General features: G+C 40.2%; 4 protein-coding genes and 1 pseudogene across 6 annotated transcripts; 2 read left to right on the top strand and 3 right to left on the bottom strand.

Moving 5' to 3' along the window:
* Nucleotides 1-40,981: 40,981 nt before the first annotated feature.
* On the bottom strand, nt 40,982-46,540 carry LOC127644115 (ubiquitin carboxyl-terminal hydrolase isozyme L1-like). The gene is made up of 9 exons (XM_052127137.1): nt 46,320-46,540; nt 46,199-46,210; nt 45,830-45,958; nt 45,138-45,273; nt 44,739-44,824; nt 42,250-42,297; nt 42,084-42,153; nt 41,578-41,636; nt 40,982-41,411 (listed from the first exon to the last, which is right to left on the bottom strand). The coding sequence occupies exons 1-9, from the start codon at nt 46,350-46,352 to the stop codon at nt 41,328-41,330; spliced, it is 657 nt and encodes a 218-aa protein (XP_051983097.1). The 5' UTR covers nt 46,353-46,540; the 3' UTR covers nt 40,982-41,327.
* Nucleotides 46,541-49,706: 3,166 nt separating this feature from the next.
* LOC127644278 (annexin A5-like) lies at nt 49,707-68,796 on the top strand. Its single transcript, XM_052127392.1, has 13 exons — nt 49,707-49,821; nt 50,080-50,127; nt 53,689-53,773; nt 56,479-56,573; nt 56,716-56,829; nt 57,048-57,138; nt 57,357-57,436; nt 59,748-59,798; nt 59,997-60,090; nt 61,466-61,561; nt 63,806-63,864; nt 67,486-67,608; nt 67,731-68,796. The coding sequence occupies exons 2-13, from the start codon at nt 50,125-50,127 to the stop codon at nt 67,791-67,793; spliced, it is 954 nt and encodes a 317-aa protein (XP_051983352.1). The 5' UTR covers nt 49,707-49,821; nt 50,080-50,124; the 3' UTR covers nt 67,794-68,796.
* Nucleotides 68,797-77,692: 8,896 nt separating this feature from the next.
* Nucleotides 77,693-143,313, top strand: zmynd10 (zinc finger, MYND-type containing 10). 3 transcript variants are annotated; one of them, XM_052127548.1, is made up of 12 exons: nt 115,155-115,300; nt 115,407-115,515; nt 128,820-128,936; nt 129,054-129,107; nt 129,267-129,419; nt 129,582-129,670; nt 129,827-129,918; nt 130,016-130,188; nt 141,784-141,909; nt 142,103-142,224; nt 142,332-142,457; nt 142,831-143,313. In XM_052127548.1, the coding sequence occupies exons 1-12, from the start codon at nt 115,215-115,217 to the stop codon at nt 142,928-142,930; spliced, it is 1,347 nt and encodes a 448-aa protein (XP_051983508.1). In that variant the 5' UTR covers nt 115,155-115,214; the 3' UTR covers nt 142,931-143,313. The 3 variants fall into 3 exon arrangements, with proteins under 3 accessions (XP_051983509.1, XP_051983508.1, XP_051983510.1); XM_052127549.1 differs by lacking the exons at nt 115,155-115,300; nt 115,407-115,515 and adding an exon at nt 77,693-77,933; XM_052127550.1 differs by lacking the exon at nt 115,407-115,515 and having other exon boundaries at nt 115,271-115,300.
* fgfbp1b (fibroblast growth factor binding protein 1b) lies at nt 85,389-86,617 on the bottom strand. Its single transcript, XM_052127559.1, has 2 exons — nt 86,458-86,617; nt 85,389-86,270 (listed from the first exon to the last, which is right to left on the bottom strand). Exon 2 carries the CDS (start codon nt 86,253-86,255, stop codon nt 85,629-85,631), a length of 627 nt encoding a protein of 208 aa, XP_051983519.1. The 5' UTR covers nt 86,256-86,270; nt 86,458-86,617; the 3' UTR covers nt 85,389-85,628.
* LOC127644403 (fibroblast growth factor-binding protein 2-like) lies at nt 103,095-104,161 on the bottom strand (annotated as a pseudogene).
* Nucleotides 143,314-144,179: the final 866 nt, after the last annotated feature.

Below are 144,179 nucleotides of genomic sequence, written 5' to 3'. Positions count from 1 at the left end.
AGCTCCAGTAGGTGCTCCTGAGGGGGGAGGTAATATCAGGATTTCTGGAATTTCTCTTGCTCTCTGGGTCCTCCTTGACTGGTCCTGACAAACAACTTTAAGTAAGCCATTCATAGATTCATTTTCTTGAAAACTGTAAACACTTGGTCGTTGTGGCACTATAAAAATTACTGTTTTCAGCAACCCATTTAGATGTGTTTTTTCGATCAGCAGACAATGAGCGTATTCAGATAGCTGTTTTGAAATGTTTTGGTTTTTTTTGCAATTCCATTTGGGGTTGCTAATGTCACAGAAATAACATACTTCAGCTTTAATTTCAGGTAGAATTAGAGACTATTTAGCAGAGATTGGCCATTTCTATTGAAATGAATGGGAGAAATTGAAATGCCCAACAGTCAATGTATGTAGAAAGGACGTTCCGCCTTACAGGTAAAAGAGTCAATCACTTTTTAGATAAATACATGGCCTGTCAGTCAACTCAAGAATGTGCATGTGCATTAACTATACAAACCAGGTAAAAAAAAAATTGTTTGGTTTTGTTTTTTGCATAACCTGAGGTAAAGAAGCACAATTTATAATACCAGTGTTGTCAGATTTCACTGCTGATTTGAAATATGTACTTTGATCTTATTCTTGAGCAACTATTTTAGGGATTTTGTTCTTTCCACATTCAAGTAGACAGGAACATCACTTTCCCAAAAGGATATAGCTTCTCGGAAGCATTCCATAGATGGCTGCCACTGGACTGGCTTGCTAGAAAGACATGCATGGCTGGCATTTCAAAACACTCTTCCATCTTATTAAAGTTAATGAAAGGAATGTGCATGAATATGACATAAAAAACACACATTCATAAACAAATTCTTTCCAAATGTACTGGATCCAGGTGACATAAGCATATAACCAGCCACGGCCCATGCATTTTAATCCAGGCCTTCAGTGTAATTCATGCCATTAAGAAAACACAGTTTCACAATGAATAAGACACACATCATACATTACGTGGCAGTCAACTAATAATACCAACTGACATTTTAAAAACACGTCCATGCATGAAAGCCAGAACCAAGGAGGTCAAATACCAAAAAATCTCTCTAATATAATATTTGTAATTTACATTTTTTCAGGGTACAAAGTTACTTTATAAAACTTGCTCCTGCACCGAATGCTCAAGCAGCCTAATTTACACTTATAAACTCCTGATATGGCTATAACAATACAAAATGCACTTACCAATTTGCTTGAAGCATAATCATGATGGCGCCACAGATGGCTGCCTCGGTGTGGAGCTCTCCAATTCTTTTGTTGTTTTTGTTTGTATGTCCTGTGTTTAGCAATCTTTTACCAGTCAGTTTTACCATGGACGAACTGCTGAACATTCGGCAGCACATACCAGATAATCTTTTCCCGGTTTTTGAATATTCGGACGTTTTGCTGGACATGTTAGTTGGAGGCGCTGCTGTGTTGTTTAGACGCGCTACGAGACGCAGGTGAGGGAGACGAGCTGGCGCGCTGGTTAAACTCCGTCAGCGCGGCGTTCGAACAGCACTGCCGAGCATTCATCTCGCGAATCTCCGCTCTCTTCCCAACAAAACTGACGAACTACATCTCCTCACACATAATAATAAGGACTTTTCAAACTCTGCTGCACTGTGTTTCACTGAAACCTGGCTGAGTGAAGCCATTTCGGACAGCGCATTACATCTGCCGGGCTTCCAGCTGTTCAGAGCGGATCGCATCGCAGAGTTAACGGGGAAAACGAGAGGCGGTGGAACATGCTTTTACATCAACGAAAGTTGGTGTACAGATGTAACAACATTAAAGAGGATGTGCTGCCCTAATCTGGAAGCGCTCTTTATTAACTGTAAGCCGTTCTACTCACCGCGGGAGTTTTCTTCGTTTATTCTGGTCAGTGTTTACATTCCTCCAAACGCGTCTGGGAACTTAGCGCTGCAACAGCTGGCTGATCAAATCACAGACACAGAACAACAATACCCGGACTCAGTTATTATTATTCTTGGGGACTTTAATAAAACAAATCTCACACGCGAACTGCCCAAATGCAGACAGCACATTACATGCCCCACCAGAGACAGGAATATATTGGATCACTGCTATACAACATTAAAGGATGCATATCGCTCTGTCCCACGTGCAGCTTTGGGACTCTCTGATCACTGTCTGGTTCATCTTCTCCCGTCCTACAGGCAGAAATTAAAATCAACAAAGCCAGTTGTAAGGACTGTAAGGAGATGGACTAATGAAGCAGAGCTGGAACTACAAGCCTGCTTTGACTGCACTGATTGGAGTGTTTTTGAAGCTGCAGCTACAGACCTGGACGAGCTCACAGATACTGTTACATCATACACCATTTTCTGTGAGGATATGTGCATCCCTACTAGGACATTTTTATCATTCAACAATGATAAACCATGGTTCACAGGAAAGCTCAGACAGCTTCGTCATGCCAAAGAGGAGGCTTACAGGGATGGGGATAGAGTCTTGTATAATCAGGCCAGGAACACACTGAATAGGGAAATCAGAGTGGCTAAAGGAAGCTACTCTGAGAAGCTGAAAAACACGTTTTCAGCTAACGACCCTGCATCAGTGTGGAGTGGCCTGAAACAACTTACTAATTACAGGAATCCTACCCCCAACCCTGTGGCGGACCAACGACTGGCTGACGACCTGAATGTGTTTTATTGCAGATTTGAAAGGCCCAATTTCACACCCCACATGCACTCGGACCTTCATTTCACACAACCATTAACACCTCCTGCAACCCCCCTCCTACCCCCTCCTGCTACACTACCTGCACTCAAGATCTGTGAGGACGATGTGTGCCGTGTCTTTCGGAAGCAAAGGTCAAGGAAGGCTCCAGGTCCAGATGGCGTCTCACCAGCGTGCCTTCGTTCCTGTGCTAACCAACTGGCCCCCATCTTCACTCAGATCTTCAATAGATCACTGGAGCAGTGTGAAGTCCCATGCTGTTTCAAACGCTCTGTTATTATCCCCATCCCTAAGAAACCTAAAATCACAGGACTTAATGACTACAGACCTGTCGCCCTGACATCTGTGGTCATGAAGTCATTGAGAGACTGGTGTTGGCCCACCTGAAGGACATCACTGGACCCTTTCTGGACCCCCTTCAATTTGCTTATTGAGCAAACAGGCCTGTGGATGATGCAGTCAACATGGGTTTGCATCACGTCCTGCAACATCTGGACAGACCGGGGACATACGTAAGGATCCTTTTTGTGGACTTCAGCTCGGCTTTCAACACAATCATACCAGATATACTCCGGACTAAGTTAAACCAACTCCCTGTTCCCACCTCTACCTGTCAGTGGATTACCAGCTTTCTGACAGACAGGCAGCAGCTTGTGAGGCAGGGAAAATTAACTTCCACCACCTGTACCATCAGCACTGGTGCCCCCCAGGGATGTGTACTCTCCCCACTACTCTTCTCCCTGTACACCAATGACTGCACCACCAAGGACCCCTCTGTCAAGCTCCTGAAGTTTGCAGACGACACCACTGTCATAGGCCTTATCCGAGATGATGATGAGTCTGCATATAGAAAGGAGGTTGAACGGCTGGCTTTCTGGTGCAGTCAAAACAACCTGGAGCTGAACACGCTCAAAACAGTGGAGATGATTGTGGACTTTAGGAGGAACACCCCATCATTGTCCCACCTCACCATTCTAAACAGCACTGTGGCAGCAGTGGAGTCATTCAGGTTCCTGGGCACTACCATCTCACAGGACCTGAAGTGGGAGATACACATCGACTCCATTGTGAAAAAGGCCCAGCAGAGGTTGTACTTCCTTCGCCGAGGAAGTTCAACCTGCCACCAGTGCTGCTGAAACAGTTCTACTCAGCAGTCATTGAGTCTGTCCTCTGCAATTCACTAACTGTCTGGTTTGGTGCAGCTACGAAATCAGACATCAGAAGACTACAAAGGACAGTTCGGTCTGCTGAGAGGATTATTGGTTGCCCCCTGCCCCCCCCCCCTTCAAGAACTATACACTTCCAGAGTGAGGAAAAAGGCTGGTAAAATCACTCTGGACACCACTCACCCTGCCCACTACCTTTTTGAACTGTTGCCTTCTGGCCGGTGCTTCAGAGCTCTAAACACCAGAACCGTCAGACACAGGAACAGTTTTTTGCCTCAGGCCATCCATCTAATGAACAATTAAACTGCCCATTGAGCAATAATGATGTGCAGTACACAGTTTAATTTTAATTTATATTATCCAACATATCCACGTCTGCCATTACTTACATTGCTCTGTACATGTTTTTTGTTCTTTATATACAGATTGTATTAGATTTGCACTACGTGTGTGTATGTGGGTATGTATGAAGGTGAGTGTATGTACGTATATGTATAATTATTTATTTTGTGTTCTTTTTTGTTTTTAATTACCTATGTCTTGCTGCTGTTTTTGGTATTGTTTGTGTTGTTGTAGACTGGAAGCTCCTGTGTAGAGTATGAACGGAAAATCATGAACCCATTAATTCTGAATGCAATGCACACATTCTTGCGAAGGGTCCTAAAACCCCCACACACTGTTACTCTCCCCACACCCCTTAGATGAGAAAGGAATGTGAGAGGTTGAAAGACACACACGTTCCTACCATTTAAAACCCAGAAATGGCTTATTTTTAAGGAAATATGTTTTATTCCTGTATGCTTGGGTATTTCTGCTGTTATATCAAACTAGTTAAGATTGTTTAGTTGTGTAGTTAAACTCTGAGGGCTTATATAAAGAGTCTAAGAGTATATATTCACTTTTAAGTGTACCAAATACAAGTTTCTTGGTATCAAATTAAACCTTACGACTCGCCCTAGCTGAATATATATATAAGGTTACATTAAAATGTATTCTGCTATGTTTTACCATCTTTTGAGTGATTCAAACCACATCCGGACCCTGTTGTAAATTAGGCAAATGACGAGCCTTGACAAGACAAAGGGAACCATCTCACGCCAAAACTGAGGAGCCTCATTGGGTCATTCCTCCCAAAGGAGGTGTGACCTCCCTACCTTAAAAGTCAGGATCTGGTGTTGAATCACTCTCTTGTCCTCTTGCTCTCTTGTCTCTTGTCCTCTTGCTCTCTTGTCTCTTGTCCTTACATCTCTCTCTTACACTTCTCTCTTGCTTTCTCTTCTGAACCTCTTCAAGTTTTCTTCAACTTCTCTTCAAACTCTCGTCAGACATGTCTTTTGTTTTATTTGGCGTTTATCTCAGTCTTTTCCTTGTCTTCGGACAAAGCTCAACACTCTACGTTTTTGGAGCAGTCCGATATCCTCTGGGTGAAAGGACTCTCTCTCAGTTTCAACCGTTACTCCTAAGATGCTTTGAACTTCCCGTGAGCGATCCACGCTCGGAAGCACCAACAGAAATCCTCCAGCTCACGGACGCTAACGAGGACATTCACGCACACACGCAGTCTTGTTCAGCGACACAAAGGTCCATTTTGCAAGTATTATTCCATCTAAATTAAAATGCGTTAAAGTGTGTAATTCCCTTGCTGGCTCTTAAGGTTTAACTGTTGTAACAAGTTTGCTATCCCTGTAATCTCTTTATTTTCCTTACTGTTTTACTTTGTTCTATGTTAAATATTTGTTGTTAAATGTGTTCTACATTTGTTAAGTTTGTGATATATCCTAGTTCCTTGTATTAAACCCAATTATACGCTTGATTGTCTGTGTTTGTTGGTCATAAAGCAAAGCCTCTTTAATGTGCGATCTAAAGCTACGAGCTGATATTATCAAAGTAAGTTAACGTGCTTTGATTAAGTAGGCTTATACTAAGAATAAACCTTCTGGAGAATTGATCAAGAGTATCGAGCAAAGTGGTTTGCTGGACGAACTGGTTGGTTGCGGTACGGTTTAATTCCATTAAGGTGTTCTGAAAATTAATACAGCCTGTCTGCATATGATGTATATTCCTAATAAATTATAATTCGTTGTGTTTAATTATCTATATATATCTGAAGCAGACTTTTGGGCTATATAACCCCTGTTTTGGGGCAATTTAGAATGTATTGTTATCTAGTTCAAACCGTATGATTAATCATTGATTACAATCATTAATATTAATTGTACATTCCCCAAACCTGAACCAAGAAACCCTACACCTGTCACCAAGACAAATTCCTTGTATGTGTAAGCATACTTGGCAATAAAGCTGATTCTGATTCTGATTCTGAAGTGAAAATCAGTCCCCCTTTCCTGTTTAATTAATCAATCGCACAATCATGCAGAACATCTCAGGTTCTGAAATCCATAAGGATCTCTTTCTCAACTGCAATAATAGCAGTGACAGCACACTTGTCAGCGTCTCAAACTCTTTGGTTTCGAATTACGTACATAACTTAAAGTGTTTTTGCGTCACTCAAGGCCAGCTAGAAGGCCTGGACTGGGACATATCCTAAAGACCACACCCACCAAGAACAAATAGATCAATCTGATTGTCTGATGAATCTGACAATTTGACTTTAGATGCCTTTTCACTGCAGTATTGAGGGATTCTGCAGAAATTCGAAAGACCTGACGGGTGGAGCTTAGACTCGCGTGCTGCTTCGGCAAGGAGCATGGTTTCGGGCATGCAATTTGTGAAACAGTTGTCACACTTTCCTTGTAAGCAACGAGGAATAAATTCTGATTGGATGAACCTTTTTGTTTTTTGCTATTCGTTTGTAGATGAATTAGGAGTGGAAAAAGATTGAAAATACATAGGCAAAAAGGTCAATGAATGAAAGTGTATTGGCCTTCTTAGAATTCTCTGGCATCTAACTATCCAGTAAGTTCAACAATGACTCAAAAAACCTCGCTGGAGACATCAAGTCATTTCTGAAGTTTATAATTCAACAGTGAAACTGTAAAAATATGTAAAAGAGACAATCACTAAATATGAAATTAGAAAATTATTGATTGACAACAAAATAAGGACAACCAAACTAAGAAAATATACATCATAACATTCTCACATGTATCACACAATAAATTTAACATTGTATACTCACAAACTTTGCGTCTAACAGATGCAAAAAAAGATTTAGGATGAGTCACATACAGAGAGCTACCACATTTTGCGGACTCACTGTAGTACTTTTGAAACTTCCTGTTTCCTGAACTAACAGGTTGTCTGCGACTACTTTTCAAAATTAAAGTCCTCAATAGAGTAGGCATATACGAAAATAATAAATCCTATGAGAAATCAAAATAAATTCAGTCCTGCACAGAAAGGATGAAAAAATATTTATTTATTAGGCATGTTACGCCAGCAGAGAAGGCCTTGCTGGCCCTGAGAAACCCCACTGCATATAACCACAGTGGAGGAACATGTATGTATGAGAACTCATTGAACAGTGACTTTATAACAGTTAATTAGGTCTGCCAATCTAATTGGCTGAACAGTTTTAACAATCCCAAACTGTATCACTCCACTAACCTATTACCAGTAGCAAGGTAACAGCAATGTTCCTTCTAACTTATATATAGTACATTTTCATAAAATGGTAATTTAGATCACACGTGGAAGGAGTATGTGAGTCTCGTTTTGAAAGAACTCGCTGCCGAGGAACCACCTCTCTCGATCCCGGCTTCCGCCTCTGAGCTTTCTACGCCTGCCACGGCCGACGCACTGGAAGTCTCGCCCGTCTCAGAGCCAGCGCATCACGAGCCTCCCAGGGCTCCGCCCCCGAGCCTCCCTAAGCTCTGCCTCTCGAGCCTCCCAGGGCTCCGCCTCCTGAGCCTCCCAGGGCGCCGCCTCCTGAGCCTCCCAGGGCTTCGTCTCTCAAGCCTTCCTTGGCTCTGCCTCCAGAGCCTTCCATGGCTCTGCCTCCAAAGCCTTCCACGGCTCCACCTCCTGAGCCTTCCACGGCTCCATCTCCAGAGCCTTCTACGGTTCCGCCTCCTGAGCCTTCCATGACTCCACCTTCCACGGCTCCGCCTGCCACGGCCCTGTCTCCAGAACCTTCTACAGTTCTGCCCCCTGAGCCTTCCATGGCTCCGCCACCTGAAACTTCCATGGCTCCGCCTACCACGGCCCTCTGAGTTCTCCATTGCCATGGCTGTGGCCCTGTGGCCGACTCCCAGGCCTCCTGAACTTGTCCTGTGGCCGACTGCCAGGCCTCCAGACCCAGACCCTACCCTGTGGCCGGCTCCCAGGCCTCCTGAATCTGTCCTTGCCCTGTGGCCGACACTCAGGCCTCCTGAACATGTCCCTACCCTGTGGCCGGCTCCCAGGCCTCCTGAACATGTCCTTGTCCTGTGGCCACCTCCCAGGCCAACCGCCTGAAGGATCGACATGTTGTATATTCTGAGATGCTATTCTGCTCAGTACAATTGTACAGAGTGGTCATCTGAGTTACTGCAACCTTTCTATCAGCTTGAACCAGTCTGGCCATTCTCCATTGACCTCTCATCAACAAGTGTTTCCGTCTGCAGAGCTGCCACTCATTGGATGTTTTTTGTTTTTGATGTGAACATTAATTTAAGCTCCTGACTATCTGCATGACTTTATGCTTTGCACTACTGCCACATGATTGGCAAATTAGATCATGTAATTAATTATGTGTACATGTGTTCCTAATAAAGTGCTCAGTAAGTGTATATTTTCTAAAACAAAATGAAAATGGCAAGAGAGAAAGAAATTGCAACATGGAAAACACATTGGGATCTGTAAAGCTTTGCAGATTAGCTGCAGTAAAGCAATATGAATGTCAAACTGGCAAATATTTAGATTAGTAAATTGGCCTGAATATGATTTTCAGTTGTATTGCTGTATTCGTTAATGTAAAGGGTGAAGGTCTAGAAATGTAGAATAGAAAAGAAAGATGTCAACTAATGCAATAGACCAGGTATGGTACATTGCAAGTCTTCAGGGGGTTAATCAGCTTGCCACAATGATTCCAATTAAATGTTTAGAGGCAGGACTAACCCAATTATACTCCATAATTGCTTAAAAGCCATAGCAGTTCAACAACTCTCAGAAGCCAGTCTCAAAATTAGATATTTTCTTTTAGTGGACAAATAAATACATAAATATATAATACAAATTAGGCTATTAAAAAACTTAATAAAAGTGTTACTTGTTCAATGTTAAAATATTTTTTCATTTTCCATCTTAATATGCTGAGACAACAAAAAGTAAGGCATTTGTATTTGAATTTTCTCAAAAACTGTAAACTTTGTATTTCTGTGGCCCTATAAAATTAATCTGCTTGTTTTTAGAACCCCGTTCAGCCCAACACATCAACATATTAACATCGACCCAATGTCATGAGTTGGGGGCAGCACTATCTGTTTGTTCAATCAACAGTAGAAAGGGGTGTATTCGGAAAGCTGTTTAAAAACAATGTTTATTTTTTTAATTCCATTCAGTGTGGCATAGACATGTCACACTTTAGGTTTAGAGACACTTTCAAATTTAGCTAAAATAATATATACAAATTATTATAGGAACTCAAAGCAAGTGACAGAAGACATATTTAAATGTAAATTGTTCCATTCGTTTACTTTATTGACATAAATTGGCAATCGGAAATATTATGATGTCATTAATTATCAAGGCTAATTTGTATTTGTTTCCATTTAATTTGAATGCACAATTGTTACTTGTTGGGGAATTATTTTTGGCGGCATGGATTGTATGCTAAAACCCATATTATATTTATTTTTTTGTGGTTTCTTTGAAATATGTTTTTCTTTGCAAAACTGTTCCACAAAAGAAATAGAACTCTTGAGGTTGTGTGTTATCGTAAATACTGTAACATAATTTGCCTTCAGCTCATGCCTTCAAATAAATCACAACCATGATGTTGCTTGTGATAAAAAAAAAACTTTGTGTTCTGTTGCTTAAAAGTAGCACTAAACTCCAACGGGATTTGTTTGGTTTTGGGCCTACTGGTACAGGCGTGTAGTCACAGAGTGAAAACCAGTGCAGCATTATATAATAGAATATGTTGAATCAGCAACCATATCTATCCTTGACTGACACATGAGCCTAGTATAAAACCCTTAGGTGGTGTTAAGTTTAATTAGTGTATTCCTTTGCGCGCTCTCGCTCTCTCTCTCTGAGCACTCATAAACACTCATTCAAAGCCTGCAGACAGACTGTGCACTGACCAGCTCTATCCCATTTTTCTGGCTGTAAACCATCTCAGAGCCAGCCTCTGCCTGAAGAGACTGTCCCATGTTCTTATAATCTGTTCACTCCAGCTCAAACCAGCAATGGCCATCATTGGGACTTGTCAATGCGTGTTCTACGATTAGAAATGGACCAAACTTTGCACTCAAAATGGACTTCCAACAGATCAGCTGTTCTTGTTGAGCTTTATAACAAATACTTTGATATAGGGCATTTAAGCTTAACTGTGCTACATCAGGCAATTGCACTGGATGGTTCTCCAGATGATTTATATTTCAGTCTCATTCCAGTTTAAAGTCATATTCAATTACAAAACATATCTTGTTTATATGAACTATCTTTTCGAATTTCAATTTACGTTAATTCCTGCAGATGCTGTCAGGATGTGATGTCTATTTTCCAAGGTTGCACTAATATCACTTCACACAGTCTGTCCCTGTCTGTTTCATGGCTGATTTTTGGGAAACAGGTTGCATAACTGGTTCAGGCATGATGCACCATCCGGGTTCTCAATTAAACGGTTCAGTTGATTAAACTAAGTCATTCGCTAGCCTCCACACTATTCAAACGGCTCCTACTTTACCCAGTTAACACACACACACACACACACACACACACACACACACACATATGCGCCTCCAGATTTTCCTAACTGCAGTACCCACAGCTGTCCTCTCATAACTTCAACTTTTAGAACAGAGAGGAGAGAAAGATATTGAGAGAGGGGAAAAGTGGCAAAGAGAGAGAGTAGGGGGAGATCTGTTCAATAAAGCAACATTCTCTAGAATCAAATGCACTAGGGGTCATTCTTCATTAAGCCACAGCTGAAACCATAATAATGTGATTAGAACCTACATTAGAAAAGTTCAAGTGGAGCTTAACTGAACTATAGTGAATTTAACACCATAACAATAGTTGGGGAAAAGAGGCAATTTATTCTCATTTCATTATAATATACACTATAAATATAACCAATCTTCTCTCAAGACTCAATAATTTGATGGTAAATATTGACCTGCACTCCAAATCCTTTCAATCCACGCAAAGGCTTTGCCACTTGCACGATAACCTGTTAGGTTACGGATGAATCTATCCATAATTCACGATTCAATGTCGCCCTCTGTTGACCATTGAAAAGTTGCAATCACAATGTCGAAACAGAATGTGTTATGAGTGAATGTCCCATTACATCCATCAACTCTACTGTAGGTCTTTAAGGTTTTTAATTATTATTATTTTTATCCAACTTGTGAATCATTGTGAACTTGTGAATAACTAGGAGATAAATCCATCATGGTAATGTTTAAGACCAAATGGAATCCCTTGGGTGCAGGGTGGGACATATCGCAGTTTGTTAAGTTAGGGCTCAGGGGTTTTCAAACAGGAGTCAGCCCCAGGGGGCTGCAAGGGTGTTCGTAAAAAAAATCAGATTTTTCTATTTTTACATTAACAGAATTTAAGTTTCTTTGTGCTTTCACAACACTGGAATCCTGAGATCAAACAAACCTGTATATAGTTGTATATATGTATATATTTGTGGTAATATATACACTCACCCATCACTTTATTAGGTACACCTACTTACTCATGCGATTATCTAATAAGCCAGTGGTGTGGCAGCAGTGCAATCCATAAAATCACGCAGATACAGGTTAGGACCTTCAGATAATGTTCGCATCAGCCATCAGAATAGGGATAAAATGTGATCTCAGTGATTTATTTTATATTTTTGAAATACATTGCATTTCTGTACAATTGTAGTGAGCAGAACTGCATCTCAGAATTCACAGTATGTCAAACCTAATGAGCTACAACAGCAGAAGACCATGTCACTGTTAGGAATGCAGACAAGGAGTGAGGATCTAGATGTGGGTTCTTTATTATTAATTAGCGTGAACACAAAACATACAGGAATAAATGTAACATCCACGGTGGGAAAACAAAACCAAAACACGAAAAACATAAAAAGAATAAACAGGCTGGGGAAACATCCACGACAGGCAAAGGTAACATAAAAACATCTATATTCATCAAAACATACACCTTCAGTGAAACATACAACAATCGACAAGGAGTGGAGAAACAGCAGGGTTTAAATACACAGGAGACATGATGATAACAAACGACAATCAGGTGAGAACAATGACACAGGGCTGCCAGTGATGAGGGCCGGGAATTGTGGGAAGTGTAGTTTTTTGACAAAGACTAGTGAAACACAGGGCAGACAACAAGGGAATCGTGACAGTCACAGACTCACCAAAACTGGACAATTAAAGACTGGAAAAACATAGCCTGGTCTGATGAATTTAAATTTCTGCTGAGGTACACAGATGGTAGGCCCACTATCACTGGACCAGTTATTTGCTTCAGGCAGCATATTCAAGAAATATCATGCTTTTTTTTCTGCTTCTCTCTTTGAATGGAATCCACATGTGATAAGTAAAAGAAGCTGTTACAACAATTTATTATGTATATGCACATGTTACCCTCTTATTATATTTTATGATGGAATTTGTGAAAAAAGTCCAGCTAGAATTATGAAAAAGTGTACTGTTTATTTATTTATGTATTTATTTATTTATTTTAGGACATTTCATGCTACTGCAAAGATGGGTGTTGGGGGTGAATATGATTGTTGTTACTATGGCAGACAGACTATAGGATTAGTCAATGGGCAGAATACAGACAAGAATAATAATCATAGGCACATCAGTGTGTCACAGTTTGAATAGCTTACAGGCAACCTGATCCATCCAAAAATCATCCAAAAAAAATTCTAGCATTCACCATGATCCTTCTGTGTTGTTCTTGCTCTTCTTCTTTTATGCTTTGTGTTATGTTCGACTTTTTGGTTAAATGCATTTTGTGCGGCACCTTTGTTTTTTTGGAGCATGCGCATTACACCGAGGCCAGTTGTGGTCTGATTAATGTTAATATATGCTGGACGAAACTGAGCTACAATCGCATTGACTAGGTCTGTAAGTAACATTTAGCAAAAAACTTACTGGTCTGATTTAAGTCAGACTAAAGTATTTACATAATATTTTAAAAAGATGAATTATTGCTTTCGTCTGAATAAAATCAAACTTTTACTGTGCATGTAAATGCACTCATTCTACAAGGGAGCTTATAAATGAAAAAAATGTAATATAATTCTTCTTTGTATTCATTTAGTAAAGAGATGTTTAAAATATGCCTTCATTATTCTTAACTATATTTTTAATTCATGGATTAAACATTTGAATCTACTTGACTACAATGGTTCTTTAGTTCAAATGATGGTTCCTCTGAAAACAAAAATAAATCACTTAAGCAAATACATAATTATTGAGATTTATATTGAATATCGTTTATTGGCTAAAAAACACCTAGACATAACCATATTTTGCAGGCCAGCACTGAACTCCAGCCACTTGTTTTGCATCCAACTCCCACGTTCCATTCAGAAGTGATGCCCTACTCCCTTCAAAGAAAATATCCCACTGTAAGAGCTTCTGAGGGCTAAAAGGTGATAAAGGTAATTTGGAATTCACTTTTTAAGTGATCATTATTGGAAATTATGTTTGTAATGACCTTACAGAATGGATTGTTCTCCCTTAAATGTGCTCTGTGAAGGCAATGCCAGATGTAAGGGGAAGATGCATTCTTATTCTAGAAAGCATCTGATTGCACAATTTCAAAGCAATGTAGTGAGATCATGCATTTTTAGCCAAAAAAGAAAGACTGCAAATTTGAATTGCCAATATAAGCTGAAAGAGAATTTTGTCAACATTTTAAAGTACATCATAAAGATGGCCTTAAAGGTAATAGACTTGGGTCTGTAAGCAGTTATGCCATCTAGTGTTTACAGCTTAGCATGCCCAATCAATAAACAAAATCACATGAAGGGGAACTGTTCAGACAACCCTACAAACCAAGATACACTTAACATAAGAACACTCAGTAAGACTGTATCTTCAATTCCTCACTAGCAACAGGTACCATTCTGGTGTAACAGAAGAATAGTAGCCTTTAGGTATCCTTTACAAAAGACTATAAAATGAGACAGTTAACTGTCATACTTATGGCTGGAAGAATTCATAACACTAAGTGAAAATCTGCCCTGCCACTATAAAATGGCAGCTCGTTAAAATGTGCCAGGTGTGAGTGGTGCAGAGACAGTCTAGGAGAAAATTTGCAATTGTGTACTGTAAATAATGGGAACACCATCGGAGGAGAGAGGACAAAACAAAGAAGGGACTGACAATCAGTGTTTCCCACTGCGAAATGTAGCCAGGATTACAGACAGAGGTACTAGACAGACGATTTGAGTTTTTAATGTAGAGGGGTGTGAGTACAGGGCCTGCTGACCTGCTAAAATGCTCTACAACTGAGTTTAAATGGAGCCAAGGATCAATGATCATTAGCTATATGTAACCAGTAGAATTTGGTTCTGCCTCTTAAAGAGCAGCACTCTCTTTTCAGTTTCCTTTTTCATTGATCTCTCTTTCTACGACAGGGGTGTCAAACTAAATTTCAGCTTGGGCCACATCACCGTTATATTTGCCCTCATGTGCCGGTTGAAAATGTGGCACCGGCACCTGATTTGGTAGCACACCCATTCAATTGCCTACAATATAATTCATATTTTGTGCATTGCAATTCACATTTGACAGTAAGTATTGCTTTTGAGCCTGGGATGAAGATGTAAATTATGATATTATTACTTAATATTGGTCAGTGAGTCATTCTGTTCTCCAGCCATCCTACGTTCTGAAATAAACTCGGATTTGGCCTGAGGGTCTTGAGTTTGACATCTGTGTTCTAGAAAACCAACAAATGGAGGAAAACAGTTAAGTCAACTCAGTCATCTATGTGAAACTCATGACAGCTGAAATGAGGACTTTAGTGATGTAAATATTCTGTGTTACACCAAAACCTAATTTCCAGTTGAACATTTCAATGGATACAACAAATAATAAGGCTTTAGTAAATCTTATTGAAATGTGTCCATGAAATGTGTGCTTGTTTAAAAGCGTTTGTTCTAGGCAAATTTTTAATGTGCATTACACAATTAGTATTAGTTCCACAGGTTTCCTGACTGCATTGTTTTCAGAAACATCCCTCATAACTGCTAAAAGTCATATTATATATATATATATATATATATATATATATATATATATATATATCGGTCCTTCTCAAAAAATTAGCATATTGTGATAAAGGTCATTATTTTCCATAACGTAATGATAAAAATTAAACTTTCATATATTTTAGATTCATTGCACACCAACTGAAATATTTCAGGTCTTTTATTGTTTTAATACTGATGATTTTGGCATACAGCTCATGAAAACCCAAAATTCCTATCTCAAAAAATTAGCATATTTCATCCGACCAATAAAAGAAGTGTTTTTAATACCAAAAAAGTCAACCTTCAAATAATTATGTTCAGTTATGCACTCAATACTTGGTCGGGAATCCTTTTGCAGAAATGACTGCTTCAATGCGGCGTGGCATGGAGGCAATCAGCCTGTGGCACTGCTGAGGTGTTATGGAGGCCCAGGATGCTTCGATAGCGGCCTTAAGCTCATCCAGAGTGTTGGGTCTTGCGTCTCTCAACTTTCTCTTCACAATATCCCACAGATTCTCTATGGGGTTCAGGTCAGGAGAGTTGGCAGGCCAATTGAGCACAGTAATACCATGGTCAGTAAACCATTTACCAGTGGTTTTGGCACTGTGAGCAGGAGCCAGGTCGTGCTGAAAAATGAAATCTTCATCTCCATAAAGCTTTTCAGCAGATGGAAACATGAAGTGCTCCAAAATCTCTTGATAGCTAGCTGCATTGACCCTGCCCTTGATAAAACACAGTGGACCAACACCAGCAGCTGACATGGCACCCCAGACCATCACTGACTGTGGGTACTTGACACTGGACTTCAGGCATTTTGGCATTTCCTTCTCCCCAGTCTTCCTCCAGACTCTGGCACCTTGATTTCTGAATGACATGCAAAATTTGCTTTCATCCGAAAAAAGTACTTTGGACCACTGAGCAACAGTCCAGTGCTGCTTCTCTGTAGCCCAGGTCAGGCGCTTCTGCCGCTGTTTCTGGTTCAAAAGTGGCTTGACCTGGGGAATGCAGGGATGTTTCTACTCCAGACTCAGTCCACTGCTTCCGCAGGTCCCCCAAGGTCTGGAATCGGTCCTTCTCCACAATCTTCCTCAGGGTCCGGTCACCTCCTCTCGTTGTGCAGCGTTTTTTGCCACACTTTTTCCTTCCCACAGACTTCCCACTGAGGTGCCTTGATACAGCACTCTGGGAACAGCCTATTTGTTCAGAAATTTCTTTCTGTGTCTTACCCTCTTGCTTGAGGGTGTCAATGATGGCCTTCTGGACAGCAGTCAGGTCGGCAGTCTTACCCATGATTGCGGTTTTGAGTAATGAAACAGGCTGGGAGTTTTTAAAAGCCTCAGGAATCTTTTGCAGGTGTTTAGAGTTAATTAGTTGATTCAGATGATTAGATTAATAGCTCGTTTAGAGACCCTTTTCATGATATGCTAATTTTTTGAGATAGGAATTTTGGGTTTTCATGAGCTGTATGCCAAAATCATCAGTATTAAAACAATAAAAGACCTGAAATATTTCAGTTGGTGTGCAATGAATCTAAAATATATGAAAGTTTAATTTTTATCATTACATTATGGAAAATAATGACCTTTATCACAATATGATAATTTTTTGAGAAGGACCTGTATATCATGACTGTTCTAGACCCAGCTGCTAACAAGGCATCTTCACTTTTGTTCTATGTAGTGAACGCAAGCTATGCACATGCATGTCTGCGGGGCATGTGTTTTTTTCATAGTTATGTTGCTCTTTTAAGTTATTTGGTTTATTCAGAAATGCTGTTGACAGTGGAGTATTTGCCACTATAAATAGATGCGCCACAGGTGCATCGTCTGGTCTTTTGTCTTCAGAACATTGTCTGTGTTGTGCTTCTCAAGCCTGTCAAACTTTTTACTTTCCTCTGATAGATTTGATAGGCAGTGTGCAGAAAAACTTTTTTCTTAATAAATATGAGCAATAAGCAAGGCAAACGGTGTGTGTTTCCGTGTTTGCGCCATATGGCTGAAGTGGAAACACACCAGGTTTGTTTTGTGTGTTTGGGGGAAGACCGTGTTTCTCTTGCGTTGGCGCGGGTGCGAGCATTGCGAGCTGTTTACAGGGAAAATGCTTGGCGCTTGTCTCGCTTACTTCTGAGAGCCAGTGCCCACCCTTCTATCGTGGGGCTCTCGTATGGATCTGGCTGAGGAGTGAGAGACGGGTCCATCCCTATCGCTCGCTCTCTCTCCAGATCCAACCAGTCCTTCTCATGATCTCCAAGCACGCCCCGGAGCCTCTTCAGTTCATGAGGAAATGTTGAATCTCTTGAGTCTGCGGACTTTGAGCTACATACCTCTGAGCGTTTCACACATGATAGTAAAGTGGTGGATCGTGCTCCCCCTCGTAAGGACTGGGGACCTCAGTTGCCTCCAAAGCAAGACCTCAGGACCATTATCTCCAGAAAGAGAAAGTCCTGACGGTCTTGCACCCAGCCTTGTGGGGGTACCCCCCCCCTCTGGACAGGTCGTGTGAAACATTCACTTGCACCTTCCCGATACCCTCACAAAACCTCTCCATTCCCGCCGCCTCTGGTGTTTCGGAAGTTAGCGGTTTCCAGCTAATTGTTGGGTTTTCCGTTGCTTCCTGCCATAGTCCAGGAAACAGAACACTCGAAATTCCCTCAACAGGAAGTGTCAAAATTGATACCCATCTCAGAGAGCCTGGCAGCGTGGAAGTGTTTCTATGTGGGTCCTAAGGAGAGTAGAAAAAGGCTAGAGAATTAAATTAATTCACCGTGAAACAGGAACAATCACATCTACTGTTGAAAGATCTACAAAATGTCTTGGTCAAAGGGGCCATAAAACATGTTCCCCTTCCAAAGAGAGAGTCAGGTTACTACAGCAGATACTTCCTGGTTCCCCAGAAGGATGGGTGAATGTGTCCAATTTTAGACCTTCGAGGCTTGAATTGCTCAGTCAAGGTGCTCAAGTTTAAGATGCTAACCGTCAAGACGGTCGTGTCTCAAATCCAACATACAGTCCTCTGTGATTCCTTTGGGCCTTCTGCACATGAGACTGTTTCAGTTGTGGATCAAAGCCAGGGGAGTTGATCCAAGGGCCAGTCCCCAAGGCAGATAAGGGTTAAGTGCCGCGGGCTACATACCCTCTCTATGTGGTTCAGATCCTGGTTCCTCACCTTGGGTCCCACTCTAGGTGCATCTTGCCGTCACAGATTGTTAACGACAGACGCCTCCCTGTCGTGCTGGGGAGTAGTCTTAAGTGATCATCCAGCTCAAAGGGAATGGGAGGGTCATCAGCTCGATTGGCACATCAGCTGTCTCGAGTTGATGGCTGTATTTCTGGCCCTGAAATACTTCCTCCAGCATTTGAGAGGCTGCCATGTCCTGGTGTGGGTGGACAACACAGCGGCAGTCTGTTACATAAACCATCAAGGAGGTCTACAGTCACGCCAGCTAAACAGACTGGCATGGCAGATTCTCCTTTGGGCCCAGGGCAAGCTCCTGTCAATCAGAGCAGTTTATATCCCTGGATGCCTGAATGTGGGAGCGGATTTACTGTTCAGACAGAAAATACCGACTGGGGAGTGGATACTCCACCCCGAGATAGTGAGACAAATCTGGTTGAGATTTTACAAGGCAGAAGTGGACGTCTTCGCCTCCCAACAGACAGCACTTAAGTCCCCTCTACTTCTCCCTGAGTCTTCAAGCCCCCCTGGGTCTGGACACGATGGCACATACATGGCCCAAAATGCGCCTGTATGCGTTTTCTCCGGTTTCTCTGCTCCCGGGAGTTCTGGCCAGAGTTCGCCATCAAGGGTCTTGCCTCTTACTGATAGCGCCGTGTTGGCCGAACAGGGTATGATTTTTGGAGATAATATCTCTCCTCGACGGCTCGCCTTGGGCGATTCCGGACAGGTGGGACCTTCTGTCTCAGGCGCAGGGGACGATATTTCATTCCCGGACCAAGTTGTGGAACCTTCATGTTTGGCCCCTGAAGTGTACCAACTGAGGGACACTGGGCTTTCACCTGAAGTTATCAAGACCATTCTCAGTGCTTGGGCTCCTTCCACTAGGAAAGTTATGCCAATAAATGGGGTGTCTTTGAAAGGTGTTGCACTGCACATAATGCAGATCCAGTTAACTGCCAGATTGCGTCAGTTGCGCAATGCGACTGAGGCCTCCTGTTAGAACAAGGATCCCTTTATAGGATTTAGCTATAGTCCTTGAGGGTCTAGTTGAAACCCTCTTTGAACCTTTGATAATCTAGAGTCAGCGTTTTACAAGCTTCTGACTCTAAGATGGTTTTCTTATGGTTATTACTTCTTTAAGAATAATTGGGGATTTGCAGGCTCTGTCCGTCTTGCCATCCTGCTTAGACTTTGCCCCAAGAATGGCAAAAGCGATATTGCATCCTCATCCTGACTACCTGCCTAAGGTTCCTTTCTTTCTGACCATATATCCGGTCACTCTTGAGGCCTCCTGTCCTCTGCCGTTTACAATGCCGAATCAGGAGAAATTTCACATACTGTGTCCAGTCCGTGCCCTTCAGACTTATGTCCACCGTACTTGCCCGTGGCGTAAGTCAGGGCAACTATTCGTTTGTCATTGGGGCGATAACAGGGGGGCAGCCACCACCAAACAAACAATGTCACATTGGGTGAGGGATGCTATTGCCCTGGCCTATGAGGCGCATGGTCAATCTTCACCAGTAGGTATCAGGGCTCATTCTACCAGGCGGGTCATTTCCTCTAAAGCTTTGACTGGAGGTGTCCCTCTACAGCATGTTTGTAATGCAGCAGGCTGGTCATCTCCGCATACATTCATAAGATTTTATAGTTTGGATGTTCATGCCACTCCGGGCTCTTACGTCCTTGAGTTAACATCACAAGCTCATGTCTGAGACCTCTCGCGTTCTTGTGAGCACAAACTACACAACCGTAAGGGGTCCAGACATCCGCAGTGCGGCGGCGTGGGTATTCTCGTTCCCAAAGCGCTAAATCAAGCGCAGCATCAAAGTGTAGCTTTTGATAGGGAACGTCTCGGATTACATAACTGTAACCCTTGTTCCCTGAAAAAGCGGAACGAGATTCTGCACTTCATTGCTGCACTGAGGATGCCCCAAGACTGCTCTTCAGACAAAAATATCTGACGATGCACCTGTGGCGCATCTATTTATAGCCCCTGGTACCGGCGCATCCTGATGATGTCACCAGTAGAGGCTATAAATTCCAGTAAATTTCATTGACGTGTTCCACACATATTCACTGTGGTCACTCTTAAAAGACATTCCCAAAACGCTAAATCAAGCGCAGCATCTCGTTCCGCTTTTTCAGGGTACAAGGGTTACAGTTAAGTAACCCGAGACGTTACAAGTGGTGCCTGAACATTTTATATCTGGCCTTGGATCCACGGACATATCTGCATGGATATACAGTGTGTTTGAGGTGGGCGGTGTCTGCAACGTTCTGAGCATCGTGTCTACAATGTACGATGCTTCCCACTGGTGATTTGTATGCTTTTAAGCCTGACTACAAAGCACAAGCGGACATGTTTCAGACACAATCGATACATATGTGTGGAGGAAAGGGCATGGCCAAGCGCCGTGCTGTGGAAAGTGATGTGGGAGAGATGAGTTGGGAATGATTTCCACCCGTGCTTATAACACCTGCCTTGTGTTTTAGTGAGGAGTGATGGGGGCTTTTAAGGATGAGACACAGCGGCAGTGGGAAGAGAGAGCCCAGCTGACAAGCTACGTAAGTGTTGGCCACTGCTTTACCGTTTACAAGAATCCTGAATTAGTTGTGTTTAAAAAAGCTGTACCATTGCACTTCTAAGCAGATGTGTTCTCATGTTGGAATTGCTGTCTCCCAGTACCTAATACCTTGAACCTCAGAATCTTATTACAGTGAGATTCATCCAGACACATGAGAAGATTCATTCAGACACCAGCAATTCATCCAGCCACGTGAGATTAATCCAGACACATGAGAAGATTCATTCGGACACCAGTGATTCATCCAGACAAAGGGTATACTAAACACTTTGGTGCATGGTTCGTTGAGGTAAAGGAAAATGGTCCTGTCTTTGAACTTAAACTTAGTTTCTGGTGATTTTCCTGCTCTTTTGTCAATTTGTCCTTGGGAACTTCATGTATTGATCTAGTGGATCAATCTTGCTTCATCATTTGAATTGTTCAACGCATTTAATTGCCACGGAAGGGCATATTCAACTGATTTGAAAAAAAAAATACTTTTGTAAAAACAAATGCTTGATTTATTGTTGATTTTCAAAGAGTATTCAAATACTTTAATTTATTTTTTAAATGTACTATTACTCTGCATGTGAAAAGATCAGTCATATCATGTCATTTTTGGTCAAAAATGACATCAGATTAAAGATATGATACAAAATATATGTTGTTTCCTGTTCTGTGTGTCAGTTGACAAAGCCAAGTCAAAGAAAAGCAGCAGGTCTGATGGTCCCAATAAAACCATAGAAACCTTGGAAATATACAGGAGTGGATTTTGTGGGCCCTCTGCTTACAACTGAAAACTGTGAACTCACAAATGAAAATTCACATGAACTCTCAAATGAAAACTTACCTGAACATTCACTTGAAATGTGACCTGAAAATACTGATTTTGTTGCAGACTCTGATACCTATGACAATACCTGACACTGACACTCATGAATCAGTCTCCACTGACTCTGTCCAGGGTACTGACCTTTATGCAAGACCAAGACAAGTCCCTCTAATTATTTCTGACTTTACGGTCAATAGGTTGACTAACTCCTACCATATGTAAAAGACTGACTTGAAATGAAGATAAATGACACAGTAATGTTGGTGTTAATAAATGTTTAACAAATGTTCACGAGTTGTTCAATTTGTCAAAAAAGAAAGACAAATTGTATTCCATATTTGCATCACACAGTTATGTGTTTTGCTAAACTATTGTACCGACATGTATGCCTTTCAATATTTGGCAAAATGTATGGTGTGAATCAAACAAGCTTTGAAGGAGCTTGATAGTCCTATATGTATGCTCGTCTAACATCTTCAATCAGATGTAACGCCATGATATGTGACATAAAAACACCAAAGAACATTTATAACATTATTAATTTAGAAAACATTTACAGACAATGCCTTTTTCAAGGATAAATAGTGTGGATGGAGATGGATATCATCTGTTTGCTCTCTCAATTGCGTCACAACAAAATAGCTGAACATCATGTGCTTCACTTAAAGGCATATTACCTCTAGGGGTCACTAAACTGCCAAACATAGGCAGGGAACAACAGGCTTTTAAGTTATTTTGTTCATTCAGTAATGCTGTTGACATAGGCATGTTTGCCATCTCCAATTTCATGTGAGTCTGATGGTGAACTGCAAATAAGTGACACCTGTGGCATGCCAACCACATTGTAAGTCTCTGTCTAACTTTGCTGCAACTAACTGGGCAAGCTATCACCTTTAAAAACCATGTTACATGTGTTTCCACTATCGGACCAAATGAGGGCATGCTAGTGCATGCTAGGGCCAGTTGCATTCCCACTGTCACTTCTGGGGCTTTCTCGGGGCTAATGGCCTTTGGCCACCAATTACCCTTGGGTCAAACAAGGCCAACTGGAAATTGAGGTGGGGTCAGTGTCAAAGGCGGAGATTTGCTGAGTCAGGACAGAGGGTACATTTTTTAAAATTGCAGGCACAGAACAAATCCATTAAGATGCACAATTGACAAAGCGGTGCTCCAAGATAGAACTTTCCATGGTTCGAGATCCTGGATGGTGTGCTAGGACATCATCCCGCTGTTAGTGTTGAGACCACTTGGGACACCATGGCAGTTACAGTCAGTGGGTTGTCAACGTTAACTTATCTTGCTAGATAGCTAATGTTTAAATACAAGATAAACTTGATATTCTAGATAACTGGATAACATAACTTCCCTCTTGCTTGTGACATGTCCTTGATGTGTGACATTGGCACCAAGGCAGTGTAATAAGTGTGCGTTTTAGGGCAACACTGCATTACTATTCGCCCAATGGTGGGAACGCAGATCAATTTTGGTCTCGCGGCTTGAAGTCTAAGCATATTGCCACCGGCTGGCCAGTTGATTGCCCTGGCTCGCAGTGACCCAATTGTGGAAAACCAGCTATTGATCTTCTGACCTGCCCAGATTCCCTCATCTTTAACTCTCCCTCTGTGCTTCTGCAGCTAGTGCCTCACACATCAAGGTACATGTGACATACTCCCGACCCATTATAAACTCGTTTACATTCCCAGGGTGCCTAAACTCTCCTTTAAACCTACACACTGCACACACCCATATCCCATTTATACAACACACACACATACAGTAAAACTATGTGCGTAACGTTTATGTCTGATGTCTGGTGTGGTAATTGTGTTCATTGTGTTTGCTTAATGTTTAATTTGTTTGTTTAATTGTGTTTGAGGACTGTGTGCTAAATTTTCATTTAATTGCTATGAAATAATTATTATTGTTTTTAATAAATGTGTTAATGAGTTTGTCAATTTTGTGGATATTTTCCATCTTAAATAGATCTTTTGTTTGGTTGTAATTCCAAGTACAGTAAAAACTGTTTTATTTTCTCTTTGACTCTTTGACAATTTATTTGAAAGCAAATTTAAGTTGGATGCTGCCACCGTTACAACTAAATATGGCATCTCTTGGAATGGATGTCCCGCATTCAGGGTTGGAGAGTAACGGAATACATGTAACGGGAATACATATTTAAAATACAAAATATAAGTAACTCTATTCCACTACAGTTACAATTTAAATAATTCGTATTTAGAATATAGTTACATTGAAAAAGTATTTTGATTACTGAAGAGATTACTTTGCATTTTATTGTCATTTGTTTCATTTAATATTTAGTCCTTTCAGATGGAAAACATATATACATATAAACGATGCAATACAAAGTGCATTTGAACAGCGGTGAAACACTTTCTAATGATGTGTTACATTCATACGAACAGATAGAGAAGTAAGTTTGGAGCACAAGAAATAGAAATAAACATTGTGTAAATTGTCAGCTTTACATTAAGTTAAAATACTATTTCTAGCTATTTTACATGTACGTTACCAGGCATGATCATATGTTTTTATCAAGACAATTCACGTTGGATCACAATTTCTGTTTGTCTAGTAAGACATATGATATTAGGGCAAAAATCATGTTCTTGATAATAATATTTGTATTGTTTTCCTGTAAAAATATCTAAAACAATCTTTAAATTTGATTTATCTTTTTTTAGAAACAACACTGCATAAGATATTTAGGTTTTTCAGAGAATGTATTTTTAACATGTGTATTTTGTCTTATTTTACTGGCAGAGTTTTTATAGTCTAAACAAGTGAAAAAATCTACCAGTGCTGAAGTAATCCAAAGTATTTAGAATTTGTTACTGACCTTGAGTAATCTAACGAAATACATTACAAATTACATTTACAGCATGTATTCTGAAATCTATAGTGGAATACTTTTCAAAAGTAACCCTCCCAACACTGCCCAGAATACAGTTTAAAGAGCCAATCACCTTATTGATAGAGACATCACTTGTCAGTATTCATCAAGAAGGTGGAAGTACATAGGCTGGACCAACCTGAAAAATGACAAATTTGTAGCATTATTTAAGCTAAAGCAACATTTTATTATAATTTTATATTATTTATTTAACCGATTAATGGTTGATTTTATAGTCGATTTGAAATAAGTTATTTGCTCGTAATCTTTACCAACTGTTCTGTCTTTCCCCCATTCAAGTAGATCAATATATTTGTATCAATAAAAAATAGCTTCCCACAGGCAGTCTGGAGGCATTTCAACTTTGGTTACACTTACAAGGTACTACAGTGACAAATTATTTCACCAAAAGAAACCACTTTACTACACATTCAGCACCAGTAATGGTTTATGCAAATAATATATTTGTATTTATCAAGAAGGTCTATAATACTTGGAGAAAGTTGTCTATTAGCTAGGGTGATTATACATCAGTGGTTTTCAACCAGGGGCCCTCAGTTTGCTAGTCACATGAAGCATTGACTGAACTATGCCACAAACAAAGAGGTTATAGAACACAAAATATGAATAGTTGTTGACTTGTGTTATGGCCTGGTAGACCATGACACAAAAGAAGGCAAAACCAAATAGGGTCAAACAACAATATATTTTATTCAAATCAATATTTATCAACATCTCTGTTATTAATTGATGAATGAGTGTGGAGCTGTGTGCGTGTGTGTGTGTGTGTGTGTGTGTGTGAGAAGTTGAAAAATGTGCATCTAAAAAGAGAGGGGGTGGGGGGGGGGGGGTGGGGGGTAAAAATAGGGCACCTCTTTATATGCTCATACCTATACAGGTGTAGGCAATGAGGCAATTCTATGCCCCTCGTTGATCATCTCCATCAACACTGGTACTGCCACTGCCAGCCTATAGGAGCACAGGGTGTTGTAACACCACCCACCCTCAAAGAGATCAGCTCGAGAGCTCAAACTAAAAAAAAAACTGGTCCAGTCCCATCTTCCTGTAGTTCTTTAATCCCTGGGCCCTAGGGAAAAAGGAATAAAAGGGAGAGAGACAAAACCCAGAGTAAAAATACAATTTCTTGTCAAATCACCTGTCTATTGCTTTAGATAAATTGTCAGCAATAACATTATCAGTACCTCACAGTATATTTTCATATATAAATAGGGCTGCTCGTTGCACAACAGAGTCAGAGTTTTCTATTAAATTCGACCCAAATCATTATCAAAGGACAAAGATTATTTACTCTAGTCATTGCTGGATGATATATTGTGTATACTGAATATATCTTTCATAAAGCCTACACAATATATTTTCATTTACAAGTATGTCTTTTTGTGGTTTCACAGCTTGAATGAAAGACCAATTCAAGGCTACATACAGAGAAATTGCATAATGTCGCCATTTTTAATCATTCAGTTTGCGCAGTTACAACAGTTTCATACACTAACCTGCAAACTCGTCAACATCACTTAGTTCATTCTTGAAGCACAAAGTCAAGTCATTTTTATTTGTATAGCACCTTTCACAACACATCACTTCAAAGCAGCTTTACAAAAATTATGAATTAACAGAAAATGAAAATGTAATATTTATAATTTCTTAGAGTCATCATTGTGTAGTTTGATAAAATGCGATTGTGAATTGTTTAAAAAAAAATAATAATTGGATTTAGAAACCCAGTGAGCAAGCCAAATGCGACTGTGGCAAGGAACACCAAAATAACCTTGGGAGAAACCAGGCTCACTGTGGGGGCCAGTTCCCCTCTGGCTCATGAATATAATGCTAATATTACTTAATTATGTATTGTGCAAGTCATGGTTTAAAATGATTAAACTAAGTGTTAAGGGTCAGTGTTTAAACAAAGATTTTGTAAGAACTGTAAGAATACTGACTAATGTCTTTCAAGTTCATCCTGGATTTACTGCAGAAGTTCACATAGATGCATTGTCATTTGTTAGTTGGCTGATTAAGGCTTTTGTTGGCAATTAATTGATAGTCTATGTATTCCATTATAAGAGTGTAGTCCATCATTAGACCAAGGTGATGCAGGCAGAGATTAGTGAGGTGCATCGCAGTTCAACCGGATGGTAATTTTAGTGAGATCTATTCTATATCCGAGGTTCAGACAATGGCATATGATGTATTTGGGATACATGGGGTCTTATGGTTGGAGTTGGTCCTCTGAAGTCAATCGCAATAATCTGAAGTGATGTTTGGCTAGCACCGGCTGCATTTAGTTGTCATCACCTTAGAGACACGTAGCAGTGGAGTCCATTTGCCGGTTCTGGTGACCCCAGGATAGCAGTCCCGAGGTTGAGACAGGGATAAAAATAGAATAATATTAGCATAGATGCCATTCAATTTATTGCAGATTTATAGATCATGATCACTATTTTTGGTTTCTGGTTTGGGCAGACCTATCTAAAGCTAACTGTGATTTGAAGGATAAATTAGGTGTATGTCTGGCTAAATAGATTAGACTTTAGTCTAGACTTAAACTCAGTGAGTGTGTCTGCATCCCAAACTGTGTAAGGGAGACAATTCCATAGTTTAGGAGCCAAATATGAAAAGGATCTATCTCCTTTTATGAATTTTGATATTCAAGGAACTGTTAACAGGCCAGAATTTTGCAATTGTAATGAACGGGATGGAATGCAGCGTGGTTGAAGGTCACTTAAGTACTGCGGAGCTAGACCATTCAAAACTTTGTACATTAAAACGAAATACCTCTAATTTTGTATTCTTCCACTTGCACACTCCATTTTCTGAGCTACTCTCTTGAGAGCATGAGTGTGATCATTGTACCATGGTATGGTACCATCTCCGCACCAGAGTGATGTGCGGAGATGGGTAGGGTGTCAGATTTTGAAGAAGGGTTATCTAGAAGACTGGGAAATTTGGATTTGTTTATGGGAAAATGGGGCAAATATCTGGTAATAGAGAGGGTTAAGTATTGATTCTGTTTGTATATGTTTTGCTTTTATTTGTTTAATATCTGAATCAATAAAAAAAAAAAATGTTAATCTCAAAAAGACCACCTGGATGTGCCACAGAGCTACGGGCAAAATATTATGTAAATATTATAAATATTATGTAAATATATATATTTTTTTTATGGAGAAGAAAAGGCACAGAACACTAACAGCAGATTGTCTAGATGAAAACTCAAAGAATGCCAAGCATTTTACCATATTAATCTAAGATAGCACTTTAATTTTAAGAAACATGTTAACATTAAAAAAAATAAATAAAAAATAGTCAGGGGCATCCTCAACATTTTTTAAGGTCTGCCATTCATTTCTTCTAATCTTATAAAACTAAATATGACTTTACACTCTCAACTAATAAATAGGTTTTGATGAACTTTACTTTGAATATAAAAATAATGATAATGTTAACATAGGTTATTGTTTAAAAATTATGAAAACTTAGGAAAAACATTAGTTTAGCTGAAGACACATTTTTTACTATATCAACCCACATAAGAAAAGAATGGTCATCTAAGTGTCATTTTACATAAGAATACATTTAATTTTCATTCTGGAAAAATAAAATAAAATGTCTATACCATCTTTTCTCTCTTCTTTCAATTAAGTGAGGGAAAATTGCAACAAGAGCCAGTGCAGGAGACAGATATTTGTATAGATTATCCTTGGTAAACGGAGAACAACCAGATTTGATAATGTTTGGGATTGAGAATGCTGACTCACAGCTGTAGGAGAGAGAGGGATAAGATGAGCCTGTGGGTAAGTAGACCCACCCCGTGTATCTAGGCAACTGTAGATATTTTCTGTCATTGTATGCAGAAAATATCCATCATTTCTATATGTGATGAGAAGAAGCACATGGGAGAAGCAAAAAAATGTGCAGACCAAATAACATGATTTCAGGACTTACTGATTGTTGTGCCAAAGAAAATGTAATCAGGTACAAAGTGACGTATAATGGTGTATATCTTGATTAGCACAATATTAGCCCTGAAGTACTTATCTAGGTGCTTTTTCCAAAATTGTCACTATGGGGTTAAATTAACTGAACAGTCAGGGGAAAGTTAAGCCTCTGGTTTTACTGAAACAAATTAATTTTAATAACTAACCCTCCTGTTTTCTATTTAACTTTTTGCTTATTCTCTTCCCTAGCCAATAGGTAGCAAAATACATGAATAATGCAAATCGCCAAAAGCAAAAAAAGAAGAAAGTGAAAATGGAGCTTGATAGTAAAAAAAGGGACTTGAATAATATGTTTCTTACCCACACTTATGTCGCTTCTAACTATATGGATTTTACAACTGGAGACTTATGAATTACTTTTATGCTGCCTTTATTTGCTTTTGGATCTTCAGTGTTTTAGAACCGATTTACTTGCATTGCATTAGAACTTCTATCACTTGCAACTCAGTTGTTTATGTGCTCACTTTGCTTTGCTCAGAATCAGAAAGGTCATCAGAAATTATTAATAGACATCCAAGGCATTGAAGTTTTCAAATTGTCCATGGTTTTGGTTTTCTAGTATTGAACAATTTGATGGTTCATGTTCATTTAGCTTGAATTGATTTTGTGCATGGTGTCCTTTCTAAACTCCCTTCCTGTGCCATCTTCTGCGATGTAGGCAGTCCTCACACACAATCAATATCATTAAATATTAAATCAATACCCTTACAATCAACATAGTTGAACCTATAGTATATTTTTCAATATTCTAGTATGTTTCTTATATATCAAAATACTTATATGAGTTTCCTGGCCTTTGTGTGACCCAGGAGAGAGCATATGAGGTTACTAAAAGTGTTGATGCTGCAGAGGCCACAAAGAGCACCCAGCTGTAACAAAATAATGAGACTAAGGACCTTGAAGATAGACTAAAGCCAAGTTTCTACCAGTAAAAAGACATCAAAAGGCTCTGTGAGATAATGGTGGCAAATAGTATCCATTGGTTACAAAAATAACAAAGGGGCACAGAAATGAGGTAATGCCAGATAACAAACTGTATAGAAGAGGAGGTTTTGGACTAAGACAGTCAGAACGGACAGCTGGCCGGTCTCATGTTTGTTGGTGTTCAATAAACTACAACTTTGGCATCTGGAACTCAAGACTCTGAGAGTTTTCTTACAACTTAGAGAGATTCATCGTGATATTCCACGACATATCTTTGGCCTCAACTCGTGGGGCTGGCATTGAGGTCAAGGGGGCAAAGGTCGCTGGTGGGACGGCTTGCACGAATCGCACAGAAACACCGGCGCCAGAAACTGAGGTAAGCATCTTTGCTTAAGGTGTTTTTGTGTGATCTGTGGTAGCGAGTCCGGTAAGTGGCTTCCTAAGACTTTTGCCAGTCCGGACATAGAATAATTTGAACTAATTGGCTAAAATAGAGGCGAGTTCCAGATTTCAAAAATAGGGGGTGGGATTGTTTAAAGAGAGTTTAAGAAAGTTTATTTGAAGAAGGTAGAAAAAGCCTGGGGTGAGTCGAGAAGCGACGCGTGAAAATTCCCGGTTAGGTGCATTTATTCAAGGTTTTGCCAGAAGAGTGGCTGAAAATCCTGTACAGGTGAAAATCCTAACACGGGTGGAGAAGTGAAAATTCACGCAAAATTCCTCCAGGTGTTAGATTAAGTTATTTATTGCAGTGTTTGACGGAACCCGGACTGTGCAGAAAACGGGAATTGTTGAACTATGTGTGCATGTTTGAGATAATGAATAATGTGCATGACTAACTATGTTGTTGGTGCATGTGTGCTTTAATTGCGCTGTTCTTGTGTTTATTCAAATGCATGATTGCAATGTTGATGATGTATTGTGTGCAGAGGCAGAATAATACAGAGAATCAGGTGCACTAAGCAGGAAATGCTAAATGAGAGCAAAAGTGGAAATTGAATTGAAACAGTGAATTGAATAAAACAATTGTTGAAAAAGTATAAAGACGTAAAATGGCACCGGCTTCTCTGATAACTCCCTGCCTTTCTCTCAGCTCACTGGTCAGCTGAACGGACAGCTCTGTGAGTGAGGGAAGGGAGATTCAGAAGACAAAAAATAGAATAATTGGGAAAAAGATAAAGAAAAGGCAAAAAGTTTTCCATTACAGTGAACAAGACTAGAGAAAAATGCAGAGACAAGTGAGTTTTGTAAAGTTGGAGATCAATGCAGATCTGAAGAGTGGGAGAGAGAATTGGAAAGAGCGCTGATAGAGTTAAAGGGAAGCGATCATTTTTGGAAAGAATCAGAGTACATAGATTACGCAGGGCAGAAGAGAAAATTAACTGCAAAAAAGAAGGAGTTAATGAGAACCTTAACTGAAGTGGTGAATTTAGGAGAAATAGAACAGGAGTGGCCATGTGTTAACTGGTTGGATGTTGCGGTTAGGAACATAGATCCTAAATTATTTGTGGATCACATAACTACACTCTGTAAAACAGGCCATAGAGATGAGATAGATATATACAGGGGACATTTGAAAGTGTCAGTCAAGGAGGCGAATATTCCTTACTTGAAATCTGAAGTGGCACATTATTGGGAAATGTTGTTTTAAGAGGGCAGACTTGGATAGGGAAACATAGATATGCATGATATAAAGCAGAATGCAAAACTTAAGTGTGTATTGCTAATATAGACATAGATAATGATGCATTACTTATGTGAAAGCAATGTATTGCTCATGTTGAAATAAATATGTAATCAAAAATGAAAGTATAATGCATGATAAAGCAAATAATTAGAAAAATGAATGCATTCGTTTAAACACTTGTGACCATGCTGTATGTATAAGAAATAAGTAATGTATAATCATGTTATCCAGTTTAGACTTTGTACCCAAGATGTATGTATAAGTAGTATGTGAGGTATAACCATGTTTTAAGAAAAGTTTTGTAATTCACAAAATAAGATTATATTAACAAACATAAAGCATGAATAAACAAATAGTTGGTTTTGAGAAGAAATAAAGTGAAACCATATAAGCAATAAAAGAAGGAACATAAGCAAATAATAAAATAAAAGAATAAGAGAAAATATAAGTTAAGAAAATAAAGAGGATAACAAAAAGAGTAAAAAGAAAGAAATAAAAGATAATAAATAAATATAAGGGGAAGAGATAAGAAATAAAAATAAGTATAATAAATATATAAATAAGTATTAGTAGTAATAAATATTTAGTTTATTTAGTTGGATGTTATCCAGAAGTATAGTTGATAAGACTCGGATAAATGAGCACAGTTGTTGATTTTTTCATTCTCTCTCTCTTACAGTACGCTGGAGACTGAGTGCTGGGAAAGAGAGAAGGGAGGGGCTGCTAGAGTGAGAATAGGGAGCTGTAAAGGGAGGGCTGTGAGCATGCACAGAGAAACAGAACAATACTTTTTTTTTTCCTTGTCTCAGTTTTCCTCCTGAAGCAGAAATCATAATGTGGAAATAAGATGTTACTGAATTTGAGAGGAGACTAACTGAGAGGAGAAAAGAAATCGAATTAAAAAGATTAATAATAGAAACACAGGGAATTAGTGATCATTTCTGGAGTTATGAACAAATTAAATACAGTCAAAAATTTTAAGGTGATTTTTAATAGAGAGAGTAAAGGAGAATTAGCACCAATGTAGAAATTGTCTTGAACAGAGACCCAAAATGGATGTGACCTCTGTGGGTGGAAGTACATGAGTTTTAATACAAAAGAAGTAACAGATATAGCAATCAACCACTGTAAATAATGAGTGTTTTTTATGGAAATAAAGGAGAGGGATAAAAAGAGGAGAGCAAAAGGAGGGGCAGAAGTAATAGGTTTGTTTTAGTATAATATTTTTTGAGAGCTCTGTGTTTATAAAGGCCTTGTGTTTGTAAAAAGTGTGAAAGTTTCTGTGTTTGTGAGAGTATCTGTGTTTGAAAGTATGGGAAGTATGACTGAAGTGTGATTGCGTATGGAAGTGTTATATGAGCCCTATAAATATCCATCCAGATAGAGAGGTTGATCCTTTGCTGCATAACTAATGAGGAGTATGTATGAAATATACATAAAAGAAAATCTATTTAGACTATTTTCATCAATATAAGAGGCAGAAGTGATCTGATGATTAAAAACAAAGAGGGCACTTAATAAATATTATGATTGTAGAATGAAAACCAATGATAAAAAATATATGTGTATGTCTGTGTAAGTGTGTGTGTGTGTGTGTGTGTGTGTGTGTGTATAAGGATAAATATAATACAGTATAAACAAATAAATAGCTGTAAAACAAAAATGTGCATGAAATCAAAAAGTTAACTCTTAGCGGACTGGACAATGTTTATTATTGGGCTGTTCTTTTCATGCCATGAATGAAGCCTGATGTAAGATTAACTAAACTGAGAGGGAGCAGCTGTTGAATGGACATGTGTCAGATCATAACTCCTTTTATATCAAAGTGATGAGTAAGAATATTTCGATTATAAAAAAGTGATCACTTTAAAGCGATTGAATTGTATTTGGGAAATCACATTATCTGGACAAACAATAAAGCTTTGAGTCGAGTGTATTGCGTTAAACTAAAGTCAAATAAGTTATTGGATTTTAAACTAAGGTTGTATTTAAGATAAGTGTTGTTATATTCAAGCAAATGGCAAAAGAGGGCCAATGATATGATGATAAAATAAATAATAAGAAAATTATATTTTGTATCTTATTAAGTTAAACCTTAAATGTGAAAACTTCACATTCATGTGTCTGTTTTATGTTCTGTCTGGTCCAGTTTATGAGAGAATACTATTTTAACATTATTAAATTAAACACTAGAAAGTTGTTTTTGATTTTTCTATGATTTAAAAAATGTCTGGAGAACAATTTAAATGTGAGTGCGGCGTTGTCGGTGTAAACTTGATCAACCAACAAAAGATAGGCAGAGATTTTTTATTTTTGTTAGGGACTGTCTGATGAAGGCATTGAGGATGGCTTTGAGGGGAAACAGGCCTCTCTTGATGTCTTCAGACAGACAGAAAGGGGCCCCGACTTTAGAAAAAGATAGAAAGCAGATAGATAGATATTTTGTTTTTATTTTATTTATTTTTTGTTTGGTATACACAGAATAGGTCTTGGTTGATCGTGGATACACTGAGAAGCTGCATTTGAGACTAAAATTAAAGGAACATAAATTTAAGAATGATTTGGATCATTTAAAAATTAGTCTTTGGGGCAGGTGAAGCCCATGGAGAAAGGTTAAGATTAAATTGAACATTATAACTTCCTCATATATGAATGTTAATAAGTTCATATTCATGTGTCTATTCTGTGTTTCTTTTGTCATCATTGTGTGTATGTTGTTTCACTAACTCATTCTGGAACTAGTTTCTCACCATTGCAGACGGCTGAGAAAGATGATTTTATAGAAGTTACTAATGCTGCAGGAGGAAATCCGGACACAAAGAAGACTGAAAATGATGTGATTGATCTGATTGATCTTGCTGCGCTCATTACTGCTGGTAATCATTATTGATTTGCCATTTATAATGTGGATTAAAATTTCTCTTGAAAAGTTGATTTCAGTCTTGTATGATCACTTTATGATTTTCCAGAATGCCATCAATGGGTTCAATGCCCGTGTCTAAATTGTTCTGAGGGTCTAAATTTAAATCCAGCAGCTAACCACTGATTTATTGATTTGAAGAGTAAATATTACAAACATATGGCAAAGTTATAGTTACCTATTGGATTGGTTACTCCCCCAAATTTTCCTTAGTGCTTAGTGTGTGCTACAAAGTGCTGATTGAGTGTCTATTTCTATTACTACTATTTTAGTTTGCCATAGTTAATACATGAAAGTGTAATTTTAGAGGTATAATAGTGATAACTGTTAAAAGATGATGAAACATTTGGATAAAAATAAATAAATAAATAAATAAATAATTTAAGAGTCATGAGAAATTAAAAGTACGTAGTGTATCTTACTGAGCAATTATTTCAAAACACAAGAAAAGAGATGTTTTTAGATATGTTTGTCTTTAAGACTTTATTCTGTTTAATCTTTTACTTTCCTGTTAGTTTAAAAACTTGATTTATATTATTTTATTAGATAGAATGGAAGTTCCTTCACCTGAGAAAGTGTAAGAAATGGAGAAAGTAGTAATAATAAATTATTACTTAATAATAAAAAAGGGATTATAATATATTAATAATAAGATAGGTGTTGTAAATGTAAAGCTCTGCATGAACAGAAGGCTAAAAATAAGTTGAATTGATTATATAGAGAATGTCGAAAAATACATTGTGTTCTGTTTTATTAAAGATTAGAAGGTTATTTGTATGTTGTTTGAATGGACAGAAGAAAGTAAGATGAGAGTAGTTTTTGATGAGAGTAGTTTTTGTTTTTAAATGGTGTGAGATGAGAAAGTTTGAAAGCAGTTAATATAATCAGTTATTATAAATATCACTATTTTTACTGTTGAAGAATAAATTAAATGTATTATTGTGAAACAGTGTAATGCCCCACTCCTCACTCTCAGTCTAAAATTGATAAGTGTCTGCTTGAAACAGAAACACAAGAGCAGAATTTGAAGAAATATTCATAAGTGTTTTATTTCATTTTATTTTGGTTTGATTTTATTTTTATATGTAAAATGATGTGCCTTGACACTAATGTTAGATAGAGTGATATGAAGGAGTTCAAACAGCTGTCCTCATCAATGATTAAAGATTTTATATATTAAGTGGGCAATCTAAAGTTAAGGGTTTATACTAAAGAAAAGAGATTAAGTTGAAAATTCATCTGAAAGAATAAATTTAGGTTCAAAAACTATCTAGAGACTATTATTGAATTGAGGTGATGTTTTTAATTAAGCTTCCTAGAAGCTTGAGAGGCTTTGTTCTGATGTTAGTCCTCACCATGATACATAGTTTTGTGTAACATTTGCTGAAGTAGCAGAAATAAAACCTGAATGGAAATTAATTATCTATAAATGAGTTCAATTTTAGCATATTTTACTTTTACTTTGGACAATTTTAATAGACTGATGAATTTTTAATAATGCTTTTTTGAATTTAACCATGTTTTGAATTGTCTCCATATTTAAGCATTTGTGGATGTTACATTGGCTGTGTCGGTTCTCTGGTGATACTCCCTGAAAAAGAAAATATCTGTTTACTGATACCAAATTATTAAGGATTGAGGACTGAGCAGCATCAAGACCAGTGGCAAGAGGTGACGACCCAATGACGGGTAAGACTTGACAATGGCATAAAAGGTTAAGCAACCAAAGCAGGGGCGTCACCGCCCTGGAGACCTGACTAAGAAGGTTTGAAAGGGGTTTAAAGAAGTGGATGAATGCTCTTAGATCAGAAGCATCAAAAGGGAGGTCTAGAAGAGACCTGCTCAAAAATTTAAAAGTTCCACTGAACCCAACTGCATTTTAATAACCACTTTACTAAAATAACTTATCACAGTGTTAAATACTAAGCATTCTGTCACTGTGTTGTCAGGGGATCATACCCTGTGTAGAGGATTATTTATAGATTGTTTTGGGGGTAAAGTTTTGAGAACCGTTGCAGACAAAGGAGTGCTTGACATTTTATAGAAGTATTAAACAAACATGGGGAATGTTTGTATGATAATGAATTTAGACTGGAAGATGATTTATTACTTTTACTTATGCTTTAATTGAACTCATATACATTGTAAAAGTAATGAAGAATGGAAAAAGATACATGGTGGTGACTAAAGATTATGATTGCTTGTCTTGTTTGTTTGTAACAATATAAATGGAATTAATTAAGAAATAGGGTGCAGGGTTGGCTACAATTGGTATAATAATTGAAACAACAATTTGTGAGAGGGGAATAATATTATATTGTGTGTTACCATTGATTAAATAATTATGTAAAACCAGATGAATTACTGATCAATGTAAATGGCCCAATGCAACAGAAAGACCAAACTGGAAGGAAATTGATTCCTCCAATGATATGTTATATATTTGATAATTCTTTTATTGATTTAATACTCTGAATTACTCTGATATAGTCTGAAACTATGAAAAACAGCTTAGCTTTCAGGGAAAATTAATTAATGTGATACAGACATTGAGAGTCCTTGGGAAACAGGAGGAAATGAAATGTATGTGATAAGTGAATGAGTAGGGAGTTTTAAGATAAGGAACACCTGTGGTAGTTTACCTCCTCTGTGGAGAATTATAGCCTTTTTGTGAATGACCCTTTCTGTGAATGACCATGAAAAATGTTGTGTATAGATATGGGATGATCTAAAGTTTTTAATTGGAACAAAGTCAGGCTATGCCTGGCTCCTGCCTGGAGGAGGCAGAGGACCCATGTGTTATTTAGTGCTAGAAATGAGATGAAACAAATGTGTGTGTGTAGCAAATGACTGTAATAAGGGAAATCATTTAATATATTAATCAAATGAATGCAGAAAGTAATGATTGTTAGTTAATATAAAACATGTAACCATATGAGGTGATTACAGTGTTCTTTATGCATATAAAATGAAATAGTCATGCTGTTGCCATCATTGAAGCAAGTTAGGACAGGATGACCCGCTGAAGGAGAGAAGGTGGAAAACAATTGCGGCCTACAATACCAATGAATAAGAAAGACATATTAATATGGATGCTATTACTGACATACTTGGGACAAGTGTTGCCCCCAATGATGGGGCCTACCAGAGAAACGTCCCAAGAAGGACCAGGATCCCCAGATGAACAATTCAATGAAAGCATACTGCAGAATGGGTTCCCTACAATCAGCATTGGAGATCTTGGATGGCCTTTCCAATGAAGCTAACCTGAAACTAAATAATCCAGAAAGTGAATTCAGAAAGTACAGAGCACTTGACGGACTGTATTGAAGAAACTATGAATATGGACTTCCCAAAGATGAATACTGAGGCAAGATTCAGACAAAGAAGAGCAGCAAGCACAAAAACAAGAACCCGAGGAAGAAGATCAACAGGAACCGGCTACAGAATCTGAAGAAAGAGAAGAGGAAGTAGAAGAGGGACAAGCGAAAGTAGGGGAAGAGCACGCTGTGGCAGAAAGAGGGATTGAAGTAAGTGCCGCAGTAGAGCAGGAAAGCATAGAAAGTGAGACGGAAGTACATGTCACAGAGGAACAGGACCAGGAAGGTGAAGAAGGAGAAAGACAAGAAGAAAGTGATCGTCCTGCTGAAACAGATACAGAAACAACTGAAGGACATGAAGCAGGCCAACAAGTGCAGTCATTCAATGAAGCGTTGTGGGACATGGAGAAAAGAATGGAAGCTCAAGGAGGTACTAGTGTGTATAATGATCTTACTAACATATTTGGGACAGGTATTGCCTCCCATACAGGGCCTACTGGAGAGGAAATCCAGGAAGGCCCAGACTCCCCAGGCGAGGGACCATCACAACGACCATGGTATGATGAATTTCCTACAATTGACATCTCAGACCTTCAATATTATTCCCCCGAATGAGCAGAGACTAGATAACATAGCACGAGAAATCAGAAAGTAGCGAACGCCTGGATCACTAAACAAAGGTGAACCCGAAAAGCAAAGAATCTGGATAAGCAATTTGGCTAAGCAGAACAAACCGAAGAATCCGCCTCAAAAGACACCTGTCAAAATAATCACCCAAAGACTGAAAAAGCCAATAAATTTAGAAAATGATATGGAACCCATAGAGTCAGCAGGAACAGAGGAACTATTACAATATGAAAATCAAAATGACTGGTATAAATGGGCCAGATATACAGCTAAGCAAGCAAAAATGACAAACTGTGTAATGTGCTCACCCACTCCATTGAAAAAATTTGTAGTAGTCCCAAATCAGTATGATTATAAGCATTGCGCTGAGTATTATGCCAAAAATTGTGGTAAAACAGGGAGAACAGTGTTCTGCCCAGCAGAATGTTTGGCATTCTTGGGTCATCCGAATATGATAAATAGTATAAGATGATAGGGTGGGGAGATGAATGCAAAAAAATTAGACGTATGTGTGGATAATGAGAAAAAGAAAGCCCATTATCATATAAAATAAATTGTCAACTGGTGTATGAATGCTTTAACAAAACTAAAGGAAAAACGAATGTAGGACAATTTAAGGGCAATTGTGCAGTAATATGGCATTTAGATGATGAAATGTTTTTTTTAATAATAATGTGATTAGGTTTAGATTTAGATTGCTGTATATACATACATACCAAATAATACATCCCCAGAAGGAACTTTTACCCAGGCGATGAGGAAACTGCATGACCTGAGAAAGGAAGTTAAATCTAATGTAGGGAGAGATCAGCGGTTTGGGCAATGGTTTGATGATCTTTTTGGTTCATGGAAGTTGGGGCTAATGAAAATAGGTATAATAGTAGTTATGGGACTGATCCTATTTGCATTATTGTTATGTTGTATTATACCCATTCTGAGATCAATTATGACTAGAACAGAGGCTAAGCAAATGGTAGCCGTATCAATGATGACAACGCAAACAAGTGTAGCAACCAGACAATATACCATTGGGGCAGGATTGGATGAACTTGATGAGATTTACTGAGAAGCAATCAAGAAAATAACAATGTAAGGGGAATTTTATTTTTGAACACTTTTCTCATGTTTTTGATAGTAAGGGAGACAGCAAGACTATTGTACTTTCATTTTACATAACAAAATAGGTAGCATCTCAAGAAAGGAGTTAGAGGGTGTTTTTGACATATTATCAATGTAACCAATTACTTATTACTTATTGGTGAAGTATATCTTTAGTACACTGTATCTAACCAAATAGAAGTAGCATTTTTGATAATTATGGTTCCATATAATGTATATGTGAAGTTATTGCCAAGAGAAGACATATAAGAGCTATATTGGATAATCAATTGTACTCTACATCACGCAAGGCTTCACATTTGCATGCACATGCTTATTACAAATTAGTTGATTTTTGTCACCCACCCCTAGGCACAGTGCTAGCTAGAGGACTGGGATCTTTTACTCCTTCCTAGTTAAGTGTGGATGGAGAGGTTTGGTCCCAAGTTCTCCAGAGTGCAGCCCCATAAAAATGGCATTGGATAGTGGACTGAGCGGCCTACTTTGGCTACATGATGAAATGGGACAGGCTAGCTTGTGTGACTGCACTCTGGTTTGAGGGAAATAGAGTGTGAGACTTTTTTAAGTCTCAGAGGTGGGAATATATAGTATATTTTTCAATATTCTAGTATGTTTCTTATATATCAAAATACTTATATGAGTTTCCTGGCCTTTGTGTGACCCAGGAGAGAGCATATGAGGTTACTAAAAGTGTTGATGCTGCAGAGGCCACAAAGAGCACCCAGCTGTAACAAAATAATGAGACTAAGGACCTTGAAGATAGACTAAAGCCAAGTTTCTACCAGTAAAAAGACATCAAAAGGCTCTGTGAGATAATGGTGGCAAATAGTATCCATTGGTTACAAAAATAACAAAGGGGCACAGAAATGAGGTAATGCCAGATAACAAACTGTATAGAAGAGGAGGTTTTGGACTAAGACAGTCAGAACGGACAGCTGGCCGGTCTCATGTTTGTTGGTGTTCAATAAACTACAACTTTGGCATCTGGAACTCAAGACTCTGAGAGTTTTCTTACAACTTAGAGAGATTCATCGTGATATTCCACGACAAACCCTAGCAGGAACACAAGAAATAATTGTAAGTGATCCATTTGATAGATTAAATATTGGCTTATTTGTCCACTGTGGTCTGTAAATTGTCTTTTGCGAACTTCTAAATCTCTAAAGCAATTGCCTTGAGTAGATATCAGTTTATATTCAAAGCCAAACTAGAATATTGAGTGTTACGGTTAGCTGTGGATTTACCCTCTGATCACGTCAGTAAAATAGTCACATGACATTTACGACTCAATTATGAAAAATGTGCCCATGTGGTAAAAATGGCAGCATCCAGATTGTGTACTTCCAGGCCAGCATGAAACAGCTGGGCAACCAGGTATTTTGGACCTCCTTATTAGATAAGATTTGAGAGCTGGGACAGTTTCACTAACCACAACCCACACTTTACAACCACTTCCTTAAATATATGAGTGGGGTATTTGCTAATGTTACAAATCATCTAAAGAGAACACATTTACCATGTCTGTAACACTGTCTTTCAATGTACTAAAGATGTCCAATTGTTCAAACATTGTGCATCACACCATATTTTATACACAGAAACAGATCAGCCTTATTTTCTTTATTTTGCACACATTCTCACATCCTACAATTTCACATCAAATTTCAGTCAAATGTTGCCCTCCCTCCCCATCTCAAAAGAACTAATGAGGGACAACAACAGCTATAATTAAACAGTTATACTGTTGTTTACAGACAGCACAAGTTATATATTGAGGACACGTCATTCATTAAATTAGACATTAGAAATAATAATTGGAAATAACAGAAATTCACAGTCAAACAGGCCATCAGTTTGTGTAGCATATATCAAGGGGTTTCTGTGCTCTGGATAGTAGTGACAGAAGGGTTTTGTGGAATTGCTTATGGTTCAGCTTTTTGTCTGGCTCCTCTCAGGCTTTGCAGAGAGCCACAGCCGAGAAACGCACCTCCCCTTTCTCTCGTTCTGTAAACTCACGACACACCCTTGCTGCATCCTACAGAGAGAGTTAAGTGTTAAGTAAATTTTTCAGTAATGGGAATTTGACTCCATTTTAGTTTCCATAAATCTACTGTTTAGACCATAATGACAGTTCAATAGGGAAACATTCAAAAAGAAAATGCAGCACCTCATATGCCCCATCAAGGAAAATGTACGCTTACCATGACAAAGCTTTCTGCTTTTGTGGGTCCATGACTCATAGGTCCCTCCATCCTGCCATCTAACAACACACACTTTAATTAGATAACTTGAAAGCAAGGACTACACATTTAATTCCACATCATTAGTACAGAAACATACTCTTTAGGTCACAGTGACAGACAAGTCTATAGCTATAGAAGAGACTGGGGCTAGTTATCACATAGGCTATATTTCAGCAACGATAAGATTGTGTCAAATGTCCAACTGTGCAAATGTGTGTTCTCTCTAGCAGAGGTTTTGTATAAATTATAAAAACAAATTGTGAATTATATCACCCAAAGTACATTTTAGTTATAAAACTTGGGTAAACAAGCAAACATAAATCAAAGCAAACCTCTTAAAGTCTGACAATATGTTGTAAAACAGTGAAAATATCCACAGCTTTTTCGCAGCAAGACTTCAAGGTATGTATGTGGCTATGGCAATAAAACTTTTAAGAAATTATCTTAATCAAATGTACACTTACCCAGTTCATAAAGCTGACCTTTTACATTGACAAAAGTAATAAAATGGAAGTTGACTTCGTCTGCCACTGGCTATTAGAATAAAAGAAAAAAATAAAGTCTGTATAACAATGCATTTCCCTCAAGTATTAATGTGCGTGTAAGTGTGTATACTGTATCTTGTCGTACCCGGCACTGCCCCGCTTCAGCAACCTCATCATGAGTCTTCTGGATTGCCTGAAGGAAAAAAAAAAAAAAAAAACCATTTAATAAATTCATATAATAAGTAAAATCATAAACCTGAAATGTGCTTTAATACTGAAAACCATGAAAAGTAAATCTGGAGAATAGTACATTTGCATCACCTACTGCTGGTATTGATTATTGCACAAAAGATTGAACAGGCCTTTTAAAAGGAATAGTTCTCACAAAAAACTAAAATTCTCATAATTTACTCACCCTTATACTGTCCCAGATTTGCATGACTTTCTTCTGCAGAACAAATATGAAGAATTTAAAAAGAATATCTCAGCTCTATAGGTCCACACAATGAAAGTGAATGTTGACCAAAACAATCTATGTTTTCCAAAGTGATCCAATCAAATTTTGGCAAGAAAGGACTCCAATTTAACTCCCTTTTTCACTCTATATCTTTCCATTAGACTCTAGATGCTATCATAATTTCAAGCTCTATAACATTTCCTAATGCTTGACACATATGCAGAGTGCTAGAAAGTGTAATCGAGCTTGAAATCACAATCGCCAAGACGACATCAAGAATTATAATGAAAAAGGGCCTGGGTAGTTCAGCGAGTATTGACCCAGACTACCACACCTTGAGACACGAGTTCGAATCCAGGGTGTGCTGAGTGACTCCAGCCAGGTCTCCCAAGCAACCAAACAGGTCAGTTTACTAGGGAGGGTAGAGTCACGAGGGGTAACCTCCTCGTGGTCACAATTAGTGGTCCTCGCTCTCAATGGGTGTGTGGATCGCAGAGAATAGCATGAGTCTCCACATGCTAGGAGTCTCCACGGTGTCATGCACAGCGAGCCATGTGATAAGATGTGCAGATTGATTATCTCAGAAGTGGAGGATACTGAGACTTGTCCTGCACCACCTGGGTTGAGGTGAATAACCACACTACCACGAAGACCTAGTAAGCAGTGGGAATTGGGCAAGCCAAATTGGGGAGAAAATGGGACAAAAAAAAATTAAATTCTAATAAAAAGTTACATTTTGATCTGTTTTCACCCAAAATCGATTGGATTGCATCAGAAAACATGGATTAAACCACTGGAGTCTAATTGATTAGTTTTATGTAGGGAAAGCAGAGTATATATATGCAGTCCTTGATTAGCTACTAATAATATGCAGGTGCGCATTATCAGAACTCAGGGGAGAGTGAACGCTGTGATGGCAGTGAGAAAGAGAGAGAAACTGGTGGATCTGTGACAAAGGTGCACGACTGAGATATTACCATTATAATATATTATTTTTATTATCATTTGTTTACAAATTAAAATAATATTTAAATTGAATGGGTTCCAATAAATAACTGTGAATGAAAAGAGAGCTGAATCCTTTAAAGGGTAACTAAACACCTGCTCAGAGTCTGGGGGGGGTGGTGCACCTGAGACTCGTAGTGACGGATTAATTGACAGCTGCTGTCAGACTCTATGTTATTATTATTCCTCACACGGTCGCAAGACGACATGTACATGAATCTGGCGTGGTGAGCTGGAACCTGCTTACGTCAGCTGTCACCGCTTACGTCACGAAGTACCGCAACAGCCAATAGGAAAATTCAACTGCAGTAGCCACCGTTCAACCTGAAGAGGGCAGCACTCAGACGTTTTTACACCATATATTGTAGAATTAAAACACTTTATACACAAATATCAAAAAAAATACTTGAATCAATGACCAGTACTAATAAAGCCCCATGCTTACAGATCATTAACTAAAAAAAGTTGGTTTAGGGTTTAGTTACCCTTTAAATGTCCAGATATAATTTGAAAATTTTTCCAAATTTCTTTTCACAGAGCTACAGGCAAAATATTATGAGGACAGATAAAAGGTTTTTTTTTTTTTTTTATGGAGAAGAAAATGCACAGAACACTAACATCAAAATATGGGCCATCATGGTTTGGATAAAAAAAAAGAAAAAAAAAGCCTGCTTTTCTACTGATGACTTACTGTTAATTTTGCTGCTTCATTATCCAGTATACTAGTTAACAATGTTTTTCTTAATAAGCTATACATTTATATTTAAATAATGTGGGAGGTTTGTTTCTTTACACATTAAAGGGTTATAAATTTAGCATATATCAGAATAAACTGATTATGCAAAAAAACACTGGTATCGGATTGGCCCATACAGAGATTTACGATATCGGAATCTGAAGAGAAAGTGGTCTCGGTGCATCAGTACTTTTATGTGATTTTTGAAGCTTCAAAAGTTTTGGTCACCATTTACTTGCATTGTATGGATCAACAAAGCTCAGATATTCTTCTAAAACAAACTGCATTTGTGTTCAGCAGAAGAAAGTCACACATCTGGGATGGCATGAGGCTGAGAAAATGATGAGAATTTTCATTTGTAGATGAACTATACCTATTAGATGCACATTAACTTGATGTTTTGGAGTAGTGCAATAACCTTTAATATCACTTATACCTTATTTTTCTCAAGTACTTTAGCTCTATCTGCTGCAGACATCCCTGAGGTGGCTTCTAGAAACTTCTTCAATGCAGAGTCACTGTCTACAGACGAGAGGAAACATACTAAATATTAAATCATGAATCTGGCTTTGTCACCAAGCAAAACTTCATTCTGAGACAGTAATATAATAGTTGTTTAGAACCATTTCAGTAATATGTTAATTTGAATTCAATTTAATGTGATCTTTAACATTGTTGAGTGTCTAGCTCTTCATTTGTTTTTCTTCAGCTGTTCAAGTTTTGCAAACAAATAGTACCAAATAGCTTTAAAAAAAAAATGAAGTCAATCAGCTCCGTCCTGCTTTGGTAGACATAATACATTTACGTAAATATCATGGTGCAGATCTCCACTTACCAAAATCAATATGGTCCTGATTGTTGGCCACAGCATGAACCAAACCCACAGTTCCACAGGAGTTGACCACGGTTTGTTTCAGAAAATATACGCCTTGACCATCGTCAACAGACTGTTTAGAACGGAATTCTTCATGCTAATAGAGAAAAGAGGGATAGGGGTTAAAAATTTTAGTCACTTTTAACTACAGTGTATGCCATGTGTAACTTGTTAATAATTGCATGTGCCAAGATACTCTCTAAATTGCAAATTATGTCATTCCAATTACATGTAGAAAGTAGAAAACGAGTACATAGTAGGGCTAAATTATGACAAACTTTTAATTTTTTTCTTCAATAAAATAATCCTGTACATAAATACACGTATATATATATATATATATATATATATATATATATATATATATATATATATATATAATATATAATATATATATATATATAAAGTTTGTCAATATATATATATATAAAAGTTTGTCTAATATATATATATATAATATATATATATATATATATATATATATATATATATATATATATATATATATATATATATATATATATATATATACACACACACACTAGCTAGCTATAGAACTTTAGTCTAATTCAGTATTTACATGTTTCTATAAGTATTTTCTAAAATGGCGTAAGGGGACAACGCCCGCTGTGTGTAATGGTTTGAGTGCGTACCTGTTGCGTTAAAGGGAACAGCAGCATCATGGCACAGCAGGGTGAGGGCACCCCTGACAAAGACTCATCCTCCAGACCCAAAACATCCACAAAACGCCAACTTGAACCCACGCCCAACTTACTCAGTACCTACAAACATGCAAATGCTGTCACAAATTACACGTTTAAAATAGTTTAATTGTTATCTATGTAAATACTAAACTATATCAAATGAAATATGATTGCTTCTGTAATAACGATGCCTATAATTTTCATGTATAGTAGGTGGCAGTTTGGCAAGCCCACGCCCTTTCATTTTAGTCGGGTCCGTGACCATCCCAGCCCTAATAGTCACCAACACCATCTCAGCTTGTGACTCAGCGAACGTACCTTATTCAGCATCTGAAACCAATACAAACACGCAAATATATCGGCCATGTGCAATCCAGAGAAAGTAAAAGCATGCACATTACATAAATAGGCAAGCAAAGCTAATGAAACAATGTTAAACCTCCGGGTTTATTTCCATCGGCTTCCACTCCATGATTGCAAATGGTTTGGAGAATCACCCGTGCGAGAGTTTTGAAAGGCGCCGCTTTAGAAAACACAAACACGAAAACACGAGGATAAGGATATACTGTTTATATATCAGATCGGTCATATTCCATTCATACAGTCTAGAGGGGTGTCCGTTCAAATATACGAGCTCGTTACATGCGGCTGGGACATATATTAATGTCGCTAGTGAAATTGTTTATGTATGTTGGGTGTCGGAAGAGCAAAAGTCAATACTGTTGAGTGAAAAGTTGGAAATAAAGATGTTTCAGTTTCTCCGGCAATAGACTGGTCCGCCATCGGGCGATTCTGGAAGCTACCAGTGTTTGCAGAGACACCGCCTCACTTGAATCACTTGATTAAAAAAACAGTGACATTTTTCTGTAGATTATTTTGAAAAGTGGGGAAAGCATGAAGCATTCAGAATTTAACTATGCATTGCAAAGCTGTTTTTAAACAAATTCAGAATTCAGTTGTAACAACCATACTCTTTACATTGATCTCAGTTTTAAAAGATAAAATGCCATTTTTAAATTGAGAATTTGTCCATTTGAGTGAGTTTACTGTCACTCTCTGTATCTCTAAAATCTTGTTTACACACCCAAGGACAGAGGGCAGCGGTACAATAGCTAATTAATAAAGGCAAATGACCTGGTTCTTTGGTGAATAAGTAGGCTAAGGAGAACTGGTGATTTTAGGCTTAAAATAGATTCCAGCATTCTGGAAATGTTCATGAGGAACTGATGCCAGAATACCAAATATGCTTTAATCACAACAATTCACAAAAAGTCTGATGCTGTGAACAGATATATAAGTGCACTTAATGAGCACTTTATTAGGAACACTATGTTCCTATAAAGTAACCGGCATGGTCTTCTGTTGTTGTAGCCCATCCACCTTATGGGCCATTCCCCATTGTCTTCTCTCATCAACAAGGTGGTTCCGTCTGCAGAACTGCCACTTACTGGATGTGTTTTGTTTTTGGCACCATTCTGAGTAAACTAAAGACTGTTGTGACAATCCCAGGAGATCAGCAGTTACAGAAATACTCAAACCAGCCTGTCTGGCACCAACAATCATGCCACGGTCGAAATCACTTAGATCAAAATATTTCCACATTCTGATGGTTGATATGAACATTAACTAAAGCTCATGACCCGTGTATGCATGATTTTATGCATTGCACTGCTACCACACAATTGGCTGATTAGATAATCACATGAATAAATAGGTGTATAGGTGTTTATAAAGTGCTCAGTGTGTGTATAAGATGAAAGATGGACATATAATAGATATCCAGTGCAATACATTATACTGTTGAGTAGACTGTTGTTTAATCATTCTAATTGCCATTTCTAATGGCTTTGTGTCACTTATACATCTTTGGCTTTGGTTTTATACACTAGACAAAAAAGATTTGGTCATTTATACAGCTAATTTCATCACTGATTTACCACTGCTGATTTACCTAAACAAAAATTTTATCTCATCGACATTATTATCAGCACAATATTTTTAATTGATTTTTTATATGGGAATTTTTCCAAGAGCGTTATAATCCTATTGCAGACTACAGTTATGAACATCCAATAGTGAATCTCACTATAAGTACCCCAAGTATGCCTTCAGTCATGTAACATTTAATGATGTTTAGTCTCTGTTTTTGGTTTAAAGAACAGTCTGTCACATGAAGCACAAAACTTGGCATAAGGCAAAATTCTCTTTGGCCTCTGTTATTATCAATTACATTAGGTTACATATTTTAATTATCAACAGTCTCAGGAAATGATAGACCTACACCCATCACAACATTTGTGAAGCTTGTGATCAAACTGGTTATTCAATCCAGATGCTTTATAACTGAAACAGCCTACTCTGTGGGCCAAATAAATTACTTTTAAAGAGTAAAGAGCACAGCTCATTCAAAAAAGTTGAACAGACTGAGGGAAATTTTGGTATAGTAAAATAAGTAACTTGTGTCTTTAAACATTTTTGCATAAAAGTAATGTTACAGGGTCTTACTGTACATGTGTACAGGTGATAAATAAAAAGGACAAGCAATAAAAAAATCTGATTGATAAAGATCATTCTACATCCATTCATGTGGACCAGATGATACAGAACAATTGGTTATTATTCTGGTTACTATAACTGGAAACTCACTGTTTTCCCCAACAGCCACAGAGGCTGGTGAATACAGAATTTACCAGCCACTCAGATTGTTTACGGTAATTTTCATGTTTCCATATGTAATATATAATTATATGTTAATATGAACAAAATGCACTTCGCTTTAATTCTGATTAATGCTGTTATCTCTTTTTTTTCACATGTGTGTGTGCAAAAAGTGAGCTGAGTTAAAAAGGTCCCAGTTCTCTTTGCATTGTCACCATCCATGGTCTTGTAAGAGGACTTGTGTTGTGGTCAAGGGTCTTCAACAGGGGGTCTGTGAATCCTAAGCAGTCCATGGTGGTACAGCAGGTGGTCCATCAATCATTGACTGACCTCAAACAAATTTTCCCAAAGCTAATGTTAATGTTTCTTTTCCCTACCTCATTAAAATGTATTAAGTAAAATTAAAAATGAAAAGGTATCATTGACCAGGCTGAAATTTCAACACTATATCCAATACATAACAGGAGGTCCTGACTTTGTCAAACGTTAGACCCACTGAAAATGAACAAATGTGTTACTTCAACAAGACTTTGTAGTTTGTTTCTTCAATTTGAGACAGGTCACCCACCACAATAGACAAAATTACCAGCCACTCTAAAAAATACTATCATGTGGCTGGTGCTAGAAACATCTGAACTCTAGAAACCTAACCATGGTGATTTCAGTTATAATCTCATTAATTTGTCAGATCTTAACTTAAAGGACACTTAATAGTTCTGTATTAAACCTACACCGTTGGCTATGTGTCACTACAGTGTTTAATTCTTAGGACATTTCTTTAATAAGGGCCCTGGTTACTATCCAAGTATAATGGTTAGTGTGTGCCTGGCAAATAGGCTAGTGTGTGTTTGTCTGTTTTCATTTTATTTGACATACTGTATTAGATATGCATATTGGGCTATTGTGTTGACCAACTGTGTGGGGGACCATGGCATCAGGTTTCACAAAGCAAACTGTATAGCAACTGTAATGTACACTTTTTGTGAGATGACCTACTGTAATAATTGCTTAAGTAAGCTTATAATTGTCCTGTGTTCTTTAGTTAATTTAGTAATTCACTGTAATGTGGGAAATATAATTTATTGGTGTGCACCATTGCATTAAAATGTTGTTGTTTTTCCTTTTAAAGCAAAAAACAGCATTACCCATAATTCACTTGCCAGGGTGTGGCTCAACACTCTGCTTTTAGACAAGTTTATTCCTCCTACCAGGCTGTTTTATTCCTCATTCCTGCTTCGGACTCAACTGCAGTCATTTGCTCAGAAACTGAACATTTTTTCTCGGTAAGTGTAATGAAGTACGGGCGCTTTTAAACACTTTCTAATTCTGAAACTTTTACTTACTCATACTCCGTACGCAGGTACCACCCTACCTGTTGCTAAAATGTTTTAAAAATCTCCATTGCAAACGTTTCTCTGACTAATTATTAAAAAAAAAAAAAAATAAACACTTTAAATAATATTCTTTATTATGAACAGTTTTTTTTTATATATGAATGTTTGTACCTCTTATTGTTTATTTGTATACTTATATATTTGCAGCTTCTAACTCTTTGGCATAGGCTACGCACGTGAATCAACGCAGAGATGGTAAGTTGTCTTTTATTTTACTGTAATGATAATCTGCAATCATTTCTATCTCGACAAGAATCTTCAGCACGAAATAATTTCTACTGATATTTAATATTCTATTGAATATAATACTTTTGAATTTCAGACAGTTTATTTGGTCTACGCCCACTGTCATCTGATCAAATAATCACTGAGCAAAGAGGCTAAAGGGAGTCAGCAATAATGGGCCTTTTTCAAACTCCGGGTTTTAAACGTTTGCTGGGTAAACTACGTCAGTGGTGAATGGGAGATCCCAAATATTATTTTTCCTTTTTTAAAAAAACATCCATTTGTTCCATGACCCAAATAAAAATTCCACTATTACGTTTTAATGACTTTCCAGATGAGTTAAAAAAAAAATAGAGAGCGGTGGATTAAAAATGTACTGTCACTCTCTCAGTAGCTGTAATTGAAACCACCTCTGTTTTAATTCGTTAAAATTAATAATAATTCCAGGGTAATATAACACAATGTATAATGTTATATTACCCTGGAATCAGTTTTTATAAATAAAAAAAAAAAATCTAAATTTCTAAATAAGTTTAAGTTATAAATTTACACTCATTATTTAAAAAATGTATAATATATATTTTTTTTTATATTTTCGCTGATAAATCTCAGTAAGTCGAAAATGTCTATTAGTCTGTTTACTGTAGTTATTGTATTGCCATCAAACAATCCACAATAATAGAATAACAGAATAAAAACTGTAGGCGACATGTTTGGATGAAGTTCTTTTTTGAAACGGAGGTACAGTTTAAGACCATATTAGTTTAAGGTTTTTAAAATGAGTGCAAATATTTAAAAATATTCTAAGTTATTTATCTAGTGATACATGAGCGCAGTGATGAGTCATTTGTGTGGGTCAAGTAATCAAAAGGGTGTGTTCCTGTCTTGTGCTCCAAAAGGTGTAATGTTAGGGGCTCTCTGTATCTTTAATGGTGATTTGGAGCTCACGCCCCTTTTTTGAGCAATGCCTGCTGCTGTACCATTCACCTCCACTCTAGAGTTTCTCCACTCCATTCTCTCTTACTGTCTGTTCCTCTATTTCACTCCATTTCCATTGAGTTAAAGTAAACCGATGCTTTGTTTCCGCCAACGTGGCACAGAATACGAATGTTGCATAAAGGAGAAAGTAAATAGTGTAATTGCATAGCATGCTATGCTCCTGTTTTACATTCTTTTGAACAACGTATAATTTCAGTTTTTAGATAGTTTGGATGTTGCAAGGGTACTGAACTTGTTAAAAGTTTGTCAGGCCAATGTTTACTCATTAATAACTGTACAAACATGATTTAAAGGCATTGACTTTGCATTTTAATTGAGTTATTTTGAGCTGTTAAATCTAGACCCAATGAAAGCTACTCTTGGGTGTAGGTAAATGAGTACTGATTTAATTTCCATATATTTGAAGATGTTTGTATGGGGAGAGACTGAGTAACATGACTCCACTGCTCCAACTAACAGCTTTTGTGTGGTTCATTGACAAATAAGGTTGTCCTATGTGATAAAAAAAAATTAGAAATATTTTAAAGATATAGTGTCAACATGTGTCAAGTTCTGAGAAATGTGATCTTTGTCAAAGTTGGTTTCTTACATTTTTGAAAAACATTTATAGAATTTACAACTTAATTGTAAGTGGTTTAACAATCAAGTAAAAGGTATTAAAATACTTTCCTTGGACACTAAATACATGTTTTCCAGCTTATTTATAGATTATTCTTTTACAAATACCATGAATGCTTGAGTGACAAATATCAATTCCTTTTGGGTTTTTAATGGCACATTTTTATCAAAATGTGCCATTAAAAAAAAAACACACATACATGCATACATACACACATATATATATTAGTATATTGTTTTAAGAAATATTAATGAAAGATTTTTCCATCTACCTTTGCCAACATTTTTTTTTATATACAAGAAAGCATTTTAACCTTTATTTATTTTCACTGTCATCAGACAGTTATATCACTTAGACATTTTTTACTTTAAGAAAAGATATCAAAAGACTTTGAACTCTAGATTTGTTTTAGGTATTTTTCATTAACTATATACATACAAATAATGTGCATCACATCATTGACTCATGAATGTGTGTGACCGCTTTTGTTTTTGCCCTGTCAGCTCTTCCTGTAGCTTTACAAATAATAACCTGTTTTGCACAGATTTAATCTACAGTGCATGATGTTGCCATTATGAGACTGGAATCTCAGTTGTTTGGAGCTAGATTTTGGATGGCTGACACCAGCTTCTTAATAACTACAAAACGCATTCAGGCCTGAGTTAATCAGCATATTCCTGTGGCTGAGACAATACTTTAGACTGGAGACAAACCGTTTACAAAACAGACAAATGTCATTAGTTTATCGGATAAAATGGTTGTGAGGGGAAATTGGAAAGACACAAAGAACAGCTATCTGGAAGATGGCAATTGATTTAGAGCTGCCACTTCAGTGTATTTCTACACAATAGACATTTTTACATGTGTTTATGGGGATTTTAAGAACAACCTTTGGCCTCATTGTCTTAATGTAGCTGTTGGCCCATGTCTCTGTCTTTTATGTTTAAAGCAATAACTGCATGGAAACAAAGCCATTTAAAATGGTTTTGATGTGTGTTCTTAACTTGTGTGAATAAAATTTGGTTCAGAGAGGGGCTTTGATTTTTATTTTTTTTAAGTCTCAGAGCTTGTTTTAACAAGACCTTATGGAAGACTTTTGTCACTTGTGTGGTTGTCACCCAGTGGGTTAAACAGAGCTATGATGAAATCAGTGTGCATGTGTGTGCTTGTATCTCCCCTTGTGACTCATTGGATTTGCAAACAGACACCAGTTTTATACTAACATAAATTCTCAGTGGAGTGTTGTCTGCAAGTTTATTAAATGATCCAAAAGTTACACATGTCCATTTTCTTTTTATGAAATAATTAATTTTATATGATTAAAGGAATGGTTCACCCAAAAATGAAAATCTCTCATCATTTACTCACCCTCATACCATCCCAGATATGTATGACTTCTGCAGAAGACAAAGATTTCTAGAAGAATATCACCACTTTTGATCCATGCAATGCAAGTGAATTGGTTCCAAAACTTTGACACTCCAAAAAGCACAAAGGCAGCAATAAATGTAATCTAGCCAGTGGTTTAATCATGTCTTCTGAAGCAATCCAATCGGTTTTGGGTGAGAACAGGCCAACATGTAATTCCTTTTTCATTGTACATCTTGCCATTTTAGTCTCTAGGCACAATCATGATGTCAAGCTCTTCCACTTCCTAGTGCTGGAACGCTAGATGGTGCTAGGAAGTGTAATTTGAGCTTGATCATGATCGTGCCTAAAGACTGCAATAGCTACAATGAAAAATAAATTACATGTACATGAAAACCTTTAAGTGATTCATAAGTCATTAGTATTTGCTGCAGTGGGTGTGGTCATGATTCATACATGGATTAGTTAATATTTCCTTATGTTAATTTCCCTATGTTAAAAAAGAACATAAAACCCAAAAGGAAACCTCTCCTTTTATCTTTTAGGCTGGTAGAGGAACAGTGAAGCCCCACAGTGGATTCAATGCCGATAGTGATGCTGAGGTTCTTTACAAGGCCATGAAAGGATTTGGTGAGTTGGTATAACACATATTATATTATATTATATTATATATATATATATATATATATATATATATATATATATATATATATATGTATGTATATTCGGGCTATCAATCCATTACAATTTTTAATCAAATTAATTACATTGTGTCCCAATTAATTAATTGCATATACAAATATTTGCAGAGAAAGCCCCTCATATAAATATAATTCAATATATAATGATGAAATAATGATGTAGTTATCTTTTAATATTAAAAATTGTGTGTATATATATATATATATATATATATATATATATATATAAATAAATCTGAAAATTAAAATGCATTACATTCTTGTGGCAGAAGAGTTAATCATTGATAAGACAATACAAAAAAAAAAGGCTTTAGAATACAATGTATTGTTTACTACCATATTATTGATCACAAGACAATCATTGGCATACAGTTCACAGCAATCCATTTCACAAGTGAATTTGTCAATCAGTTGGAGATTTATTATGAGGGCTTGTTTAAGGATCCGTCAATGAACTCCTGCATCAGCCATGCATGTGTAGCGTCTTGGATGTGTTGCGTCATAAACATAAAATTTTTAGGTCACTGTGTCAAGTTAAATATAGTTTAATACTTTGAACTCATCTTGAGATCCCTTAGTTCGGATTTGCGCTCCAACAAGTGTTTTGAATGCAAGAACGTAACGCATGTTTGTGTTGTTCTGCTGCTCTAGGGTGTTTTTCTTCACTGTATAAACTGTGCATTACCACACAGCTGAAGTTTCACTTACTGCCCTCTGGAGTAAACAGGTGGTACTACAAGCTTGCATTTCTAATGAATCTTCCATATTACAGTCCGGGGACATTGCGATTTAATGGCGTTAATTTATCGCACTGAATTAACGCATTAAATCGACAGCCCTAATATATATATATAAATATATATATATATATATATATATATATATCTCAATGCCAATGATGATGCTGAGGTTCTTTACAAGGCCATGAAAGGATTTGGTGAGTTAGTATAACACATATATAATATCTCAATAGAATCTATAATGCTGTTGATTAACAGTGAAGAATAGAAAATATCTTAATAAAAAAGTTCTTAATACAGTTAAATAGTCTCATGAAAACCTTATTATCCAGTGAATATAGCCATACACAAGCACCTAATTAAATTGTAAATATTAAACTAATTTTGTTTTAAATATTTTTCGTTTTGTGTCATTGACCTACATCTCATGGTCAAAGGGTTCATTTTGTTTCATTTACATAATATAATGTCATTAAAAGATCACAGCTAGGAGCAGGTGCCAGTAAAGTTGTCATTCTGAAAAAAAATCTGGACAAAAATAACCTGTTTTTGAGTGGTTTGTAAAGGCTTGCCAGCGAAAACTTTCCAGAAAACTTTGTACCAGCTACTAAACACCTTACTGCCATTGGTCCATGTCATCTGTAGGTCCATGTCAACCTGGAGCTGCACCTACTTTGAGGCCGACAGCTAATTATAGTTACATTGTTCAGTCAGGTGCACTCAGTAATTTTTTCCTCATAGACATGTATGTATTGTAATTTTGCAACATATGTAGGAAATCATGAGCAATCACATTAAAATGAAGACTCCAGTCATATCAGTAACATGGGGTCTGCCATGTTAGAATCGCATGACCAGCTTAATACTACTTGCTTAATCTCAGCAACAGTCCTTTTTTTTTTTTTTTTTTTACAGTTTTACTCTTTGATTAAAGTAATCATGGCTGACTGTGAATACAACATTTCTACAATGGCATCTGAAACTGAAAACTGTTGTTTTTAAATGAAAATGCATCCAAGCCGCTATGTGTCAGTGCAAATCCAAGATGACACAAAGACAAAAGTTAATGAGTGCACCTTTAAGATCAGTCAACATGAACACACCGGCGTGCTGAGTTATTAGTTACTTGCCGACATCTGTACAATTGTTCACATATAGACATTTTCTAGGAACATGTCATGCGTTTTTTTTTTTTTTTACTGTATGTCTACAAAAGGAATCAAATCTGCTCAAATACTCTTAAATGTCCATTGACTCTGTTATTTGATATGCTGCTTCAGTCATATGCCGTATGCAGCTGAAAGCCATTCACATATCTTCCCATAGTAAGATATACCTCTCATCATCATTCTTTTGTCTCTATTCTTCTCATTAACACTCTTTTATACACCCATCTTTGCAGTAGTATCGTTGTCAATATAAATAAAAATAAGTGTGTAACCAGCGCATCTAACAGCCGCATAAATATTGCTAGCACAGCGCCATGAATGCAGAATGTAATCATGACAAATTACACATTATCTTCTGCATGTATATTACTTTAAATTATCATCGATGGTTAAAACAGCTTCTTTTACTGATGTGTGAATTCTACTCATAGGAGGCATGAAGTCATCGATAACACACACTTTAATGTTACATTTGTTTTACATGTAGCCTTGTGAGTTATCATATTTAAATACTTCTCTAAATGACTCCCCCACCGGCGTGGCTGGTGTTTTAGTGTTCACAAACAGTATATCATTGCTCGGGTGTTTCGAACTGCTTTTGCGCTCTGAGTGAAGAACGAAAAAGAACTTCACTGTGAGTGCCTTGTAGATTGTCTGTCTCTCAAAGAATAATGCATATTCAACAACAATAATTATTGTTGATTTAATTGTTTTTGTTTCATCAGGCACTGATGAGGATGTTATTCTGAAGCTGTTGACGGCACGAAGTAATGCTCAGCGCCAACAGATCAAAGCTGCGTTCAAAACTCTACATGGAAATGTAACATCAAAATAATTAATTATATAAACTAAAATATGCCAACCGTTCGCATACTGTATGCATTTTTTTCTTTATTCCAATTGAGTTTTTCTGAGTCACACTTTCTCAACCTCTCGTACTTTGATTTTCCATCTCTGTTCAGGACTTGGTGGATAATTTGAAGTCAGAGCTTGGTGGGAAGTTTGAGACTCTGATTGTAGCTCTGATGACTTCTCCCATCATGTGTGATGTCACATATCTGCGGGATGCCATTAAGGTAAACAGCCACACAGATAAACAGGCAATAGAGTTTATATACTGTATAAATATATACGTACATACACTGTTTTGTTCATCTGTACCAACTACAGATTACATTGTATTTGAAGAAGGTATCAGAACTTGTACAAAGACAGACACACACATACACACTCAACATTTTTATGTTTTATAGATGCATGATGTTTGTTTGTATCTATGTATTTGTTGTCTTAGGGAGCGGGCACAGATGAGAAAGTGTTGATTGAGATCTTGGCATCTAGATCAGCTAATGAAGTCAATGAAATTAAAAGTGTATATAAGCGAGGTAACTGTTTGTTTGTGTATTATGATTCTTTGACTTGTATTCTTAGTTATCTGCTCTGATACTTGCACTTTAACAATATATGCACCCTTTGAGAATGTTGCTTTGGTAACACTATCTGTTATGTCATCATCATGATGATGATGATGATGATGATGATAGTGACTTTTTCTGAGTTCTTTGTGGAAAAAGTAGTTAATCCGTGTTTGTGTGTATTACAGAGTATAATGACGACCTGGAGAAAGATGTTACTGGTGACACTGAAGGTCATTTCAAGAGGATGCTGGTTGTTTTGCTGCAAGTACGCAATCCATTTACAAAATTTTTTTACAAAACAATAAATATTATATATATATATATATATAATTATTTAAACCAACCATAGTTTAACTGTATATGTGAACAGTTGTTTTAAAGTTTGTGCAAAAAAAAGTCAACAAACAATGTGGTTTAACAAGGAGCATTCTTGGTTAAAACTGAAGTATGTACCTTTTTTGGTGTTCAAATACTTCCCATCCCATCTTACTATCCAGAGAAACACCATAAGAAAGCCACTGATATGTTAATTTGTTTTAAAACAGTAGACTGTTTCTCTGTGGTGCTTTATAAATTCTTCTATTTTGAGAACAATTCAAATACATACAGTTCAAATTAGACTTGTGTGATAGAATCACACCAACCTTATCTACCCAAGTTATATTTGAATCTTGTAAATGATTGGCTGCATGGAAGAGACATGACTATCCATAAAACCTTGATAACATAGAGTACCTCCACCTTCAGGAATTGTGTCAGAAGTGCTTAAATAGACGTTCATCCACATAGAAAAATAGTCACACCTGAAAATCATAATGTAGTGGTGCTTTCTCGCCCTTTTCTATTAATTAAAAGATAAATAGCCTGTAAATAAAGTAAAATAAAAAATAACAACCTAGACAGCTCAAATGATAAACATGTTTTACTGAAAAAGTTCTTCAACAAAAATACAAGCTTTACAATTCTACTTTTAAACCAACATGTTATAATTTTAAAGGGATAATAAATACCAAAATGACAACTGTGTTATTATTTTATCTTTAAGTGCATTAACGTAAACATGTTTTCCGTTCATTTCTACAAACTGAAGGAGAAGCCATAATTATTTTTTCAGGGCTAATCGAGAGAATCCCTTTAGGAGCTGTCGATAGAACTTAAGTTGTATCTTACCTGAAATATTCCTTCCTTAACATTTGAACAATTAGAGCTTTATTGACAGAGTATGCTCATACACACTTTTTGTGATTGAAACTTCCAGTACTTGCAGAGACACAACAGATAGACGCAGAATAATAAAATTATATATGTACACAACACAAAGGCACAAACATAAAATAATATGTGAAGTGTATGTACAGGTGAAAGAGGTTTGGGTATGTATACATATGTATGTTTGTATGTATGGATGTACAGATATACAGATGTACAGATGTGTAAAATGTTTACACTGATCTGCCACAACTTTAAAACCGCCTGCCTAATATTGTGTAGGCCCCCCTCGTGCCGCCAAAACAGCGCCAACCTGCATCTCAGAATAGCATTCTGCGATACTATTCTTCTCGTCACAAATGTAGAGAGTTGTTATCTGAGATACCATAGACTGTCATTTGAAACCAGTCTGGCCATTCTCTGTTGACCTCTCTTATCAACAAAGCATTTCCATCCACAGAACTGCAACTCACTGGATGTTTGTTTTTTTTTTGGCACCATTCTGAGTAAATTTTAGAGACTTGTGTGTGAAAATCCCAGGAGATCAGCAGTTACAGAAACACTCAAACCAGTCTGTCTGGCACAACAGACTGTAATTCTATTAATGTCCACATCAACCATCAGAATGGGGAAAACATGTGATCTCAGTGATTTCGATCGTGGCATGATTGTTGGTGCCAAACAGGCTGGTTTGTGTATTTCTGTAACTGCTGATCTCCTGGGATTTTCATACAAAACAGATTTTAGAATTTAGTCAAATAGTGCCAAAAACAAAAAACATCCAGTGAGTGGCAGTTCTGTGGACGGAAATGCCTTGTTGATGAGAGCGGTCAACAGAGAATGGCCTGACTGGTATGAACAAAGTCTATGGTAACTCAGATGACTGCTCTGTACAATTGTGGTGAGAAGAATAGCATCTCAGAACGTTATTATGTGACACAGGTTGGCGCTGTTTTGGCGGCACGAGGGGGACCTACACAATATTAGGCAGATGGTTTTAATGTCGTTGCTGATTGGTGTATTATTTATAATAGATGAATCATATAAAACATGAAATAACTGTTCAAAACAACTTGTGTTTTATGTAAATACAATAATAAATACATTATAAACCACTGTTTTAGCAGTGAAATAAAATATGCTGAATAAATATCTGTTGAGGTCCATTTTCAGTCATTAGCAATGGTCCGATATTATAACTTGAGCAGGCAAAATGTATGTGAAATGTTCCCAGGTTGTGTGATATTGGAGCAGAATATTTAAGTCAGAAGTGCTTTACACATTTACAAAGGGTTTGAGTAGATCTATTTTGTTTATAATTCCCTCTATAATTCATAAATTTGTTATATTATATTTTGTATCTATAGGCCAGCAGAGAGCAGGGTATACAAGAGGGCCTCATCCAAACTGATGCCCAGGTAAGCGTGTGCAATTGTTCACACTAAAAATGCAGAGTCTGGTTCTGAATTATATCTCGGCTTCTTAACAATTCAGATGTGGTGTCAATGGTATATCGAAAACCAAGTGAAAATCTGCCTTCTAGTGCTTGTGGTGTGTGTAAGTGCATTTGTCCGGCTTCTGAAGTTTATTAATGGTTTATATGGGATGCACTGTAGGCTCTGTTTGCTGCAGGAGAACAGAAGTATGGCACTGATGAAGACAGGTTCATCACTATTCTGGGAAACCGTAGTGCTGCTCACCTTAGGAGAGGTTTGTAGAACAAATGCACGCACGCACGCGCACACACATACATGCATACATACACTTACTGAGCAAGTGCCGACGTGGTCTTCTGCTGTTGTAGCTCATGCGCCTCAAGGTTTGACCTGTTGTGCATTCAGAGATGCTATTCTGCTCACTACAGTTGTACTTTTTTGTTTTTGGCACCATTCTGAGTAAACTGTAGGGTAGGGGTATTCAATTATAGTCTAGGTTAAAAATCTAGGTTATTGTATGGGGGTTCTGGGGTAACCCCTGAAAGAAAATTAAGAAAATGTAAAAGTCTGAATGGACCATGTTTTTATTTTCCTAAAGTGAGAATCTATTAACAATCAACTAACAATTTACATCTTTAAAATACTGTTTGCTCAAGTTAAGTATAAATGGACTGACTATGAAATACTGGGAACATTTTCATCAGAAGCAAAGAAATCTACTTGCCAGGCTAACTAATAATTTATTTTAATTATAACTAATAATCAGAGATGATATCTGATTAATTTTCACAAAATTAAAACAAAAAACAGTTTGTCATGTAAGACATGTAACATGTTGATTAATAAAGCTAAATTTAGACAGAAAAAGATGTTGATCTAAAAAGGTGACACGTGAACTTGTCCTGTCACAAACCTGCTTTAGCTGAACCGTCCAAGTCATTTATCAGACAGCTGGAGATAATTTAACTTTACTCTATTCTCATTTACTCCAGTGAGTTTTATCGAAAGATGCCAGTCTCCATCTACATTGCTGCTCATCGTGTTTCCGCTGTTGTTTTTAAAATAACTGCACCTGGAACTCGTAGCCTAATCAGGCTTTATGCAACACTTTGTGTATATCACAAGGGAGAGAGGCAAAATACACAGAACAGGAACAAAGCGTGTTTGGCACTTTAGAAAAAGAGTAGATAGCACTGATCGTCCCAGAGTGATTGTGGTGTGTATTGCTCTGTTGTTTTGACGCACTGCTCACTAAAACTAAGATATGACAACCATGGTCATTATCTTGCGTTCTGCTAATTGGTGACTGTTGCTCTAAAGACTGTTATACGTGAAGATCCCAGTAGATCAGCCATTACAGAAATACTCAAACCAGCCTGTCTGGCACCAACAATCATGCCGTGGTCTAAATTTTTTCCCATACTGATGGTTGATTTTGAACATTAACTGAAGGTCCTGACCTGTATCTGCATAATATTATGCATTGCACTGTTTCCACATGATTGGCTGTTTAGATGATTGAGTAATTAGGTGTACTGGTGTTCCAAATGAAGTGCTATGTTAGTGTATGTGTCAGTAAAACACTATTATTTGCTTTCTTTTGTGTCCATTCATTTTGGTTCTGTTAATGGCTGTCTGTTTGTCTGCAGTGTTTGAGGAGTATAGAAAACTTGCAGGCTATGATATTGAAGAGAGCATCCAGAGAGAGACCTCAGGAGGTCTGAGAGAATTGCTGTTGGCAGTAGGTAAGACACACATATAGCACTCGTGGTTTTCCCTTACTGTCAGTACATTTACATGCACATTAAAAAAAAATATTTCAGTCGGACAAAATAATTTGTCTTTTTGAAATGTCATGTAAATGCTTTACTCGGACTGAAATCGCACCATTTGATGTCGGACCAACCAAAAGTTGGGCTAACATGAAACAGTTTGACCTCTTAGATCTTCTAGTAATGAACTGTTGGCTGTTCCAAGATCCAGATGCAAAACTAAAGGTGATGGACCTTTTGTAGTGAAGGCCCCAGCCTACCTTATTATTAGATCTATTATTATTAGCTATTAGATCTGCTGAATCTGTGTTTTTAAGTCTCATTTAAATTAAGTCTAATTTGTATAGATTGGCTTTTATTAATGTGTGAATATTTTGTGTTTTACTGTGTGCGTTTTTTGATTTTATGAAGCACTTTGTTCTTAATCTCTAAAAAGTGCTACATTAATAAAAATTATTGTTAAAACATAATTGTATAATCTGATTGAAGCTCTGCTTCATCCAGCATGTATACACATTAAATGGACCACTACTTTGAAACACAGAGGTGATGCACGGGATGTATTTAACCCTTTATTAAATACCTATGGGCTTTAATGACCCGGGCCAACACCTCTTTAATATTACTCAATCTCTCTCTTATAAATAGTATAACACAAAATCAAAACAAAAAAGAAATTGAAAAAATTAAAAAGTATAATGGCTTCAGTACTAAAAATGTATAGGGTCATTAGAGACCCTAGGTATGTAGGAGCGTCTCTTTTTGTCACTTCCATAAAGTATATTTTTATGATTGGTTGATATCTATTTAGTTTATTAGAAGAGAAATACAGTTATTACTATACTCATAAATATAATAAATACATTCTTACTCAAGGTGGAACTGTTGTTTCAGTGATTGATTTGATTTACATATAACATTGCTATTTGATGAAGAAACAAAATTTATGTAAACTATAGCAAGTACAACACATGAATGATATGAAATTACTTTTGTGTTTTGGGTGTACTACTGAAGTTATGCAAGTTGTGCATCTATTTTAGACTCAATTAGTGCCTGAGAAAATACTTGTGTGTAACTTATGTGTGATTTGTAGCTTAAAATGTGTTTGACAGCCAGTTGCATCCTTGGGAATTTCAGTTTAAAGTAATGAATCCTGTTCTAGATTTGTCCTGATTTTATTTATTTTTTTATTTATGAAAAATAAAACATCAGAATTCGGGTGTAACGTTCACTCACGGTTCGGTTAACAATACTGAACTAACGATTCAGTTAATTTCATGATTCTTTAAACTAAGCCTGAATCAAGATTTTTTTTATTATTATTACTTTATATTCGAAATGCAATGCAGCTAGTTTCCTTAAAAATGTAGCTAAAAGTACTATTCTTAAAAATGCTAAAATACATATGTAAGGGAAGTGCATGGATATCCAGTTAAATAATAATTTACTGATGATCCAATGAGACATGACATTTGACTTTAGGATTATATTCTCCCATAGCATTATTATACATAATATTCAGCATTGTAAATAGTAGATTAATATGGCACTCTAATTAAACCTCTGTAAACTTCAATTTTCTCTCTTGAAGTGTCAGCAGATCACTCTCACGCTTCCAAAGGACATTCGATCCCTCCTCCTGAAGGCACGTCTCTGGCCTGCTGTTGGTTTAACTTTCAGCTGAACTCCTGTTACAACACCAGTGGCTGCTAGTGTGCAAACGTATTTTAGAGCTCATTGTATGCAATGAAACGATTTACATTTGTATGCATGCATTACGTATGCATAGGACGTCGCACGTATTGGATAGAACAGACGGAAAAATTATGTAAAATCTGTTTTAAAACAGTCCCATCTCCATGATGCGCATCATCACATTTTTGAACTGTGATATATCGTAACATGAACCGTTACACCCCGACATCAGAATGTTATTTTATTATTTTCTAATTGTCTTGAAACTATTTGGAAAATGTTATACTATCTGGGTTTTTTGTAGAGCCATTTGTGATCTCATCTCTAAAGGCCCAAATATGAAAGTGTTTGGTTAAATTCCTATTCATTTAAGGGTTAACACTTCCTCAGCTGTTGGCCTTCCTTCAAATATTCGATTATGCATTAAGACTGCAGCTACATATACTATGCAAAAACCCACTGTTGCTCAATTATAAATGTGTGTCCCCCTTAACACACTCCCTTCTCTCTTGTCTTCAGTGAAGTGTGTCCGCAGTGTTCCGGCTTATTTTGCTGAGTGTCTTTACAATGCTCTGAAGGTGAGAGTGTTACAATATTTTGAGAAAAATAAATTACAACTTCAGTTCTGTAAAGAGATTCTTTGTCATTTAAAGTCCCATGAATTTGCTTGACAAGTACAGTTTTCTTTCCTGTGTTGAGGTATTTCCTATTATAACAGGAAGTTCGTGAGGGACAGATCAAAGGGCTTTAGGCCAATAGCCTTTCGTTTACATCATAAACATGAACGTGATAATTTGGTTCCCCGTCTGTCGCTCACTTCGAAATTGTGTCAAAGAAGCGACACTAGGGGTCTCTCTTGAGAGCCTTTCGCATCTCTGATCTATGAGAAAAGGCCAATGAGAAATTGGCAGACAGAAGTTGCATGTTCCGCCCCCGGACATACGGGTTTAAAGGGAGGGAAATGCATGTTTCATTCAGAAATTTTCTTCAGAGGCGACTGGTTGTGTATGCAGCGAGCAGCAAGTCACACACTGTTCCTCCCATCTCTGAATATCGATTGCTGTTGGATCTACAGCGCATATCAGCGGCTTTCTCCATTATCTGCACGGCAGTGCAGCTTTGCCCCTGGGTGCTTCGACAGTGCAGTAAAAGAGTTTATTTCTCTAAAGGAGCATATACACAGCTGGTGTTGAACGTCCTTTTCAGGACGCGTCTTTATAAAGATGCCCTACCGCCCCTGTGTAGTTCCTGGATGCGGTAGAGTGCTCTCCGCTCTTGACGGCCACAGGCACTGTCTCGTGTGTCAGGGCAGCGATCACACCGAGGCAGCATTTGTGGATGGCTCATGTTCTCACTGCGAGAACATGACCATGTCAACGTTGCTGTCGCGGCTTTCCTTCCTCCCACGGGATTGAGGACGACCCGGCTGGCGATTGAGGCGATTTGGGGATGGCAGCGTGCTCAGTTCCGCGAACCACGTTCGTTGACTTTCTTCCAGGCTTGAGGCAACAACGGCTTGCCTCACAGCCAGCCTGCCTATCCTCTTGAGCCCCCCGAGCTGGATGAGGTCGCCGCTGCATCAGAGAGCGGTCCGGCGTCTGACGCGGCTGACTCAACAGGGCTGCCATCTTCGGGCCTGAGGACGAGTCCAGAGGACGCCTCCACGCGACCACCTACTTAGTCACTAACCTGCCCCCTGCCGGGTGTGCGGAGCAAGGTAAGTGCTTCGAGTCTTCTCTCAGCACCAGAGCCTCGGGATGCACCCTTGCCTCCCGACGCCACATTACCTGCTTTGCCCTGCTGCTCTGCCTCGCCGGGTACGTCAAGAATAATCGTCCCCTTAGAGCCCCTAGCTCGGAGTTTGGAAGCGTGGCTCTCACTTCCCAATCCATCATACTGGCTGGCCAGGACCATTCAACTCTGATATGCAATAAAATTTGCCAGGCCCCCCCCCCCCCCACAGTATACGGCGAAGATGCCAAATCCCTGCGTGCGGAAATCGCAACTCTCTTACTCAAAGACGCAATGGAGCCTGTCCCCTCGCGTCTTTCCGAAGGTCAAAGAGGCAGCCCTTACATGCCCAAGGTTCCTACCACTCCCTTCAGGGACCAGGCAGTGAACCTGCAAGCGCCGCCCAGGGAGGAGGCAGGCCCAGCCCCTTCGTTGCTGTGTCCGGTACGTTCTTTGTGTATCTACTTGGACCGCACGCAGAGCTTTAGACGTTCTGAGCAGCTCTTTGTCTGCTTTGGTGGACAGCGGAAATGGAATGCTGTCTCCAAAGAGAGGCTTTCCCACTGGGTAGTGGATGCCATTACATTGGCCTATCACACCCAGCACACTCAGCAAGAAGTGTTGCGTCCTCATGGGCACTGGCCAGGGGCACCTCCCTAGCAGACGTATGCTGAGCAGCGGGTTGGGCAACACCCAATACCTTTGCGAGATTTTACAGTCTCAGGGTTGAGTCTGTTTCGTCCCTTGTCTTCTCAGGTCCGAGCCGGTAGAACTCTGTACACGCTGACAAACCGGGTGGACCGCTTGCACCTTTCTCCCTTTCCCTCTGCTGAGGAAAATCCGTGTACTCTTATCCCAGGAGATCCCACTAACTCTGCTCCCTGGATGACTCCTCCCAAGCCCTCTTGTCTGCGAATTCAGCGGAGGAATTCACTGACCAAATCCAATGCGGGTACTCTATCTACCCTGTACTGGAATAGGTGCTCCAAGGACGGGCCCCTACGTGGACTTATCCCCCTGTGTGTATTTTCTGTGGTGCGGTCCCCTTGCGAGCGGACCCGCTTCTCCCTTGGGCAGTTCCCACTGCCCCCTGGTCGCCACCGCGACACTTTCTAAATGGAACCTGAAAACCCATGTGATTCATTCACCACACTTTACCTTCCCCATTCTGGGCAGGTGTGGTCTCCGCAGGGTCTTTTCCCCCTGAAAGAATAGGAACTGGTAAAGATCGTCTTCCCCGATGCGTATGATAGCGTTAAGATGGCCCCAGCCGCTTTAACTCTATGCGAGAAACATAGAGAGAGAAAATACGTGGCTGGCGCGGCCTGCTTCCATGCTTGGCACGTCGCCTTGTTCCCACTTGTCGGGGGTAAAGAACCAGAAGGCTTTGATGACTTTATGGTGCTTTGGGGAAGGGTACTTGCAGTCTGGCACAGCCAGTCACTTTGGCACGTAAAATACTTGACCGCTCCTTTGTTATCAGTACACGTACACTGCTCAGCTTATGGCGTGATTTAAATTGGACCCCTAGTGTTGCTTCTTCTACACAACGTTGCAGTGAGTGGCAGACAGGGAACGTCTAGGTTACGGATGTAACTGTCAATTTCTCATTGGCCTTTTCTAATAAATCATTGGTTGGACCAAATGAGTGAGTGCAGTGCATGTCATCTATATATTTTGGTCCGTATTTTCGGAAGAGAGAGACTGTACATTTTTAATGTGAAATATCTGCTAAAACTGGCTTTTTGTCATTGTATAAGATTACAGTACCTTTATATATGCCTTAAAAGCTTGCAGATGGACTAAAATCTACTAAATTTTGATTTTGTGAATTCTTTAAATTCAGCTATAAACTTTTGTGTTTATATTTATCTCTTTCGAAAAGCCTTATTTTCTGAAAAACAGACGTAACTGGAAAAACTGGAATAATGGCTCTTCCACACTGTTCAGTATCTTGTTTGGCTTGGTTTGACATTCTAGCTTGGTGTGACATCATGGAAGACTCCTCTTGTGCACTGAATGGTGCTGAAGGAACGCTTGAGTTACATACAGTGAATGGTCTCAATGTGAAAGCAGTACACAATATACAGAATAGATTTTCATCAAAAGTATATTATTGTACAGTATATTATACAACAGTATGTTTTGGTCCTTTAATCTTATAGTTAGAACAATCATTCACTCACCCTCATTTTGTTTCTGTATGATTTTTGTTTCATGGAACACATGGAGATGTTAGGAAGAATGTTAGCCTCAGTCACTATGCACCTTCATTTGCATGTTTTTTCACATGAATTGTGAATAACATTCTGCCTAAGAAAGTATTTTTTGTTACATGAAAGAAAGTAATTTGTGTTGGGAGCAACATTTGGGTGAGTAAATGAATACAATTTAAAATTGAGTGAACTATCCCTTTAATAAGAGATGCATTTTTGCCCTGTTGCTATCATTCATTTTTCATCCCACAGGGGGCAGGCACCGATGACCAGACGTTGATTAGGCTCATGGTGTCCCGCAGTGAGGTAGACATGCTGGATATACGTGCTGAATTCCGCAAGATGTTTTCCACCTCTCTGCACAAAAGTATTCAGGTATGCTTGTGCATACAGGTGTCAGTCACACTCAATTTCACCCTAAATGAAATGCAGTAAAACTGATCTGATTATCTTGTGGTTAAATGAAACTTTTCTCATACTCTTTCTGTGTACTGTAGGGCGATACCTCAGGTGACTACAGCAAAACCATGCTGCTTCTTTGTGGTGGTGATGATGCATAAGCCCAGCTGGCACCTCTGCCTGGGTCATGATCCTGTTACACCCATCTCAGAGGGCAGCTTTATGGGACCAAGGGCACATTCCCCTTCTGAACCCGAACCAGGACAACACCCTCCCTCCCAAAACATTACGTTTGAAGGATCTCAACAGTGAACACACATTGCAGAGCACAATATTACTATTGCAATTCAAATAAGCAATAAGTGAATTATTATTATATATATAGATCTGTGTGAAAAGTAATATAGTAGAAACAGAAGTTTACAGTCAAAAATCTTTTCCCCATATTTACCGACTCAGAAAAATATTTTTCCTTTTCTCTGTTTAAAGATATGGCTTTAAACCTTGTATGACTTGTGGTGGTGCCACAGAAAAAGAAAGTCCTACTCATTTTAAAGAAGAAAATGCAAGCATTATACAGTTTGTGAAAATGATTATTAACCCAGCTCTATGTTTACAGTTAATCCACAGTTAAAATTGGTCCACATGCTAATCAAAAATCTTTTCACATATTTAATGGCTCCTAAAAATATTTTCCCTTTTTCTGTTTAAAGATATTAATCATATTTATTGCTTGTGTGCTCACCAACTACCTTAATTTCAGTGACTCATAGTAACGTGTCTCATAATTGCCGTTATTAGCATGTTTTGTGTTCGTTTTAATCAGTCTAGATTTGTGGTATTTAAAGGATATGATTTGCTGTTTTTTTTTTTATATCAATAGGACAAATAGGACAAAAAAGAACATTTGAAAAATGTTCAGCTTAAAGTTTAAACATACTGGCAGTGATATTGCACAATGATATTGAACTACCAGCAACAGTTTACGATTAGCAAAATACTTTACATAAGGGTGAGCCTCTCCTTTATGTTGGTTCTGAATTTAAGGTTACAAATAATAAATAAAAGCTGAAGTAAAAAAAAAAAAAAAAGGTGCTTCTACTTAAGTCTTAATATTTCATTTCCACAATGTTCACAATAAACACTCAAATATGAGCAAACAGACCACCTTAGCCTATTTGATTAACCATCTTGTTTTGTCAGTTGTTAATTTGGTTGCACATTATGATAAATGTGGTGTATGACTTGTGGTAAAATGCTGGTAGACTGTCCTCTTTGAACTGGGAGGGATTTCTGATTATTAGTTTAAAACAATGTGCAAGTTGAGTGAATATTAAAATTAGCAGTTGTTGTCAGCCTTATGAACAAACATAAATTCATAGTGAATTTAGATTCACATAGGAAGGTTTGACTGAAACTTAAAAACCTGATATTTAGGTTGACGGCTCACTAAAAAGTGAGTGTTTAAAATGTAAACTACATTCCTGGTACAAGACAGTTGGCACACTATGCTTAACTCTCAGAAGAGGCGATACTGTCCACAATCCACAAGGAGGAGTCAGAAATGAACCTGGTAAGAAACCAAACGAAACATTTTCTTTATTATTATTATTGAACACCAAGAACAGAACAAAAACAGAATATACATCTACAATGGCATTGGTAAATACAGGTTAATGAGTATTAAGCAAGGCACATATCAGTTAAAAATAAAATAAATATATCAAATACAAAGGGGTATCTTTATTCCTCTTTTAAGAGCTCAAGGTCTCTTATTATTCCAGTCAATTTCTGGGCCTTTTTACTTTTCATACATCCCAACGCTGGAAAGAAATTACAAGTCAAGTCTCTTTTAAATACAGAAAAATAAGGTTTCGTCTTCATACATTTGGACTTATGAATGAAAAATTTGCCCAGTATCAGCATTACATTAAGAAATTAATTTCTTTTCTCGTCCAACAGCACTCCAAACATAATATGTTTCCTAGCAAAAGTGGGCCACCAAACGGGCCACCAGATCTTCAATGAGAGATAACCGCAGCGTTCTTACGACTGTAAGTGACTGTTTCCGGATACCATACAAACGAATGGGGAAAACCATAAACTGACATCTAGCTGTCGCAAAATCGTCCTTGTATTTTCTTATGAAACAGCAAATTTTATCATAGTAAACTCCACACCGAGTTAATTCCAAAAGGATTGTTTAGTGTAAAACATATTGATGATTAATGGAAAGGCGTTCAATTAATAAAATGATGAACTGTTTCCTCAAAAAAGCTGTTTATTCTGCGTAATGAAGTATCTCATCCATAGACATCCATTAAAAAACGCCATCTTGTCTCCTCGCCTATGTACCGCTCATAGAATGTCTGTGGGACCGCAGATGCTATTTTAGGCTATTTGACCATCTATGTTGAATAGTTCTAATTCGATGATGGCCATCTTGCTTTAATACAAAGACTAAAAATTAATGCAATTATTATATATAATTATATAATATTAAGAAACGAAATTACCCTAAATACACAGTATTTTATGATAATTGTTTTTGGTTAGTTAAGGAAACAAAGCCATAATTGTCCCCTGGCGAGCTAAGATACATTTTCCAAGTGAACTTGTTAACCAGCCATTTGCTTCTAACTTTCCCTGTATCACTGTAGGCCTCCTGCAAGTGTAGACATGCTTCAAACCTGTCTTCAAAGAAATTGTGACCGTAATATACAAGTAGCCAAATTCTTTAATTCTCTCTGTGTTTGTAAATTTAAATGAGAATTCTGGTCCATTTTGGAGGAGTTTCATGGTGACTAATGGTTCAAAAGAGATGTAGAGGTTTTCTATAGCTTTACTCATTTAAAAATGTTGTTGTTGTTTTGCATATAGGCCTATGTGTGTAAGTGTGCCCTTTTGTGTGACTGCGAGAATGAAACAGAGTGTCACCCCATATCATTTCAGGTCTTAATCTGACCTACTTCTGCTGAGGCAATGTAAGCGATTAAAATAATTTTTGATTATAGATCCTAATGTATGTCATTGCCACCCTCACCCAATTGAGAGGGGCAGATATTAGCCCAATAGGTGTGTCTTTAGGGCAGGGGGTCAGCCAATGGGACTGCCTGATTCAGGGCTGGAACTGTCAGGCCACCTCGAGCCATTCAAAGGAACAATGAATGTTAAACCCAGCCCACCAAACAATACACATCACCCATGTGTGTACAAGAGGGGCTTGTCATAATAAATTAGGCCTGAAAAGATGTGTGATGGCAGTTTTGAGGTCATGATGCATCCTTGTTTTCAATGTGCGTGCAACTTATGGATGTGTTTGTGTGTGAAGGTAATATTTGCTACATCTTTACAGAAATTGTTCAGCTTTGATCTTTCAGCTCTTCCAGAAGCCCAGGTGCTACATCACAGCAGTCATGTAAGAACATGATCTTTGAATGGAGATCTTCCACAGGTGAACACACATATTCTCAAAACATATGTGTACAATGTGTGAAACCCCTCTCTTTTCCGTTGTAGTGAATGATGGCCTCTGTTTGAGTTGCAACTTGAATAGACTTGAAAGTTCACATTACACACTCACACCCACACATTGATGTCGGAACTCAATCTGATACTATGGGTGGTGCACTGTGTTCCAACTGTTTGTTCTTTTGATTTGAAGAGAGACATTCAAGATTAGTCATGATCTCCACACTATAGATGTATTATCGTACAAGAGCTAAGTTACGTCTCTAAGATTTGCCTCTCTTCCTCTCAATATCAGTTTCTACCAAATGTGAGAGTATGTGTGTAGGTGTGTAGCTATATTATTATCATTTTTAGGAAAATTTAATTTGTGGCCTCCCAGTCAGTATAAAAATAAAAACATCCTACTTATGAAAAATCAGAAAAACCTTTTGTTTGTCTACAACAAATAAAAGAAAACTACAAACTAAATAAATTGTATTAAATCTTCAGTATCTCATTACGTTTGACTCAACTGCATGTTAATGCATTTTTTTTATTAACACAGATTTATTCATACAAATAAAAAAACTTAATTGTGTAGCAAAAAAATTTACTCTGTGAACATTTAAAATTATCTCAATATGCTCGTATCACATTCATATACAGTACATTATAAACTTTTAGTATCTGTTGAATGACACCTTTGTGTCGTAAGACAGCGCAATGTCTGATCTTAACAGCCAGGAAATAATAATAAAAACTAAATTACGCAGAAATTTCACTTAAATGTAAAAAACCTTTTTTTACTTGTGTCTTTATATTGAATGTAATTTTGCTTCTATTTGTACTGTAATGTGTGTGTGTCCGTGTGTGTGTGTGCGTGGGGAATGTGGTGTGATCACAAGAGCTGTAAGGTATAATATGCACATTATATTGTTTTGGGTGTGTGTGTGAAGAGGGCAGTAACTGTTATCAGGAGATGTCGGGATTGCTTAAGTTTGGCCTTTGATGTAATATGATCCATAATGCCACCAATCAAACATTTGCTCATGTTTGCATGCATTTGTCCAGGCAAAAATTCAAAAGATTTATGTGTACTTTGAGTGTAGTGGTGCAGAGAGCTTTCCCTTCCCCATTATTTGCGTTCTGTTATCCAGTTTCACTCCATGTTTTCCATGTTCTGCTTTTAGTACACTAGTGAGAGACCTCTTTGTAAAAATCCAGCAAAACAGTGATACTCTTCATTGCAGGCAAAATCACTTTACTCCACTGCTTGCTCTCCTTTCACCGAAGAGAGAAAACACTAATGCTATATAAAATTCAAAAACCACACTCCCTGCTCTGCTTACACTTTGTAGTGTTCTCATACTATAGTGTGAAATCCCACAAACTGAAACAACTGTAGTCATACGAACTGTGAAGTTCCCACTTCCCAGTGCCTTATGAGCACTCTTTTTCCCTTGTAGAAACATATTACGAGTGGAAAGGTCAAACATTACTTCAGTTGCAGCAATTTTCATCAGCCTTTTTGTATGGCCAGTGTGTTTGAGCTGACCAGACTGGACCATTTAAAATTGCATCTCCAATGCCACGACAAGACCGATATATAAACATCTTGAATTGTTTGTCAATATATGTTGCACAAATATTTATATTTACTTCACTTTCATAGATGTGGATACGTGGTCCGTTTTACACACTGGTAAAAGTCCCGGTTCTCCCTATGGCTAGTCTGACCCTGTGTGTGTACATGTTTATACTACATTGTAGGGACCAAATGTCCCCACAAGTATAGTAAAACCTGAGATCACCTACCTTGTGGGTCCCAGCTATCGGCCCCCATGAGGTAAATGGCTTATTAAACATATTAACGTCTAGGTTACTATTGTAACCTCCGTTCCCTGATCGAAGAAGCGACACTAGGGGTCTCTCTTGAGAGCCTCGCGCATCTCTGAACTTGAGAAAAGGCCAATGAGAAATTGGCAGACAGGACATACGTTATAAAGGGAGGGAAATGTATCTGTCCATTCAGAATTTTACCCTGAGGAGCCGAGAATGAGGTTCGGCCATAACAGTGGCTCGGTTCAGTGTCATGGCCGGGAGGACACAACGTCTAGTTCCCTCCATCAGGGAATGGAGGTTACAATAGTAACCTAGATGTTCTGTCACTCACTTGACACTAGTGGTCCATATTTAATCACAGCATGCGCTGGACAGTGTACTTGCACTGCTGACGCAGGTGCGGGCAGGCAGTTGCGTGCCAAAGCGACAGGCTGCGTCAGACTGCACGTATCCTTCCCCAATGCCCCATCAAATTGTCATAACCATCTGGTTCCCGACACCCTGAAGGGGGTGAACAAGGCAACGTGCCAAGCATGGGAGCAAGCCGCATCAACCACACATTTTCTCTCTCTATGTTTCTCGCATAGAGTCAAAGCGGCTGGGGTCATCTTAATGCTATCACTCGCATTGGGGAAACCGTGTTCAAGGAGAGGGCCTCGAGCTCAACTGAGTCAAGCGGCTCAAAGGGGGGACTCTGAAGGCCCGAGAGGATCACTGAGAGATCCAAGGAGGGGAACAGCAACCTCCGGCGCCTCTAAGGAACCTGATAATCAAGTCATTCTTACCCAAGGACTTGCCGTCCACTGTGTCATGATGGGCCGCGATAGCGTCTACGTACACCTTCAAGGTGGAGAGGACAGTCTCCCCTCCAACATCTCTTGCAGGGATGAAAGGACTGACCAAACTGCGCATATCTGCTGATCTTCAGACCGGGAAGAAAACCAGTTTGCAAACAAGCGCCACTTTGGGGTGTAAAGTTGCCTGGTAGAGGGAGCTCTGGCTTGGTTGATTGTGTTTATGACGGCAGGTGGTAGACCACTTAAATCTTCCGCATCCCGTCCAGGGGACAGACGTGGAGTTTCCAGAGGTCTGGGCGCGGATGCCAGAGTGTGCCCCATCCCCAAGAAAGAAGGTCCTTCCTCAGGGAATTCACCAGGGAGGGGCTGTCGCGAGGAACACGTGATCTGAGAACCAAGTCCAAGTGGGCCAGTAGGGGGCCACCAGAATGACTTGTTCCTTGTCCTCCCTGACCTTGCACAGCACCCGTGCAAGAAGGTTCACTGGGGGAAATGCGTACCTAAGCAGCCCCCGGGTCCAGCTGTGTGCCCCAGCGCGTCTGTCCTGAGGGAAGCTTTCATTGGGGAGTACCAGAACGGGCAGGGGAGGTCTCTTGGGAAGCAAACAGGACTACCTGTGAATTGCCGAACCATTCCCAAATCAGCTGGACCGACTGGGGGTGGAGCCTCCACTCTCCGCTGAGCATACCTTGTCGTGACAGCATGTCCGTTGCCGTGTTGAGGCTGCCCAGGATGTAAGTGGCTCGCAGCGATCTGAGTCGCTGCTGTCCTTCAAAGGAGGAGATGGCTGGCGAGTTGTGACATGTGACGGGAGCGCATGCTGCTTTAGCAATTTATGTACGCTACCATTGCTGTCTGAACGGATCAAGATGGGCTTGCCCCGAATTAGTGGGAGGAACCTCCGTAGGGCAAGAAATACAGCCAGCAACTCTAGGCAGTTGATGTGCCAATGCAGCCAGCGGCTGCGTGCCCTTTGCACATGGTGACCCAACCCTGTTTGGAGGCATCTGTGGTGCTCAGAACGCATCGGGACACCTGCTGTAAGGGGACTCCTGTCCGTAGAAAACAGAGGCCTGTCCAGGGTTTGAATCAGGCGGCAGGCGGGGTGATAAACACACGGTGCGTGCCGCGCCGCCATGCCCATTTTGGGACTCGAGTCTGGAGCCAGTGCTGAAGCAGTCTCACATTAGATTAGATTAGATTCATCTTTATTGTCATTGTGCAAAATACAAGTACAGAGCCAACAAAATGCAGTTAGCATCTAACCAGAATTGCAACTAGCAATATATATACAGGTGAAACTCGAAAAATTAGAATATCGTGCAAAAGTTCATTAATTTCAGTAATTCAACTTAAAAGGTGAAACTAATATATTATATAGACTCATTACAAGCAAAGTAAGATATTTCAAGCCTTTATTTGATATAATTTTGATGATTATGGCTTACAGCTTATGAAAACCCCAAATTCAGAATCTCAGAAAATTAGAATATTGTGAAAAGGTTCAGTATTGTAGGCTCAAAGTGTCACACTCTAATCAGCTAAACACCTGCAAAGGGTTCCTGAGCCTTTAAATGGTCTCTCAGTCTGGTTCAGTTGAGTTCACAATCATGGGGAAGACTGCTGACCTGACAGTTGTGCAGAAAACCATCATTGACACCCTCCACAAGGAGGGAAAGCCTCAAAAGGTAATTGCAAAAGAAGTTGGATGTTCTCAAAGTGCTGTATCAAAGCACATTAATAGAAAGTTAAGTGGAAGGGAAAAGTGTGGAAGAAAAAGGTGCACAAGCAGCAGGGATGACTGTAGCCTGGAGAGGATTGTCAGGAAAAGGCCATTCAAATGTGTGGGGGAGCTTCACAAGGAGTGGACTGAGGCTGGAGTTACTGCATCAAGAGCCACCACACACAGACGGGTCCTGGACATGGGCTTCAAATGTCAAACGTCTTACATGGGCTAAAGAAAAAAGAACTGGTCTGTTGCTCAGTGGTCCAAAGTCCTCTTTTCTGATGAGAGCAAATTTTGCATCTCATTTGGAAACCAAGGTCCCAGAGTCTGGAGGAAGAATGGAGAGGCACACAATCCAAGATGCTTGAAGTCCAGTGTGAAGTTTCCACAGTCTGTGTTGGTTTGGGGAGCCATGTCATCGGCTGGTGTTGGTCCACTGTGCTTTATTAAGTCCAGAGTCAACGCAGCCGCCTACCGGGACATTTTAGAGCACTTCATGCTTCCTTCAGCAGACAAGCTTTATGGAGATGCTGACTTCATTTTCCAGCAGGACTTGGCACCTGCCCACACTGCCAAAAGTACCAAAACCTGGTTCAATGACCATGGTATTACTGTGCTTGATTGGCCAGCAAACTCGCTTGACCTGAACCCCATAGAGAATCTATGGGGCATTGCCAAGAGAAAGATGAGAGACATGAGACCAAACAATGCAGAAGAGCTGAAGGCCGCTATTGAAGCATCTTGGTCTTCCATAACACCTCAGCAGTGCCACAGGCTGATAGCATCCATGCCACGCCGCATTGAGGTAGTAATTAATGCAAAAGGGGCCCAAACCAAGTACTGAGTACATATGCATGATTATACTTTTCAGAGGGCTGACATTTCTGTATTTAAAATCCTTTTTTTTTATTGATTTCATGTAATATTCAAATTTTCTGAGATTCTGAATTTGGGGTTTTCATAAGCTGTAAGCCATAATCATCAAAATTATATCAAATAAAGGCTTGAAATATCATACTTTGCTTGTAATGAGTCTATATAATATATTAGTTTCACCTTTTAAGTTGAATTACTGAAATTAACTTTTGCACGATATTCTAATTTTTCGAGTTTCACCTGTATATATATATATACAGAGCCGGCCCAAGGCATAAGCGAACTAAGCGGCTGCTTGGGGCCCCCCGTGGCCACCAGGGGGCCCCCAAGAGCACATTAAATGACAGCTTGATTTTGTTTTTGTGATATAAGATGTCAATGGACAATGATAATTATACAAAAACGCTGGATGCAAGCACATTCAGACAGCAAATCAGCAATGTCACAAAAAAGGACATATCCCTCTGGTGCAGAGAAAAGGAAAAATAATAAAACAGCAAGATAAAGGTATGTTAAGTAGCTAGGCTATGTTATGAGCTAACATTAGCTGGCTAATTATTTAACATAGCCTATGTAGCATATCTTCTTTTTAGGAAAGTCTGATTAAACATCCAGTAAATAGTCTTGACATCTTAATATATTATAGTACAACATATTACTTTGCTAGTTTTAGATTAAAGTTTTTGTCTTCTGTGTAAAAATAACTTTCCTGGGTATATATTTTTGTTTAAAATATAAGCTTCTGTTCCATAAACTTGGTACTGATAACAACTTAACATTATTTACATTAGTCTACCATTTTGGTGACTTTGCTATTATATTCCAATATTATTATTCCTCAGTTAGCTAGTTATAGATTAAGAGTTGTTGTTTAGGTGTACAGATGACTTGCTGCTGTGTATAATAATGTATGTTATTAAAATAACATTCTGTTCTGTCAAATATGTACTCTTATGAAACTTCCCTAGGAGCACTGTTGAGGGGGGCCCCAAGTGCCAGTGCTACAGCTGATGATGATTTTTCAACAAGCCCAGATCAATATATTTATATGGATAAACCATACCTTTTGTGAGACCTTTTTTTTGTTTTTGACAGACAGTTGCATTACCTTCTAATATGACATCTAACATGGCTAGTTTTTATTATTATTATTTTCATCTTTCATCAGGTCCATCCTCTGCATACGAGGAGCACTTCCCAGCACGTGCATCCACTGATCCTGCTGTTCATTCCATGTCTGTTTCAATCTCAGCGGATGTGGCAAGTTAATAGCACGGCAGCCTTTGTATTTGTTCAGTTACTGTAGAATATCATGAGATTAATATTTCTAATTCTAATTATTAATGTAATTTCCTTATAGGTCCTTCTACTTCTGTGGTCATTGGGATCGATGTCACATCTACCCACTTAGCAACTTCCAGCCTACACCATGGATCAGCAGCTCCTCCAGTTGACCCAGCTGAGTGGTCATCTATCCTGTCTGACTCAGAAAGGACTGATCTGGTAAGCAGAGGGCCACTGCCTATAAAGGAAAACTTCACATTCCCTGAAAAACCTGATGGCCGAAGCTTCCACTACACCTACAGAAAGTTAATTAATGGGGAAATAATGTAAGTGGAGCTGTCTCACTTATTCAAAAATAAATGATGCAGTCTACAGCTTCTGCTGCAAATTGTTCTCTAGGAAGTCCACAAAATTGGTAACAGAGGGATAACAAGATTGGGTAAATATAGGTGTGCTACTGTTACATTTAAAACCATAGAAGGGTAAAATCATGCCATGCAGACATTTGTATGTTGTAAGCAACATAGCTACAACTAATAAAATTGATAAGGGGATAAGGTGTTAGATTTATAGTGTGCGAATAATCAAGCATTGACAATATTCAATCATATTGGTGGCACCGAGGGGCCCCCAATCAAATTCTGCTTAGGGCCCCATAAAGGCTTGGGCCGGCCCTGTATATATATATATATATATATATATATATATATATATATATATATATATACAATATGTTTTTGTTTTTTTTGTTTTGATATAGAGAAGCAGAGACCAGCTCAATGCAAATGTCTATGAATACAGTACAAGGTGCAAATGAAGAAGCGTAAAACTGAAGGTGTTTTGTACAGAATGAGGTATAAATATGTAAATGTGTAAATATATTTATATGGCCGGTGACCATAACAGTGCAAGCGGCATCAGGAGGTAGAATTTATATGCAAGAAATGTGCAAGGGAATGTGTGAATTGTTTTTTTAATACAAAATAAAATACAAATATGTAGTTCGGGTGGGATGTAGTGTTCAGCGCCTGAGTTTAGAGTTCAGTAGGCTGACAGCTGAGGGAAAGAAACTGTTCCTGAGTCTGCTGGTGTGACAGCGAAGACTCTTATAGCGTCTCCCAGATGGGAGAGGAGTAAACAGACCGTGGTTGGGGTGAAAGGTGTCTTTGATGATGCTTCTCACCCTCCTTAGGCAGCGTTTATTGTGAATGTCTTTGATGGAGTGTAGCTGGACACCAGTGATGTATTGGGCAGTTTTCACCACCCGCTGGAGTGCCTTCTGGTCTGATACAGTGCAGTTGCCATACCACACTATGATGCAGCTTGTTAAGACACTTTCAATAGTGCAGCAGTAAAAGTTCAGCAGGATGTGAGGGGACAGGTGAGCTTTCCTTGGCTTCCTAAGGAAGTAAAGTCACTGTTGCACCTTTTTGATCAAAGTGGAGGTGTTGTAGGTCCAGGAAAGATCCTCAGAGATATGGACACCCAGGAACTTGAAGCTTGTCACATGCTCCACTTCATCCCCATCAATGTAGATGGGAGTGTGTGTGTGTCCTTTCCTAGTCCGCCGGTAGTCCACAATCAGTTCCTTGGTCTTCTGGGTGTTGAGTGTGAGATAGTTGTTGGCACACCAAACTACCAGGTGCTGTAACTCTTCCCTGTAGGCCGTCTCATCGTTGCCGCTGATCAGCCACCGTGGTGTCATCTGCAAACTTTATGGAGTTGGAGCCATGCTGAGGTATGCAGTCGAGGGTGAAGAGGGAGTAGAGGATTAGACTCAGCACACAGCCCTGTGGTACAAAAGTGTTCAAAGTGAGGGTGGTGGATTTGTGGTTGCTGATCCTAACAGACAGTGGTCTGTTAGTGAGAGAGTCCAAGGTCCATTTGCAGAGGGAGGGGCTGATGCCAAGATCAGTGAGCTTGGAGATCAGCTTGGGTGGGATCACAGTATTGAAGGCACTGTGAATAAATTAATATCTTCCTGACATACGTGTTATTTTTGTCCACGTGAGTCAGGGCAGGGTGAAGAGCTAAGGCGATAGCATCCTCAGTTGACCTGTTGGGTGTGTAGGCAAACTGATATGGGTCCAGTGTTGGGGGCAGACATATTTTCAGGTGGGAGAGGACCAGCCTCTCAAAACCCTTTGCTATGATGGGAGTAAGAGCAACAGGGCGGAAGTCATTGAGGGCCACTGCAGCAGCATGTTTTGGTACTGGTACAATGGTGGCTGTTTTGAAGCAGGTGGGGATAATGGCCTGGGCCAAGGAGAGGTTGAAAATGTTTGTGAAGACATCAGCCAGCTGTTCTGCACAGGCCCTGAGCACTCGGCCCGGGTTGCCATCAGGGCCAGCAGCTTTATGTGCATTCACTCTGCTCAGGGTGGAGCACACGTCACTGGAGGAAAAAGGCAGATCATCAGGTGGGAGCTCAGCTTTCATGGGTTGTGCATCAACCCATCAGTGCAAAATATTTTAGAGGAACCGTCGTGCCTGGCTTGAACAAGGTGAGTGCTCGTTGGTGAGGCCTGCTACCATTGAGACTGAGTCTAACTCCATGACAAGAAAAGAGATGCTCTGAACCAGGGCGAGCTTGCTCTTTTGACATTTGACCTGAAGCCCTAGGTTGCTGAGGTGCCTGAGCACCTGGTCACTGTGGGTGCATAATAACTCTCGGGATTGGGCCAGGATGAGCCAGTCGTCGAGGTAGTTGAGTATGCGGATGCCCAATTCCCCTGGCAGGGAAAGGGCTGCCTCTGCGACCTTCGTGAGGAGGCGAGGGGACAGGAACATGCCGAAGGGGAGGACCTTGTACTGATATGCCTGGCCGTCGAACGTGAACTGTAGAGAAAGATGTGTCTCAGCTCTTATGACCGTCAGAAGTGGAGAGAAATTCGACCGCATCCAGGAACTACACAGGGGCGGAAAGACATCTTTAAAAAGACGCATCCTGAAAAGGATGTTCAACGCCAGCTGTGTATTGCTCTTTTAGGGAAAATTATTTATTTTAGAAGTGCTGTCGAAGTACCCAGGGGCAAAGCTGCAATGTTGTGCAGAGAAGGAGAAAGCCGCTGATATCTCTCTGTAGAGATGAAGTGAACAGTCTTGTGAATGCAGCTCGCTGATCACACAAACGCTCGGCTCCGAAGAAAAATTCTGAATGGACAGACTCATTTCCCTCCCTTTATACCCGTGTGTCTGGGGGCAGAACATGCTAATTCTGTCTGCCAATTTCTCATTGGCCTTTTCTCAAGTTCAGAGATACGCGAGGCTCTCAAGAGAGACCCCTAGTGTCGCTTCTTCGACACAACGTAGAAGTGAGCAGCAGATTTTAAAATGTAAAAATGCAAAAAGTTTTCTGTGAGTTTTAGGTTTAAGGGTAGGGTTAGGGGATAGAAATTATTGTTAGATCTGTATAAAATGCAAGGAAGTCTATGGATCGTCCCCACAATGATATGAAAACAAGTTTGTGTGTGTGTGTGTGTGTGTGTGTGAGAGAGAGAGAGAGAGAGAGAGAGAGAGAGAGAGAGAGAGAGAATATACATTGATCCCCTTCCCATTCTTTGCTGTAGACATGTGTTATGTTTATGCTACCTGCTTCCTGGTTATGGACACACCTGTGCTTTCCCACACACGTGCACAGACCACCCAGACAGATGACTCACAGAATGGCCACGTATGTTAAGCAACATCAGTTTGTGTGTGTGTGTGTGTGTGTGTGTGTGTGTGTGTGTGTGTGTGTGTGTGTGTGTGTGTGTGTGTGTGTGTGTGTGTGTGCGCGCGCGTGTGTGTGTGTGCGTGCGCGCGTGTGTGTGTGTGTGTGTGTCTTGTCTCCAGTTCAGTGGTTGCCTATGGGAAACTAAAATAAAAAAAAGTACAGTATTGTTGCTGAAGTAAATGTCATGGATGGTCATGTGACTAAGCCATTATTTGGCCCGGACGAGAAGAATCTGTTTCATTGTGGGTTCAGTTGTATATGTGAAATGTGTCATTCCTTAGTGGGAATGGAAGATTTAAAGGAATCTTTTGTAGGAAAATCTGTCCGTGTGTGTGTGCGTTTTTGATCACACATTCATACATTCAAAATGTCACTTTGGATAAAAAAATTCTACCAAATGCATAAATGCAAACGTATGCATCTCTCTGCTGTTATATCTTTATAATTTACATACATAATATGTATATTTTAGTTTTCACCTCTGTCAGAATCTGAACACACCTAGACCACATCTGAATTTGTGTACTTTCAGAATATGTACTGCGTTTTATGAAGAACTTTAATAAAGTACGTCCTTTATGTATGCAGGTTGAAGTACATTCCTGGACATAATTCATCTGGAAACAAGGTGAATTGTCCCATATGACGTAGCAACAACAACTGCAAAAATAATTACCTCTTTGTGAATTTAATAAACAAATACAATTTAACCACCATGTTTGGGAAGTAACGAAATACATGTAACATTAATACGTATTTAAAATACAAAATATAAGTAACTGTATTCCACTACATTTACATGGTATTTAGAATACAGTTACATTCAAAAAGTATTTTGATTACTGAAGAGATTACTTTGCATTTTATTGTCATTTGTTTCATTTAATATTTAGTCCTTTCAGATGGAAAACATTTATAAATATAAATGATGCGATCCAAAGTGCATTTGAACAGCGTTGAAACTTTCTTATGATGTGTTACATTCATACGAGCAGACAGAGAAGTTTGAAGTAAGTTTGGAGCAGAAGAAATATAAATAAACCTTGTGTAAATCATCAGCTTTACGCTAAGCTAAAGTGCTATTTCTAGCCATTTTACATGCACGTTAACAGGAACGATCATATTTTTTAAGAAAATTCACTTTGGATCATCATTTCTTTTTTCTAGTAAGACCATATTAGGGCAAACATTTTATTAATAATAATTTTTGTATTGATTTCCTGTAAAAATATCTAAAAATCCTTAAAACAAGATAAATTTTATTTATATTGTTTTAGAAACAACACTGCACAAGATATTAAGGTTTTTCAGAGAATGTATTTTAAGCATGTGTATTTTGTCTTACTGTACTGGCAGAGTTTTTATAGTAAAAACAAGTGAAAAAATACAGTGCTGAAGAAGTAATCGAAAGTATTTAGAATATATTACTGACCTTGAGTAATCTAACGGAATATGTTACAAATTACACTTTACTGCATGTATTCTGTAATCTGTAGTGGAATACATTTCAAAAGTAACCCTCCCAACCCAGGTTGTACGTCACCCAGGTATTTTTCGACTACTGTTTATTGAAAACTGAGGTTTCGAACATTCTACTCTTTTGAAAAAAATGTTAGTACTCTTTCGGCATGTTTTATAGTAGGTTATATGTATTCGGACACAAGGCCAGACTTTTATGTCAAGCAATTCCAGATGGTTGAGCATGACCCTTGACCCTAATCTTCTGAACATGACAGGTAACACCTGGATTTGTGAGGTTACTATTTAATTCCATTTATCTAAAAATATAAATATAATGTGATAAAATCATCCTTTCTAGGTCAAAAGGGCAATGGCAACCATATACTGTGTGTACATTTGTTTTGGAGACATAGAAATACTTCATAGTTTGAGTCCCTGCCTTTTATTAAATCTTTTGTGTTCTTAAAGAGGAAGTCTACCACTATTATTTCATCATTTTTGATAACCTTCTTCAAATCCTTCAAATACAAACATAAGAATGATTGATCATTAAAGATTTTGACTTTTTTTTTTTTAAAGATTCTGAGCATTGATTCTGTCGCAAAAAAAAGACATTTGGCACTACGCACCCTAATCAATAGACAGCCCTTTAAAACACATATAGGCACTTCCTCCGAAGACTTGATAAGTAGTAGAAAATGTATTTAAAGGAGTGTGTGCGTGCGTGAAATTGTCTATTTGTAAAAGTAGTAGAAAATTTATTTAAAGGAGTGTGTGCGTGCATGAAATTGTCTATTTGTAAAAGATGTACAGAGTATGGATGTGAAATTGATAAATAAAGCAGTACACACAGTGTGAGGTGAAGCAGATATGAAACACACCAGTTTTTTGGAATCTGTGGCTACGTTATCTCTCCCGCTGCTTCTTGAACAATGAAGGTTGTAAAAATAAAATGCATTCCCATAAAATATAATTAAATATGATGTGACATGTAGGGACTTCTGGTAACACCGTAATTGCACCATATATTAATAATAGTTTAACACAAAAAGCACATGTATTCACTTGTTAAACATAAACATTTTTGCTGTAAATTTTAAGGTTTTAAGCTTTTATATATATATATATATATATATATATATATATATATATATATATATATATAAAGATTTTTTTATTAAAAAATTACATGTATTTTCTTGTTAAATATATTATGATTTTTTACCATAAATGTTAATGGTGCATTCAGTACTTTTTTCCTCATTAAAAAAGTTTATCTCCTAAAGACGTGAATTGTAATTTTGCAATATATGTAGGAAATCATGACCACTCACATGACGACTCCAGTCATAACAGTAACCTTATAAAAGCTGTTTTATTCTACATGTATAGGGTCCGCACATGGGTGCTGCCATGTTAGAATCACATGACCAGCTGAATATTACTCACTTAATCTCAGTAACCGTCCTGTTATTTGACACTTTCACATATTGACTAAAGTAATCATGGCGGACTGTGAATTAAACATTTCTACAATGGCATCTAAATGGAAAACGATTGATTTTAAATTATTTTGCATCCAAGCCGCTATGTGTCAGTGTAAGTCCAAGATGACACAAAGACAAAAGTTACTGAGTCCACCCAAAATCTTTCTAGCAAGTCAGTCCACTGTCGGCCATCTTTGGAATGCTCTAGGGATGCTATTTCCAGTCATGCCAGTGCAACTCATAACTACTTGAATGTTGAAAGACCAAAATTTCGAAAATGGTTAGTCAAGATTACAATCAAAGAACATATTTCAAACCAGCAATAAAGTCTGACCAAAATGGTATCATAAATTCTCATTCTTTACGTCATATTACGTAAAAAAAAAAAACTAATCTTTGACTTACACTGACACCTAGCGGCTTGGATGCAGCACATTTAAATTTTTGGGGCGGCTGTGGCTCAGGTGGTAGAGCAGGTCGGCTGCCAATCGCATTGTTGGCGCGGCCCACACAACTCCACATGCCGAAGTGTCCTTGGGCAAGACACTGAACCCCAAGATGCTTGCATGACAGCTCTGCCGCCATTGGTGTATGTGTGTGTGTGTGTGTGTGTGTGTGTGGGTGATTGGAACACAGTGTAAAGCGCTTTGGTAACATCTAAGGTTAAAAAAAAAAGCGCTATATAAGTGCAGACCATTTACCACTTTTCCCTGCTTTAATAGCTAATGCGCATGCAGGTGCTAGAGTTGATCTGCAGGTGATGTCTGTATCTAAAAGGTAATTGGCTCTTTTATCTGTAAGGTGGGACTACTTTTCTACATCCCTTGACCATTCAGATCTCCTTGGTTAAGCTTTCTATTTTCTACCATTCATTTTAATAGAAGTGGCTCATCTTTGCTAAATGCACCTCAGTAAATATCCATTAACCATTTAACGTTTTTCTGTAGTATTGTTACATTCTCTTACTGTTCAAATATTTTTTACAGTGTTGCTGTGTGTCGTTTCCTTCGTCAATTTTACATAAATATAAAACATACTTCATCACCAAAAGAACAGAGAAACTATAAATAAAGATGAGATATTTATCTCAACAAAGATAAATAAAAATATTTATTTTGTATGTCATAAATACAGTTAGGTTTGTAATCCTACATGAATGGATGTACTGCAGTTTACAGAGTAGTCAGCGTCAGCAGCAGCTGCACAGTACTTTTCTGCATTTACAGTAAAAGTGATGTTTTACAGCATACAAAAAATCTTGACAAGATCTAGTAGTAGTATTAATACGAAATTACACACTTAATACTGGAGCATTTAAAGTCTCTTTCTCACTCCACTTGCACGCTGTCTATATCCACTCAACAGTCCCCGCTCTGCACTATGGTAAAGAGAAACGTGCAGAGACTCGCCCAGGAATCTCCACACTTCTCCTTGGCGAGTTTGCTGTGATCAACGCGCTCCGTGCACTTGCTCTTAGTGTCTGGCAAAGTTGCATTCGTGGTTGTCGGTGTCTTCTCTGCCTTGGTGGGTTTCGCTTGTGTCGTTTCGATTAGTTTAAAATGCGCATCTTGTGGCGCGCGCTTACACATACCCGCTCGGAGGAGCGCGCGCTGATCCATGCAAAGTTTCTTCTGTTTTTTTAGTGATCTAGCGATCTGTTTCCAGTAGCTCTTTGGGTTAAAAAAATATTCAGTGCATGTCGCGGGCTTAGCGGAGTATTTGCAGGATAATTCATCCCCTTTACCAGGCTTGCATGTAACTGTCAGGGTGTACGTGTCCTCTCCGCGAGCCACCCACGAGCACTGCGCCTTGTCCTTGGTTGTGAACTTTCCCTTGAATACAGCAATGGCATTATCACCTCGGCTCTCCTGCCTCTTTCCTTTCCTCCTTTCCTTAATGCTCTCAGTCATGGCAGTGAAGATGAGTTGTGAGAGACATGTGAGGAATAGCAAGAGCGCGAGAGTTCTATGCAGTGACATTTCCATCAGTGACGCAATGATCTACGAAATATGAATCAAGAAGTTAAAATATGATTGTTTGTTTTATTTATTTTTATATTTATATTTTTATATTTTCAGTTTATTCAAGCCTAAATATCAAGCTAACAAATAGCCTAAATATCAAGTAGCATACAGTAATTTACAACAAAAATAAAAGTTCAGTCATTATGTCACTCATTGATCTTACCAAAACAGTCCGTACGAGTATGGTGGGTTCTCTCTGACTGGTTTTCCTCTGAATGAACCCACTCGTCGTATTTATATGTTGAGTGACACACCCACTCACGACGCGACCATCGGATTACATGAGAAATACCCTTCAATGAGCTCCTACAGACATGCATGAATGCACTGCATGCGTCATTCTTATATTTGCATTTTGGGGGCTGAACTCACAGAAATTAGCCAACCTGTCGTGTCCCCGGGTCTGAGTTTCATAAAATATGAATACTTGCACTGGTTAAAGAGGTTCATGCGTAAAAACGCCCACTATTTTAGTTATAATCATTTAGACATGCTATAGGGTTACATTTTAAACCATGTAGTCTTGTCATATTACTGTGGAATGTAAGCATGTTTGGGACATGTTAGTGGGTCATTGTTAATGTGCACTCACATTAAGGGGGTAAGGGGTGCCTGTCATCCTTGTGGCCTAATTTTGTAGATAAACTGCTACTCCTCCCCCTTATTTCAGTTTAATATGCTTTATTGATTAATAGTGCATTTGGATTGTGACATCTTTTGTAGCTTAGTTGTGTACAATTACTATAGTGTAAAATTATAATCTAAAGGAAAACAACAATAGTGCAAAGACTCTCTGGTGTATCTGCACTGTTGGAATGTTCAGTGTAGTGAATGGCAGAGCCATATAGAGAGAGAGTTGCGACAACGGAAGTTCTAAATGCTTGATCGTCAAGTGATTCACGTAGACTTCAGATAATTCCAGGAAGTGCTTTGGCGGGCATTTCAAACTGTTAGAGTAGAATGACAGAACGACTTGGTTACTAACGTAACCTCGGTTCCCTGAGAGGAGGGAACGACTATTGCGTAAGTAGCTTACGCTATGGGAAAACTCAGTTTCTCGAGAAATATTGACGTCTTTATGTAAAACGCATTGCAGCTGCACAGCAGACAGTGATGAGCGAGGCAGCTCGGTCATTGGCTGTGCTGCGGCAACTGCTCGAACCAGTGACGGGGCGACTTAGAACGCGCGACCAATGGGGGCGCGTCCTGCATTCGCGCGCTCAGAGCCTGCTGAAATTAGCATATGAGGGCTATATAATGAACGTCCCGTCATGCCAGTTCTTTTAGGTTCAATCGACTGAAGCGAACTGACCAAGCACAGACACGGCAGCTTACGCAATAGTCGTTCCCTCCTCTCAGGGAACCAAGGTTACGTTAGTAACCGAGTTGTTCCCTATCGAGATGTCTCTCCTTGCGTAAGTAGCTTACACTATGGGAACACCATGTAAAACGCCGTGCTTGCTGACTTCGCTCTATAAAGCCAGAGGCAGGTGCCTGAGCCTTAAAGCAAAGTGATATTCCACGAGCCGGCCAGCGGCGAGCTATATAGTGGGGTATGACAGGGCGCCCTTGCCTTCAAGGTGGGGCGCTCCTTGTACAAACACAAGCACATATCTCATGTACTGAGCTTTTGTGTACTGGTACGCATAATAAACCCTCTAAGTCGGTCAGAGACGGACCTTATAAGGGAGGAGATGATGCCCAGCATATACATACTCCAGTTCATTCCACAGTCAGACTGATAGAATGTTGGAATGTAGTGAGGGGACCTGTAGGTTATAAAACCTGATAAATGTCGAAGGCGAGGCCCAGCCTGCCGCCGCACAAATATCTTCAATGGGTATCCCACTCGACCATGCCCACGAGGAGGCCATGCTCCTCGTAGAGTGAGCTCTGATGCCTAAGGGGCATTGAAGGCCCTTGGCTCCATAAGCTAGCGCTATAGCATCCACTATCCAGCGCGATATTCGTTGCTTTGAGACAGCGAGACCCTTAGTTCGGCCGCCAAAGCATACGAATAATTGTTCCGTCTGTCTGAACAGGGCAGAACGTTCCAAATATACTCTGAGCGCCCTGACCGGGCAGAGTAAATTTGCATCACCTTCGTCTGCTGAGGACGATAGCGCTGCCAGAGATATCACCTGTGCTCTGAAGGGTGTAGAGAGCACCTTAGGAATATACCCGTGCTTTGGCCTAAGGACAACTCTGCAGTCGTTAGGTCCAAATTCCAGGCAAGCAGCGCTTGATGACAGGTCGCCCACTCTTTTAACTGAAGCGAGTGCCAGCAAGAGCGTGGTTTTGAGCGAGAGCTGCTTGAGGTGCACGGTTCGGAGAGGTTCGAACGGGGCACCTTTGAGTGCGTCCAGGACGGTGGCCAGGTCCCAGATCGGCACCGAAGGTGGGCGAGGAGGGTTCATCCTCCTAGCGCCTCTTAGGAAACGAACGATCAGATCGTTTTTTCCTAATGAATGTCCTTTATCAGGATTGTGTGATGCCGCTATGGCAGCCAAATAGACTTTGAGCGTGGAGGGTGTGCGGCCCGCCTCCAGCAGCTCCTGCAAAAAGGCGACTACACTTGGTATCTCGCATGTTTTGGGGTTCAAGCTCTTGGTATCACACCAGTCACTGAACACTTTCCACTTTTGGGCATACAAGCGCCTCGTAGAGGGGGCTCGCACCTCAGTAATGGTTTTCAGAACTCCACTGGGGAGGTTCTCGGGAACCCGTTGAGGGGCCATGCATGGAGGGCCCACAGATCGGGGCGGGGATGAAGAATCATCCCGCTGGCCTGTCCGAGGAGGTCTTGCCTCAGCGGAATCGACCATGGGGCAGACTGCATCATCTGTACCAGCTCTGGAAACCATGTCTGGTTTTTCCAGAGTGGGGCTACCAGGAGCACTGCACATTTCACCTCCCTGATCCGACTGATGACCTGAGGCAGCATCGCGATCGGGGGAAAAGCATACAAGGGGCGGCTCGGCCAAACTTGGGCGAGCGCGTCCGTGCTTTTTGAGAAGAAGAGAGGGCAGTGCGTGTTTTCCTTGGAGGCGAAGAGGTCGACCTCTGCCTCGCCAAAGGTTCGCCATAACCACTGAACCGTCAGAGGGTGGAGAGACCATTCTCCTGGGAGAACTTTGTCTCTGGATAGCATGTCCGCTCCTTGGTTCAGGATGCCTGGCACGTGCGCTGCCCTTAGCGAGTGCAGGTGGTGTTGTGACCATAGGATGAGCTCCCTGGCCATAGAGTGCAGGGAGCTCGACCTGAGTCCACCTTGGCGATTTATATACGAAACTACCGTCATGTTGTCCGTTCGGACCAGGACGTGTTCGTTTTGCAGGTACGGAAGCAGGGCTCTGAGAGCCAAGGCGACCGCTTTCATTTCCAAACAGTTTATGTGTAGGCGCTCTTCCGGGTTTGACCAAAAGCCGGAAACAGGCCTGCCCTCGTAAAGGGCCCCCCATCCTATTTTGGAGGCATCTGTCGTGATCATTTTTCTCCGCGTATTCACGCCCAGACTCACGCCGGTTTGATACCAGTTTATGGCTTTCCAGGGCGTCAGGGCTTTTATACAGCCGTGATTCGCTCTGATCAAAAAGTGGCCCGAGCGCCACGCGTGAGTGGGGACACGGCTCTTGAGCCAGTGCTGGAGAGGACGCATGTGCAACAATCCTAGCTGGAGTACAGCTGATGCCGAGGCCATGAGACCGAGCATTCTCTGAAATCGTTTGACGGGGGCGTGCGCGCCGTTCTGAACGATGTTGCAAGGCGTCGAATAGAGAGCACGCGCTCTGATGAGAGGCGCGCTGTCATCTGCACTGAGTCTAGCACTATTCCCAGAAAAGAAATATTCTGGCTGGGGATAGCACGCTCTTTGCAAAATTTATTCTCAGACCCAGGCATTGTAAATGGCTGATAGTCCAAGATCTGTGTGTCATTAACTGAACCTCTGATTGTGCTATGATTAGCCAATCGTCGAGGTAATTCAGTATCCGCACTGCCCGCTGTCTCAGGGGGGAAAGTGCCGCGTCCATACATTTCGTGAATGTACGGGGGCCAATGATAGGTCGAATGGTAGTACTGTGTACTGGTATGACTGTCCCTCGAAAGCTGAATCTCAGAAAGGGCCTGTGGTGAGGCGCTATCGAGATGTGAAAGTAAGCGTCTTTCAAATCCACTGATAGAAACCAATCCCGGGCTGAACTTGCGCAAGGATATGTTTGGTTGTTAACATTCTGAACGAGCGAATCATTAACGCTTTGTTCAGATGTCTGAGATCCAGGATGGGGCGAAGGCCACCGTCCTTTTCGGACGAGAAAATAGCGGCTGTAAAAACCCGCCTCGCTCAAAGAGGGAGGAACAGTTTCTATAGCGCCCTTCTCTATCAGTTTGAGCACCTCGGTGCGTAGAACATGTGACACGTCTTTCCTCACTTTCGTCTCGACCACCGCTGAAAAGCGGGGTGGTCTGCGAGCGAATTGAAGTGAGTATCCGTGTTTTATTATGTTCAAAACCCATTTCGGCATGTCGGGATTTTTTCCCAGGCTTCTGCTCGCACAGATATGGGCTGAATGCCGGCTGGGGCGTGTCGCAGTGACGTATGGGCCCCGCCGGCAAATCGCTTGTGCTAACACAGAATCTACGGCTCTCAGAGGCGCAGGTGCACGCTGAGCAGCCGTATTGAGTGCCGAGTGCAGAGGTGCGTGTGAGAGTACAGGCACATGCGCTATTTCGAAATGCTCACAGCATGAGTCGGAGAGGTGCTTGAAACTGTATGAACAGTGTTTTGAAGTGGGGGTGCATTCATCATTATGGGCACGCGCGCCACATTCATAAAGCTTTCCACATTTAGCGGGGAGTTTCTTAGCTCGCGCATTGCATCTGTGATGTTTGCGGCATAGCTGTTTGAAACTGTGTGGGTAGCTGTGTGTAGGGGTGCGTGCAATACGGCAGGCACACGCGCTACACTTATAGCACTTCCCGCTTTTACTGGGGAAGTGTTTATAACTGTGGGAACAGTGCTTGTGTGTAGTGGTGCATACATGACAATAGGTACACTATACATTTTTGAGACATCCAGCCTGAGCTGGGGAGGTGTTTGGCACTGTTTGGACAGTATTGATATGTGGGAATGCGCACTTTAGTGTGGACTTGTGAACCCTTAGTGACACAGGCAGAAAATGACTCTTTTGGTGATTTCTGTGTGTCGCCGTGAAAACGGTGTTTGATTGCAGGTGAGCGACTTTTATGACTGGCCCATTGACTGCTGTATAGATATTTCCAGCCGCCTGTAAGGGGACTGGGTAATGTTTTAAATGTTTGCGAGGGAGCGGTCCGGCATTTGCGAGACGCGTACTCCCTCTCTTTCTTCCTGCTGCTAGGAAGACTTACGAGGCTCTGTGTTCAGGGTGATTCTGGGTCGAGGGCCTCGTTGCTCCTGCGGCTTTCTTCGGCCAGCGGATCGCGAGCGGCGTCGAGCGTCCTTTTCAGGTCTGCTCTTCGGTTGGGAGACGGGCGGCTCTGCCCTGGCTCGCTGCTGCTGCTGGGGCGGTTTTTGAGATGAGCTGGAGCGCTTAGGCAGGAAGTGATGCATAGCTTGCGAATCCTTCCGCGCCTCAGTGAAGTGCTCCGTGAAATCTCTCACCGTAGGCACCTTTGAGTGCGTCCAGGACGGTGGCCAGGTCCCAGATCGGCACCGAAGGTGGGCGAGGAGGGTTCATCCTCCTAGCGCCTCTTAGGAAACGAACGATCAGATAGTTTTTTCCTAATGAATGTCCTTTATCAGGATTGTGTGACGCCGCTATGGCAGCCAAATAGACTTTGAGCGTGGAGGGTGTGCGGCCCGCCTCCAGCAGCTCCTGCAAAAAGGCGAGTACACTTGGTATCTCGCATGTTTTGGGGTTCAAGCTCTTGGTATCACACCAGTCACTGAACACTTTCCACTTTTGGGCATACAAGCGCCTCGTAGAGGGGGCTTGCACCTCAGTAATGGTTTTCAGAACTCCACTGGGGAGGTTCTCGGGAACCCGTTGAGGGGCCATGCATGGAGGGCCCACAGATCGGGGCGGGGATGAAGAATCATCCCGCTGGCCTGTCCGAGGAGGTCTTGCCTCAGCGGAATCGACCATGGGGCAGATTGCATCATCTGTACCAGCTCTGGAAACCATGTCTGGTTTTTCCAGAGTGGGGCTACCAGGAGCACTGCACATTTCACCTCCCTGATCCGACTGATGACCTGAGGCAGCATCGCGATCGGGGGAAAAGCATACAAGGGGCGGCTCGGCCAAACTTGGGCGAGCGCGTCCGTGCTTTTTGAGAAGAAGAGAGGGCAGTGCGTGTTTTCCTTGGAGGCGAAGAGGTCGACCTCTGCCTCGCCAAAGGTTCGCCATAACCACTGAACCGTCAGAGGGTGGAGAGACCATTCTCCTGGGAGAACTTTGTCTCTGGATAGCATGTCCGCTCCTTGGTTCAGGATGCCTGGCACGTGCGCTGCCCTTAGCGAGCGCAGGTGGTGTTGTGACCATAGGATGAGCTCCCTGGCCATAGAGTGCAGGGAGCTCGACCTGAGTCCACCTTGGCAATTTATATACGAAACTACCGTCATGTTGTCCGTTCGGACCAGGACGTGTTCGTTTTGCAGGTACGGAAGCAGGGCTCTGAGAGCCAAGGCGACCGCTTTCATTTCCAGACAGTTTATGTGTAGGCTCTTCCGGGTTTGACCAAAAGCCGGAAACAGGCCTGCCCTCGTAAAGGGCCCCCATCCTATTTTGGAGGCATCTGTCGTGATCATTTTTCTCCGCGTATTCACGCCCAGACTCACGCCGGTTTGATACCAGTTTATGGCTTTCCAGGGCGTCAGGGCTTTTATACAGCCGTGATTCGCTCTGATCAAAAAGTGGCCCGAGCGCCACGCGTGAGTGGGGACACGGCTCTTGAGCCAGTGCTGGAGAGGACGCATGTGCAACAATCCTAGCTGGAGTACAGCTGATGCCGAGGCCATGAGACCGAGCATTCTCTGAAATCGTTTGACGGGGGCGTGCGCGCCCGTTCTGAACGATGTTGCAAGGCGTCGAATAGAGAGCACGCGCTCTGATGAGAGGCGCGCTGTCATCTGCACTGAGTCTAGCACTATTCCCAGAAAAGAAATATTCTGGCTGGGGGATAGCACGCTCTTTGCAAAATTTATTCTCAGACCCAGGCATTGTAAATGGCTGATAGTCCAAGATCTGTGTGTCATTAACTGAACCTCTGATTGTGCTATGATTAGCCAATCGTCGAGGTAATTCAGTATCCGCACTGCCCGCTGTCTCAGGGGGGAAAGTGCCGCGTCCATACATTTCGTGAATGTACGGGGGGCCAGTGATAGGCCGAATGGTAGTACTGTGTACTGGTATGACTGTCCCTCGAAAGCGAATCTCAGAAAGGGCCTGTGGTGAGGCGCTATCGAGATGTGAAAGTAAGCGTCTTTCAAATCCACTGATAGAAACCAATCCCCGGGGCGAACTTGCGCAAGGATATGTTTGGTTGTTAACATTCTGAACGAGCGAATCATTAACGCTTTGTTCAGATGTCTGAGATCCAGGATGGGGCGAAGGCCACCGTCCTTTTTCGGGACGAGAAAATAGCGGCTGTAAAAACCCGCCTCGCTCAAAGAGGGAGGAACAGTTTCTATAGAGCCCTTCTCTATCAGTTTGAGCACCTCGGTGCGTAGAACATGTGACACGTCTTTCCTCACTTTCGTCTCGACCACCGCTGAAAAGCGGGGTGGTCTCGTAGCGAATTGAAGTGAGTATCCGTGTTTTATTATGTTCAAAACCCATTTCGGCATGTCGGGGATTTTTTCCCAGGCTTCTGCTCGCACAGATATGGGCTGAATGCCGGCTGGGGGCGTGTCGCAGTGACGTATGGGCCCCGCCGGCAAATCGCTTTGTGCTAACACAGAATCTACGGCTCTCAGAGGCGCAGGTGCACGCTGAGCAGCCGTATTGAGTGCCGAGTGCAGAGGTGCGTGTGAGAGTACAGGCACATGCGCTATTTCCGAAATGCTCACAGCATGAGTCGGAGAGGTGCTTGAAACTGTATGAACAGTGTTTTGAAGTGGGGGTGCATTCATCATTATGGGCACGCGCGCCACATTCATAAAGCTTTCCACATTTAGCGGGGAGTTTCTTAGCTCGCGCATTGCATCTGTGATGTTTGCGGCATAGCTGTTTGAAACTGTGTGGGTAGCTGTGTGTAGGGGTGCGTGCAATACGGCAGGCACACGCGCTACACTTATAGCACTTCCCGTTTTTACTGGGGAAGTGTTTATAACTGTGGGAACAGTGCTTGTGTGTAGTGGTGCATACATGACAATAGGCACACTATACATTTTTGAGACATCCAGCCTGAGCTGGGGAGGTGTTTGGCACTGTTTGGACAGTATTGATATGTGGGAATGCGCACTTTAGTGTGGACTTGTGAACCCTTAGTGACACAGGCAGAAAATGACTCTTTTGGTGATTTCTGTGTGTCGCCGTGAAAACGGTGTTTGATTGCAGGTGAGCGACTTTTATGACTGGCCCATTGACTGCTGTATAGATATTTCCAGCCGCCTGTAAGGGGACTGGGTAATGTTTTAAATGTTTGCGAGGGGAGCGGTCCGGCATTTGCGAGACGCGTACTCCCTCTCTTTCTTCCTGCTGCTAGGAAGACTTACGAGGCTCTGTGTTCAGGGTGATTCTGGGTCGAGGGCCTCGTTGCTCCTGCGGCTTTCTTCGGCCAGCGGAACGCGAGCGGCGTCGAGCGTCCTTTTCAGGTCTGCTCTTCGGTTGGGAGACGGGCGGCTCTGCCCTGGCTCGCTGCTGCTGCTGGGGCGGTTTTTGAGATGAGCTGGAGCGCTTAGGCAGGAAGTGATGCATAGCTTGCGAATCCTTCCACGCCTCAGTGAAGTGCTCCGTGAAATCTCTCACCGTAGGTCCAAACAGGCCGCTCGGAGTGACAGGTGCGTCAAGGAAGGGTGCCTTATCCGCGTCCTTCATCTCCGTTAGCGTTAGCCACAGATGGCGCACAAGGACGATCAAATTAGCCATGGCCCGGCCAATGGATTGGGCAGTGGCCTTTGTGGCTCGCAGAGCTACGTCCGTAGGACTGCGCAGGTCCTTAAAAGCGTTGGGTTCAGGTCCAGACTCGTCCATAGAGCGGAGAAGTTTGGCCTGAAACATTTGTAGAACCGCCATCGAATGCAGTGCTGACGCAGCTTGCCGGCGGCGGCGTATGCGCGACCGGCGAGAGCTGATGTGGTTCTGCACGGCTTCGATGGGTGAGAAGCTCTGGCCTTCCATCCAGCGGTGGAGGGTGGGCATAGATGGTTGGCCACAGTCTCCTCTAGGGGCGGAGTTGCCTCGTAGCCTCTTTCTCTCGCGCCTTCCACTGAGGAGAGCGAAGAAGAGAAAGAAGGCTTTAGGCGTGCGGGGCTTTCCACGACTTTGTGAGCTCGTTGTGCACCTCAGGGAAGAAAGGAGAGGGTCTCTGTCGGGGGCCTGCCGGCGCCCCTGCAGGAACCACTCATCCAGCCGGCTGCGGGCGGGTTCTTCCGGAGAAGACCAGTCGAGCCTGAGGTCTTCCACGGCCTTAGACAGGATACGGACGATCTCCGAGTCCATGCTGGCCAGTCGTCGGATGCAGCGTCAAGAGAGAGGCTGTCATCCTTTCCGTCATCGTCCCCTGATGTGCCGAACGAGATGAGACCCACCGCTTTGTTGGAGGGGTGCAGGTCCGCTCTCGCGAAATGGACCGGCGGCAGGGAGACATCTGGTAGCGGTGATGCCCGCGGGGACTGAGCCGGCGTGACATCACCGGAGTCGGGGTGCTCTGGCAGCCTCTGTGAGCGGCGCTTTTTCTTGCGCGGCTCGAACAGAGGTGGCAGCACGGGGGCAGCCAGCTCGCTTGCGGTGAAAACGGCAAAGCGAGTGCGCACCTCGGCGAGGCCCAAGGAGTCGCATTCAGGGCATCCGCCCTGAATGAGTGCAGCTTCTGCGTGGTCCAGACCCAGGCAGCGAGTGCAGATGGTGTGCCGATCTCCATCGGAAAGAGGGCCTGGAAAATAACTCTTTTACTCTTAAAAGCGTCGCGGGGGCGAATGCTTGTTCAGTAAAGGATATGCGATGCGCGCCGGATGGCATAGCAGAAGGCTTCGAAGGCGGCTGAAGATGCCGGCGTCCTCTCAGCAGTCCCGCTGTAAGCTTGTCCACGGCGGCGAAAGACTCCAAAAATCCGGAGGATCTAGCGAAGAGAAAGTCTTCGCTGAAGCAGATTAAATCTAAAAGAACTGGCATGACGGGACGTTCATTATATAGCCCTCGTATGCTAATTTCAGCAGGCTCTGAGCGCGCGAATGCGGGATGCGCCCCCATTGGTTGCGCGTTATAAGTCGCCCCGTCACTGGTTCGAGCAGTTGCCGCAGCACAGCCAATGACCGAGCTGCCTCGCTCATCACTGTCTGCTGTGCAGCTGCAATGCGTTTTACATAAAGACTTCAATATTTCTCGAGAAACGGAGTTTTCCCATAGCGTAAGCTACTTACGCAATAGGAGAGACCTCTCGATAGGGAACTGTGATTTCTGGTAATTAGTAGTCAATAAATGCATTTATTTTATATATTTATGTAACACACCGACATATGTATGTAGCATGAGTATGTTGTTACAGCGATGTTGTTTTTTTAAAGATCAAATCAGCTAGTATTTGAGGATTAGTGTTCGCTTACCGTTATTTGCATCAACTTATTTCAGGCTAGGGTTTCTGTTGCCTTTTTATGTTACCTCATGTTCATTGTGTTCACTAATCTAATGTCTAATGGTACATGGTAACTAATGTCATATTTATGACTTTTCAGATAGTACAGAGACAGGCTGGTGACAGGTGATTTCCAGCTCACACCGCACAATGGGTCAATGAACTATTATCTATTAGCAGCTGTAGCGTCTGGAGGAATCAATGAAGGATAATCATTAACTCAGCAGGTCCATGAAAACAAGAACTTACTGTTCCAACTCCCCTAATTACTGCAATAGCGCCGACTAGTCTCCACGAGCACAATAAATGTATTGACAAAGAGACAAGGAACTATTGACAGGAAATCCTCGTGACTGCTAAGCCCCCCCTTTCCCATATGACTCGCCTCACACCGCGTGCTTTACCATGTGAGATCTTGAACGTAAAAATGTGGGTGTGTGTGTTTTTCAGTTTTAAACTTAGAAATGTATGTCTAATGAAATATGTTTTAATCCCTGTGTGTTTATTTGTCTGATGATAGATCAAAACTAGTTGAAATTAGTTTAGTAGTGTAGTAAAACCTGTTATAGTTAATAAGGTGATCTTGTAATTAATAGCCTAACAGTGTATATCCATGTCTAAGTGAACCAAGTACATCTTTCTTGGTATCAAATTAAACCTTACGATTTGTCCTAGCCGAAAACAAATATAAGGTCACCTTAGAATGGTATTTCGGCTATGTTTACCATCTTTTGAGTCATTCAGCCCAAAATTTCTTACCGTCATAAACACAGTCATAAACATGCAAATGAGCCTGACGGGACAAAGGAATCATTCTCCTGCCCAAAGGAAGGAAAATTTTACGACCCCCAAAGGAAGGCTCAGACAGGGCTGATTCTCACCAAATTCGTACTGAGAAGGAGAAATGACCCCTTTTAATCCTATATATATATATATATATAATCCATGTGATAAAAATATTGACATGTATCTTATGTTCCATCTCATAATTTTCCTAAATGTTGTTTGGTCTATGTTTCTTGCAAACTCTAATGGGTTAATGTTTCAGACTTTGCATACCATGGTTACCCGAAATCATATGTGTGGCATATTTGGTCTCTATAACTTGGTATTTCGAAGATTGAAATGACTGTGTACATGATATGTCGATAACAACAACATATTAGTATTACAAGTATATTTCCTAGTTTTCTTTCTTGCACATGCAATGAGAAATGTGAGAACAAAAGAGCAATAAACCAAATTCCCGCCTGGAACCCAAACCCTTCTCATTGGTCGAGCCAATGAGAGGTGGGACACGTTTTCTAAGGGCATAAATTGCACCAACAACGGACCTTCGCTCTCTTACTTCCCTCATCTCCTTACAGCTTAGTTCTTCCTCTTAGCTCTTATCTTCTTCCTCTCTCTTCCTTTTCAACTCCTCTCCTCTTACTTCACTTCTGGACCTCCCTTGGACTTCTCCCGGATCTCTTCAAGCCATCTTACATTTTTCTCTTCTCTTCTGCTGAACATTTGCAACTGCTTGGAACAACCCTTCAGCTCTCTCTCAACAAGTGAGTTTCAACTCCACGCTCTGGAAACACCGAACCGAAATCCTCCATCTCAAAGGACGCCACAAGGACCCGACATACGTGCAGACTTGCTCAGCGACACACAGAGTTCCTTTATGCAAGTATTATTTCACCTGAAATTCAAACGCGTTAGAGTGTGTAAATTCCTTGCTGGCTTCAAAGGGTTAATTGTTGTAATAAGTTGCTATCCTTAATCTCTTTATTTTCCTTATTGCTTCTACTCTGTTTATATTATGTTTATTTTATGTTTATTTTATGTTACATGTTAAGTGTCTGTTTGTCAAGTGTAGTGATATATTCTAGTTCCTTGTATTAAACCCAATTATATGCTTGATTGTCTGTGTGTGTTGATCATAAAACAAAGCCTCTTTAATGTGCGATTTTAAACTACGAGCTGATATTATCAGAGTAAGTTAACGTGCTTTGATGAGTATGCTTATAACTAAGAATGGACCTTCAAGGGAATTGATCAGGAATATTTAGCAAAGCAGTTCGCTGGACGAACTGACTGGTTGTGGTAGCCTTCGGGTCAATTCCATTGAGGGTCTAATTAAATTAATATAGCCTGTCTGCATATAATGTATATTCCTAATTAATTATAATTCGTGGTGTTTAATTATCTATATATATTTGAAGCAGACTACTATAAGCCCTGTTTGGGGCGTTTTTACAATGTGTATGGGTATCCGGGTCAAATCGTCTGATTAATCATTGATTACGATCATTGAAATTAATTATACATTTCCCCAAACCTGACCTGCATACCCTACACAGCAGTTACGTAAATGTAAAATTTAGTGAAATTAAGCTTATTGTTTACAATTCTTACAATTCTATATATAGTAATATAATTATTTATGTATTATAAATATTATATATCTAATGTATAATTCTTACAATACTTATTCATATACACAATATATTCAGCTTTAAAACATCTTAAGCATACTCGTATATAAACTGCCGTTCAAAAGTAATGAGGCTGAAAATTCAGCTTGGCATCACAGGAGTAAATTACATTTTAAAATAAATTAAAATAGAAAACAGTTATTTTAAATTGTAATAATATATTACGATATTACTTTTTTATTATTATTATTATTCAAATAAATGCAATAACTATTTACAGCAATTCATGAATACATTTCTAATAAATTAAATAGCATGCCAAGCATTTTGTATGTGTCCGATAACATCCCTTATCTCCTAATTTAATGAGTAATATTCAACTATAAGGTTTTAATTTACAAGTTATTTTTATTTAGATGTACTGATAATATACAGAATAAGATAATATTATTCTTTAAACGTCTCACCTTTTAAAAGTGTGTCGCAAACTGTTTGTTCTAATGCATCTCTACGGCGCGGTATGTGTTTGCTGCTACTTCCGGGAACTATTGAGAGGCAAAAAATGTTCCATTGGAGTCAATGGAGTTGTCGCAACTCTCTCTCCATATGGCTCTGGTGAATGGAGGCCTCTTATGAGGGCAGGGGGTTAGAAATATGGTACATATAAACACTTGCACACATGAAAAGAGAAAAAAGTACTGAGAGAGTAAAATAAAGGAGCTTATAAAGAAAAGATGGTACTCCTTTACATTAATGTTCCCTTTGTTAAGGTTATATAAAGGGGTTTATAAATGACTAATAATTAATTTCCAAATATTCAGCCATTTTATCTCACATGTAATAAAAGCTTAATTACATTTATTCAACATAAGTAACCTATTAAAATGTACCTAAAGTAAAGCTGCCACATTCACTCACTGGCCACTTTATTAGGTACAAATGTACATCTACATATTCATGCGATTATCTAATCAGCCAATCGTGTGGCAGCAGTGTAATGTATAACATCATACAGATATGGGTCAGGAGCTTCAGTTAATGTTCATATCAACCATTAGAATAGGGGAAAAAATCTGATCTCAGTGATTTAGACCATGGCATGATTGTTGGTGCCAGACAGGCTGGTTTGAATATTTCTGGAACTGCTGATCTCCTGGGATTTGCACGTGCAACAGTCTCTAGAGTGTATAGAGAATGGTGCGAACAACAAAAACAAAGAGCGAGTGGTAGTTCTGTGGACAAAAATGCCTTGTTGATGAGAGATGATATTGGGACATCGACACAATTCTAATCTTTTTGGCTCTATACACCACCACAATGGATTTGAAATGAAACGAACAAGATGTGCTTTAACTGCAGACTTTCAGCTTTAATTTGAGGGTATTTACATCCAAATCAGGTGAACAGTGTAGGAATTACAACAGTTTGTATATGTGCCTCCCACTTTTTAAGGGACCAAAAGTAATGGGACAATTGGCTGCTCAGCTGTTCCATGGCCAGGTGTGTGTTATTTCCTCATTATCCCATTTACAAGGAGCAGATAAAAGGTCCAGAGTTCATTTCAAGTGTGCCGTTCACCTGATTTGGATGTAAATACCCTCAAATTAAAGCTGAAAGTCTGCAGTTAAAGCACATCTTGTTCGTTTCATTTCAAATCCATTGTGGTGGTGTATAGAGCCAAAAAGATTAGAATTATGTCGATGTCCCAATATTTATGGACCTGACTGTATGTTGTATTTTCATTCCTTTAACAGTACAGGTGTTGCACAGTCAATAACATGTTTTTGCATGGGATATGCACACTGGAGCTTTGGTTGATTCATGAACAATGAGTCAGCCATTCAGTTTCAGTTACACACAAGAAAGTCAAATTTCCTTGTACATTACTTATTTACCATGGGATCAATAGATTTTCAATTGTACAACTAAATAATATTTTAATGTTATTTTATAGCGTTAGTTATCAGTCAATTAAATGAAGTTTTCTTTATAGGGCACTCTGATCACACAAACAATCTTAGAGATTTAACATAGATGAGTGAGTGAATAGCACTCATAACAGAATACATGTTCTTGTTTATTTTTGCTAAAAGTTTGCTTACAGAAAATAGAAAAAATATCTCCTCTTATAAACACAGTGATGACATTTAGAAGTTCCCACAGTATGTCTGTATAACCATTAAATCTCTTGGATTTTGAAATCATTTACAGCCATACGAGTTTTCCCAGAATTCATGTAACACTGCCCCCCTGTGGCGTTGATGCGCTCTCACTAAACTTCATTTGAAACAAAAAAATATTTTTGCTTGTTTCATACTGCCTTATCTTTTTGAGATAAATTTATTCTTTAGCAAAAAGCTATTTTATCATCTAGGAAAACATGTATGATTTATAATGTTGATGCTATTATAAATGTCTTTGCAATGTCTTTGCTTATTATTTCATAATTTTCCATGATTTTTCCACTGAAAATTATCCAGTTGGAAATTAACGTAATATCAAATAATTTCTGCATTTTAAAATACAATTTGGAATTACTTTTAAGAAAGAAAAAAACATAAGAGTTACACCAATTAAACTATTTGCTGCGCAAGTACTGACACTTAATCATAAAATCATTGTGAAAAATCTGAACAGCTTTATTACACCCTGTGCCAAAAAAAATTGAATATAAAAAGCACATAAAAAATATAAACATTGATTTTGTGGGACAGCATCGTTGACACGCAAGCATTTTGATACATAGAGACATACAAAATATGTTTCTTCTTTTTCATTTTCACCAACGAAACATCTGCTTTACAGTAATACACAAAATATCTCTCTTTTCTGTTGACATACATAGATACATACAAAAACATGCACCCAAGCATACCAGTCATAACCACGTGAACACACAAACAGCCCTGGTCTTTCGAACTTCTTAACTGGTAGTCAGACAATCTTTAATAATGTGAACCTACAGAATGAAGAAAATGAGAGAATGATTCAATGAAAAACAATTATATTAAGACAGTAATATTTGTTTTTCCTTTGAGTAGTCTTACTGCAGCTTTACTACACATTCAGTGACCCCTTTCAATCAGTTTAGCCTTCTGTGCTTAATAACTTTGCTTTCCTCAATGCACACAGATTAGTATGAATCCCAGTCAGTACAAACAATTTCAATTGGGATATTTTGGAAAAGTGTGGATGTGTAAAATAAAATGGTTGTTTACTGAAGTTTGGAGAGACAGGCAATTATGTGTTAAGTTCCCATCCACATTTATTTTCCATTGCATACAGTTACAGCTTTTCATACAATAAAAAAAAGCTTCTGTAGAAAAGTCTTTCATTCACATCATACACTATTTTAGTTTAGTACTATGGTCCTCAAAGCAAAAGTTAACAATTTCAGGAATTCGTTTTACTTAACATGTTGATGATGCTTCCTAAAATGCTTATTCATATTATTGAAAGCAAAAGTTTACAGTTGATCCTTTCTTTAACATGATAACATTTGTTGAATGGTTAATTTCTATAAACTGAATACATCTTTGAGTATGAAATTATATTGTCTATGTGGAGTATGAAATTATACTGTCTATGTTCTTACCAGAGGTGGTGGTTAATTGTTGAACCAGCCAATGAAGTAGGAGCAGATGTCCTGGAGACTCTTCCAGCAGTATTCCTGTGCCAGCTTGGTGGCATGGCTCTCTTCTGCTACAGTAGGTCTTGCTGTGATGGTCTTGGCAGGCTTATGTGGATGCACAGGCTTGGATATTGCATGCTTGACTGGTTTGGCTGGTTGTTGGGGTTTAGGCTGCTGCTTTTGGGTGGGAGCTTTGGTGGTGGTTGTAATGGACTTGGTTGTCTGATGCTGTTGCTTCTGCTGGCTCTGGTTGTGGTTTTGAGTAGCCTGGGTAGGTTTTGGGATGGAGATTTTGGGCCAGGAGGTGTGGAAAGCCATTTGTACCTCATTTGATGCAGAGCGGCACATCTGTGGCTTATAGACACGTGATCCCTGGCAGGCATTGTGGAGCTTTCTCATGTCCCACATTATCTGAGTGAAGTAGTGGTGTGGTTTGTTGTTGTAGGCCTATGCTCTACACAAGTTTGGTTTGCCCAGGAAATCGCACCAGTAAGATTTGCCTTTGCTCTTGCAGGAGACATGCAGCTTGGTGAAGTTTCTCAGGCCAGAGATTACCATGCTGCAAGCATCCTTTGCTTTGGTGTTGAAACGAATGGGCTCATCCCAGATGCTTCCTTTTGGCTGAGGTTGGTTCTGCTGTCGGCTGTTGTGGGTGCTATCATTGTGGTTGGCGCTGTTTCCCTTGTTAGTGTTGTCTTGGTTACTATTGTTTTGGCTGCTCTGAGCCTGAGCATAGATGGCCCAAATTAAGTAGCCCAGAAGGAGAGCAGCATTGCATCCAACTCTCATGATGGATGGTTGAATAGGTGGAGAGAGTACTCAATGGAAATGTAGAAGGGACAGAGTACAGAAAGTGTTGGAGGTACAGGCTGGGTTTTATAAATACTGCTCCCAACAAAGAGGTCTTTGAGCAGGGCAGTGCACCCACATCCCTGCCCCATCCAGTGTGGAGCTGCCTGAAAGAGGTGATTGTGACAAACTATAGTGTGTGTTAGCAATTTACTTAGATAGGACCAGTGTGTACATGATTTAGCATTAGAGAAATAGAACGGAGTACATTAAGAATGGTTATTTGTTTGACAACTGTTGTGATTTGTGTAGATGATTATGTGGTTTCTACTTTGAGAGTGTGCTGATGGTGGTGCTGGTGGGGCATGGGTGTGGTTATACTCATGTACCATAATGTTCTAAATCCTCCACAAAACTTTATATAATCATATCGTACATGCCAACATAAGTGAGCGATTGACTATTGATGTGAAAGACCTTTCAGTTTCATGAGAAGACACAAGGAGAGTAATTCACTTGGAGCTCATTTAAGTTTCCTTAACTTACCCTTCAACTAGTGAATATGCATTTACCATCTTGCTTGCGTGAATACTAATATATATATATAAATAATGTGTACTATATGCTTTATGAGGAGCCATGAGAAATTAATTTTTAAACAAAGATGGCCAATGAAAAGGATGCTGAAAACAAGCAATGAAAATAATTAATTGTTGTGTTGTCTGTGGACAACATATGTAGGATTAAGTTAGGAGGATTTTTATGTTCATTTTTATAAATCAATTATTGTAAAATTTCATTAAATTCAAGATTGCAGACTTATACATGTGTGTTCATTTGTACATGTTTGAACAGTATGTACTCTATAGATATGTGTCACTTTGTATATTGTGCTTAAGTGGCTATAGTCGGAATTGTAGTGTGCCTGTGTGCACGTGTGTGTGTGTGCACGTGTGTGCGTGTGTGTGTAAACAATTATAATGTTACATGTATTGTACAGTGCCTATAGAAAATCAGCATACCCCTTTGGAAGAGTACTTTTTTGGTCTTACAGCCAAAACGTCATGATTACTGTTGTAACCTCATCAGGGAACGAGATGTTGTTTCGAATGTAGTGACACAAGGGGTCTTTCTTGAGAGCCTCGCATACCTCTGAACTTGAGAAAAGGCCAATGAGATATTGGCAGACAGAATTTGCATGTCCCGCTCCCGGAAAAAAAATAATAAAATAAAATATATATACACTCACCTAAAGGATTATTAGGAACACCATACTAATACTGTGTTTGACCCCCTTTCGCCTTCAGAACTGCCTTAATTCTACGTGGCATTGATTCAACAAGGTGCTGAAAGCATTCTTTAGAAATGTTGGCCCATATTGATAGGATAGCATCTTGCAGTTGATGAAGATTTGTGGGATGCACATCCAGGGCACGAAGCTCCCGTTCCACCACATCCCAAAGATGCTCTATTGGGTTGAGATCTGGTGACTGTGGGGGCCATTTTAGTACAGTGAACTCATTGTCATGTTCAAGAAACCAATTTGAAATGATTCGAGCTTTGTGACATGGTGCATTATCCTGCTGGAAGTAGCCATCAGAGGATGGGTACATGGTGGCCATAAAGGGATGGACATGGTCAGAAACAATGCTCAGGTAGGCCGTGGCATTTAAACGATGCCCAATTGGCACTAAGGGGCCTAAAGTGTGCCAAGAAAACATACCCCACACCATTACACCACCACCAGCAGCCTGCACAGTGGTAACAAGGCATGATGGATCCATGTTCTCATTCTGTTTACGCCAAATTCTGACTTTACCATCTGAATGTCTCAACAGAAATCGAGACTCATCAGACCAGGCAACATTTTTCCAGTCTTCAACTGTCCAATTTTGGTGAGCTCTTGCAAATTGTAGCCTCTTTTTCCTATTTGTAGTGGAGATGAGTGGTACCCGGTGGGGTCTTCTGCTGTTGTAGCCCATCCGCCTCAAGGTTGTGCATGTTGTGGCTTCACAAATGCTTTGCTGCATACCTCGGTTGTAACGAGTGGTTATTTCAGGCAAAGTTGCTCTTCTATCAGCTTGAATCAGTCGGCCCATTCTCCTCTGACCTCTAGCATCAACAAGGCATTTTCAGCCCACAGGACTGCCGCATATTGGATGTTTTTCCTTTTCACACCATTCTTTGAAAACCCTAGAAATGGTTGTGCGTGAAAATCCCAGTAACTGAGCAGATTGTGAAATACTCAGACCGGCCCATCTGGCACCAACAACCATGCCACGCTCAAAATTGCTTAAATCACCTTTCTTTCCCATTCTGACATTCAGTTTGGAGTTCAGGAGATTGTCTTGACCAGGACCACACCCCTAAATGCATTGAAGCAACTGCCATGTGATTGGTTGATTAGATAATTGCATTAATGAGAAATTGAACAGGTGTTCCTAATAATCCTTTAGGTGAGTGTATATATATATATATATATATATATATATATATATATATATACATATATACGTATAAAGGGAAGCAGGCGTGCGTCTGTCAGTCAGGTTTTTGCAAAGAGGAGCCGAGAATAAGGTGTGGCCAATCACAGTGGTAGGTCTAGTGTCGACACATTTGACACAATGCCTCATTCTCTCCATCAGAGAACGGAGGTTAGAACAGTAACCATGACATTCCCCTTCTGTCACTCACTCGACGTGGTGTCGAATGTAGTGACACAAGGGGTCCCATTTCAAAGCGCCATGCACTAGTTACGTGAGCTGCTGACAGAGGTGCAAGCAGGCTGCTGCGTGCTAGAAGCAACTGTATCAGCTGCATGTAACTCTCCCCAACGCCCCTAGAAAAAGGTGTCATATACAGACCTTAGGATCCCAGCACCCCTAAAGGGGGAACGGGTGCTTCATTACCATCATGGGAGGAAGCCAGCCAGCCACGGCCTTTTCTCTCTCTACGTTGCCCGGTCGTGGTCTTAGGATGACGTGTGTATCTGCCTGACCTAACTCCAGGCAAGTGTCGCTGACAGAGAACGCTTGTAGTTCCCCAACCCTCTTGATGGAAGCAAGCGCTATCAGGAGGGCCGTCTTCAAGGAGAGCGCCTTGAGCTCAACTGAGTCAAGCAGCTTGAAGGGGGGTCTCTGAAGGCCCAAAAGGACCACTGAGTGATCCCAGGAGGGGAACAGGCTTTGCCGGGGAGGGACCTGACCCGAGGTACTAATCGTCAGGATTTATCAGATTTATCAGATTTATCTGGCTTAATTTCCATGCACTCTTCATTGTACATGTTTTACCACTAGATAATTGTTTACAAATTCTTCTTGCAATTTTTTGTGAACATACTTGCCACATCCAATGTCTGAAAAAATAAATCATCCTACATCAGAATATGTAATTACATTATACACAGAACACATTTAGTTCCTTATTGTATTCATTCACAAAAAATAAAAGCAAACTTTGCCTTAACAATGGAACATTCATTAACATATTTAGGTGAGACCGAGAGAAGTTGACACATTCACATCTCACTAATTAAGGTTTGGTGTCAAAACTCCCATACATTTCTCAACAGAAGTTTTGGATGTTAGTTTTAAACACCTAGTTCAAAACCCTCTTAAATTAATATTATTTGTTTTATTTTTTTCCTTGTAATATCACGTTTTGTTATAGCTGTTAAGTATACAAGCATACAAATTATGCAGTCTCGCTCTTCCTTCTAGAAAGATGCTGTCAAATCATGATGTCAAACTGTACTACAGAAACCTTGTCCTATCAAATGTGTTCTAGAACAAGAAGGCACCTGCCCCATTAATCAGCTCACCGCACATGGCTGTGATTTCATCAGCGCTAATGGTTCCTTCGCAGGGCACTTCAAAGAGAGCGCAATCCATGTTTTGGGGTCTTTCCAAACAGAATTTTCAATAATAATCACTGTAGAAGTGAGTCGTGACTGACGGTTATCACTCTTTATGGGAAGAGAATAGTATCAAAATTATTCACAAACGCAAAACCACTTATCCATCAATTCGATGAATGTCATACATGCATATTACTATCCACACACAAATACCTTCCAATTTGTGTCTGTGAAATTCCAAATTAAATTAATGTTCACCTATTTGTACAAATAGATACATATTTGTGAATACATATCTACCCTTTTGTATAAAAGTAACACAATTTGCATGTCTAACCAAATGAAGATTTGGTTAGACACAAATTAAACACAAATTGGCCTTGTGAAGCATTGAAAGTGCATTTGTGGATCAAGTGACACACGTGCATTCGTTGACGTGTTTTTGTGTCTATTCCGTTTTATTTCTTTGAATTTTGAGACTTTTGTTTCACTGTTTGTACCGTGGCTGACCCACACACAACAACTACTGATGAATAAGTCTTAAATACATCCATAATTGTGGTTACATCTTCCCACCAATTTGGGAAAAATACACAAATGTGTGTTTTTTGTGCATTTGTTACTTGTGTCTGTGTCATTTATTATTAAATTAATGTGCAGCTCTTTGTACAAATAAAGACATATGCGAATATATATGTTCTCTTTTGTACAAATAAATCACAGTTTGTGTATGCAACCCAATGAAGATGTCTCAAATGAAACACAAAACGGCCTTGTGAATGTGCATTTGTGGATCAAGTGGCACGCATGCATTGATGGGTTTTCTGCTTCATTCATTTGAATTTTGAGACTTCCTTTCTGTTGGTTTTGCCTTGCATGATCCACATGTAACTTTGTGTAAAGCAGCTACCACTAGACGGCAGTCTCATTTTACAGAGGTACCATTAGGTGTGCGTGGTTTATAAATTCCACTTTGCTCTCACCATCTGTTAAAAAAATCCTCTTTCAGGGAAACTGGTTCTGTAGAGGATGTGCAGTAACGTACAGAGCAGATATGCTTGCACTGGTACAACATCAGGCCACTTCCATGTTGACCTGACATTCATGTGATTCACAGATTACCTTATGGTGTTCTTCCCATGTCTTGAGCTTAATATGAAGGGGGACACTGTGACCCTTGGTAACTTTAAAGACAGTAAATATTCAATTTGTCCTGTTGATGCACTGGCTTATAAGATGGAATGATGCATTAATGTCCTGTATTGGCTGTTCTGTGTGTTTGCGTTCAATGTGTTTACGTTTTTTTTTTATTTATGAGGATATTGCAAACTGGGCATCTTTTTTTGATTACAGGCCATACATAAACCCTTCCTGAGGGGATTGCTGGTGTGGTCAGTGCTGCACTGGCTGGAGATGGAATTTTGGTTGAAGTTGGAAATGGTTTTTGTTTGGAAATGTGTCTCAAAATCACGTCTCCTTAAAACTGTAGTTTCACAGTATAGGCAGTGGTTATGCAGTGGTGGTCTACATCCCAGTCCACATCGGTGTATAGTGAAGTCTAAAATAAATAAGTATACTGGTAAAATATTATACTATAATATATTGTGACTACATATATTAAACAAATAAATATTCATACCTCCATGGACAACTGCCTTAATGAAGTAGCTTTAAAGATTACTTTTTAATTTGACCAGTTTGGCTGGCTTAAACACGCTGGCCAAGCAAAAAGGGCAGTGGTAATTGCTGCAACGCTTGTTGCACTGTTGCAGCTGAGGTAATGCATCACCTCTATGAATTGTTATATGTCTCTACAAGAGATTAAAAAAATAGCACCACACAACTATCTCAACTTTGTCAAATGCGATTAAAAAACTCAATGGTAAGGTAACATTAACTCACAAACAATGCATATAACAGAAGAAAGTGGAACAAACTATTTATATTCATAAATAATAAACGTCTTCAAAACTTCAAATCGCAAGGCCCACTTACAACACACAATACGAAAAGTAACCAAACAGTCCAATAACAAAAACACGATAAAGCCAAGCACAGATTCAGTATTTAGCAGATAAATTAAGCTTAAGTTAATATATATATGCAAATTATTCACCACATAAATGGCAAAAAGATTACAAACTACTCACCGTGCTCTCTGCCATGCTTATCTCGTTGTCAACAACTCCATCCCTCACATCCGTTCTGTGGCTGCAGTTCTGGCGCTGCTGTTCTGAAACTGCTGGTGCTGCGGGTCTGCAGCTGGATATATCTTGCCGGAAGAGCAAGACTGCATAATTTAAATGCATATATCTTCTGAAAATTAATTATGTCAACCTTTATAAGTATACTGGCATATAGATGACCACAAAGTCATCTATAGATATGGACTAAAAGCACCAAAACTTTCATTTTGATTACACAGGGATTTTAAACTTTTTAGTCTTTGTAATATAGTAGAGTTGACCATTCCTTTTAAGGGAGGCCAGTCTTGTTTAATTTTGTTTGCCTGTTTACTTAAGAGCTATAGCTAAACATGGTGATATTAAAAGTAGAAAAGGTTTAATTTAAGAGGGTGTTTAAAACCATCATCCAAAACTTCTGCTTGAGAAAATTTATTGGAGTTTTGACTCAATCTCTGAGGTGCAAAAACCATACATGCAAGATATGCAATGCAAGATGCAGAACATTCACTGAAAGCAGATAATGAAGCAGTTATAAAATTGAGCTGAACAGAAGACATGAGGATGACATGTGCAAATGATATGAGCATATGACAAGCAGGACGACGACATAGGCAAAAGACATGAGCAAATGACCATAGAGATAGAAATAGCGAGAGATATATTGTACAAAGCAGTCGACTTATTTTTGGTACTTACGGAATGCCATACCCAACAACATAATGTTGCCACTACAATGCGTCACAGTAGGTATGGTATGTTCCGGGTAGCATACAGTGTTTGGATCTCAAAATATAGCGCTTAGAGTTCAATCCAAAAAGTAAAATTTTTCATCTGACCATAAATTTTTTTGCCACATGACATTAGAATCCTCCAGTCTTTTTTTTTGCAAAGTGCAAACGAGACTTTGTGTGTCACTCTTTCAAAAGAGTCATCTTTCTAGTGACCCTGCCATACAGGCTAGCTAAAGTTTAGGAGATTATCGTCACATGTACAGAATGAAGAATCTCAGCTATAGGGTCTTGTAAATCCTTCAAAGTTGCTTTTGGCCTCTTGATGGTTTCCCTGAACAATATCCTTCTGGCACGTCTTTCAGTTTGGAATTTGTTTTCAGTATGGTGTTGAGTCTGTGGATAGTAATGCAGGCTGTGCTACTCGAATTACATTCCACCAACACCCCCAAAACGCAGGGCCGGTCAATCCATTTGGCGACAAATCCATTTGGCGACTAGGGTGGCATCGCTTGGGGGGCGCCGATCTACTGAGCCAATAAGTACAGTCAGGTCTATAAATATTGGGACATTGACACAATTCTAATCTTTTTGGCTCTATACACCACCACAATGGATTTGAAATGAAACAAACAAGATGTGCTTTAACTGCAGACTTTCAGCTTTAATTTGAGGGTTTTTACATCCAAATCAGGTGAACAGTGTAGGAATTACAACAGTTTGTATATGTGCCTCCCACTTTTTAAGGGACCAAAAGTAATGGGACAATTGGCTGCTCAGCTGTTCCATGGCCAGGTTTTTCTTCTTACCTCATTATCCCATTTACAAGGAGCAGATAAAAGGTCTAGAGTTCATTTCAAGTGTGCTATTTGCATTTGGAATCTGTTGCTGTCAACTCTCAATATGAGATCCAAAGAGCTGATACTATCAGTGAAGCAAGCCATCATTAGGATGAAAAATCAAAACAAACCCATCAGAGAGATAGAAAAACATTAGGTGTGGCCAAATCAACTGTTTGGAACATTCTTAAAAAGAAAGAACGCACCGGTGAGCTCAGCAACACCAAAAGACCCGGAAGACCACGGAAAACAACTGTGGTGGATGACTGAAGAATTCTTTCCCTGGTGAAGAAAACACCCTTCACAACAGTTGGCCAGATCAAGAACACTCTCCAGGAGGTAGGTGTATGTGTGTCAAAGTCAAAAATCAAGAGAAGACTTCAACAGAGTGAATACAGAGGGTTCACCACAAGATGTAAACCATTGGTGAGCCTCAAAAACAGGAAGGCCAGATTAGAGTTTGCCAAACAACATCTAAAAAAGCCTTCACAGTTCTGGAACAACATCCTATGGACAGATGAGACAAAGATCAACTTGTACCAGAGTGATGGGAAGAGAAGAGTATGGAGAAGGAAAGGAACTGCTCATGATCCAAAGCGTACCACCTCATCAGTGAAGCATGGTGGTGGTAGTGTCATGGCGTGGGCATGTATGGCTGCCAATGGAACTGGTTCTCTTGTATTTATTGATGATGTGACTGCTGACAAAAGCAGCAGGATGAATTCTGAAGTGTTTCGGCAATATTATCTGCTCATATTCAACCAAATGCTTCAAAACTCATTGGACGGCGCTTCACAGTACAGATGGACAATGACCCGAAGCATACTGCGAAAGCAACCAAAGAGTTTTTAAGGGAAAGAAGTGGAATGTTATGCAATGGCCAAGTCAATCACTGGAACTGAAGACAGTTGCAGTAGAGGCCTGGCAGAGCATCACCAGGGATGAAACCCAGCGTCTGGTGATGATGTGTTCCAGACTTCAGGCTGTAATTAACTGCAAAGGATTTGCAACCAAGTATTAAAAAGTGAAAGTTTGATTTATGATTGTTAATCTGTCCCATTACTTTTGGTCCCTTAAAAAGTGAGAGGCACATATACAAACTGTTGTAATTCCTACACCGTTCACCTAATTTGGATGTAAATACCCTCAAATTAAAGCTGAAAGTCTGCAGTTAAAGCACATCTTGTTCGTTTCATTTCAAATCCATTGTGGTGGTGTATAGAGCCAAAAAGATTAGAATTGTGTCGATGTCCCAATATTTATGGACCTGACTGTATGTGTTAATTCTGTGTCAAACAGAATGCTTTGGTGCTGTTTCTGCAAAATGAATAAATAAAATAAATATTTTTAAACCCTGCTACAACATTATTGTACAATAGATTGTGTACTTGATGGGGCCCCAGACACCCCAGTAATGATGAAAGCCTATAAATGTGCCTGCTGTGAAATATACTGTACAATGTGCATAGATATTTAGTGCAGTGTGCCTTTTTTTAACACCTTTGACCACTTGACTTGGTTTACAAGCACTTTGCATTAAAGTTATTCCTATAACTTTAAAGTGATACTCATTTATGATGCCCAAGAAGCCATAACATATTTCTTCCCAATATTGTTATAATTCATGTTTTGTTATTTTTGGTTTAGACACATTAGGATGCATTATGTGTTAATTTGTAATTTTTACATAAAGCAATACATAGCTCAATGCCCTGCCGATGTTCACTCTAGTTTTCGCTCGACCACAATCATGTTCCCACTTTGCCAGACAGGATTCAGTAGATTTTTTTGTCTTACTTTGAGTTTGTGTAGGAGTCGGTGTTGTGCTGGGAGCCGGATGTTTGCTGGATTCCATCTATAACGTTACCTAGTGTTGCAGTTTGTTGTCGCTGTTGAATATTGAAAGAGAAGCGATTACTGTCTGAGGTAAGGCTCTCAGGAACGCGCATAAACGTCACATCCTTTGGATTTTCCAGGCAAACAAAAAAAGGTAACCAAAAAAAGGTAACTGGAGTCATAAAGATTAATTTGATGCTGCCTTTATGTTTTTTTGGAGCTTTATAATAATAATAGAGTAAATAATGAGATAATGGTGAACTGTCCTTTTTAGGAAAATGTACTTTATTTCTGGTCGTATTACCCAGATTTAAAAAAATATATATTTATTTTAATTTTCCAATTAAAGAGTAAATATTTTGAGAGGATGCTTTATTGTGTTGATAAATAATTAGTCTATGTCTTGACCATCTGTAGTAGATAATTTATAATATATATATATGCATATATTCCTGTTTGCGCACAGCTTCCCTGGCAAAGTTTAAAATATCAGGTCTGGAGAAGAGATTGTCAAGCTCCAATGCCCTCCCTCTGCATCTCTGCATAGCAGTGCAACACACATCGGCACATCAGACACAGACATGCAGGCAGGCAGGCAGGCAGGCAGGCAGCAGCCCCTCCAGCTCCTATCCCAGTTGTGTTTTTCTTGGCTTGTGTTGAGGTGAGGTGAGCGGTGATGAACAAAGGACTAAGCTACCAGTGCCTCGCCAAAAGTCAAATATAGGTGGTGTCTTGTTTGGAAGGATGGGTCCTCCGGAGGTCGCATTTGTCAGCCGCATACCTCATCGAGACTGCCTCATTTAATTTATTTATTTATTTATTTATTTTTAAATGATTTACTGGGAACGCAAAAAAGGTTAACAATTGTATAAATGTAAGTGCATATATAAAAGTAATTGACAATAGATGAAAAATAAAGAAAAAATATTAAACGAGACAGCCTCGATGATGTATGCAGCTGACAAATGCGACCTCCGGATGACACTGCCTTCCAAACTAGACACAGCCTTTAACTTGTGTCTTGACTCATGAGCTAATTGCCAATATAAGTTAGCTGAAGTTTAGCTAAAGCAATATGTCATAGCCATACAGGCTAATGCACTGTACTTAATGGAGACACTACAGGTGAATTCAGTAAAATTTTTGTCTAATAACGTCATTACAATAGCCACATTGATATGAAAATTAGCCGTTAACTAATTAAAATGCGCTAATTTGCATAGGCCTACATTGACAAGGCAATGCAGGTGAATAGATAAACAAAATAACTAAAGCTTATCACCCATAAAGCATATGGTGTATTCCAATAACACAAAATAATTAAAACGATTTATTGCTTTGTGCAAAATAAACAAATTAGTTGACTATTATGCCCCTCTGCTTGGTGCAGTCATTTAATCTAAATAGGACTATATCATTAAAACTAGTAGCAAAGAAAACATGCACATTTTTTTTGCTGTTGCCTGCTCTTGTGATAAACCTAGTGAATACTATATAGACGACCACTCTGTGTGAACTGATTATTTTGTAGAAATCTGTTGAGTATGAAACAATTGCATGAGTGTGAGGGAATTAAATTAAATTGGTAAAGGGAGTCATTGTGTTAATATGTTTAACGTTATATATATATATAATTATATATATATAATTATGAGAAGTGCCCTTTTTTTCCCACTTGAGCCTCTGCCCCCAAAATGTCTGTGCACGTCCCTGCGAACCCGAGCGCTTGTCCCGTCACTTTCGCACGTCAGTGTTTACATGTAACCATAGTAACAGTTTTCACACAGTCTGTACGAATAGAAATTAGCCAAGACTTTTGTCGCTTTTGTTGAGTTTTTCACAACGAAGGACATCCAGAAGAGATGACTTCATTACTACTACACGGTGAAGCTGAAGGATATATTCAAAGTCTGGAGAAGATGTCATTGCGTGATGTCGGAAGTCCAAGGTACAGAAATATACAATCTAAAAGTAAAAGTTAACCTGTTCTAAAGTACACGCATTTAATCATCATCCTCATTTAATCACCCCCATTGTCGTGTTTGTTTGAAAAGGTGGTTTCGCCAGCATGAGTTCATTGAGAAACTCAATATGCAGGCTATTCTAAATGCCCGCACCAATCAAGAGGAATTTATAAAAGACCTCTTCGTTTCACTTGGAAAGGTAATTTAATATTTATTAACAGCGTTCCATAATAAATGTCTTGTTTCCTAATTTTTCTTGAAAGCAAATGTGGGTTTCAATTGATATGTTATAAATGGAGAAAGATGCTTTTCCCCGATGGTATCTACCAGCAGGGGCTAATTGAGTCACGCTAACCAACATTGACCCACACTGTAAACCAGAATGTATTATTGGTATAAATTTGTGAAATATTCAAAATTCGGACAACACTGCAAAATATCCGACAGCTGGTTTGATGCTCTATGCTATACAGGCAATTTGAACACAGCAACATTTATTGGAACATGTTTATATTAAAGTATTGACTTGTTTCATGTGACGTCATTCCAAGACAGCGCCGCCTTGTTTGTGACCGAAATTCCATTTACCTTCAATGTGCTGCGCTGTGGGATGCGGCAAAAGTCGACGACATTTTTGTTTCTAATTATAAATCTTGGAATCTTGGTGATACTGCTGTTCCATTACCAGAGCCTAAATGTATTTTTTCTTTCAATAAAGTTATTTTAAGTGACACGGCTTCCTTTCGCCAAACGCAAGCAACAATGAGGGAGGGATGGATAAAAACACTCTTGGTGGTCCTTGCTCATTTATTCAGACATGTCAGTTATCTATACATATGTCAATTTTATTCATAACACCATAAATTCGGATACAATTAAACTCGAAATGCATGTAGGACGATGTTATTCATAACACCCAGACTAAAAGGTATGCATGTCATGTAACACATTGCGATAAAAAAGCACTGTAATGTGAAATATATATATATATATATATATATATATATATATACACACACACACAGGGCTGGACTGATAATCTGGCATACCGGGCATTTTCCTGGTGGGCCGATGCACTTTGGGGCCAATCAGGGGCAGATTAGCCATCGGGAGAACAGAGCGAGCCGGTGGGTCAGCTGCGAAACGGGCCGAATGGGCCGCGATAAGCTATAACGAGCCGCCATGTTATGCAGAACGGACCAAAAAAACGCTGCCGCGATATGCATATATACACACACATTTAGTCAATTCACATTACATCATAAGAAAGTGAAGCACAGACCTTATACCTCCAGACTACAATGTAAACACACTGTTCATATACACTAACACAGGGTTCACACATCCACTGTGAGTGGGGCTTGAGCGAGATGCAAGCGGCGCATGAGCGGGCGGTTTTATTGGACGTTCACATTAGCTCTTTCGTGAGAAACAGAAGTGCCACTGCACAGAAAATAGTTATCTATGGGGTCCTACGCCAATTCTTTCCTTTAGTAAACTGGTAATAAGCTGAGGTTTGTTATTGCTGATTCAGGGACAACCGTGGGCAGTCACGTGCACTTCATCTTATTCAAGCACACTTGGTTGTGATTGGTTAATGTAGTGTCTATACTGTACACATACTGTATTCACAGAATGGCAAAAGATTTATTATTTAGATTTATTTACTTTCCTTTATTAAGTTGTTTTACTGAGTTTACTCGCATGCAGGTAATAAGTATATCTATCTATATATATAAATATATAACATCACTCACACACAACAATAAAATATTGTGTAGGTCCACAGGTGTGTCAGACTGGGTGCAAAAAAAAAAAAAAAGTAATCGAGCACGGTTATATGCTCCAATCTGCACGCTTGTCACCTCAGCGGTATTATACAGTCCATGGTTCAGTCACGAGATGCGCTGCTTTTACGGGCAGAAATTCACAATCTCCTCTTGAAAGACTGTTCCTTGCGATAAAGATTGTTCCAGACTGCCAAACTCACAAAGGGTTATACAGCCGCTATTTTCTCATTCCGAAAAAAGATGGCAGACTTCGGACGATCCTATATCTGAGATGCACGTGCTTGCAAAATGCCTATTCAAAATGTTAACTGGTGGATCTTATAACACATCCACCCACAGGACTGGTTTGCGTCAATAGATCTTAAGGACGCATACTCTCATGTCCGAATTGTTCCACATCACAGGCTGTTGTTGAGATTCACGTTCGAGGGAACGACATATGAATTCAAAGTCCTCCCCTTCAGATTGTCTCTGGCACGTGCACGTTCACAAAATGTGTCTATGCGGTGCACACCCCTTTGAAGATGAACGCCGTACGCATTCTGAATTACCTCGACGATTGGCTATTACTGGCCCAATCAGAGGCTCTGCTATGCTAGCACAAGACTTGATACTTCACTCTCCAGTGCTGGCCTAAACATCACGTACCTTGTCACGCCTGGTGCCGGTGCGCGTGCGTGTCACTGTGACACACCGCTGTCTGGCTGCTCTTGCAACATGGACATATCTAAACCTTTATCAGCAGGGTCAGGTTTTATGCAGAGTCAGGTTTTCAGACAGAATGTGGGGACCACAGATGCGTCCAACATGGGTTGGAGCAAGCTGTGCGATGGACACCTGACTTTCGGCACTTGGACAGGTGCAAAACTGGTGTGGCACATCAACTACCTGGAAATGCTATCAGTCTTCTCAGCTGTGAAGGCTTTCCATTCCAACATTTGGTCAGACAATACATCAGTGGTAGCGTATATAAAGTGCCAGGGTGTCACTCGATCGCAACCAATAATGAGCCTGGCACAATGCCTCCTTATGTGGAGCACACGCCATCTCCTCTCCCAGCTTGCAACGTATGTTCTGGGCCGTCTGAACTGCAGAGCAGACATGCTGTTTCGCCAGGGACCATTGGCCGGAGAATGGAGACGGTTCTAATTTTTTGGGTAATGTTCGGCAAAGCTGATATTGGCCTATTCGCCTCTGTGGAGACTGCCCAATGTCCTCTTTGGTACTCCATGTCCCAATCCCCACTGGGGGTGAATGCCTTCCTTCACTCTGTCATCAGCAAAGTCTGAGAGAACAAGGAAACGCCATCCCATTGTGCAAGGAATACCTAAAAGCATCCCCCTTGAAAAACCACCATCCCATTTAGATTAACTGTGTCATGTATAAATTAGAACCAATCATGCAAGTAAAATATTTTTTGTACATTTGATAAATAACTGACATTAAATAAGGGCGATTAGCCAATCAGAATTGGATTGACATGTGTTGGGTTACCAGATTTCTGTAGGTGAAATCCCCCAATTAGATCTTGACACTTGTTCAGTTTGGAAATATTCTGCCAGGGTGACACTTTAGTCACACAATCTGGCAACCCTGATCACGCAAGCTCTTTCTCCACAGCGAAAAGTTTAGTGATGACTTGTCCTTCCTAGTGTTCACATTAATCTTACACCACTGAAGGTAATGCGAGTTCCCCTTCCGTCGTTCTCTCCACATTGTGTCGGAGAAGCGACACTAGGGGTCTCTCTTGAGCGCCGATATTCACCTCTGATCTTATTGAAAAGGGCCAATGGGAGTTGGCAGTCAGTATTTGCATACCTCGCCCCCGGACATACGGGTATTTAAGTGGGGCAAATACGGGAGTTCATTCAGAAAATTTCTTCGGAGCCAATGGTCTGTCTGCAGTTTGCTGCGAGTTACACGGCACTTAAACGTTCCTGTTTTCCTCTGACGATCTGCATGCTGTTGGATCTTGACGGCGCACAACAGCGGCTTTCTCCTTCTCAGTGCACGGCGTGCATTGTTGCCCCTGAGCGCTTCGACAGCGCAGACACTTACACACACACACTGTGTATTAAAAGAGTTTTTACTAAAAGAGTTTTTACTAAAAGAGTAATTTTCTCTAAAAGAGCAAACACAGCGGCGTTGAACGTCCTTTTAAGGACGCGTCTTTTTCAAGATGCCTTTCCGCCCCTGTGTCGTTCCTGGATGCGGTAGAGTGCTCTCTGCTTCAGACGGCCACAGGCGCTGTCTCGTGTGTTTGGGCCGCGATCACACCGAGGCGGCGTTTGTGGATGGTTCATGTTCTCACTGCGAGAACATGACCATGACCATGTTGCGGTCGCGGCTTGCTTTCAACAGAAAGCAAACCACCCCAGCTGCACCCCGCATTGCTCCTTCTTCCCACGGGATTAAGGACGGTGCGGTTGGCGCTGGGGGCGATTTGGGGGCGGCAGCGGGTGCAGTTTCGCCGGGTAACCCCCCTCGAACCTCCTGTTCCCCGACACGCTCGCTGGTCTCCGTCCACGCTCGCGGCGATAGCGGCTAGCCTCACGGCCCGGCTGTCTATCCTCCCGAGTCTGAAGCAGATTAGCTCGCCGCTGCATCGGAGAGTGCGGTGTCTGATGCCGAGGACTCCCCTGGACTGCCGCCTTCGGGCCAGCAGGCTCAGGCTGAGGCCGACGCTCAGATGTCTGACATGCTTGCCTGGGCCGCCTCGAACCCTCCATCCTCCCCACAGCCTTCTCGGTTGGATGATTGGTTCCTGGGGGCAGCGCGCCGTTCGCGGCCTCGCATCCCCCGGTCCCTTTCTTCCCGGAGGTGCATGATGAGCTGACATCTACGTGGAGAGCCCCGCTCTCCGCTCGTCTAGGTGCCACCCGCTCCACTCTCTCCACCCTCGACGGCGGAGAGCGCCACGGGTACGACGCGATTCCCCAGGTTGATAGGGCAGTTGCGCACCATCTATGCCCCGGTAGCCCTACCTCCTGGCGGGGTCGCCCCGTACTCCCATCCAAGCCCTGTAGGACAACATCCTCACTTAACGCGAAGACCTACACTATGGCTGGACGCGCTGCCTCCGCCCTGCATGCGATGGCCCTCCTGCAAGTCCACCAGGCCAAAGCTCTCAGAAACATGCACGGGGGTGGACCTGATCCTGATGTGCTGCAGGAACTGCGCTCAGCAACCGACCTCGCCCTGACAGCGACGAAGGCCACAGCGCAGGCACTCGGACAGACGATGGCCACCCTAGTGGTCCAGGAACGCCATCTTTGGCTCAACCTGGTCGAGATGCGTGAGGCTGACAAAAACCGCTTCCTGGACGCACCTGTCTCCCAGATTGGCCTTTTCGGTGACACCGTCGAGGACTTCGCCCAACAGTTCTCCGCTGTGAAGAAGCAGACGGAGGCCATTTCGCACATCATGCCCCGCCGCGAGACCTGCCGCCACGGGCCCTGCCCCGTCTGCCCGCCGAGGGCGTCCCCCTGCGAGGAAACCAGCTCCTGCTCCGCCTCAACCCGGGCCCAGCTCTCAGCCCCAGCGTCGAGCACTCCGCAGGCGGCGCACACCCCTGTCTCACGAACCCCCTCCAGGACCCGGAAGGCTCCCAAGCGTTCCTGAGACAGCCGACCCAGAGCCGAAGACGTTAGCTCCGGAGGTGGTAAGACCGCTCCGTCCCCCGGTGGAGGGCCGGGAGGAGAATCCTTTCCCTGACGGGGGCTGTGGTACCCACATTCTCAATAAAAGAGCATTTCCTTTGCCTCTGGGTCACCTGGCCCGCAAATGCCGTTTTCACGGCAATGTGCTTTCAGATCACAACAGTCCCGGTACACCGGAGGCGGCGATCCCGCCTTCCGCCTGCCCATGACTGTCCCCCGGCCGGACGGTTCAGACGAGTCCAGAGGATGCCAACATCAGACCTCCTCCTCAGTCAAGAACCCGCCCCTGCCGGGCGCGCGGAGCAAGGTAAGTGCTTTGAGTCTATTCTCAGCACCTCAGCCTCAGGCCGCAACGAAGCCGCCTGACGCTGCATTACCTGTTCTGCCCCGCTGCGAGGCCCCGCCGGGTACGTCCAAAATACTCGTCCCTTTGGTGCCCCTAGCGCAGAGCTGGGAAGCGTGGCTTTCGCTTCCCAATGCATCACGCTGGCTGCACCGGACCATTCGACTCGGTTACGCAATTCAGTTTGCCCGGCCCCTTCAGGGGCGTCCGCTTTTCCGCAGTACACGGCGAGCACGCCAGTTCCCTGCGCACGGAAATCGCGACCCTCTTAGCCAAGGGCGCGGTAGAGCCCGTCCCTCCAACCGAAATGAGGAAGGGTTTCTACAGCCCTTACTTCATTGTACCCAAGAAAGGCGGCGGCTTACGACCAATCCTGGACTTGCGAGTTTTCAATCGGGCCTTGTTAAAACTCCCGTTCAAAATGCTTACGCAGAGAAATATTCTGGCTGGTGTTCAGCATCTAGATTGGTTCGCAGCGGTGGACCTGAAGGACGCGTACTTCCACGTCTCAATTCTGCCACGACACCGACCCTTCTTACGGTTCGCGTTTGACGGCCAGGCGTTTCAGTACAAAGTCCTCCCCTTCGGCCTGTCTCTGTCCCCTCGCGTCTTCACGAAAGTCGCAGAGGCGGCCCTTGCCCCGCTACGAGTAGCCGGCATCCGCATTCTCAACTACCTCGACGACTGGCTCATCCTAGCACACTCTCGAGAGTTACTATGCACACACAGAGACCAGGTGCTCCGGCACCTCAGCCGCTTGGGGCTTCAGGTCAACTGGGAAAAGAGCAAGCTCACTCCGGTTCAGAGCATCTCTTTTCTCGGGTTGGAGTTAGACTCAGTCTCAATGACAGCACGTCTCACGAGCGAGCGTGCTCAGTCGGTGCTGGACTGCCTCGCTTCCTTCAAGCCAGGCACAGTGGTCCCTCTAAAACTCCAGAGGCTCCTGGGGCATGTGGCGTCATCCGCGGCGGTCGCGCCGCTGGGGTTGATGCATATGAGACCACTCCAGCACTGGCTCCAGACTCGAGTCCCGAGACAAGCATGGCACCGCGGCACGCATCGGGTAAGGATCACCCCCGCCTGCCTCAAAACACTCCGACCCTGGACAGACCTCTGCTTTTTACGGGCAGGAGTGCCCCTGCAGCAGGTGTCCCGACGCGTCCTGGTCACAACCGACGCCTCCCAGTCCGGGTGGGGTGCCGTGTGCAGCGGGCACGCAGCAGCGGGCCGTTGGAAAGGGGCCCCGCTGCGTTGGCACATCAATTGCCTGGAGTTACTGACCGTCCTTCTTGCTCTCAGGAAGTTCCTCCCGTTAGTTCGGGACAAACATGTCCTCGTGAGATCGGACAGCACCACGGTGGTGGCGTACATAAATCGCCAAGGCAGCGTACGCTCCCGCCACATGTCACAACTCGCCCGACTCATGTCGCTGCATGCCACTCACATCCCCGGCAAGCTCAACGTCGTAGCGGACGCGCTATCACGACAACGCCTGCCCGGCGGGGAGTGGAGGCTTCACCCCCAGTCGGTCCAGCTGATTTGGGAACGGTTTGGCAAGGCCCAGGTAGACCTGTTCGCCGCCCAGAAAACCTCCCACTGCCCGCTCTGGTACGCCCTAACAGAGGCTCCCCTCAGGACAGACGCACTGGCACACAGCTGGCCCTCGGGGCTGCGCAAGTACGCATTTCCCCCAGTGAGCCTTCTTGCACCGGTGCTGTACAAGGTCAGGGAGGACGAGGAGCAAGTCATGTTGGTGGCCCCCTACTGGCCCACTCGGACTTGGTTCTCGGAACTCAGGCTCCTCGCGACAGCTCCTCCCTGGCGAATTCCCCTGAGAAAGGACCTCCTCTCTCAGGGACGGGGCACGCTCTGGCACCCGCGTCCAGACCTCTGGAACCTCCAGGTCTGGTCCCTGGACGGGACACGGAAGAGCTAGCCGGCTTACCGGCGACTGTTGTGAATACCATCAACCAAGCCAGAGCCCCCTCTACCAGGCACCTTTACGCCCTGAAGTGGCGCTTGTTCGCAGATTGGTGTTCTTCCCGAGCCGAAGACCCGCAGAGATGCGCGATTAGGTCAGTGCTTCTGTTCCTACAGGAGAGGCTCGACAGGAGGCTGTCCCCGTCCACCCTCAAGGTGTATGTTGCCGCTATCGCCGCCCACCACGATCCTGTAGACGGCAAGTCTTTGGGTAAGCACGACCTGATCCTCAGGTTCCTGAGAGGCGCCCGGAGGTTGAATCCCTCCCGGCCAGGCCTAGTTCCCTCCTGGGATCTCTCGGTAGTCTTGGCAGGACTCCAGAGACCTCCCTTCGATCCGCTTGAATCAGTTGGACTCAGGGCCCTCTCTCTTAAGACGGCCCTGCTGATCGCGCTCGCCTCCATTAAGAGGGTCGGGGACCTGCAAGCATTCTCTGTCAGCGACACTTGCCTGGAGTTCGGTCCGGCAGATACGTCTGTGATCCTAAGACCGCGACCGGGCTATGTGCCCAAGGTTCCTACCACACCATTCTGAGATCAGGTAGTGAACCTGCAAGCGCTGCCCCGGGAGGAGGCAGACCCAGCCCTTTCGTTGCTGTGTCCAGTGCGCGCCCTGCGCATTTACCTGGACCGCACACAGAGCACCAGACACTCTGAGCAGCTCTTTGTCTGCTTTGGGGGATGGCAGAAAGGGAATGCCGTCTCCAAACAGAGGCTCGCCCACTGGGTTGTCGACGCCATCACACTGGCTTATCACACCCAGGCCGTGCCCCTACTCAACAAGGAGCTCACTCAACAAGGGGTGTTGCGTCCTCGTGGGCACTGGCCAAGGGCACCTCCCTAGCAGACATCTGTAGAGCCGCGGGTTGGGCAACACCCAACACCTTCGCGAGGTTTTACAACCTCCACGTTGAGTCGGTTGCGTCTCGTGTTTTCTCAGGTCCGAGCCCGTAGAACTCGGTAACACGTAGACCGACCGGCCGGGTGGATCGCTTGAGCCCAGCGCCCTTTTCCTGACGTCAAGGTAAAGTAGTGCGCCTTCTTCCCAGGGCGCCCCACTCCGAGTCGGGCCCCTGGTCGATTCCTCCCCAGCCCTTCGGGTCCGCGGTTCAGCGGAGGAACTCACCGACCCAAGCCACTGCGGGTACCCTGATGGCTTCCCTGTACTGGTATAGGTGCTCCACAGGTAAGGCCTCCTGCTCGGACTCCCCCTCTGTGTAATTCCACGGTTCTGTTCCCTTACGAGCGGACCCCCGTGTCTCCCTTAGGCAGTTACAGCTGCCTCGGTCGCCGTGCTGTAGCAACTCCCCCCTTTCGAGGCTGGAGCTACCACCGCACTATACTTTCCACACGAGCCCTAAGACGGCCGTGTGACGTGTCTACCACTTTTCCTCCCCAAGAAAAAGGGCAGGTGTGGTCTCCGCAGGGTCTGGGTTAGACCCCCTTCCCTATATGCGTGTAAGGGCCCCGGCCGTGATTTCTCTATGCGAGAAACATAGAGAGAAAAGAGGCCCAGCCAGGCTGGCCCGTTCCCATGTTGGCAAACATCGCCTTGTTCCCCTCCCAGGGTAACTAAAAGGACTCCGATGTTCTTATGGGGCATTGGGGAAGGGTACGTGCAGCCAGGTACAGACGATGCGTGGCACTGGATGAAATCCCTGCCCGCCTCTGTATCGGCGGTCCACGTACAAGGTTCAGCGCATGGCAAGATTGGAATGGGTCCCCTAGTGTCGCTTCTCCGACACAACGTGGAGAGAGCGACAGAAGGGGAACGTTTGGTTACGTATGTAACCTCCGTTCCCCGAGGGAGGGAACGACACGTTGTGTCTTTCCTCCGCCATGTCGCTGAACTGTTGTGGCCGGACCATTTCCGGCTCCTCAGAAAAATCCTGAATGAACTCCCGTATTTGCCCCGCTTAAATACCCGTATGTCCGGGGGCGGGGTATGCAAATACTGACTGCCAACTCCCATTGGCCCTTTTCAATAAGATCAGAGGTGAATATCGGTGCTCAAGAGAGACCCCTAGTGTCGCTTCTCCGACACAACGTGTCGTTCCCTCCCTCGGGGAACGGAGGTTACATACGTAACCAAACGTTTTCAAAGGTTTCACTCACTTTAAAAAATGGTCAAGAAAACATTTTATCTTTCTATAAAAGGTGCAGTATGTAACAATTTAATGAAATTGTTGCCCTTTTTTTTGCAAATGTATGAACGGCTTGTAACATAACTTAAAAAAAAAACGAGCCCTTCCCAGACTTCCTTGGTTGCCTATTAAAGCCTGTATACGGATTTTCATGCGAAGGGAGTGGGTCGCTGATGTGACGTTTATGAGCGCTCCAGAGAGCCTTGCCTCAGTGCTTCTCTTCCACTATTCAACAGCGACAACAAACTGCAACACTAGGTAACGTTATCTTAGAAATGGAATCCAGCAAATGTCCGGCTCCCAGCACAACACTGACTCCTACACAAACTCGGAGTAAGCCAAAAAAATTATTATCAACTGAATCCCATCTGGTTAAGCGGAAACGTGATTGTGGTCGAGCGAAAACTAGAGTGAACATCAGCAGGACATTTGATTTCTGGAGGGACCTTTGTTTGGTTTTGGAGATCAAAACAGACCCCGAATTTGTGTTCTTATCGGACAGGTAAACTTACATAACTGCAAAGCATCTGAAATATAGTGCCATAAAGATTGATCTGTGTAATTTTAGCTAAACTACAATAACACATGAAATGAATGCTAGACAATGTTCAAGATAATGCAAAAAGACCCATTCATTTGTGTAACGTAACTTGGTTATGCAGAAAATATACACATTCTATTATTATAAAACAATATCGCATCAATATATCAAAATGACAGTTGTGATGGAATCACATCAACATCCACAACTGAACGGTGTCAACAGCTACTGTCGTCATCCACCAAATTTAGCTAACAGCTATTGATAAAGCTGGCTGGCTAGCTAGCTAACGCTGACATTGACTGCATTTATACAATAGCCTATGTATCATGCAAAGAAAAGTGATTACTTCAAACTCCTGTCTTGCATAGCCAGACTTATATCCATACATTGTTTTAGCCCTGTTCCAGCACTGTTGAGTCACATATACAGTCTCAAAGTTTGTAGTAAAACAATCATAGCTGTGCAATTTTAATTATGCTACCTCATCTGTCAGCATGATGTCGGTGAATCACGTTGCCTCCTTGTACGTCACGTCATTGTTTTGGACGATTAACGCATCCCTAAGGAGTGTGCGCATGAAAACGAGCAAAAGGTAGCTGGTTGCAGTTCACTTAACGGCCACAGGTGTCATTAATAACAAGGGTTTCTCAATCTATAATGCACCGTTAAAAGACAAATTTTTAACACAACTGTTTAAGCATCCTTCGTAGAAACAGCCCACACTACCTTTACTAGTTCAGTTATTGGAGTAGAAAATATGCATATATTTGACAGTGGGTGATCAATCTAGAAAAAAAAAGTTTTCATGATTATAATGTGGATTCTTTTCACAAAATTCATCATAAAATACAGTAACAGAGGGTGACAGGTGCATTCTATGGCCATGTGTCCTAAGGGTCAATGAAGTGATGCTCATTTTTGTCCAGATCTATTACATTAAAAATACATTATTACATTTCTGGGGCTTAAATAAAGATATGTCAAAGTCTCATTAAAAGCTGAAATTCCTGAAATTTGCATAGTGTAGAATAATCTTTATAATATTGTTATTTAATTATTTTTTTTAAATAAAACAATTGTGTTCAAAAATATAATTTATATTTAAAAATACCTTTATCCACCAAATCAAAGTCATTGGGTGAAACCAACATAGGCATTGTGTTGTTTATGTTGACCATGAAAAAAAAAAAAACATTAAACAGAGCGGACAGCAGACCCTCAAGACTGAGCATGAAGTTTTAAAAAATATCTGATAATCATTTTGATATTTTTGTGAAAAGGCGCAAATTGTTCATGTCATTTGGTGTAACCTTATATATATATATATATATATATATATATATATATATATTTATTTATTTATTACACACACACACACACTTCAAATACAATTATTTTTTTGGCACCACTGTATGGTTACATAACAATGGACCCTTTTCACATTTCCAAGTGAAAAGTGTCTAGAACCGAGAATACACTATTTAGTGGGGTGAACTTTTATAGCTGTAATTTTGAGTCAATAGCAAATATTATTTTTTAAATTCCAAGGTGCTCCAATAGAAACGAAAAAAAAAATTGCTATTACTTTTCCACAACTTTCCATATAGGAAAAAAAATGGATAGCGGTAAATTTCGACAGTCAGAAAAGAAAAAGATGCTTACTGAAAAAATTCACTGTCACTTCCTGAGGACAGTAACACATGGTTGCTGAGACATAGGATCTATGTGCAGGCTTTAATAAAAAATTATGACTGTCAAACAACAAACGGGAACTCAAAAAAAACTAGAGGGTATTTATACATACAAAAGCTAATGAGGGAATGGAAAACAGGTGAGAACAATCAGGAACAGATGGCAGTGATGAGGGCAGTGCATATTGGGAAATATAGTCTGGGAAAATACTTCAAAATAAGAGTCTTGGAAACATGAGGGAGACAGACTGTGAAAATGATCCTCAGCAGCTATATTTGAAACCCCATAGCAGCACCAGTGTCTAAATTTTTTTAATAAAAGGGTAACATAACATTAATGCATTTATATATTTATTCTCTAGTACAGTGTTTCCCAAACTGGGGGAACTGTGAGGTGACAATGGGGGTACGCAAATGACATTCTGAGATTTACCGTTCTTTCAATTTCATCACAGTCTAAAATAACATTCAAACCCAGTTCATGTATTTCTCACTGGCAAAAGTTATTTTGTGTGCCCTCTAGTGTAGAAACACCAAAATGGTTGTGTCATAAAGGTCAGAAAAATATGCAGTGAAATAACCTGATATCTTGCGGTTAAAAAATGCATTTACTCATGCATCGTGCGTCACACAAGCATCTTTTTTTGTCAGCCCAGCCCAGTGCTAGGTGACATAGTAAAATACTTCACTGTTTTACCAGACTCGAACATGTCAGTCGTCCATGATTTTAGTTTTTTTTATTATTTTTTTTTTCGCAGTTTAAAACGTAATTTGTATTTAAGGTTAGATGCATATGGAGATTTGATTCTGATGGTGTAAGTTCATAAGCTTTGATGACAGGTGTATCAGACATTCAGTGCCACCAAATAATTTTCCATATTCACACACAGTAATTTTCAATCCCATTTCACGCATGGTAGTGACCTGTTTTTACATGCATGATGTTTTTTCAGCAAATGAGCTCAGCCTTGCTAGCAGTGTCAAATGAGACATAAAAAGCACCTTGAGCTGACTGTGCAAATGCACAGAGTGCTCGAATTCGGCAATGCCGTACCTGCAATGATGCGCAATTCCAGGCACAGAACCGAACGCTATTCTTGCATACTGCAACATGATGAGGGGGGAGTTTTCAAGTTATGCAGTTATATCTATGGCATAGAGAGGGTACGCGAAAGGATGTTGAATGTTTGAAGGGGTACGCCACTGTAAAAAGTTTGGGAACCACTGCTCTAGTATATAGTACTAGAGATTAAATTATGTTTAATTTGATGCACTGAAAAAGAAACCGAGTTATGTGCATACACATGAAAACATTTCAATAAATGACAACTGCTGTTGTTGTACTTCTTCCAGATACCCACTCTGGTACATGCAATGATACTGACAGAAGTCTGGAAGCATAAAGTGTTTACAATAATTTGCAAACTTCAGGACTTTAATCCAAAGAGCACCTTTCTGCTCTACATGGTGGTGAGTGTGTGCAATAATGGGCTGCTTAATACCATGTAATCTACAGTTTTGAAGCCTGTACATTTTCCTCTAATTTCTTTGAGCCATTGCATTTTTCTCTTATTTCCACAATTGCAGATTCATCATGAAGCTACTATTATAAACCTGCTGGAGACAATTATGTTCCACAAGGTAAGCAGTTCTTCATTTAGAAGACAACATAGGTTGTCATATATCTGGTTTGATTTGTAATTTTCTTAATACATTTTTATGTTATTCAAATAAATGGCCTTGGAGAGGGTTGTAATATGAAAATTCTTAAATGTTGATGTGTGTGGGATACACATGCAGGAGTCCAGTGAGGCTGCAGATGATGCTGTACTTGACTTGGTGGATTATTGTCATCGCAAACTTACACTGCTGGCAGGACGCTCTGTCTGTGGAGAGATCCCAGCTGAGAACCCAATAACAGATGTACAGATTTCAGCCACTGCATCTTTACAGGTGAAGAACACAGTTTTCTGTTGGGCCATTAACAGTTAAGGGCAGGCTAATTCCAATACTGAAAAGTTGTCTTAACATTTTCCTAACTGTCCATCTAACTTATCCAAAATATTCAGATGTAGCACAATGACTTGTTTATAAACTGTATACTGTTTGTTGTAGGATCTGCAAAGACAAAATGATATGTTAGAGTTTGACATCTCTATCAAGGCTCTTTCAGTGCTATGCTACATCACTGATCACATAGAGAGGTATTATTGTACTGTACCACTGGGAAACAATATTTAACAGATTATATTTTACAGACTATAGAAATGCACTAATAAATTATATAAATGCACTAAACTAACAGTTTAAATATAAATGCCTAATAATAACAAATGTTAAAAATTCCCCATCTTATTTAGTTTGAGTTTGAGTGTGCTCTCAAGGATGCTGAGCACTCATAACGTGCCATGCCTGCTGGTTCATTTGGTGGAAAATTGCCCATGGAACAGAGGTAGTCTCACAGTTGTATTTTAGCATATGTTTTGTATTTCTTCTCCCTTCCCTTATCTTATCACAGTCAGAATTTATACTTTTGTCTCCATCTGTAGGTAAATTAGAGAAGTACACAGAGGGGAAGTGGAGGCCTATCCTGCCTGAGGATCAACTAAAATTGAATAAACATGATGGCCAGGTGTGGATCGCTCTACTCAACCTGATACTTAAACCAGACTGCCAAAGAAAATATGATTTCAATTCCTTTAACAAAAATCAACTCTTAAAGGTAAGACTTTCCATAGGTGCAGCAAAATGTGCTTTTTTAATATCATTGCTGAGTGAGCCATTATAAGGTTACTATAGGCTACTGTATTAAGTTTATAAGTAAAAAAACATACCTGCAATAGAGAGCAAATGTGCCTGCCCACCTTTTCAGCCATCTTGGTTCCGGAAGTATTTTCCCCATTCATTTTTCCTTAGGGATTTCTTAAAATTTTTCATCAACCCTTAAACGCAAACCAAACCTCAAACGCATTGGGCCATTCCATAAATTATATTTTTTATAATTATTTCATGTCTATTTAAATTTACTATCACAGAATATCTTTTTTTAATTTATTTTTGTATTACAAGAGAAATGAGTACTATATTCATAAAAATAAATACTATGTCACCTTGACTTTCTGTGCAACAATGAACTATCAACAACAATTGACTTGATTTACATTTGACATTGCTATTAGATGAATAAACAATTTAAAGTAAACTTATAGCGAGTACAACACATGAACAGTATGACTTGACTGTTGTCATTTGGGTATACTACTGAAATGATGCAAGTTGTGCATCTATATTTACTCAACAAGTGCCTGAGGAGATACACATAAAATACACATAAGCTATACATAAATTACACATACAAAACACATGTACAGATTATATGTTATGTGTTGCTCAATATGTGTTTGACAGCGAGTAGCATCTCATGACATTTAAGGGTGAAAATAATGAATCCTGTTCTAGCTTTGTCCTAATTTGCTACATTATCTCTATAATTGCAAATGGGTCTTCCAAATGGACAATGAGCCCAAGCATACCTCCAAAGTTGTGGCAAAATGGCTTATGGACAACAAAGTCAAGGTATTGGAGTGGCCATCACAAAGCCCTGACCTCAATCCGATAGAAAATTTGTTGGGAGAACTAAAAAAGCATGTGCAAGCAAGGAGGCCTACACAAACCTGACTCAGTAACACCAGTTCTGTCTGGAGGAATGGGCCAAAATTCCAGCAACTTATTGTGAGAAGCTTGTGGAAGGCTACCCAAAATGATTGATCCAAGTTAAATAATTTAAAGGCAATGCTACCAAATACTAAAAAGTGTATGTAAACTTCTGACCCACTGGGAATGTGATGAAAGAAATAAAAGCTGAAATTAATCATTCTCTCTACTATTATTCTGACATTTCACATTCTTAAAATAAAGTAATTATCCTAACAGACTTAAGACAGGGAATGTTTTCTACGATTATATGTCAGGAATTGTTAATGTATTTGGCTAAGGTGTATGTAAACCTCTGACTTCAACATCAGAAGTTTACATACACCTTGGCCAAATACTTTAAAACTCAGTTTTTCACAATACCAAAGACCCGAGATATGTAAGAGTGTCAATTGTATTTATTTTTTGCCGTTCCATAAATTATATTTGTTATAATTATTATCTATTTAAGTTTACTATCACAGAATATCTATTTCTTTGTGTTACAAGATAAATTATGGAATGATATTAATCTCATTATTATTAATGAATGCACACACAATTATGCATGTACTAGATAAATGTTGTGAATGTATTTTACTAACCACAAACAAATGCCATTTGATTTGAATCTGTGGAATTCGGGATTGAATGATTGTGCAGCGATTTGTACAAATACAGACATGTTTGCAAATAAACATGTTCTATTCTACAATAATAAATCAAAAATTGCTCATGCAAAAATGAATCCGTGCATTTGTGGATCAGAAGACACGCGTACATTTATTGACATCTTGCTCGAATCGATCGTGTTCGGTTCATTTGGATTTTGAGACTTCCTTTTCGCAGTTTACAGCATTCCACCCACACACACACACAACTAACGAACAAGCCAGTGCTATTCATTAACGTGAACACGATTCGTAAATGTGTGTCACTATACAATGAAACAAATGCTTTTCAACCGGTGTCTGTAGAATTAAGAATTACATAAATGTGCAGCAATTTGTACAAATAAAGTCATGTTTATGAGTATAAATGTTCTGCTTTGTATTAAAGTGTGACAATTTCCGCGTGCAAAAAGGAATCCGTGCATTTGTGGATCAGGCGACACGCGTGCATTTATTGATTCCTTGTTCGAGTCGATCCTGTTCGGTTCATTTGGATTTTGAGACTTTCTTTTCGCACTTTCAGCATTGAGGATCCACACGCAACTGAAAGGCAAGGCAGGCAGCTACTTTTATATACTTATTATCCATGTTTTAAAGGTTCTTCGGGAGAATGCGAACATTGTCCATTATCACCTGTTCTAAAACCAGGGCAGGCCAACTCTGTAATTCTCTGCGACTGCCATCTAGTGGTAGCTGCCTGCCTTGCCTTTCAGTTGCGTGTGGATCCTCAGTGCTGAAAGTGCGGAAAGAAAGTCTCAAAATCCAAATGAACCGAACAGGATCGACTCGAACAAGGAATCAATAAATGCACGCGTGTCGCCTGATCCACAAATGCACGGATTCCTTTTTGCACGCGGAAGTTGTTACACTTTAATACAAAGCAGAACATTTATACTCACAAACATGACTTTATTTGTACAAATTGCTGCACATTTATGTAATTCTTAATTCTACAGACACCGGTTGAAAAGCATTTGTTTCATTGTATAGTGACACACATTTACGAATCGTGTTCACGTTAATGAATAGCACTGGCTTGTTCGTTAGTTGTGTGTGTGTGTGGGTGGAATGCTGTAAACTGCGAAAAGGAAGTCTCAAAATCCAAATGAACCGAACATGATCGATTCGAACAAGATGTCAATAAATGCACGCGTGTCTTCTGATCCACAAATGTACGGATTCATTTTTGCATGAGCAATTTTTGATTTATTAATGTAGAATAGAAGGGAGAACGGGGTAATGTGAGACACCCCCTGTATCTAGGCAACGGAAAACATTTGTGGTCAAGTGACCATTATTTTTTCAAGCCCCTCCCATTTCCCCTTGGCCATTAAGAAGAGGACCTTATGGCGCTGTGGTAAGCATGTTTTTTTCACAAAAATATTTTTTTTGCATGTAAAAGTAAATTTTCTTGCTGTCAACTTAATCAACTGTTGTTCCAAAGCAAATTGATTCAGGTAGAAAAACTTATATCATACATGTTGATAAACTACCAACATATAAAACCATGTGATTATGCTAGCTGAAGATTAGCCTGAATTGCTAAGAGAGATCATTTTTTCTAAAATGTAGCGGTGGTGCAAAGTGAGACAAATGCTGTGGGGTAAAGTGAGACATGAGGCACAAGTTAAGTTTAGTCTTAAACATATTTTAATGTAATAATACATTACATATGTTTTATTTTTAATGTCATAAACATTGTAGAAAAGCCATCATGCCAAGGCAATACACCAGGAAGACAACCTGGGGCAAAACACCCCTCAAGGAGATGGAGAGTGCAGCCGCTGAGGTCAAGGAAGGAAAGAAGTCTATAAGAGCAGCTGCAAGGGATAGAAATATTGACAAGTCAAGCCTCTAAGATTCATAAAGAAAAAAAAGAAAGGGGAAGTAAAATCAGTAGCCTGGGGTGCAGTAGCTGAGGCAAAGAGAATATTCACAGATGAGATGGAGGAGGAGCTTGCCAAACACTTGAAACTGGAAAACCAAAAAAGAAAGCAACCAAAAAGAAAATCATAGTTAGCAGCTCTGAGGAGAGTGATGTCCCTGTCCCAATTGATAATGTGTCTGACGAAGAGAGCTCTGAGGATGAGAGAAGTGATCCAGGAAACACAGATCTGTCCGTGGGTGACTTTGTCATAGTTAACTTTGCAACCAAACAAAGGAGCATCCGTTACATTGGCATGATTGAGAAAGTTGAGGATGACGAAATACTTGCACAATTTCTCAGAAGAATCCAGGGAAACACGAAAGAGTGGGAGAGACCCACGTTTGATATAAAGGAAAATGATGTGGCACATGTTCCTAAAAGTGATGTGGTGAAGAAGCTGTCTCAAGCTAAAAGGCCTGGAGGAACCACACGGAGAGAGCAACTCCTCATCTTTCCCTGTAACCTTCAGGGCTGGAATGTAGAGTAGACCTAGTTGTAGAGCATGACAGTAGGCTGGTGTTCTAATCCAGGTGGGTCTAGTCCTGTGTTCTGCGGCCCAGGCTGTTCTAGCTGGCTCTAAGGGTCTTGTGTTCTGACCCCCAGACACTAGCTGGCTCTAAGGGTCCTGTGTTCTGACCCCCAGACTGTGTTCTAATCTAACGGGTTCTATCTGTCATTTGAATGTTAATTAAAACATTTTGAATTATATTATGTTGTATTTTATTTTGTTCAGAGTTACTTTCAAGTGTTTAGAAAAACAATGTGCTTAATTGACCAATCCCCATGATTCTGTTACTATTCCGACATTAGTTTTTGAATGTGTGGTTGTCAAGCTAGCTGTCAGGATTTTAACTGTAACAACATGTGTTGTTATGGTAGCTTCAGAGTGGAAAAAGTAAGTGGATCAGTTTACCCCCAGCTGGTTCACTTTACCCCATTGATTTCTCTGGTCTGTCTCAGTTTACCCCTAAGATGGGGTAAAGTGAGACACAAGACCACTTTTTAAAAAACAATCATATTTTCACTGCCCTTCGTCCTGAATACATTCTGATAATGTCCATTGCTAGGAAACATCCTGAATTAATGGGAAATGTGTACATTTTACTGATATATCATTTTAGCTCGCTTAGAGGGGAGCAAATGTAAAAAATGTCTCACTTTACCCCACTCTCCCCAACATGTTTATTTGCAAACATGTCTGTATTTGTACAAATCGCTGCACAATCATTCAATCCCGAATTCCACAGATTCAAATCAAATGGCATTTGTTTGTGTTTAGTAAAATACATTCACAACATTTATCTACATGCATAATTGTGTGTGCATTCATTAATTATATTGAGATTAAAATCATTCCATAGGACATGTCCGTAATTTATAGCAAAACATCTAGCATTAATTCGATCGCAAACAGATTCATTAAAAGTAGTTTTTACTCCACCACATGTGTGACATCATTAACCAACGTGGTTGAACAACCAATTTGCGACAATACGGTTTCGGGAAACAGTTGTGACTAGCAAGTTGATTTCTTCAACAGTGCATCGTACTACGGTAGTGGAGCAGCAAGTTACGTCGTTATACGGGAAACGCACCCCAGAGCCGTTAAATATGAGAGTTGCGAACATAGACGGTTGAGACAGTGATCTCGCCGCCGCGCGGTCACGTGATTCGTGTAGCTCTCAATAGTTCCAAACAAATTTCGTTGCCAATGATTTTAAGCGGGGCAGAAAGCAGCAGCTATTATTGCAGCAATTATCGGTAAATATTGACGCATAATGTACATTGCTTATTATGTTGACACTAAAATGACTTGCATATAATAGCATTTTTTTTTTCTGGGGAGTAGCAGAAACACTGCATTAATACGTTTTTGTGTTTAATTTTGGAGGGAAATTGGCTGCTCCCATAACATAGAATATATATATATATATATATATATATATATATATATATATATATATATATATATATATATATATGTATGTACTATGTATGTGTGTGTGTGTATGTATATATATATATGTATGTATATATATATATATATATATATATATTTAATGGTGTTGTGCAGGTTTATGTGAATGTATCATATAACATTAGGATGTTAATAATTATGACCATAGACACTCGAGAAAAATATATACAGTAAATACTGTAAATGTATTATACCTTATGGGAACAGTCCCTTCCCTCCAAAATTAAACACACAAAAAATGTATTCGATTCAAATATATATATATATATATATATATATATATATATATATATATACATCTGACTAATTAATGTCATTTTATTAATAGATTGGTGTGCCAAGAGTGACATTAGTCTTCATGTAGACTGAGTTAAGCAAGAGTCTTGTGACAAATTATAATAGGAAATTATGGCCATAAAAAATCATAGTACTTGGATACTTAAGTACATTTGAAGGCAAATACTTTTGTACTTTTACTCCAGTGAATGTTTAAAGGCAGCACTTCTACTTTTACTTGAGTAATATTTTACCTTGAGTATCTTTACTTTAACTCAAGTACATGGTATGTGTACTTCGTCCACCACTGAGAATCTGCCATTGCTGGTTCAAAAAAAATTATGCGTCAAGCCTTCGTTAGTAATTAAAAATGTCACTTCAGAATTAGTATCACGGCTTGTGCTGTTTCGAAAAAGTTATTGGATAAACAAGGATGGATGTGTGTGTGTGTGTGTGTGTGTGTGTGTGTGTGAGTGAGTGAGAGAGAGAGTGAGAGAGAGAGAGAGAGAGAGAGAGAGAGAGATAGATAGAGCATTTGTGATCACCTGATGCCACTCCCAATCAGAGATGCTGTACGCTTTCTGAAGATCAGCTTTCTCAGATGAAAAATAGCATCCAAGCGGGGGTATTTCTTCCTATTTCGTGGTGCCTGGTGCATAAGAGTCGATCACTTTAGCAACTGCAATGTCCTTCGCCATTTTAAACAGCACCCATTGTGTAATTAATCAGTCTGTTGTGTCTCTCAGCTGTGATGAGCCATAATGCTGAAGTTGTTCATTTAAAGCCATTTAAAGCTATTTCCTAGCTTTAGTAGTATTAATACAAGTGATCATTAAGAGCTGTTGTATGTAGCTAACATATGTAATGTAAAAAAAAAAAGACAAACAGTAGCTCTTAACACATATGTATGTATGTATGTATGTATGTATGTATGTATGTGTATATATATATATATATTACATATGTACAAATACAGATCTGTTATATACAGATAGTGCAAGGGAATGTAATGGCAGGAGGTAGGATATGTTAGATAAATATAAATAGACTAAGCTGTGTATTGCATATAATTATTTCTCAATGGGGCAGTTTTAACTGTTTATGAGATGCATAGCCTGAGGGAAAAAACTGTTCTTGTGCCTGATGTTTCTGGTGCTCAGTGCTCTGTAGTGCCAGGCAACAGTTCAAAAAGTTAGTAAAGGAAGTACAACCTCTGCTGAGCCGTTTTCACAATGAAGTCAATGTGGATCTCCCACATCATGTCCTGTGAGATGGTAGAGCACAGGAACTTGAATGACTCAACTTCTGCTACAGTGTTGTTTAGAATGGTGAGCGGGGTCAATGTTGTGGTGTTCCTCCTGAAGTCCACAATCATCTCCACTGTTTTGAGTGTGTTCAGCTCCAGATTGTTTTGACTGCACCAGATAGCCAGCTGTTCAACCTCCCTTCTGTATGCAGACTTGTTGTCATCTTGGATGAGGCCGATGACAGTAGTATCATCTGCAAAATTCAGCAGCTTGACAGAGGGGTCCTTGGCAGGGCAGTTGTTCGTGTACAGGGAGAAGAATAGAGGGGAGAGCACACATCCCTGGGGGGCATCAGTGCTGATCTTATAGGTGCAGGAAGTTCATTTCCCAAGTCTCACTAGCTGCTGCCTGTCTGACAGAAAGCTGGTGATCCACTGACAGATAGAGGTGGGAACAGAGAGTTAGGTTAATTTAGTCCAGAGAATAGCTGGGATGATGGTGTTGAAAGCCGGACTGAAGTCTGCAAAAAGGATCCTTCCATATGTGCCTGGTCTGTCCAGATATTCCAGGATATTTTGCGTTCCCATGTTTATTGCATCACACACAGACCTGTTTGCTCAATAAGCAAATTGAAGGGGATCCAGAAAGTGTCCAATGATGTCCTTCAGGGATGATGTTAGAGCATTTGAAGCAGCTGGGAACTTCGCAGTGCTCCAGTGATGTGTTTAAGATCTGTGTGAAGATGGGGGCCAGCTGGTTGGCACAAGCTTTTAGACAATAGAGATTGCTAAGACATGTGACCAACTGGGCGGCAACGTCATCAGAACGCAAAGAATTATGGGTATGTTTGGCCCGTTTACATAGGCTGGCATCGCATAGCAGGCTAGTGGCATGAAAATAATAAAAAAATTAGCGCGAAAAACTGAATATAATCCTACAAAATGCAGCGGGCTAAAGAAAACATTGTCGGACCATACCGCCTAAAACTACATCCTAATGCAAAGACGAGATATGACGAGAAAATAAAGGGAATCAAAGGACTGGATTCTTACGAGCATAGTGACTGGTCAGGGGAGGTCAACCTGAAAAGGCTGTGTTGTGGTGCTTTTGCAGACAGCCTGAATGTTTGCAGACATGGTTGCTTGCAGCCAGAGAAGAGTTATGGCAATGCGATGCTTGCACATGTCTGTGACTTATCACCCACAACCTACCTCATACATTTCCAGTTATCTTTTCTATGGACTCTTTATAAATGTCTTCATCTAAATGTATTTACATGTTAAATATGTAAAGAAACTGAAATTAAGTTGGTTGTTACTACCATTTAAGTTGTAATTGTGTGTTGCAATCCAAACTGATTTTGCACAATTCTTCCTTAATACAGATAAAGGAGGCAGAATTTCATTCAGTCTTTGTGTATTTTATTTACAGAGATGGCTAAAAATCATTACATGTGAGAAGTGACATTACAAAATCTTTTGAAAAAAAAAAAAAATATTATTAATTTACATATTAGATGTGAGCATGGTGTATAATTCTAACACGACGGCTTCACAACAATACTTTTATCCAGCAAAGTCTTATCCTCCCCCTCACAAGGCACCACATATCCCAGGCCCAGTCAGGATCACACTCCAACATTTCATAGGCAGGTTTGCCTGCAAACACAGTCACCAAATAAATAGCTATGTAGCCTAGACGTACAACATTTAAAACTGATTAACGTTACGCTTTAGTACATTGGTAACTTAAGCTCATTTTCTAGCCATTTCATGCTAGTTAACGGTTAACATTGGCCTAACGTCAAATCTAATGGTCTGGTTAAATCAAACAAAACACGCTGGTTATTTGCCCACAACATAACATTTACAATTACTCTCTGTAATTTAACTTTGTGAAAATGCTTTCAACACACCATCATGTGTGGTGGAGTGTTATCGAAGGTAATCTTGGGCCTCCTTACTGCTGCTATCCATGCCATTCGTCGCACTTTTTGTCACCTCTGAAACATGGCTTGTTCTATTATTTTTCCACGCTGGAAAACGATAAAAGGATTTTCCGTTCTTAAGCTTTATGCCACTTCTATCGTGAGAACGACTATTGCAGTTTATAACACAGCAGGTAGACGGCATCTTGAACACTGCGTTCTTCCCTCCATGCAATCAAGTCTGGCGCCTTCTGTTTGTGCCGCGGATTCCCAAAATGCTTTGCGTTCACCACTGGTAATACGTCACGATGACGTCACATTAGCAATCTCTATAGTTTGAAACACCGTCTGGGCCCTGTGCTTTCCTTGACTTTTGTCAAGGAAAAGCACACACGTCACACGTCCTCTTCACAGATCTTAAGATCAGAGGTTGAGTGGGCGGGTCACAAGAGGTGTTGATGTTTGTGTGAAATGAAGGTCAGAGTGGGTGTGGGGTATGAGACTGGGCTTTTCAAATCTACAGTAAAACACATTCATTCAGTGTTTGATATCCCTATATCCCTGTTGGGGATGTTATCTTGTAGTTAGTAATGTCTATTGGTTTCATGTTGAATATTTTAAACAATAAATATATTATATTTAATATCTGATTGGACAACAAGTCAGAGGAGTGAAAAGAGTCAGAGTATTAATGGTTTGCTAACAGGGTAATAGTAGACTGCCTTGCAAAGCCAAAATGCAGTAACTACGTCAACACTGAAACTGAACCGGTGCTTAATTTGAGTCGGATCCTTCTGGATTCTGTTCCGGAAAATTAATGATTTGGGATATTTGCATTCCGGTAGTTGTTTAGACGATCCGGCATTAACCAAAGTATTGTCTAATTGAAACATTTCTCTTTGTTTGTTTGTGTGTGTGTGTGTGTGTATTTGAGAGAGAGAGAGAGAGAGAGGTGCAGGTGTGCCAGCTTTCTTTATTAGTGCAAAATCTCTCTCATTGGTTGATGCTTGTAGTTGCATGTGCACTGAGCACAGGAAAGTGGAGAACGAGCATGTTGGCTAATTTCAGCAAAAATGTAAAAAATACATTTTATATTCAAATATCTTTTACATTTATAAGTCAAGTTTATATTCATTATTTAAAAGTGAAAATAAGGCTGATAGTGTTATTAATCAAAAGACTTCACGAGAAAATGAAACCGCACCCCTGGACAGCTCTGAAAATAATGTTAATCAGGAGGAAATTTCAATTCATGTGAAAATAGGGTTTAAACACAAAATCCAAAATATAACAGATGACTTTGATCTACCAGACTCATATCCACCAAAAAACTTTAAAAATCTGTTTGGGAGCATTTGAATGACCAAGGGTTACTGAAGTAACTGAAATCATATAAGGTACACAACATTGGGACAGGATGTTTCACAAGTCATCCAAAAGAAACTAGTGAGTTTAATATTTCTTTTTGTGGTGCTATAAAAGGGATGAATTGAGAGATGCAACTTTTTGTAATGTTCAAGCATGCCTGGGATGTAGAATGCAATGTTGTGCCCACTATTGGAGAGTCTGTTATTAATAATTGCATATTTTTATTTATATTTAGTATATTTATACGTTTTTATAGTTTATGGCTGCGCTTAGAGTCCATATATCCCTTAGAAATGCGTCCACTAACCCATTCAATTGTGATATGAAATTAATTGTTTTTCTTAGTTCTGTTGCTTATTAAGAAAATGTGCAAATAATGTAGAACCGTTTACCCATTTTGTTTCTCAGACAGTAATCTAACTGTCAAAAACACCCACCAGGTCCATGGGTCATTGTTTAGTGATGTCATTGTGTGATCTGGGAAAGCTGAGGTTGTATGGTCAGCATTGGTCTCTATGCCTCTTTATCATTGTTTTTGATCCCGCAATTCTTAATTTACAAATTAAGCACTGAACTGAAGTAAAATGCCTTCAGAGATTTACATTGTCCAGCCAAATGTGGATTTTCAAATGTTCACCGTTTTCTCTGAATGTGATCATAGTAGAGCCAAACCCACCTATCACAGGGCAAATCATAGTTTTTGAGACCCAATTCAGTACTAAATAAATTCTGATAAAAATGTTTAGTTACTGTGTTTTACCTTTGCAGGTCATTAAAGCAGATCGTTTTTTTAATAAAATGCAGCTCCAAGTCACTAATTCCACAAACCCTAGTATCTGAAAAGATTGATCAGTAAAATCCTTCATTCAACTTTTTCAAACACATGCATAATATTTTACAAGCCTTTAGTGTCTTTACAAAAGTAACCACTGTTTAATTTGTTTATTAATTAATTTATTTTTTGCCAATAAAATCATTACAACACAAACAACATACAACACAGTGTATGTACGTACTATAGTTGTACAACACCAATTGCAAGGAATCTTTTGTAAAATTTAACTTCTTTAATATTGCTTATTGGGACAACTCCTGTATATTTATTTGACATAAAATCAATAATTTTTCTCATAAATATTTTTAGCAGTGTAATCCTTATAGTTCGTTATCATTTGGAATGGATTGTTTCATAACCTATCATTATGATTCTTTATATGACTTTGTGTGCAGCTTTGTGGGTATTTGACAGAGGCTGTGATGGATCAGCTACCAAACCTAGTTGATCTCAAGCAATTTCTCAGTCACCTTGCTGTCACAGATCCTGTGCCCCCTAAAAAAGATCTTGTCTTGGAGCAGGTACTCTAACAAACACACATACACAAGCACATGCACAACACCTAATCTAATCATCCGTGTAGTAAAAAAGGATAACCTTTGATATTTTCATGTCTCCCTGTAAGTGCAACCCAACATTACATTCTTTACGTTGGCACCTACACCAATATAGCAGTGGTGGGATTCTAACAAAACACCTTTCACATTCTTTCAGGTGCCAGAGATATGGAATAGTATTGTAACAGAGAACTCCAACAAGTGGAAAGCCATAGCTAAATACCAAGTTACAAATGTTTTCAACCCCTCTGGCAATGACTTAAGAGATCAAGCTAGCAGGTGAGAGGAACTTGATTTAATGTGTATCTGAAATTTATATTCCGAGGCATGGGGAGAAGATTAACTCTTAATTCTGAATAATTGTTTGTCTGTGCCCTTGTGATCAGGTTGGCTCAAACATATAATCTGGATGTGATGGAGAATCTAATCCCAGAAAAACCAAAGTGTGGAGTCTGTGGAGCAATGGGTGCGAAACGCTGCTCCCGCTGTCAGGGAGAGTGGTATTGTAACAGGTATATCAACACATGAGAATACAAGTTCAAATTTAATTTCTGAAACATAAAATAGACAATAATATTTTTTTCCCTCTGAGGTAACAGTGCAGGTTTGCTATCAATCAAATTCAATACAGTTGGTGCTGCCCCATACAATTTTTTAAAGATTTATCAGTCCTTTGCTACATTAATACTTTGTATCTTTACACTTCAGTTTCTTGATGAAAGACTTTAAGGTTTTAGTTTTGCCAGTATTTTTTTCAGCCATACTGTAGCACTTGTACTATAGCAATCAATCTTTAAATCACTTTGACAGACCTTGGAAGTCCCAGCCTGAAGAGGTACAGGATGACATAACTAGTAATTCTATTTGTCTGGCATTTCTTTGTAGGGAGTGTCAGGTGAAACACTGGCCCAAGCACAAGCCTGCGTGCAAACTTATGGCAGAGGCCATGCAAAAACTACAGAAGGAATTCCACATCACAAGCTAAGTTACAGGATTGCAAAATAAAGAGGAGGGGGTTCAATACAGTGAGAGCAACAAAGATGAATGCTGTGTAACACAGAAGTGCATTAGAGACTATGAACTGTTATACTGCTGCACTAATTGTGGACACGATTGGAAAATGGGAAAGGATATTAGCAACTGTTCCTGATTGTACAGAGTTTGTTTTATTAGCTGCTGTACTATGTTTTGTATGATGGATCAGAATAGGTAAGAGATAAGTAAGCTTTCGTATATACACATTCTTTGTATGTGTTTATGAACATGATTTATATTTTATTTGGTTTGAATGAACAACTCGATTTGGTATGAAACAACCAGAGTTTTATTTTCATTTTTTTTTTATTGGAATGCAACCTTTACACCATAACCTGTAAACTGATATGTAATGATTAAATACATATTGAAATGATAAAATATTTTTGTAATTTTTTAAAGATGCTTTTCATTACTTATTGGTGTGATTGGTTTATTGGGCGCTTGTCATGGAACTTTAAATGAGGGACATGATCTAAAAATCACAATTTTGTTGAATGATAGTTGTGACAGAAATATGCACAATGGACCCTTTTCACACGCATGCGTTCACGAAGCGGAAGCAGTCATATTTGGTTAAACTTGAACGGCAGTGAATGGGGGACCACAGCTAATTTAATTCTTGCTTACACGTTTGTTCCAAAAACAAAAGAAAAAATCAACAATTACACTTTCACAGCTTTGCAAAAGAAGTAAAAAATATACAGTACTGGATAACAGCAGGAGGAAGAGAGAAACAGGCCAAATTTTCTGCAACTATTTCAACTGCTGAGTTAGAAGCCTAATTGCAGCTATGGTAACTTTTCCAGGGTAATATAATACAAAGTACAATGTTATAAATTTACACTAAATATTTAAAAAATTGGAAATATAAAAAGTTTGCTACATTTGCATTGTTAAAGAAGGTGGAAACAAGGGTCCATTGCATAAAAAAAAATAAATGAATAAAACTGTGTGTGTGTGTGTGTGTGTGTGTGTGTGTATATATATATATATATATATGGAAAAGTAATTGGTACTTTTATTCACCAAAGTGGCATTCATCTGATCACAATGTATAGTCAGGACATTAATAACGTGAACAATTACTATTACAATTTGAACTTAAACTACTTCAAAGAGTTATCATCAAAAAACCCTCTACGTGCAGCAATGACAGCTTTGCAGATCCTTGGCATTTCAGCTGTCGGTTTGTCCAG

This window comes from Xyrauchen texanus, chromosome 5 (genome assembly GCF_025860055.1).
Source record: "Xyrauchen texanus isolate HMW12.3.18 chromosome 5, RBS_HiC_50CHRs, whole genome shotgun sequence".
NCBI lineage: Eukaryota > Metazoa > Chordata > Actinopteri > Cypriniformes > Catostomidae > Xyrauchen > Xyrauchen texanus.
This window is presented reverse-complemented; position numbering and strand designations above follow the sequence as displayed.

What these genes read in the sequence shown, in the direction of transcription:
- LOC127644115 (XM_052127137.1), bottom strand. Translation starts at nt 46,352, where the DNA reads ATGGAGTGGAAGCCGATGGAAATAAACCCGGAG. An exon ending in CTGAAGCGGGGCAGTGCCGG is followed by an intron (nt 42,154 to 42,249) that starts GTACGACAAGAT and finishes TTATTCTAATAG; the next exon opens with CCAGTGGCAGACGAAGTCAA. An exon ending in AGGTCAGCTTTATGAACTGG is followed by an intron (nt 41,637 to 42,083) that starts GTAAGTGTACAT and finishes GTGTGTTGTTAG; the next exon opens with ATGGCAGGATGGAGGGACCT.
- zmynd10 (XM_052127548.1), top strand. Translation starts at nt 115,215, where the DNA reads ATGACTTCATTACTACTACACGGTGAAGCTGAAGGATATATTCAAAGT. An exon ending in CGTGATGTCGGAAGTCCAAG is followed by an intron (nt 115,301 to 115,406) that starts GTACAGAAATAT and finishes TTGTTTGAAAAG; the next exon opens with GTGGTTTCGCCAGCATGAGT. An exon ending in CCTTTCTGCTCTACATGGTG is followed by an intron (nt 128,937 to 129,053) that starts GTGAGTGTGTGC and finishes CCACAATTGCAG; the next exon opens with ATTCATCATGAAGCTACTAT.
- fgfbp1b (XM_052127559.1), bottom strand. Translation starts at nt 86,255, where the DNA reads ATGGAAATGTCACTGCATAGAACTCTCGCGCTCTTGCTATTCCTCACA.
- LOC127644278 (XM_052127392.1), top strand. An exon ending in TGCTGGTTGTTTTGCTGCAA is followed by an intron (nt 57,437 to 59,747) that starts GTACGCAATCCA and finishes TTGTATCTATAG; the next exon opens with GCCAGCAGAGAGCAGGGTAT. An exon ending in CTCTGCACAAAAGTATTCAG is followed by an intron (nt 67,609 to 67,730) that starts GTATGCTTGTGC and finishes TGTGTACTGTAG; the next exon opens with GGCGATACCTCAGGTGACTA.